Raw genomic sequence first — 143,310 nt, 5'->3', positions numbered from 1 at the left:
TTATGCATACGCAGAAAAATATCATTTTTTCAACATCATCTCAAGATTTTAATTGCTTTTGACATCATGTTATTTTCAATACTAATGCCTTTTCAGGAACCCCAAAGTGCTCCTCCTGCTATCAAGGATTCTACAAGTTCTGATCCTAACTTGAGAAGATCTTATACTCAGAGGGTGAATGTATGTTCTAGACATTTTCATTATGCAGTTCTCTGTTCCAAGAGGATTGAAGAGGTGATTTTAATATGTGGTTGTTTACTTTTCAGGAAAATGTTGACATCCTCATCAATTGTGTTGTGCAAAATATTGGGTTCAGTGATGGCAGACCAGTTGCAGCATTTACCATATACAAATGTCTTCTTCACTGGAAATGTTTTGAAGCTGAGAAAACTAGTGTTTTTGACCGTCTTATTCAGATGATTGGTTCTGTTATTGAGGTGAATACTGTTCATCGTGCCAAATTCAGGCTTATATGTGGTCTGATGCTAAATTTATTACTGTAATTTTTGTTGTTGAGTGTGTTTGTTAATGACCTTTCCTAAAATGACCTCCATCCTTTATCATTGTGCATAAGAGGCTAAATTCTGACCATTGGTTTGGCTGGATCAAGTTGGCTTCCCACTTTGGTTATTTGGCTTCTTCAGATCATTGCCTCATCTAAGATTTATATTTCCTTCTCATTGTCATATGTTTTTTTTTTCGCCATTCTTCTTTGTTGTTGTTGATCTTCTCTATTTCACGTATTATCTCTGTTGTGGTCAAACATGTTTAGTTTGTAATCACTTTATTTAAAAGTTTATGCAAATCCAGCAACATTTATGTTCTTGTGAAATTCTGATGGAGTCCTTTATGCAGAATGAGGAGAACAACAGCCAGCTAGCTTACTGGCTATCCAATGTGTCTACATTGTTATTCCTGCTTCAACAGAATCTCAAAGCTTCTCGTGGGGGTGGTTCTGTTCCGTGCCCAAAACCTCCTCCTCCTACTTCTTTGTTTGGGAGGATGACCCAAGTATGTGGTGGTTATAATTATTGTCCATTATCTTTTCTGTTAGATAAATTATGCACTCTCTAGCAAGTCTGCTTTTTCTTATTGCTATCATATTTCGCTGACGGTCTGGAATAAGTTTCATAATGCTAGTTCCTCAATGTAGGGTAGTGTTTGATGACATTTTATTTTACAGGGACTCCGTTCTTCCCTATCTTCTGCAAACATTGAAGTAGATGGACTGGATTTTGTTCGAAAAGTTGAGGCCAAATACCCTGCTTTGCTTTTTAAGCAGCAGCTTGCAGCTTATGAAGAGAAGATTTACAGCATTATCCGTGACAATGTGAAGAAAGATTTGACTTCTTTGCTTTCCATCTGTATCCAGGTTTGATGCATGTGTTATTTTCTTTTACATTGATTCTTGTTTATTCCTGTCGAAAATATAGTACCATATCGGTTATGTAATAGAAGTGTAATGGGTTTATATATAGGTATAGGGGTTGAGTCATTAAGTCTTGAGACTTTTTGGTGTAAGACCCCTAAACCCATATAGAGCCCATATAGGGCCCACTAGTACCAAAATATAAAAATCTAACATGGTATCAGAGAAATATAGTGGAGCGACCGATGTGGTACAAGTCCATATGTGTATGACCTCCATGTGTGTAGGACCTCTGAGACACAAGTAGTGTATAAGTCCATGTAAACAGACCTCTGGTGAATAAGTCTGTGCAAGTTCGACCGAGTTGAACTTGAGGGAGGATGTTGAAAATATAGTACCATATCGGTTGTGTGATAGAAGTGTAATGGGTTTATATATAGGTATAGGGGTTGAGCCATTAAGTCTTGAGACTTTTTGGTGTAAGACCCCTAAACCCATATAGAGCCCATATAGGGCCCACTAGTACCAAAATATAAAAAACTAACATGGTATCAGAGAAATATAGTGGAGCCACCGATGTGGTACAAGTCCATATGTGTATGACCTCCATGTGTGTAGGGACCTCACGAGACACGAGTAGTGTATAAGTCCATGTAAAATGCAGACCTCCGGTGTATAAGTGCATGCGAGTTCGATCAGAGTTGAACTTGAGGGAGGGTGTTGAAAATATAGTACCATATCGGTTGTGTGATAGAAGTGTAATGAGTTTATATATAAGTATAGGGGTTGAGCCATTAAGTCTTGAGACTTTTTGGTGTAAGACCCCTAAGCCCATATAGAGCCCATATAGGGCCCACTAGTACCAAAATATAAAAATCTAACAATTCCATAATTGTTTGGTTGCTGATACATTCAAAGTTTTTGGGTGCGGAAATATTTGTTTTAGTACAATTAATAATATAAAAGCTTGATTATATTTTGGGCAGTTGATTGTGTTACCTCTCTAAAATTTGACTTAATGGCTAAATAAATTTTCCTGCTCAATTTTTTAAATAATGTCTATTTTGCCTGTTGGTAGTAGCTATTGATATTTGCTATATGCGCTTTGCATGCATGGTTTGAGTTTGTCTCTCCTGCTAATCATTGTTTATCTTTGAAAAGGCACCAAAGACAGCCAAGGCAGCTTTGCTGCAAGGATCTGGGGGTTCTTTTCATAATCATACTCAGAGTGATTGGAATCGAATTATTGAGAACCTCAATAATCTTCTGGAAGCCTTACAAGAAAATCATGTATGATTTATATGGCAAAATATTTTACCTTTGAATAGTGAATAAAATTTTATTCAACTTGGTTTCTTCCAGGTCCCTCCACTTCTTATTGAGAAAATCTTCACTCAAGTTTTTTCATTCATCAATGTGCAACTCTTCAATAGGTAAATTGTGCTTCCTCCCCATTCTGTTGACCCATGCATCTTGATTCCAATATTGTTTTTGGTTTTTTTCAGTCTTCTAAATCCTGAATTTTGCTCCTTCGGCAATGGGGAATATGTAAAATCTGGTTTAGATGAATTGGAGCTATGGTGTGGACAAACAAAACCTGAGGTACTTCACTTAAAGATGTTCTTCCTTCCAGTTTGAGATATAAATTGTGATTTTTGTTGAAGATTACTTGGTGTGTGTTTGCCTTATTTGTTTTACAATACTATTTATTATTACTTCAGGAAGTTTGTCTGTTTACCTCATAATCATCCATTACTTTATGCAGTATGTTGGGTCAGCTTGGGATGAGCTTAAGCACACAAGACAAGCTGTTGGTTTCCTGGTAGGTTGTATATTTTCCTGTACAAGTACATTTGTTAAACTTGAATTTGCAAAATATCAGTGGATTTCAATCACCAAATGACTTTCTGAAACAATTTTAGTAATAAAGATTCTTATCTGATGCTCAACATCTTATCCTCTTGGTTTTATTAATCCCATTTTCTTTCCCATGTTTTATCATTAATCATTTTTCTGCACCGCAGAACTTCTTTTTTGGCTCAATTGTTTATAATCTTATTTCATCTGCATGCCAATCATATTCTGATGAATCCGCCTTGTTTAACATTTTAATAATGTAGTTTATTTTTCTTATTGTTGTGCACAATATTAATACACTATGTGCTGCCTTAAGCATGTGCCCGACGTCTCTATGCAGGTAATATTCAAGAAGTTTAGAATTTCATACGATGAGATCATCAATGATCTCTGCCCGGTAAAATCTTTATATGCTGCATATTCTCTTCTTTCCTTGATTTTTTTCTCTCTATATTGCTCGCTATCTTACAACGATAACGACTTCTTGCTACAGATCCTGACTGTCCAACAACTTCACAAAATTTGCACACAATACTGGGATGACAAATACGACACACAAAGTGTATCACCTGAAGTAAGTTCAAGACAGTCAAAATCCCACACAATCAAGCATTGCCATAAATCATAAAGTTCTCCCAGTGTTTGAATACTCAAACATAGCAAATTTAACCATGCCATGCATAAACGTTGGAAAAATATTTTTGACTCTTTGATCTTTATGTTCTCCCCTCAGGTCCTCTCAGATATGGAAGAAGTAATGGCAGAGCAGTCTAGTGATGCCAACACTAACTCCAACTCCGAAACTTTCCTACTTGAAGATAATCCCAGGTTAAATTTTTGTTTTTTTTTAATACAATCAAGAATAAACAACTTAAATGGTCCGTTATCTTTTTCGTGTGTTTCTATCTCAGTCGCTCAGTTTTCGAAAGTTACAATTTGATCCACTACTTTTATTTTTTATTATAATTTAGTCAGCCAAACATACGCCGTTAACGACGATCACACGTGACATATGCTGGCTCAGATGCTAGCTCAGAGAAAAGATATGTGACTTAGCATGCCACATATGATCGCCGTTAACGGTGTATGCTCGAATGACCAAACTGTAAAAAAAACTAAAAGTAAGAGATCAAATTGTAATTTTTTAAAACTGGATGACTGAAATTGAAATATATGAAAAGGTAAAAGATCATTTAGGTTGTTCACCCTGCAATCAATCACATACATGAACAAAATTTCCAAAATATGGTGAACTTTGATGCAGCATACCCTTCTCAGTAGATGACATATCAAGTTCATTACAAGGGCAGGATTTATCAAACATTAAACTTGCAGAGGAGCTGCTTGAGAATCCAATCTTCCACTTTTTGCAAGAGTGAGAGACACAGTCTTGGAAACACATTTAGTAGGTTTGTCTATAAAAAACCAGAGTCTTACTTTCTCCTCTCCATTGCTGTAAATCCATCCATTCTTTTTACCCTTCATTTTAGGGTTTATAAAATTATTCCTTGAATTTAGGGTTGTATTCATCAGAGGTTTGATCACTATTAAGTGTGGGATGATTTCTCATTTTCTCCCCCCTCAATAGTGTTCTTTCCCTCATATTATATATTTATATATAGTGTACTACTCCTATGTTATAATATAATATAGTATTATTTATAGGCAAGTTCTCCACTAGATCAACATAGGCCATTTTAATATTTGGGAGGTGAAAAGGAAAATCTCCACTACTAAGTTCCTCTTTTTTTCTTTTTTCTTTTTTTAATTGTGTAAAATATTCGGATGTTTCAAATTATTATATATTTTTTTATTTTATTGAGTTTATTAATATATATGTTCAGGTGTGGACATTCATTATTTGTGTGGTATTTTGTTGAGAGGGTTGTCAATGTCTTTGTTTCTGTGTTTGATTGCTTGTTATTAATTGCTATTAATTACTATTAATTACAATGCAATGCATGATCCTTTCCATTTTCCAAAAGAACAAATTTTTAATGATCTATTTAATGAAGAATGGAGGCCATGGCCCATGATCCGCCGCTACTTTAAAATAAATATGTTATTTAATTTATTTTTTTAAAATTTAAACATATTTTTACACTAATAATACTTGAATTGTTGATTACTCTTGCCTAGAGAATTTTTTTAGTGATTAATAAATATTATTATTACTAATTTATTAATCAGTTGCTTCAACTGTTGTGAGAGTATTGATCTTTTGACTTTTTAGAGGTAAGTGTTTTTTTTTATTGTGAAGATGATTAATAATTAATATTATCATTAATTAAAAAAAATTATTTTAAAGTATTTATTCTTATTCATAGTAATCTAATCAAAATTACAAGTGCTTGCTGTTACAGCAACTCCTCATGACAGAAGGGAATATTCCATAAATACAAGTATTAATTAAATAAAAAGCATCCTTCTTATTCCCTAGGCTTTGTTTGGTTGGGGGATATCCCAATATGGGATAACATGGGATATCCATATATGGGATTAGATTTCAAAAATTTTCAAATATGTTTTGGAGGGAACAAGGTGAATACTTGGTTATCATCTTATCCTTTTTTACTAGAAAAGTAATGATATTGTATAAAGAAAATGACCGTAATACCCTCACTTCTCTTGGGGTAATATCTATCATGTGTTTAATATAATAATTAAAAAAAATATAAATTAGTTATTAGTTATTACCTTCATTAATAATTATTAATTCAAAAATTAATAAATAAATAAAATTAAAGACAAATTTTTGCACTTTCTTAATAATGAAAACTTTTAAAACATAGAATACACGGCATATTAGGATAACCACAATTGTCGAGCTACACTATCTCGGACTGACTGACTTGTGCCACGTCCACCATCACTGCTTTGATGTGGTCTTCCCACATTCGGATAGCTACCTTCATCGACATGACAGTTCTGATCTTGCTCCAAGTTGGGATCACGGATGGTGTGCTTGCATAAATAATTGTGGATTACAGCGCATGCGATGACAATGTCGCGTTGCGTTTCTACTGAGAAAGGTGTCGGAACACGCAAGATCTTGAAACGACGCTTAAGAAGACCAAAAGCCCTCTCGACAACATTCCTTAGACGAGCATGACTATGGTTAAATTTATCCTTCATATTACGATATTGTGTCCGGCCACTAGTAAACTGAGCAAGGTGGTATCTCTCTCCCCTGTATGGTGCAAGAAGGCCTGTGGTGTTGGCATAGCCCGCATCAACAAGATAATACTTCCCTACAAGGCACATGCAAGTTTTGATTTTGGCACGGTTCACTAACTACAAATGTATTATGTATGACTGATTCATCCATAACATTACCTTCCGGGATTGAGAAACTTCTATCGTCCAAGCAAGACTGCATTACTCTCATGTCTCTGCTGCCGATCCCTCCCAACCTGCACAAAGGAACTGGAAGTGCATATCGAAGGACACAACAGCCATTACATTTTGACTAATCCATCCATGCCTGTTACGAAATCTCTCTTGTATTTCTTTGGGAACAATAACCGACACATGGGTTCCATCTATTGCTCCAAGAGCGTCCTACAAGCATTTAAATTTGCTTAAGTGGTGACACACAATTTCAAATATACAACACACACTCATGTTACCATAAACGGGGTATTGCGGACCCGTGGATGAGCCGGTTCATCTCCACCAGGCAGTTGGATCATCTCATTAGCCAAACTGTTAATAGCACAAAGTACCATGTGGAAATAACGGCTGATGGTCTCAGAGCTATGCTGGAACTGCTCGCATGCTACTCTATTTGGTGCTGCATGTCCCACAACAGTCATGAAAATTGCCAGTTGTTCCTCAACAGATACAATTCGGCTACTGCGTAGTAGGCTGCGTGACTCAAGTAATGCCGCAAGTTCCCTAAATACGTGTGGCTCCATTCGAAAACACGTTATATGCCCTTCTTGGGTGTCCGTCCAAAAATGTCTCTAACCAATGTAGAACCCGCAGAATGGTCGAGTGTGTTGTGGTTGCCTCATCCTTATGTGGGTTTCATGATAATGCCAAGAAAAAAATTTGAACATTAACATGGGATATATAATTAAAAAGTTTTTAAATTTCTTACCATTTATCCCATTTGAGATAGAAAAATAAAATATAATTAAAAATTGTTTATATTTTTTCATATTAACAAAAAAAACTATTTAACAAAAAAAAACTATTCATAAATCTTGAATGGTTCATATAAAAATATAAAAAATATAGAACTGTCATAAATCATAATTTTTCTACATGAGACTCTAGATAAGGCTATACGTGTAATTTCATGTTTTTTTGGAATTATATATAGTTTTTAAATCTCAACCATAATTTATATATAACTAAGTTTTTTAAGAAATGATATTTTAAAAATATCATTTCTTCAAAAATAAAAAAAATCTTAGTTAATAATTTTTATATATATCAATCTAATCCAAGAACATCATTGTTGAAGTGTCAAATCAACAGGACCACAACTCATATGAATCTTTATATCAGAATAATTAATTTTGAAATTATAATATGAAAAATCTCCAAAATAATCAATTAAAAAATGATAAAAAAAAGTTTATTTAATCATGCATTTAATAATAACGACGACATAAATATGATCAAATAAGTAATTCTAAGACAGCTAATTAATTAATCACAGACACTGTTTTCACATTATTAAAAATATATATTCTTCAAAGTAAAGAAATTGGTGGATTGTAAATTGGGATAATTTGTTATAAATATTCAAGTTATTCAATAAATGATTTTAAATTTTAGAAATTAAAATAAATAATCATTTATATTTATATTTATATTTTCCTGATATTTCTTAAATTAAAAATATGGGAAAAATCTAATTTTAGATTTTAGTAAATAACAAAGAAATGGTCTCCACCAGGCAGTGATTTCATGATTTATTGGCAACAAGTCCATGTATAGGGTGTTAGTATTATATTTACAAAGTAGGTTTAAACCTTATCTAATACAAAATTGTGTATACACTAACAAAATTAAAGGTCTTTAAAATGAAAACCCTTTTGAACTACTTTCTTTATTAGCCACCTTGGGAGATCCATTAATTAATGATAAATAGATTATGCATGTTTTCATTTTGCTTTGGACTGCTCATATCTTATCAATTCTATTCCAATCTATAATGAACATCATTTGAGAACTTTCAGATTATACTTACGTTTAAGACTTGAGTATAATAAACCCATAACTAGTTCAATGAAAACCACAATCATGTTGAGAGTAAGTAAATAGTTAGTTCATTAATTTACAATGGAAGCAAGAAGAATGGGAGATCATGTAATAGCTACTTAACTTTGTTAATCACAAGCAAGCTTAATTAATGTACTAACAAACGAAGAAGAAGACATTAGTTTTAGTGAAACAAACTTTTCATTCGCCAAGCTGTCCCGCAACAAACGGATTATCATGCCTAACTCCACCTCTTCCTCTTCAAACTCCTCCTCCCATGGCCTCTCCATCATCTATGCTGCGCATTCACATTTCTAGAATTGCTTCATATTTATTCCTTCTTGTTGCTTCACATTCCAAACAGAGATAAAGATAGAAAAATGCATTCATCATGTCCTGTTGATTCACATTACTCCTCGCACATCTGTTTCGAGTACAAGCTATGCCCACAATAGCAAGCTATGCTCCAAATTTTGATGTCATCCTGTAACAACTTTTGAAGAGGCAACTGTACAATATATATTACACACACAAAATTGAGAACCAATAATTTCCCATCTCAAATAATTGTGCCATCCATTTAAATACTCCACAACAAACAATGCATATCAGAGTACCCAATTGTAGTTGTTACATAAGCATAATTCATTATTCAAAAGTTCAGAACATACATATCAATTAGTTCATTACTTACTGCATTTACAAGAATTCATGAAATACAACAAATGCACTAGCATTTGTTATATAGATAATGTCCATACAGAACATATATTCTCAGCTTTTGAAACATCAACCCGTCCAAGAACTTCGAGCATAACTTGGAAACTACTCCTGAATTGGGTTTAAAATCATTAGTAAAAGCAACTGCACATAATTTGGAAACACATGCATATATTTCAAAAGCACAGTCTTAAATATTTACAATTAATCCTAACCAAAAACCAATTGCATATAAAAAAACCAAATGGAAACACATGCATATCTCCATGTGAAGACAATTTTTTTGTTGGCAAGAATACATGTCTATAGAATTGAATATGTATGATTGATATGTCTAAAAACTAAAAACTAAGTTTAGCACAAAAAAACCTAAACAAAAAAAGTTGTTGGTGAGAGAATAAAAAAAGTGCATAAAAATAAGATGAATGGAAAGGTGAGGCTTTTTGCTATAACTCTTGCAAACCAAGTAATGCATGTACATAGCTTGAATAACCAAATTAAACAGTAATAGGTACAAATTAATATACGAGTGTTTCATTATATTGTTCTTATATAGAAAAACTCATGAATTATAAGTAAAAATTCTACCACTACCTCATGACGGAATTCCTTCATACGTAGACTCAACCAACAATCTATAACCGATTGTCGCATAGTCATGAAGAAAAATCCCTATTTTCACGCGATTTCAATGCCTCGGCAGCAACACATACCTCCACATCATCGACTCCGGCATAGAGGACAATTTCTCCATGCAAGTCTTAAAGGAGAAACTATCATCCTCTTCCTTGCTTTTGTTCCATGATCTTGCTTCTACGATCACTCAAAGATATTAATCGATTTAGCGCTTCCACTGTGTGGTCAGAACTTTTCTTCTTTGACACACTAGGATTTGGATGATCTAATTGTTTCCTTTTAGTCATGGATGAGGCATTGTTGTAAGAAACTTTCTTGCCCGTTGAATGCGATGGGATTGTGTCCTTGTCAACATGAAGAACAGGACTATCCGATGAACCGGATCCCTCGTCCAAGTTAACAACAAGATCATCGGCTCTCACCGAGCCACCCGTGTGGCTAGCGTATTGCCCATTTGCGGTGGATGAAGCCACAAGATCATGGATCTTCAAAAACAATGGGAAAGGCTTATCTCGGCAAACTTTGTATTCCTTGTTGAGCTGCATGATAGCTTGCAATTATGGCTTAATGTAGGAAGGGCGAATACTTGACTTGGTCATGTAATAGTGACTCAGAGAATATATTCAATTAGGTACAAGCAAAATGATTAGGATCTCTACTGCTGGGCTTCATTTTTGGTGATATAAAAGATTAGGATCTCTTTAAAGAAATGAAACACTTGGATTTAATAAGTGGGCTTTGTTATCAAACCCATCTTGCATCTTATGAACCACATTTGTATGGCTAACAAAATCAAGAGGCACGGTTTTCATATGCATTTTAGGGTGGTTAAAGTAATGCAAGCTAATAATTACTGAAGATTGATCACAATTCCATGATGTTGTATAACCTAACTTTCTACGTGGCTTCTCCTATGAATTGTTGTTTTGCTTATGCTGAGATTTTATCTTCGACTCAGTCCAAATGGCTTATCAAATTTACGAATTCTTATTTGTTTTATGCATGTTTGAGATTCCATTATTGCCAAAAACCTATCATTGCAAGAGAAGATACAAATGATGCTTACCTTAATAATCTCCTCCCACACCATTGGATAACCAGGGGTTGGTCTTTGAGTGTCAAAATCCCATGACCATCCACTCTTACCAACCAATGACGAATGCAACTTGTATAGCTTCTTCAAAGTCTTCCATCTACCTTTCAACTGGGGCAAAGTGGTGTCTTCTCTGGTCCTTTTTTGGTACTCATTCCATATTCTGAACCATGCTTCCGGTCGAAAGGAACCTGAACACACACCAGGCTGCTTGCTTTCCTCCAACAATAGGTCAACTAGTGCTTCATCACTAGAAATCGTCCCAGCTTATTCCTCGCTGGCAACCTCTCGCACATCTTGATAGGAACCTACATGTTCGGGATTCCCTCCAGACACTGGTTGGCTCCCTTGTCCTGTGCCCTCCATTAAAAATTGGCTTCGCATGATACACTAGCAAGTAACAAAAAGAAAGGATGAGAAACAAGGTACAAAAATTGAATAAGTTATCTTTGGAGACAATAATTTATAAAAACAATTAAATCGAGAAGAGAAATCTTTTGACAGAGGATTTCCATAAGCATACCTTCACCCAAGCTTTTGCTTGTCGACGGTGTCACTCCCATCCAGGAATCGGTCCGTCGAAGCAAGTTAGACAGTGCAACACAAGAGGGTGGAGAGGAGGAGAGGTGGGATAATATTTCTTTGTGTAGATTGGGAGATGGAGAAGAGAGGGATCGGGAGAGAGTCACAATGGTCTGCAGGTGATGTAGCAAAGGGAAAAGCGATGAAGGTAGGAATTTAATTTGGTTTCTTTTTGTTAATCATGTATTTCAACGGTCAAGATTTTAAAAGCATTTGTTTGTGTGTTAATGGGTAGGTCCTCGATGAGCATGTGCCTTCTGATAGTGATCCATTTCAATTCATAAGTCAACAATGGGGGCTCAAAGCATCTCAACCATTCATGGATTTAAAAATCCGAACACATGGGTTCGAGTTAATAATTGGGTGAGGGTTATTGTGGTCTTTTTCATTTTTGGAACAATTAATACTAACTATTGTTTTTAAATTAGGTTTAAAAATGAATTATTATTTTAAATTCATAATTAATACGAGCATGTCTTGTCAAACTTTGGGAATAGTTAAATTGGGGATATCCCTAGGGATATCTTCAACCAAACAGTGCCTATGTGCAAATACTGATCATAAGATACACACAATATTTTTATCAAAAAAAAGATACACACAATATATATATATATATATATAAAGAATAAAAAAAGATATTAATAATTGTTTTTGAAACAAAAAGAGCTGAAAAGTCAAGAAAAAGCAAAAAAAGAACTAGAAAAAAACAAGCATTAGAAACGAGATTTAGATCGGAGCAAAGCTCCTCCAGACCAGCATGACCGATCCAAGCCATCGAAAAAAATAGAGAAGAATGAGGATTTTGGCGCCCAAACTCATGCCAACGCTGCCCGACAAGTTGTTTTCTCTCGGGACAGAAGAGATGCAAACGTTCTGGAACTCATAGAGGATGTTTCGTAGCTTGATAATCAATCCCGTGGGACGCCAAGCGATGCAAGGATGTGGGTTGAGAGCCGACTCGCAGCGACCCGGACAATCCGTGAAGATTCTGTTTGGATTCCAGCCTCTATCACCGCAGATGGATAGAGCATGATAGATTGCATCAAGTTCAGCATTTATCGGAGAGTCATGGCGGACACCCAGAGCTCCTGCCAATAAAATTTTTCCCAGATTATTAATGACAATAAAGCCCAGGCCAGCCAAGAGTGTTTTGTTTTTCCAAGAGGCGTCAGTATAGATGAAAATAGAATTTGAAATAGAATTAGGTCTCAGTAACTCCCTGTGAATCTTGCCGGACGCCGCAAAGAAGTCCTCACAGTAGGCGTTTGCTCTTAAGAGGATGCTTCCCAGATTTGGCGTGAGCTTCTAAAAGATGAAGTTGCATCTTTCCTTCCAAATGAGCCAAGCAGCAGAGGTAATGAGGGCCTTGTTCTTAATATTTTCCATTCTTTTATGATTCCAGTGAGTTAACCATCTACCCGAACTCAGAAAAAGGAGATCCGGAGGGCAGATATTCATCGAAGCAAGTATAGAATCCCAGATATGTTTAACTTTGGAGCACTTCCAAATAGTATGATCAATGGAGTCCTCTTCCAGATCACAGAAGTAGCAATTTACATAGGGTCCAATGTTCAGGCTGTAAAGATAGGCACCCGTGGAAAGTTTGCCATGAGCCAATTTCCAGATGAAAGTTTTCACTCTTGGGATGACAGAGAGCTTCCAGATCTGATTCCATCCACTCCACTGAGCACCAGAATCCACAGAGTTGGAAATATGCTCATAAACCGTGGAGGAGATGGAAGCCATGTGATTTGGGGATGACCAAGCCCAACGAGATGGGCCGTGAACATCCAGCTTCAGGGTTTTACATCGATCACGATCCATAATATCCCCAAACATCATGATCAGCGAGTCCATACACAGAGAATTATTTCTTAGAAAATCTTTGAAGTGAAAATTAGCCCAATCAAGATTCACATTCAGATAGGTTGGCTTATGGGATAAGGGCAGATCCATAATCCATGGATCCCTTATCCAATCAAAGCCTTCTGGGTTAATAGAAGAGATGAAGAAATTGGTTTTAAGAAAGTTTGCATATTTGCAAATAGATTTGAAGAACCAAGAGGAATGTGGATAAGTGTTAATTTGCCAAGGGTGCCAGTTACCGTATTTGCTTTTGAAAATATCAATCCAAATTTTGTTCTCCGAATTCAAAATAGCAAAAATATGTTTGGCCATAAGCGAGTGTTGGACAAGTCTGAGATTCCGAATACCTAGACCTCCCTCAGATTTTTTCTGCGTGGTAAGGGACCAACCAACCGAATGAAAACCAGAATTATTGCCGCCATTACTCCACAGAAAAGACCTACCAATTCTGGAAATGGAATCAAGAATAGAAAGAGGAAGGTTCATGACTGATAGAAAATAGTTTGGAATTGCAAAGATAGTGCTGTTAAGTAAAACCGAACGACCAGCTAGGGAGAGGTTCGAGTGATTCCAGAGATTAATGGCCTTATGAACTCTACCAGGCAGAAAATCCAGATGTCTCACCAGAAGTTTTTTCGGGGAAATGGGGACCCCCAAGTAAGAGAAAGGGAAATTACCCATCTTGAAGCCAAGAATTTTAGAGATTGAATGAGCAATTTTTTTGTTGCACCAAGAGGGCAGGTAGACTTCGGATTTGGAAGGATTAGGTTTCTGGCCCGTTAGTTTATGATAGATATTCAGACAAAGGAGACAAATTTTTGCTGCTTTCCTAGAGGCTTTCGTAATCAAGATAAGATCATCAGCAAACATCAGGTGATTAAAATTTCTGTTGAGGCTACAGGAAAAACCAGGGACCATGTTGAGATTTAAAGCTTTATTGAGAATAGCAGAAAGGGACTGGGAAGTAAGGAGAAATAGAAGAGGTGACAGGGGATCGCCTTGTCTCACTCCTCTACTGCTAGTAATCCAGTTTGTGGTATGACCATTAATGTTGAAGGCAAAGGAAGCAGAAGAAAGAGTAGCTTTGATCCAAGAAATCCAGCGAGTTGGAAAGGACATTTTCTGGAGGGTGGCAAAGATCGCGGTCCATTCGATAGTATCAAAGGCTTTCTCAATGTCTATTTTCAACATCATCCTAGGGAGGACAGAGGTATCATATTCTAAGCTATGGGCAATTTCTGGGCCGCAATTATGTTATCATAAGTGCCACGCCCGGAATGAACCCCGATTGCTCGAGACTAATTAATTTATGAATCACAGACTTCAAACGGTTGGCCAAAATTTTTGCTAAGATTTTATAGCAAACATTGCAGAGAGATATGGGTCTGAAATCGGTAATAGAGATAGGATTGTCATTCTTAGGAATCAAGGTGACAAAAGTTTTTTTCCCCAAGAAAAAAAGGAATTTTAGCATGAGTAAAAATGAGAAATAGCCTTAACAAGGTGATCCCCAAGCACATTCCAATAGAAAATGTAAAACTCCACATTAAGACCATCCGGACCATGACTTTTCCCCCGGGGCATTGAGTTGAGAGTTTGATAAACCTCCTGCTTTGAGATAGGTTTAATCAAAGCCTCACCATTCTCAACATCCAGCACAGGGAAATCATCCGGTAAGGCAAAAAACATAGAATTAAGGTCATGGTTAACAGGAGAGTTCCAAAGATTTTTGTAGTAATTGATAAAAGAATTTTCAATATCTCTATGATTTGAATAGGTGTTACCTGAGGTGTCTTTGATGCTGTTAATTCTGTTTTTATGGTTCCTAATCTTGACCGATCTTTGAAAAAATCCAGAATTTGTATCGCCACCAGCAAGCCACCGATTCCTTGCACGTTGACCCTAGAAGATTGTTTTTTGCCTGAGGAGGGCAGCGTGGCGGTTTTTGAGAGCCCTAAGCCAAGTATTCCTCCAAGAATCATCCAGGAGGTGACGTTCTGGTCCAAAGAAGAGATCTCCCTTTCAATATTTTGGATTTCTTTATCAAAATGACAGGGCCTAGAGCTCTTCCACCTGCAAAGATTCCGCTTAGTACAAGAAATGAAATGCGAGAAGGAGTGCAAGGGAGAGGAAGAAGAAATAGCATTCCAGGCACTGATAACATTACTATGGCACCCCTCATAGTCCAACCAAGCATTTTCAAAACGAAATATTTTTTTAGAGGAAATCGGGGAGTCGAAAGCCGAGAGAATCATAGGGGGCGTGGTTCGAGCTTAGACAAGCTAAGTGCCGATTCGAAAAGGAGTTATAGTTGAGGGAGCCGGAGGGAGTTAGCTAAGAAGCGATCTAGGCGAGCCCATCTCGCAAGAAGACCGACCTGGGTTGTTGCACCAGGTAAAACAGGGCCCAACAAAGCCAAGATCATGAAGATTGTTATTAAGAATGAAAGACGAGAAAGCTTTAGATTTGGAAGAGTAGTTACTGAAAGACCCCCCATGATGTTCGGTATCAGAGGCAATCGCATTGAAATCTCCCGTAAGGAGCCAGGGAGAGTTCAGATGCGAGAATCCCATAAGGGAATTCCAAAGCTTTTTGTGATCAGAGAGAACCTGGGAGTTGTAGAAAATAGATAAGATCCAGGTTTCGTTTAAAGTAGAGATGATGAGATGCAGAACCAGTCTGAAGTTAGCGATCGGGGTAACTAAACCCAAGGAGCGTTTCCAAAGGGCAATAATGCCTCCGGAGAAGCCATAAGAGGGAATAGCCGCCCAATCCCAACACCGTTTGAATCTGTTACAAAAACGCATAATACGATCAGAGTTCGACTTTGTTTCAACTAAGCAAATAAAATCCGGTTTAACTCTGTTCATGATCTCTTTGATATAATCCACTGTTCTGGTGTTCGAGACACCCCTGCAATTCCAAGTAAAAACCTTCATAAGAAACAAAGAAAGAGTTTGAAAAGGAAAAAACAAGGCTAGGTTTTCCTCCCTTTTTTGGTTCTTGAGCCGTTTTTCTCCGTCTCTCTGCGGGCGAGAGCCTTCAATTTGGCATCAGGTTGAAACTGTGCTAAGATCATGTCATCATCTGGATCATGAAAGGTTTCAGAGTCATCCGATGCGAGTTCCTCCATATCAACCGCAGGGTTCTCCTCCGATGAGATCATCTGCACCACCTTGTCAACAAGGACCAGGTGCCTATCCCCAGGGTTTGGATCAGGCACATGGGCAGGTGACGGAATCGAGGAGATAAGGAGAGGTTCGTCAGAATGTTGCTTGCTTGAAGGGAGAGTCAGAAGCTTTGGTTTAGGGGTGCCCAACGGGCGACTTTCCATCATGTCATGAAGTGTGTTTGCTCGAGTGGGCGGCGCTGTAGCAGCATGCTTCTCCAAGCCTAGGGAAGCTGAAAAGGTGACTGATGGGGGCTCCTTGGGACAGCAAGAGGCGTCAGGGAGTGCAAGAGCGTTGTTGGCCCCGAGGACCTTGGGATTAGGTAGTGGAGGGACAAGGGATCTCGAGGAAAGACGAGAATGCCCTCCTCTACCAGCATGTACTCCACGTGTCACGTCCACACGAGAAGAGGAAGCCAAGTGTCCACGAGATGAGGAATCAGGTTGCCACGTGTCAAATCCCTGTTCATCGTCCCCAGTGGACGACTGAGCGGTAGGGTTCCGGTTATCGTTGTGATTATGGCCACCGCCCCGGCCACCACCTCTACCACCGGATCTGTTCCGATTTGAGAGACGACGACCCTTGGGCTTCAACCAAGGCCCAAATTCATTGTCTGTTTCCGAGGGCACCATGATTGGGATATCAGCAGCGATGTCATCTTGCTCGCCCTCAGCCACATCCACATGCATTCCCTTGTCCTCTAGCACCGGCTCGGAGGGTAGCTCCGAGGGCACATGAGGCACAGAATGACAGGGATTGCTGCGAGTGGGACAAAGAGTATCGCCATGCCCAACCATGCCGCACCTGAAACAATAAACAGGAAGTTTTTCATAGAGAACTAAGATGAAAACAGAGAACTCCCCGTATTTGACCCAGGTTCCTTGTTGAAGTGGTTGGCTGAGGTCCAGCTCCACGCATACCCTAGCGAACTTAGCTCTGGAACGATCTAAGGTATGAGTATCAACTTTGAGGACTACCAAATTGAGAGGCAACCGATTCCAGGATGTCTCCTCCCCACAGTTCAATGGGGAGATGATGGATCTGGATCCAGATTGCCGCCAGGTCAAGCTTTTCAAAAGCAGGTTGAAAGGTCTCCGACCATGGAGAAAGCTGTAATATGCGACCTACAACAGTCCAGGGACCGTCACCAAGAAGACGATTCAGCATCTCTTATGTTTCACAACGAATGAAGTAGAACCCGTTTGGAAGATCAGCTACCGAGAAATTGCCAAGACCACGCCACGCATCCTCCATGGCCAACTTGGCCTGCTCAAGGGACAGAGATTTGCCCAAAAATTTAGCATAGATTGAGGTTTGCATGCTGTCTCTGGCTTGAAGCCATAAGTCATTGCTTATGGTAACAGCTGAGGTAGAATGGAGTTTGAGTTTGTCGAAATGCTTCTTTTGCAGGTGAGGAGGGATCTCGAAGGGTTCAGGCTTGGCCCCAGAAGAGACCACCTTAGCCCAGGAGACACCCGGGTTATGATTTGGTTTGAGGGGTGGGAGGGGGGTTTTTGCTGGCCCCGCCGGGGCCATGACAAAAATCCGAACGCCAGACACCGTCAAGGCAAGAGGGAGCAAGGGCAATCAGAAAACAATTTTTGCCAACTCAGTCTTCAATAATGCATGAATGGTTAGGACTTAGGACTAGTTTGGATGGTAGTAATGATATTAATAATTGTTGCCTGGCAAGAGGGAAAGAAGCTCATGCTTTCCGTGGCCACACGTAAGGCCATCATCACACTTTTTTTTTAAATTTTTTTATTGATTTATTTATTTATTATTATTTTGTTATTTTATTATTTGTTTTTTCACAACAACATGTCGCCTTTATCTTCAATCCTTTTTTTCAAAAAAAAAAAAAAATTTCCAAACTTAACTAACCTTCATCATCCCCACCCAATTAGGAAAAGCATGAAAGAGAGTGGGTTGGTGTGGGCATTGTGGGGTGTTTTTTTTTTCTTTTCTTTTTTTAAATTTATTTATTTATTTTTATTTAATTTTATTTTATTTTATTATTATTTTTTTGTGTAGGGGCATTGGATGTTCATTTAACGTTTCAAAAGACATCCGTATATGGATATATGTAGGATATTAGGCCTTTTTATATACATATAATTAATATTAATGTAACATTAATTATTATTATTATTATTAGAAAAAATGAATTATAAATCTCTCAAAGTTTCAAAACATCCTAGATATCTCTTTGACATTTGAATTTGCCAACAATCCATCTTATTTTTGATAGTTTATTTTTCAGTTAATGCAGCTCATTTCATCCGTTTATTATATTTTATAACAATGTATAGTTTTCGTTTAACATTTTGTATTTTCGTGTAACTACATAAGTTTTTACTTAACATATAATACCCTTTTTTGTTTAATATTTGACTTTTCCATTTAATATTTGACATTTCTACTTAATATTATGTGTTTCTGTTTAAAAAATTAAGAAGCATTTTCGTCAATACATGATAAAAAGACAAAAAAAAAAACAAGCTGTAATAAAAAAGAGAGGCTCCTTCAGAGTGGGACAAACGGTGAATAAGTGAAACTTTGAGAGATTTTTGAATTATTTTTAGTTATTATTATTATTATTAATAAATATGGATAAGTTACAAGACTCAATTCTCAATTTTTGGGATCTTTCAACTTAATATTAATATTATGGGTTTCCATTTAAAAAGTTGAGAAACATTTCCGGTCAACGTATGATAAAAAGATAGAAAGGTACGCTGTCAAAAAAGAAGGGATTTCTTGAGAAGGCGAGACAAACTGTGTGTATAAGTGAAACTCGAAGAGATTTTTAAAGTATTTTCAATTATATTATGTGTTAAACATTTCCGTCAACATATGATAAAAGAACATAAAAAGTACGTTATCAGAAAAAGAAAAAACTCTTTCGAAGGCGGGACAAAATTGAATAAGTGAAATTTGAAATTTTTTTTAAAATATTATCAATTATTATTATTATTTTAATAAATATGGATAGGTTACAAGATTCAATCCTCAATCTTGAAAAAGAATTAAAAGACCAATCAAACCGGACGGACATTTAAATTAAATTTTTAAAAACAAAAAATGGCTTTCCAACAAACATCTATCAACCAACCAAAAAAAGAAAGAAAAAAAATCTAATTTATTCCATTAAAAATAGAGAAATAACAGCATAATGATTCCAGCACAGACGTTATAAGCATCACCATAAAGTTTGCATCTTATTTTTAATTATAATTTCTTTAATGAAAAGGAATCTATTAAACTTCCACAAAAATAAAAAAAATGGAAGAAAAGCAAATATATTTGTTTTTTATAAGTTTCAAAAAAGGCAAAGTACTAACTTTAATTTTTAATGTTTTAATCACCGCCCTTCCACCTTCTGCCGGCTTTTTCAGAATGTGACCCATGTCTTATTTATTTAATATTAATTGTGTCCAGTTTAATGTTTTCATATAACTTTATTCATTCTTTTTTTATTAAATCACTTTCTAAATATTTATATCCTAAACTCTATTTTATTTCTATTTAAAGATATTGTTTTGACCACTTGAATGATGGTTGAGAGTTGTGACTTAACCAAATTAATTTATTAAACAAAAGTTGTGGGTCATATATGTAACCCATCAATTATTTTAACTTATGTCAAAAAAAAAAAAAAACACAAAAAAACAAAAAAACCTAAATTATTTAATTTATTATAGAGATATTTATCTGAATTGTTGATATTATTAGGATTAGTCATTTGAAATTTTGTATTTGATAAAAATAAGGATTCTACATTCAGTTATAAGGATAAGGTTGCTTCACATCTTAGCTTTTATCTTATGCATTTAATTATATTCAAATCTTTGTATTTGTATTTTGTAAAAACAATATTAATACAAATGAAGCTTATGTGGGATTCTAATATGTCATAGATATCACATATTATTCTTAGATATTTTTATTTAAAAAGATTTGATTTAATATTACTGAATATTTTCATACAATCTTAATATAAAAAGATTTGATTATATATTTTTAGGCATTATAGTTTTATAAATATTCTTTATCATTAATTTCTTCATATAACTAAAACACTTAATTTAAAGATTTCCTAAAGTTATAATTTTGAAAGATAATAGTAACACATTTGGAGTTGGTGGTGTGTGAGAACACTATTAATCATGCTGCCATGTTGGGGTTTTTTTTTTTAACTTAATTTTCAATATAGTAGAATCCTTTCTTTTCTGGTGGTTTTTCATTTTATCTTTAATAATAGGTATAAAAATAATAATATTTTTATAAAATAGGGTTTTTAAATTATTACTTTAAATAATTAATATAATAATTTAAATTATAACAGCATATTTGCATATTGATGAACAAGATAAAATAATTTAAATATCATTATTTTTTAACTATTATTATTCGTAATTATTATAATTAAATATGTGAATTAATTATGTTAAGTTTAAATGTTTAACTATAATAAATTAAAGTAAATAATTATATTCTAAATATTTAATAATAAATAATGTTAAATTTTTATTATTAAACACAATTCATTATGTTATAAAAGATGATCTTATTTACATAAAAGATTCATAAATGTAAGTTTCATACTATCTTTTACTTGTTTTTTTTTCCTAATTCACATTCCCTCCAAGTAAACATCTTCTTCATTATCATCTCCTTTCCCCCTATTTCTCATTCCTATGTTTTTTTTTCATTCCCAAATCTTATTCCTATTCTACAATCCAAACGGGCCCTAAGTTATTTTTATCATTTAAACCATAAATCTAAACTTTAATCATAAGCGATAAACCAAAGGGAAAATTGCTTGCATACTCCTGCAAAAGTATGAAATTACTTAAATACTTTTATAAAAATACTATTTGCTTACATACGCTCCTAAAACTAACTTTTTTTTTACTTATACCGTTAGCCACCGTTAGATTTATGGAATTAACCATAGTTCCCACTTAATCCAACTTAGCAAAATTACCCAATTACCATTAACATCATCCAACCTAAGCTATCTGAGAAAAATTCTCAAACTTCTCAACCACTCAGCCGCCATCTTTTGAGGTTTCCTTCTCACCAATCCTTTCAAGCCACGCCATCTTACTCTCCGGTTCTTTCAAATCGGCGTCAGAGGCATCTATACCATCCTCGGAGGCATAGGCGGAAGGAGAGGGGGGCAAGGGTGTGCTTGAGCACCCCCTTGCCCCCATGAAAATGTTTATATATTATATATATATAATATAAAAATATTAGCAATTATAATTCATATATGTATAGTTATCTCTTTGTTTATTTATTTTTAAATTCTAACCCATGCTATTTAAGATAAATTAAATAAAAATTACAAAATTATTATATTAAATAAAAATCGATGTTCAGTGATAAAAATAAATAATAACATAATATGGGTAGTGAAACCTATATCAATTTTAAATTTTAAATTTTAAATATTTTTTTATTGAATTTATCAAATTAAAATTATCAACTTTTTTAAGAATATTAATGTAAAAAATAATATTATAATAAATAAAATAAAAAATTTTTAAAAAATGCAACCAATATCTCAAAAATCTCTGAGAAAGATGTAATCTTTATCTCTCAAGTTCAAATGCAATCACTCTTTCTTATAAGTCAAAAGCATGGTACAACATTAAAATTTAACTCTAGATCATTTGTTGGTTGAGTCGATTGGTGAGTTTTTTCTATTCGCTCAATCTCTTCCAATTTTATGTTTTATGTGAGACTTATCTTATTTTTTTATCTAATTTAATTTGATTCATTGATTGTTTTATTATTTTTTATGAATTTTTTATATATTTGTTAAATATTTGTTTTGTTATTTGTTATGAAAAGTTTTTATGAAGAATTTATTGTGCAAATTATGATAAAAATTTGTTAAATATTATTTTATTAATTGTTGTGAAAATTTTGATTGTTCATTAGATTACTAATTAAATTAGATTATGAATTTGCATTAAGTTATTTTTTAATTACATTATTTGTTACTTGTATGTTGAATTAATTGTTAATTATGTAGATATAATATTTTTTTTACATTTAACCCAAAATTTTTAGATGTATGTATATTTTATATAGATTATTATTATAATCTCAAGTTTGAATTAATAGAATTATTCAAAATTTAATTATGTATTTTTTTAAAAATTTGAATTCAGTACCCCTTAATTTTGTATCTAGTTTTGCCACTGCTCAGAGGTTTTAACCTAACCTTACTGGACCATCTCAATGCCGGTAACGCCCGACGCCGTGACATCTGCGCATGTGCCGTTACCTTTACCGTCAGAGGTCTCAGTGTGATCAACGCCGTCGTTGGAGCTTACTCGGAGAACCTCCCAATGATGTTCATTGTCGGCGGGCCAAACACCAATGACTACTGTACTAATTGGATCCTCCACCACACTATCGGATATTGGATGTAATTTGTTTTAAAGAATTTTATGGGAATTTGTTTGTTCAAAAAGTTTGATATCCTTTAGAGAACTAGATAGTAAAAAACTTGATATTGGATGGATGTTCAAAAAAAATTATTGGATTTCTTTCTTATAAATTTCATATGTGATTATATTTTAAGTAGGTGTATGAAATTATTTGTTATATATTGGTACATGTTGTAATTTTTACCTATTTTTATGCTATATTTGTAAAGAGCATGTGATAATGTAAAATTTTTAGAGATGTTTGTTAAAACCTTAAAAATATGAATTTACTCAAAAACTCATGATTTTTAATAATTTTTAAAAATTATTAAAGCGTATATAAAAAAATTACATTCGTTATCTATAATTTAAATAATTTAAAGTCTATAAAATATAATAAAAAAAATTTGATGGGTATATTAACAAACCTATAATGGTCATTTGTTGAATGAAATGAGTAATGTCTTTAAAATAAGAAAAAAAATTTAGAGGGGTATATAAGCAAACCCATTTTGATAATTTACCCTTATTCCATCAATTGATTTAAGACCATTAAGAGTCAACTTAATTATAGGGGCCTAAAAACAAATATAATTGATTTGTAATGGTATAGAAGCAAATGTTATTTTTATGAGAGTATTTAAGCAAATTCATGATTTTACAGGGGTATGCAAGTAAAAAACTGTAACCAAAAACCCCTCCCTAAACTTTAAATTGTAAATCCCAAAGCTCTGTAACGGTTTACAGTTTAGGGCTTAGGATTTAGTGCTTAGTATTTAGGGCTTAGGTTTTTAAAAATTTGGGTATATGGTTTTATAGTATTTGGATTTAAGATTTTAGGTTTTAAATAGGGTGTTATATATAATGTTTTATAATTTTTAAACTTTAAGAATTTATAAAGTTTGAATTTGAAGTTTATAGAAGAAATAATGATGCACTATTTTCAAAATTTACATGGGTAACCTAGTATATAAATATAGCATCACTCATACTCTTATACTATAATAAACACTTAAAGGATGTTTGGTGCTTTTGCAGTTTCACTACAATCACTTTCTCTATAGGGTAAGATTATAATGTTTGTTATCTTATGAAAATTGGAATTAAAATACGTGTTAAGTTAATTCAACCGTAAATTTGATCTATGTTTTTAAATTGTTCATGATGTTAAAAAAATGAATAAAACAATTACAAGTGCGTATAGACTCAAAAAGCTTGCCATAACTGTTAGTGCAACCGCACTATTTATTGGCATGATTTGACACCTAGACCAAGTGACGTGGCAACCAAGGTGACAAAGCATAATTGATGATGTGGCAAGCATGGTGACATGGCAAGATGACTTGGAGTGCAAGGCAAACATCTTGAAGATCTTGGTGGAGCTATTTTTAGTATGTCTACAACATGGGGCCAATTATCTTGAAGATCATGGTGAAGCTATCTTGAAGATCTTGGTGGAATTATTCTTGGAAACATGAAGACAAGATCATATCAAGACCATACTTAGAGAGATATGATTGAAGATTAAATATGGTGGAGCTTAATTAAAGAAAGATCTATTCATGGTGTGAATGAAGGAGATATGATTTGAAGAATCCTTGATGATTGAATTGATTGATTGAAGATCTATTGAAGACAAGATTTGAGGACCAAACTTGGGTGAATTGAAGATCAAGTTTGGAGAATCTTTGAAGACCAAACTTGGAAGATTGAAGACTAAGTTTGGCAAGTTTCGTGAAGACGCATAAGGACGTGCGCCCCTTGCGAGGGGACTGCGTGATGAGGAACTGAGGAGGTAGGCTAGTTGCCGGCAGTCGGGATCGGGAGATTTGGCTGCATCGACTCGGACTAAGCATGACCGGGAGGTTGATGAGTCTTGAGGTCGTCCGCAACGTAACCGGAACTCGGTCAAGTCGCGATCGAGGGGCCATGTTGCAATTCATGTTACAATAGGAGTTGCAACAGCTAATTTCGACAGGTTTTTAAATTAGTAGCCGCGGAGAATCTAAAAGAGGTATGTGCTATATTTGGGGCGTTGAGGCGTCTATATAAGCTACTTTGCTCGTAGATTGTAAGTGTGACTCTTGGGTGACTCTTTGAGGAGAGTGTGTGAGCACCAGACAATCTAGAGAGGGTAGTGATCTTTATTGTTGAGAGTGTGAGTGACAAGTGTTTGTACTCATCTATTTTTACCTCTTTTAGTGGATTGTTTATCTCCGGGCTTGGCCCCCCAGACGTAGGCGAGTGGACGCCGAACTAGGTTACCAATGTTGTGTGTCTCCTTGTGTTTGTTTGTGTGCTCTTTCTTTATTGGTTTGTGTGAGACTTCTATGAGTGCTTAATTATTACTTAATACCCACAAACCACACTGGAGGAACTAACAATAACAATAAAAAACAGTTATACCTTAACTAGATTAATGTATTATTAAAGAATTATAATCCAAACTCAAAAAAGAGGAAGATAGAAATTTTGGGCTGGAGTTTTGGAAAAGAATAAAGGAAAAAAAAAGGAGAGATTATCTTTTATAAAAAAAAAGAGGGGTAATGTGAGAATTTTATTCTTTGCACACTTTCACAGTTTAGCATGTAATCTTTTTCATGCACCCTAAAGTTTGAACCACTTTTTCTCTCCAAAGGGAAAGTGATTACAACGAGACCATTTACTTTGCATAATTCATCTATGAACCAAACATGCGATATCAAACAAGCCCTTAATCATATAACTTTTCAATACTATTGTTGTCATTTCTCTTATAACTACAAAAAATTAAAATTGTGCTATATTTATACTATAATACAACAATAAATTTTATTTTAAAATTAGACTAATACTAAAAATATGGTTATCTCTAATAGTTTTTTTATCTCTAACTTTGATATTGTTAACTATTTTGAACCAAATATAAATATAAAACGTAGATATCTCACCATCTATTAGATTTGGGAGAGATGGTAAAAATGTCACACATTGAACATAAAATGAAAAAAAGGGAAAATTATTTTTAATCCATGGGAAGTTTCATTCTTCATGTTCAGTCAACTAGACTTTTCCATTTTAAAAAAAATCCCTCCTTTATTGTTTCCATTTCTTTTCAGTCCTTGTTGTCATAGCCGTCAGTTAATTGGATGTGAAATGTTAAGCTTGCCCTTGTCTCAAAAGCAAACATTGGAGGAATTTTTCCCTCCATGTCACATCCAGTTTTGGAGAAAAGTTAAAATCAAATCCAAAGGTAGTGTACAATGTCATAACTTTTTCAATTTATTTATTTTCTTCTTCTTCTTCTTCTTCTTCATCTTGTTGCTGAAGTTTCCCATTTTCTTGTTCTCCTTCGATTCTTCATTGTCCTCGTTGTTATTCTACACCTTCTTGAGGCCCGGAAAAGAGCTTTCTTATGTTCGTCATTATCTTATTTTTTATTCTCCATCTTGTAGAGGCCGTGGGGAAAGCTTTTTAAGGTTCTTCATCTTCTCATCTTTTATAGTAAGTAACAACCAATAACCTTTGTAGCTTTTTCAAATTCCATGAAGGTGTTCATAATCAATGGAAACCTTTTGTGCCATGACGCGATACAAAGAAGAAGGATGTATGCTTCAATTCACCGTATTGAGTTCATGAAAAACTGTAATGGATAACATATGTGAGTAGTGTGCACTAGACGTTTCTCGGGTAAGGGTGAAGTTCTTGATACCTTACTCGTACAAAACGCTTTGCCAAATCGAGTGTCAATTACCTTTAATTTGCATGTTTCTGTGTAATTAAATGCTTTTATGTGTATTAAATTAGCTTTATGTGTTTCCTATAGTAAAAGTACTTGCTGTGTAATATCAGTACTTTCTGTGTAGTATTATGCATTCATGTGTAATATTATTCATTTCTGTGTAGTTTTTAAGTTTGGTGTGTAATAAACATTATTACCGATATTATCTATATTATGCATTGTCATGCAGGGACTCCTTCTCAGCAAGCATGAATATCGATGTCGAGACTTTTCTGTCCCAACATCCTCTCGGTAGAGCGCTTAGTATTGCCATCATTGAGAATGATGTTGAGCAATTTAAACATGTGTTCTTCTCATTTTGGGCTTGTTTGTTGGGGTTCAAGTAGGGGTACAGGCCATTACTTTTTGTTGACGGAAATCATTTCTTGGTAAGTACATCGGGATTCCATTGGGTGCAACCGGTAAAGATGACAATGAGGGTATCTTCTATGTAGCATTCTCTGCAGTTGACAATGAAACAAATAAGATTTAGACTTGGTTTCTTACTACTCTCGGGGATGCATTGTATGGTCAAGACGACTGTGTAAAAGTTATTACGTTCATCTTGGATCGATCCAAGGGTCTTGTGAACGCAGTTGCAAGAGTCTTCTTTACATAGCCGTATAGTTATTGTCTGCGCCATTTGGAGGCCAACTTCTCGAAGGCTAATGGCAGACTTAGGAAAGCATTGAAAGAACAATATTAGGCACTATTCATGAAAATTGCGTATATGTACACATCTAAGGAGGTCGATGATATAGTCAATGAACTTGCATCTACTTCGACTGATGCACACGCTTGGTTGTTACAAAAATCCGACGTTGATCATTGGTCTAACTATTTGTTCAAGGGTATATGTTGGTGCAAGATATACTCGAATGTAGTGGAGTCTTTCAATAATCATTGAGGTAAGACATCTACATGTAATGAGCATGGTCGATTCTATAAGGTTAGATTAAATCTACAGTTTAGTGTTTTTCTGTGTATTAGTAAACGTTAGTGTGTAAAATTTTTCGTTAGTGTGTAAACTCATTTGTTCCTATTTAGTACTAGACGGTCATGTGTAGATAAAATTGTTAATGTGTAATACTTTTCATACATGTGTACTACCTAATGTTAATATGTAAAATAGTATATTCCTATGTATTATTTTAGGTTTGTGTGTACGATATTACGTTCATGTGTAATATTATCACTATATGTGTAGTAAATATAGTTAATGCGTAAAATCGTACATTACTATGTATTATTATAGATTTGTATGTAACACTAATTGTTTATATAAATTACCAACTTTAATTAGATTCGCGTATATTAATGCGCATGTTTAAACTTATAAACATGCTAGCTGAGCGGTGCGAAGTGTCGGCCAGGTGGGATACATACTTTTGCCCTGAGATACGCAAAAAACTTGAAAAAATTGTCGAAGACAGTCGGTTTTTGCAGTTGGGTCAATCAATCGATGACACTTACGAAGTGGTTGACGATCACAACAGTGTCTTGTAATACAGTTATTGATGACTAACAACCAAAAATCATTTATGCAGTTATTTTATCTATTTTGAAGTTTTGTACTGTCTACGTGTATGTTTTACATGTAGGTGTATCTATACTTTATGTGTTTCCTGTGTAATAACATGTGTTTCTATGTAATGTTATATGCTCTTGTGTAGTATATAGTGTTCCTGTGTAAGTATGTTTCTTTATGTGTAATTTTGTTAGTTCATGTTTTATTATGTTTGTTTCTGTGTAGTTATAATTGTACTTGTGTGATATACGATTTATTGTTTTATTTTTCTATGCATATGTGTTTCCATTGTTATAGATTTGTATTTGTGGAAATTTTTATATGTTGAAATAAAGATTTTACCCACAGAAGAATAAATAATAAATAATAAATAATAAATAAGAATAATAATAATCATAAATATATATATATATATAAATAAATAATAAATGATAATAATAATAATTAAATAAAATAAGAATAATATTAATAAATAATAAATAAAAAATAAAAAAGAAGAAGAATAAATAATAAATAATAAATAATAAATAAGCAAAATAAATAGAAGATAGAGGGTAATCTCGTCATTTCGCGCGGCTGGAGAATTTTCTCTATTCAGTTGGGTATTTTGGTAATTTTCATTGCCACTGAACCCCATATTTCACATTGTTTGTGGAATTTGGACTGAAAAAGAAAGGGAATGACTTAGGTGAAGTTAGATAGGTGTAGTTAGTGTAGTTCACCATTGGATGTTTGACACGTGACATGAGATGAGTAGTTTTTTAAAAAAAGTAAGGATATTATAGAAAAGTTATTATATTTTTATACATATTTGGGATACGTGTCACAATGTCAATGGTGAAATACACTTACTTCACCTATCTAACTTCACCTAAGTCATTGAAAAGCGGAATAAAAGAGGAACTTTCAAGGAAATGGGAAACTAGTAGGGACTAATAGGGAAAGTGCAAACTTCTTGGGGACTATTAAATACTTTCCTAAAAAAATTATAAATTTCATTTATTTATTTTTTTGTCAAATAGCCATGATGAATTGAAAAAAAAAATTAACAACCATTGGAGGTGGTTAATCAAATGTCTCACTATCCACTTTTCTTTTTTATTTATAAGCCATTTTCTTGCTTTTCTCTCCACTAAATTGTAAAGGGAAAAAAAACTTTTTTATAAAAAAAATTAGAATAGTGGACTCTATTGGATGTTAGATAATATGAATATCCATAATTTTTTTCAACGACAAAATCTAAATATTCAAGGTAGTTAAAGGCCTTAACAAGAGTCCTTTGTGTGATGTACAGAGTGATAAATGTTTGAATCTTCATTGGAGGAATCAACTTACGGATAATGTTGCACCCCTTCCTCTCATGCACGTCCACGGAGTGAGGGCGCATTCAAGGCATTAGCTCACACATGTCCTTTGATAGACGTGTTTTCAAAGTAGTAATTCATGCGCGCTAAAGATATTAGCCAATGTTTGTTGGCTTTATAAAAAATAACAAAATATATTTGATATTAGAAAAAATCTCTGTTTGTATCAGAATGTACTTAATATCTTGGTATATTACAAGAAAAGTTACATTTCGTAATTATTATATGTTAAAAGTAATCTTTTTATATCATAGTATTATTATTGGAAAATATTTTATGTTTAGTCTATATAAAATTTATCTCATTATTTTGATTAATTAAAATAAAAAAAATATTAGAGTTCTCTAGTACATGATGGTGGATCCACCCCTTAAAAGACTGGCTAAGCAGGAGAGTTACCCACAACATATATGTACAAGGTATCTCGGTCATTCAACCAATGTGGGACTAATTCTAGGTTCATTACATGGCACCCTCAATTTATACCTGACATTTTTTTCAGATTCTAATGCAAAGCCAACCAATCTAGACATCAGCTAAGCCTAAGTTCATCTAGGGCCCATGATGTTATTCATATATAGACCAAGCCGACCCCGCACAAAGCTAGCAAATCCCCTGAGCCCCAGTTTGGGCTCCACGTGGTACTTTTTAAAAAAAAAACATTAAATGTTGCACACAAAAGTAGACTCGTACCCCAAAAGATAGGTCTAATACGGAGAATTGCTCTCAATTTATATGCATATGGATTCTCTATCAATTAGCCGATGTGAGACTAATCTGGTTCGGTACAGGTCACAACCCCAAATTCAATTAATAATAATAATAATAATAATAATAATAATCCTAAGCCATTGTATTTAATTAATCCATAGCCATGCAACGTATCGTCATCAATGAACGTCACTCTCAACTTTATTCAAAAAATTTTAAATAAATTGCTTTTCAAACTTTTATAAGTTGCTCTTTATTTATCTTCTTTATTTTTTTATGACGTAATACGTATCAATTATATTATCTTTATCTAAATTCTCAAAATGAGAAATATAAAACACCAAATAATGTCCTCAATTTTTTGTTTTTTGTTAAATTTAAATATTTTTCATGAAAACGGTGATGTGAATCTACTATTTTCATTAAATTCATAAATAAAATTTTAAAATCAGAGACAAATATACCATAAATTTCGCATATTTAATACCAAAAACAAGATATATATATATATATATATATATAGAAAAAAAACATATATACCATAACTATTTTTTTTTACAAATAAGAAAAATAAAAATTTAAAGAAACAAACAAATATACCCAAAAAAATTCAGATATTTACAAAAAGTAAAAAAAAAATCATATATATATATATATATATATAAAGAATAGCATGAATGGCATCTGGCATCAGTAACACAAATACCATAACTAAAAATATTTTTAAAAAATAGCATTAATAAAACAAAAAAAAACAGATAAAACAAATTTTTTCAGATATTTACATATTAAAAATAAATAAATAAATAAATAATAAATAAATAAATAAATAATAAATAAATAAATAAATAAATGGTGCCGCTTATGCCCTCCGCTAGAAGGCCTACATTAGAGCCTCAAAACCATATTTTTTTTTTAAGTAATTAAAATAAATAAATAATAATAAATTATTAAAAAAATGTGAAACTTTTTAAAAAAATTAAAAATTTAAAATCGAAAATTTTCATTAAAATTTCTCTAAAAAAACAAACATCTCGTTTGCGGAATCCGAGCATCCTTCTCTTCTTCTCCGAATCCATCTCGAAAACCCTCGCTATTCTCCCATTGATTTGCTGCAAAACGAGGGTTTCAGGTGTGTTTCAATGATCTCTTTTCTCTATCTCTGTGTTTTTGGAGGAATTTGGTGTGGTTTAGTTTTGTTTAGCTTTGATCTTGTGAATTGGGATCGGAGTTTTTGTATCTGTTTTGGATCGTGTGATTGATCTTGATGTGTTTGTTGTACTGAGAATTGTTCTCCATTTTTTTTTTGCGATGTAATTCAGTTCATTGTCGTTTGTTTGAGATTTTTGTTGTGATTTCCGATGGATTTGTTTTGTTTTGTGTTGGTGATTTGTAATTTGGTCGTATTTCGAATGAATTAAGATCTGTGTTTTGGATTTGGATGGTTTTGCTGGGAATGATTTAGAAACATGTAGAAAAAAAACTCAATTTTGTGATCTTGGGTGTTTGATTGTTGTCTTTTAATTCCCTGGAACTTGTGCATTTGATTGTTAGATTGGTTAGGGCTTATGAATTCATCAATGTTTACTTTAATTTTTAAGAGATTGTTAGATTTCTATAAATAAGAGCTTTTGGATGTAAAGACCTTCAAAATTAGTATCACAAAATGGATTACTTTTTGGCATTCTCTTTCCATAATTCTTGAATTCCCATAAAATTGCATTAAACGCTGTAAATTTGTCTCCTCTTTTTTTTTCGGGTTGGGTTTCTAACACATCTTTTGGTTATCAATGGCACAAATGTTATCAGTCATGTACTTCTGCTCTTGCTGTGCAGTGATGAGCTTTTCAAGGTATACAAAGCTTAATTGACTACAAATTGTTTTATTTTGTTGCTCTCGAAAAGTTTATCCTCACTATTTTCCTTGCCTTTGTTTACCTTTTATCACCTTTCTATATGCCTAATTTTAAATTTTGATCTAATTTCGAATGGCCAGAACTCACCAAAGGTATGGTCATTCTGAAAGGTTTACAATCACATTGCCTGAGTACTTGTGGGTGACTTTGGAAGCTTAAACTGCACTTTCAGGGAAGTGTGAAAGTGCTGCTGATGGATTGGAACAACAGGTACATGTCCAGGAATTGAAGAGATTGAAGGATGTGGTTCTTGAAGTCTTCTGATGGCTGGCAGCTTTGTTGTGTTTGGTGATGTAGTTATGACTAAATTCTAATTTGGACAATGGAGAAGGTCATGCCCAACTCCTCTGGTCAGAGGTTTCCAAATAATATCTCTGTTCAAACCGGCGAGGAGTTCTCCATGGATTTTCTTCAAGATCGACCCACCCAAAAGGGAACAGCTCTTAGACATGATTTTCCTCGTGGTCTCATGAAAAGGGTTGAGTTCGATGCTGATCAGAATTTTCAACCAAGTTATGAGAAAATTACTGATATTCATGGGTTCAGAAGATCTGATTCTGATTGCAATGCTGTTGTTTCCAACACTTTATTGACCAAAGGCACACAGGATGCCAATTTTGATAAAAGTGGCAGAATTCAAACAGAAAATGACTGTAAGATTCGTGGAAACTCTGTGAATGAGTTTTCTGAGTCTAGTTCTGTTTCTGAGATTATGCAAGGTTGTCATCGTCGGCTTCATGAATCTGGGACTTCAGATGGCTCTTTTTCCGACAAGTTGAAGCTCCTTTGCAGCTTTGGAGGAAAAATCTTGCCCAGGCCTGGTGATGGGCAACTGAGATATGTTGGTGGTGAGACGCGGATTATTTCAATCAGAAAGAAACTTTCTTGGAGAGAACTTGTACAGAAAACCTCCAGTATATGCAACCAGCCTCACACTATTAGGTATCAGCTTCCTGGTGAAGATCTCGATGCTCTTATCTCTGTTTCTTCAGATGAAGATCTTCAGAATATGATGGAAGAGTACCATGGACTTGAAAAGGCTGATGGATCACAAAGGCTTCGAATATTTCTAATCCCTTTGAATGAATCTGAGAGCTGTTCACTAGATACAAGAGCATTGCATAATAGCTCAGAGTATCATTATGTTGTTGCTGTAAACAACATACTTGATGCAAGTCTTCACAAAAGCTCAAGTGGTAACAGCTTATCGAGTCAATGGGGATATCAGTTAGATGGTTCTCCAAGGTTTCAAAACGACTCTCATGGTTTTGCTGTGTCTGAGGCTACTGATGGGACCCATGCTCCTAATATTCTGGGGAGATTCCTGCATCACCCTGCTTCTCCATTGTTCATAAATCCACAGGCTGCTGGTCTATCACCCCCTTTTTCTCCAAAGCCAATTCTGAACAGAGATTCCAAACATTCTCAGAAACAATCATTTGCAGATCAGCTTAATGTAGAACAGCCATCTGACAATTATCATGCCATTGATACTGGATGTTGTATACATGGCCCAGCAACAAAACTTCATCCAAACATGCTCTATGACTCTGAGACCCAAATTAGACCTTATGGGGTGCATTTTCAAAATCACAAGCACACTAGGGATTTAGGACATTCACCTATTTATTGCAATGAGCCCAATTTTGGCGTGTATTCCTATGGCGAAGGGCCTGGCCTGAAGGAGCGAGGATTTCATTCTGAAATGTTCCCAAGGGAGGAAGACTCAATGAGTTGGATGTTAGGATCCAATGGTTTAGATGGCCCTGTTCAAGGTATGCCTCATGCATACTCTGATTCTTCGCTTCAAGAACAAGGTGTCAAAAATGCTTCAAATTTGACAAAATTAGTCCCTACCAGCTTGGATTTAACAACACAACCATCTTCTCCGAAATTACACCAAACTAACTTTGAAGGAAAAGGATCACCTTTTGTTGAAAATACAGAGAAAATCAATTCCAAGCATCCTTTCATATTAGAGAGGGCATTATCTGAAAGTTCTTCAGCAAGAGGGCATGCTTTATATATCAATAATGAAAATCTAAGTGGGAGAAGAGCTGATGGAAGGGACCCTGGGCTGCAGATATCTCAAATGGGGCATGGATTGGGTTGTGATGCATCAAAAGGGATGGATGAGAAAGAGTTTATTATACCCAATGACAAGGACGTTTATCACATTGACCTCAATGCAGTGGCACAAGAATCTGTGACATGTAAGGGGAGACTGCTAGTTGATAATTACCACTTGAGTGGCAATCACAGTACTCATGTTTCTCGAAGAGAATTAGAAATCCTTGAAAGTTCAGTTTCTGTACCGTCACTTCTTGTTCCAAATACTCATTCTGATCACAAAGAGAACTCCCTTGGCAAGCAATTAGAGAGAGGCATAGATGATAAGTTGAAACATTTAAAGAGCAGTGGCATAGATGAATCATCTTCAACTGCATGGTGTAAAACTTCTCCAGGATCTGAGATCACGAATGGAATTGCTGCACACAAGGCCAATGAGCACTGTAATGGTATAAAGCACAATGATCTAATGTGTAACTCATCTAGTGATCCTTTTTCTTATCCTCCACCTGTCATCATGCCCCAAAATTCAAAGAATAACCTAGAACCAGGACTAGCAAGTTCTGCCAATTCTGCTCCACTTGTTAGGATCCAGGATTCTGATCCAACCTTAAATTTACATCTCGAGGATCCTCCTTCGTGGTCCTTGCCTCAAAATTCAGTAGTGGGCGATAAAGATTTGAGGAGAGAAGTTTCTCTCCTTGACCAAGATATTGTCAACAACCCTGGTTCAAATTTGAGGGATATGCACCATGGTACAGATTGTTATGAACATCTGAATGGTGTAGAAACTGAACCTCCATGCACTTCTCATGATCAAGTTCTGATTGGTGCTGCAATCACAGTTGAAGATGTGACTAATGGTGTTCCTTCAGGCATTCCAGAGATCCGAAACATTGTTCCTCAGGTACATCATGAGGTCATTGATGATGTGGACACCAGTGACACCTTATCACTAAAAGAGAATGATGTGGAGAACAGTTATCTGGATTTGGAACATGAGGTAATTATTTGCCATTTAATAAAAATCATTTATATTGGCGTGAGGTAGCTTATATTGTATCAATCTATATCAATCTAGGATGCCAAAGTTGACGGAGAGACAAATGAATCTATGGATGCAGAGAAAGAAGCTGGTATATATGGCTTGCAGGTTAGTTCTATTGTTTGCATGCAAAAATTTTTGTTTTGCTGTCTCAATTGGCTCAAATGTACCTTGAATATCTCTTTCTCAGGATTACGAAAATGATTATTCGGGCACCATATTTAAGTGGCTCTAATGTTGCATATTCGTAGTTTGGAATTGAAGACTTCCTCCATTGCATAATTTTGATTGCTGGTTCACTTTTGCATGTCTACATATGCATTTTTCGTGTGATCTGCTAGTCTCCATACATCTATAACTGAGAAATGTAGATTCTGATAAACAGATTATAAAGAATGCTGACCTTGAGGAGATACGCGAATTGGGTTCGGGCACTTTTGGAACTGTTTACTATGGAAAATGGCGAGGAACTGATGTTGCAATCAAGCGTATCAAGAAAAGTTGCTTTGCTGGGAGATCATCTGAGCAGGACCGGTTGGTGCGTGGAGAACATAATTGCCTCTGATACATTTATTATTTCCTAATTTATTTCTAAACTGTCTCCCTTCAGTGCGTTTTATTATGGTTACCTCGAAATGCTTGCAAGCAGTTATCATACTTTAAAAGTCCTCCAGTTGAATAAATTTCTTAACATACTGAACATGGCCAATTTAATTATGCTAAGTTCCTCCTAAATTGTACATACAAAATAACAGTAGAGCTGAAATATTTTGATGCCTACATCCTATTTTTTGCAATCTCTTTGGTCCAAGATCTGTAAATAGATTAAACCCTTAGAGGGACCTAGCTAGTATGGGGAGCTTTATACATTTATAATTATTATTGTTTTTTCTTAAATCTTTAAACACATAGTCTCATGCCTAAAGATGCTCAACCAGCTTTGAATATGCAATCATGAGTTTAGTGACCAACTTGCTATTCATGTTCCTAGAAAAGATAGATAAATTTGAGCTATGGTAAAATTAGGTATGCAATCACAACTTAGACAACATTAAGTCGTAACTTCTTATTGTTTAGCCATATTGGCCCATGCTTGCTTCTCTGTAGCAGTGTTCATCAAATGATGTTAGACATGATATATTTTTTTTCTTTTAACCATTTGTATTTTATAGACAAAAGATTTCTGGAGGGAGGCCCAAATCCTTTCCAAGCTTCACCATCCAAATGTCGTTGCTTTTTATGGAGTGGTTCCAGATGGTACTGGGGGAACATTGGCCACGGTAACAGAATTCATGGTGAATGGTTCACTGAGGCATGTCCTTCTTAAGAAGGAAAGGTAACCTGATAGTAGTTTACAAAGAAAAATTCCTTCAGACGTGCAACTAAAACCATGAAACAAATTTGCAGAGCACTAGATCGTCGGAAAAGGCTTATCATTGCAATGGATGCAGCCTTTGGGATGGAATACTTGCATTCAAAGAACATTGTTCATTTTGATCTGAAGTGTGACAATTTGCTGGTTAACATGAGAGATTCTCAACGACCAATATGCAAGGTACTGAAATACTTGTTGCCCAAATGCAGCTTGGTTTCTTACTGTTTTGTGTATTACGGTCATGAAACTTCATCATTGACACACGCGGTGGAAGATTTGACAATAATGTGATGCAGTATGATTTGTCAATCAGTATACAGATTTTAATCCTATGCACTCTTTGCTACAAATAAGTTGTAGATACTTCTTTAAGCAACATTTATATGATAAAATAATCTAGAACCTTCAATTCTGCAAATAAGGAAATCATACGTTCATCCTTTATACCTAAATATCTTGAAGAAGTAAATGTTTTATCATCTGATAAATGCTGAGAGTATTTAGACCCTTGATTCAAAAGTTCATGTGGTTTGTCAGCTATTATATGATCAAATGGCTTGAGATAGCAATTGGAATTGACGTGCACAGGTCGGAGACTTTGGACTTTCACGGATCAAGCGAAACACCCTGGTTTCTGGCGGTGTTCGGGGAACACTTCCATGGATGGCACCTGAGTTATTGAATGGAAGTAGTAGTCGGGTTTCTGATAAGGTAACTCTTTTGATCCTTTTGAAACTGTTTGAATTACTCTGATCTTGGGCGTTGGCAGGTCGATGTTTTCTCATTTGGAATAGTGATGTGGGAAATCTTCACTGGTGAAGAACCATATGCTAATATGCATTGCGGGGCAATCATAGGTACTGAATATCTTTATATTTAACAACTGTAAATTGAGTAAAAATTAGATTTTTCTTTTTTTTTTCTCATGAATAGTGATCCATCTTGCAAGCACTCGTCTCCAACCAGTTTAGGTGCTCACAATGCCCTTGATGTTAAAGGGAAAATTACTTATTAGACCCTTAATGTTTTCATTTTGATTGATTAATTCTTGCAATTTTCTTCTTGCAATTTTCTTTTAATTGCCTCTTTTTTTTTTTTGGTATGTAATATGTAGTTGTTGTTGGTCCTTTTTTGTTTTTGTGTGAAATCCCAAAATTGCATTGCACTGGGGCAGGTGCAGCAAATTTTGAATAAACTGTGAATTTTTCTCATAGATTTTGAAAACTTCGGGGATTATGTAGAAATTGAAAATATCCAGGAAGTTACAATTCCTTTTTATCGATATTAAATGTTTAAGTAAATTGTGTAGGCGGAATTGTGAACAACACACTCCGGCCACCAATTCCCGATCGGTGTGACAGCGAATGGAGGAAATTAATGGAACAGTGTTGGTCACCCGATCCCTTAGTGAGACCGACATTCACCGAGATCACTAATCGATTGCGTGCAATGGCATCGTCTTTTCAGCCAGAGGGACACAACCAGATAAACCGATGAAGTTCGAGGTTTTGAACCCTTAATTGTCCAAAACCATGTTCAGGAGCTCTTGTGCAGTTGCAGCAAAATATAGTTCAAAAGTGCTTCTTTCAACTCTTCATGTGGTCTTCATTCAATTCAGTCCCTACAACCAGAGTGAATAGTATAGGTGTGTGAATTACTCTTTTGCCCTTATAAAATGTATTCAATTTATTCTTTTTGCCAGATAAATGTATTATTGCTCCCATGTAAATTATATATTTTTGCCATTAAAAAAAACAAAAAAGATATGTCATTTTGTGATTGTTTTGTATGGGAGCATTTTGGATGTAAAGACAAGCTATATGCTATTTTTATTGTGTGATTTTTGAAGGCCTTTAATCTTAAAAACAATGCCTTAGCTACGTAGTGTTTTGCATGTTGATGTGAAAATTCTGGGGCATGTGTTTTTTTTAGAAATATTAATAAAATCTATAATATATTTGTAACATCAATGTAACCAAAAAAGAAAAACAAAATCAAAATAATTTAATAGGTGAATACTTAAAAATTAATTTTTTTTTTAACAACAATTATTCAATGCAGTGGATGAATCCCTTGGTTGATAATATATGTTGTAATATTGTGTAATACTTTCTTCTAGAGAGTCGTATGACAAGAGATTTATTAGCTTGGTTTAGTTGGTTTAATTCTTAAAAATATTATGGGCTTGCATGCACGTAGTAGGACGTCAATCATTCTATGTTACATTAGTCGAGTTAATAAATTTTAAAAAGATCAATTAAGCTATTATAATTAGTGTATTATTATACTTATTTATTTTTTGATAACCCTTTTTATGTGACAGTATTTGTCCTTTTTGAAAAAAAAAAAGAAATACTGAAATAATTGTTTTCATTTATTTTACAAGCAAACAAGCTCATATTAGAGAGTAAAAAAAATTGTCTTTGAGATCCATTTTTTATTTTAAAAATACCTATATATTTTTTTATTATCTTAATTACAAAATTATCATTGGCTAACCCAGGATTAAAAAGGCTTAAGCTGGTGTATTTCATGTTGACTATTAAACACAATCTGAACTTTTTGTACATATCTTCCGGTGTTGGGAACAATTATTTTTAAGGTTATGGACCCAACTGAAGACCTATGAGACCTAAATTTAATAGAGTGACCCTAGTTTGAAGTGCATTTTTATTTTATTTTAATTTTAATTTTAATTTTTTTTATGAAATGTGAATATAAAATAAGTGTAAGTCACTATGCACAAATATGGAGTTATCACCCAATACATTTGTACTCTTAATTTATTGAGCTGAGATTTAAACTTATTTTTTTATGTCAAACATGCGAGGGTATGCATATGTGAGGGTATTTCTGTCATTATGTCAAATTTTTTTTTAAAAATATCTTTTAATACCAAACTCATAAAAATCTTATTTTCTCATTAATTTAATTAAAATTTTCAACGCATATACAATAAATAATTGTTATATTTTTTTAAAGGAATTACTTTTCCATCAATCAAATTCTATCACAACATCCCCATAGTGAAGTATCAAAAGCAACTTTAGATAAAAATGCAAATATCTTATATAGGGAATTTAATACCAAAGGTAAAAACACAAATATTTTATACAGGGAATATAATACAAAGGACTAAAAATTATTTTATGTTCCTATTTTTATTATTTATATATTTCTATTTTAATCACTATTTTATTTACTTATCTTTTTTATTAATTTACAGTACACCATATAAAATAAAAAAAAATAAAAATGTAGGGTTCTAAAACAATTGCTTTATTGGCTTTACTCTAGAGCCAATAATACCTGTTAATATCACGGATATTTTTACAGTAGAGCTAATGCCACTGGGCTAACAACCATTTTACCGTCTAATATTACTAAAGAAGAAATATAAAAAATAAATTTAATATTCTCAAATATTTACATATAAATAGAGATATATTCTCAATTTTTCCATCAAAACCCTTCTTGAATCTCTCTCTCTCTCTCACTCTCAGAGTCTCTCTAATGGCGACCTTCTTGCGATTCCCTTCACCGACTACGATCCCTAGAGATGGATCCTTTCTCTCTTCTTCTCTAGTGCCTCTCCAAAACCCTAGCTCTCATTCCTTTTTGCCGAGTTTTTCATCCATTCCAGCGCCAGATGCCCACCGACTCTGTCTCAAAGCGCAGGTGAGCATTTTCTCTTTTGCACTCATCTTGATTTCTATCCTGCTTCTTTAGGATTGGGATTTTTAGTTGTTTTATTGCTGATTTCTCTTTGTTCTTGGTTTTAACGTTTGTTCTTGAGGGAATATTCATGTTTTTGTTCAATGTCTCGTGTTTTCTCTTTTGCAGTCTTGTTGATTTCCATTCTGCGGTTTTGGTAGAGGATTTTTGTTCTTTTATTGTTAATTTTCTTTTTTTTTTTTCTTGCTGTTTCGATGTAGATTCTTGGGATTTTTGTGTTTGCCTCGCATTTGGTTTAGGGTTCTCTTTTTTGATTCAGTATGAATAAAAAAACTTGGTGCTTTACTGGATTATAGAGCTCCTGTGTTTGCTTGCTTGATTCTGTTTAGGTTTATCAAGCTTTTTCTATTTTTCTAACTATTTCAATCCTAAGTCATTTGTTTCTTATGCCAAATTTGCTAATTTTTGGTTTGTCAACAGTAGGGTTTACTTGCTTTTGGCTTCTTTATTAATGTTTTTTTTTTTTTTCCCTTTCACTTCTTTCAGTTGTTGCCATTTTGACCCTGTCTGTTTTTGTATTGCAGGCAGCGAGTGGCGCAGTCCATGGCCACTCTGATAGAAATGGTAGGACAGCAGTGTGTATACTCAACTTGATTTTTGATATATTAGCACTCATTGAGAGAGAAAATTTTGGACTTGTGATATATTTCTTTAGTTTCAGATTTAGTGGAAAGGCCATGGAAAACCAATGATGCTAGGCTTGTGCTTGAAGATGGTTCCATTTGGAGGGCCAAGTCATTTGGTGCTTCAGGCACCCAAGTTGGGGAAGTGGTGTTTAATACATCTCTGACCGGGTTACCTTACCTTGTTCTCTTTCTTTTTATTTTTTAGTTTATGTGTTTACATCTGAAGTTGAGCAATGAGAGTAGAATAATATTGGATAGTTAATTTGAGTTGTGGCACCCAAGAAGAGGGGATCGACACATCACTTTAAGTGGTGGAAGAAAAGTTGATAGTTGTGCTTGCCACCATTAAGGAGCTGTTAATCAGTACAACTTACTCATACATTTTAAAGAACTCTAGTTGCCATTGTTGATACATTTTTTCTATAAATGTATATCGGATAATTATATTTCCAATTGATCTAATGTATCCTCATGGTTGAGAAGTAAACGATAAGTGATCATTCATTGATATATGTCAAAAATCTGTTATTGTCCATGACCCACTTGACCCTAGCTAATTTTCTGCCATTACTCAGTTTGTTTCATATTACTCCCTCAGTTCCTTTTTATTTGTCACAAATCCATATTCCTTTTTATCTGTCATTTTCTAACATTATGAAGCATTTATTATTTTTTTTTGCAAAATTACGCTTAACACTCTATTCAATTCTCTTTCTAGAATTAAATATGAGAGAGAAATGTGAGGATATAAATTAGGGGTAATTTTGGAAAGATAATTATTTTTTTATAAAACTTTGTGAAATAACTAAGTTTTCTGTTATGTGAGATTCAGTTAACCATGACAAATAAAAAGGAACGGAGGGAGTAGTTTTAAGTGATTACTTTTCAGGTGAATGGTTATTTTGCCATCACTGCCGAAGCCCTAACATGCGAGTAGAATGGTTGCAGATATCAGGAAATATTAACAGATCCTAGCTATGCTGGCCAGTTTGTGCTGATGACAAATCCTCATATTGGAAACACTGGTGTCAATCCTGGTATTGAATAGTTAATTTTGGAACTTCGGAAAATGAAAATTTCCAATAACTACCCATTACCATTAGGAATTCTTGTATTACAGATGATGAGGAATCAAGGCAGTGCTTTCTTGCTGGCTTAGTTATCAGAAGCCTGAGTATCTGGTATGCTCACATTTGTCAGTTTTTTCTGTTGCAGAAAAATCGAAGACTTTTTTCTTAATGCTTTTGTTTTAATTTAAGTCACTCAATTGTATTATCACCTCTTTGAAATGCATGTGCAAAGTACTTCAAACTGGCGATGCAGAGAATCACTTGGTGAGTACTTGGCAAAAAGAAACATCATGGGCATATGTAAGTTCTAAACCTAGATTTTCTTACTCTGTTATAGGATATTGTTGGCTCTTTCATTTACCTATACCTAAGAGTGGACAGATGACGTGGACACACGTGCGATAACCCGTAGATTAAGGCAAGATGGAAGCCTCATTGGTGTCCTAAGTACTGAAGAATCCCTCACTGATGAGCACCTATTAGATTTGGCCCGTAAATGGAAAATTGTCGGTAAGAGTTTGATTGTTAAATAATTTTGAGTGCATGCTTCTCTCCATGCTTCATTGAATTATGAACGGCAAATATACACTTAAAATATTTATGGCTGATACTACTCATGGGTTTGCCTTAAGCTAATCTCTGATAGAACTATTTCCATTTGCTTGTTATACGTTAATACCTGGATTATTTTTCTGTTGTTGTACAAGGTGTGAATCTTCTCTGTCTGCAAATACTGTTTACTATTCTACATGGGTAATCTTATTCTGAACCTGTGAACTTGTTTCTTCTCCTGAAAGCTTCCTTAATGCATGTACCCACTGATTACATATTTTGAATTATGGAACATCCAAATAAAGTTATTGAGCAGCCATGGATTTCTGGGACTTTACATTGTGCCTTAAATATGCTGATATTAGTTCATATTTGTGATGTTTCCAACTTAATTTTGTGATAGAGTCATCTATTTCTTGTGTTAGTTGGTTTGCATGTACTTGGTTTATCATGTGATTGTATTTCTGTTTGAATGTTGGTTTGGCATTTCCATTGGCACACTCAGCTTGAAATAGTTGTGCATCATTACTTGATGGTTAAGCACTGGGCATCTACAGGGCATTTTTTATTTGGAACAATTATGTTATGTGCTATGAAATAGATACGGAACTCACTGTTTTGTCTTGCAGGTGTTGATCTGATTACTGGTGTCTCATGTGATGCTCCGTATGAATGGATAGAGAAAACCAATACAGAATGGGAATTCAATAAAGAATGTAGCCACTCTGAAAATTTCCATGTAAGTTCATTTTTTTTTTCTTTTCTGTCAAGCATGCTTCTGTATTAAAAACTTATGCCTTTGAAATAACTTTGAACTAGGTTGTTGCATATGATTTTGGAATCAAGCATAATATTTTGAGGCGCTTGGCAGCATATGGATGCAGAATTACAGTTGTTCCTTCGACTTGGCCTGCTTCGGAGACTCTGAATCTGAAGCCTGATGGTGTTCTTTTCAGTAATGGTCCTGGTGATCCAGCTGCCGTTCCTTATGCCGTTCAAACAGTTAAGGAAATAATTGGGAAGGTTCCAGTCTTTGGAATTTGTATGGGCCACCAGTTGATTGGCCAGGCATTGGGCGGTAGGACTTTTAAGATGAAGTTTGGTCATCATGGTGGAAATCATCCTGTTGGTAACCATGTGAATGGACGTGTTGAGATTAGTGCCCAGGTGCTCATGAATCCTAGTTAGCCATATTAAGCATTTGTTACTAATTCTTTTCGGGTCCATACTTTTTACAAACTAACAGGTTGATGCTAAATTTCCTGTTCTTTTGATGTTTATTTGCTGAAACTTCATAGATCTAAAGTTCTGATGTGGGAGATATTAGTTAGTTTTGACATTTGCATTATGGTAAGGTATTTAAATTGGATACTTAAATTGAAAATGTAGTATCTTTCTCAGAATCACTGGCGAATTTAGAAGTAATGATGATTTTGACAAGGAATGATGATATAGCCCTTTTAGTTTTTTCTGAGTGAGTGTTGATTTTCTTCATTGTTTGCAAACATATCAAGTCTAATTTTACCATGAAGCATTTCTTGTGACTTCTCTTCACAACGGTGTTTATTTTTCTTTGTGCTGGAGCTTCATTGTTCTATTGATAAACGTAGGGCCTGCATTTTATCTTCTGATATTTAAAAATTTCTTGTGATTAACATGTTACTTTATCTGGCAGAATCACAATTATGCAGTGGACCCTGCATCACTTCCTGCTGGTGTTGAAGTAACACATAGAAATCTGAATGACAACAGCTGTGCTGGTCTTGCCTGTCGTGAGCTTAACCTCATTTCTCTTCAATACCATCCAGAGTCATCTCCAGGGCCACATGATTCTGATCCTGGTAATTTATATCTGACAAACTTCTTGCATGTACTTTCTCCTTTCCTGAACAATTTAATTGGTCGGACATATCCATGCTTAGACACTGAATTTGAATATTTATATAGCTCGCCTAGGAGTCTGAATTGGAGAGCATGTACTAGGTCTTACTGTTGAGTAGTTTTTTGTAGTTGACCCAAGCCTAGTTTATTGACAGCATATTTTCCAATGGATGGTTAATTGCTTTGGCTATCCTGCATTGCACCACCAATTTCTTCTCCTTTATTTGTGTACAACATTATCTTATTTAACCTTTCAAAAACAGGAAATTAGGGTGTATACCTACCTGCCCAGGACAATAGGATTTGTGCATGTGTATCTGTTTGGACCGAATTTTCTAAGAGGGAAAATTATGCCCCTTCCTCTCTATAACTACTCTTAGGAATCAGACACAAAAATGCTATTTCCAGGAAAAAAAAAAAAGGTTCTGTTTTTAATCACAAATTCACAAGGCTAGATACAGTTTCTGCGGATGCATGTACACTCTCATACAATGGCATACAAACAAGTACCTGCTTTTGTAAGGGTACAAGAAATTTTATACCTCATGAGAATCAACAAGACAACCTAATTGATCATCCTCCACTTCAAATTTAGGGATGGCAATTTTCACTCCCGGGGTTTCCGACCTGACCCGTCCCATTCGGGGCGGTTTTGAAAATCAGGGCACGGGCGGGCGAGGGCGGGTTTAGTATTACCTTGACCCTCCCCGCTAATAATTTAATTTATTAATAGATATTATATAATATAGGGGTAAATGAAAATTTTCTTCAAAATTTTAATAGGTTTTTTATGAGCTTGTTTTTATAAGTATATGTTTTATAAGAAATTTTATTTTATAAATGTTTTTAAAGAATTTTTGTTACTTATTTATAATTATGAGCGGGGTGGGGTGGGGTGGGGTTGTTTATAAAAAACACCCCGGCCCCGCCCTAATCCCGCCCCATTGTCATCATTGTTCAAATTCCATGCTGGCTGTCTTCAGATTCTCTTATTGCAAGCATTCGCGCGCCAATTAACACAGTTAATCATCTTTTCCTCATGCCCTAACTGTCAGACCCCTACATTTCTTTCTTGCAGCTTTCAAGGAATTTATTCAGCTAATGAAGGCAAACAAAGCATGAGTTACACCACCTCATTCTCTTTGTCCAAACTGATGAGTGTTATAGAACATAAACCTTCAGACATGATCAAGGTTCTCTCATCCATCAGTGTGCTCTGTCTTCATGCATTTCCCTTTTATCATATACCAGTTATTGCAATGCCTCTCTGTTTCTCCATGCAAGTTTTGTTTCTCATTGAATTCATATGCAGAAGATGTTGTTTTTTGAATTTATAATTTTCTATGCTTCTTGAAGTTACCAAATATATATATATATATATATATATATGGCAAAACATCTTCTATGGACGTCTATAGATAAGAACCGTTGGATCAAGATCTAATGGCAGATAATGGACGTCCATGTCCATAGATGAATGGTCATATATATATATATATATATATATATATATATAGCTTTATCCAAATTCCATACATTTATATATCATCACATGGTTCTATTGCTAGTCATGCCTTCTTCCAGAGTTGTTCCTGTTTTTATTCTCTGGAAAAATCAATTCTGTTTGATTGTTTGGTATGAAGGACATATTATTGTTTGAAGAAAAAGAACCCATTGTTTTCCAGAATTTGCGAAGATTAATCTTTTTTTGGTAATCTGCTCTTACTTTTTATCACTGCATTTCATGGAGTGCTTGTAATTCAGGGTTTTTTTTTTAATTATATATATATATATATATATATATATTCTAAGGAGTTTTCCAAATCTATTGGCCCTTATAATAAATGCTCTTGTTGTAACTAATTGAAAGTCAATGAACTTGTTACTTAGAATATACTTTGAACTATATTTCATTTTAAATATAGTCATATTAATTAATAAAAGTTAATTTTAATTCTGGGATCAACTCATAATTTCTTCTTTAATAATCTCACACTTTTATTTATTAGAGAATTGAAGCAACTGTTACACCTTATGAAAGAAATTAAATAACATTGAATAACATTTAAAATTGTAATTGAATTGAAATAATTTTTAAATACTGATTAAAAAATTATATCCATAATCTAAAATTAAAACCAAAGAAAAAACAAAACCTATATCCACAAGCTCACAACAACATAGCTTTTTGTATTTATCAGAATGATTTAGACCATTGGTTTTTTGATTTAAGGATTAACAATCAGCCTATTTAGAGTTGATATTTGAGGATGTGTATATAGCATATATTTTTTTGGCTACATGCTTTACTTTTAAAATTTAGAAACTTGTGATGGTAGCAGTTAGACGTCGATGCTATTTATTTTATAGGGGTGATGCATAGAGTTTACTGTTATTTATTAACTATCGTTAGGTATTATTATACATGAATGACAAATACTATATATATATATATATTGACTGTATTAAACGTCCTTATTTTTAAAACTAATAGTATCGTGAAAACTAACAAATTTAACAACCATTAGATCATGATTTAACAGGTATTATCAAATGTCCCTAGTTTTAAAAAAACTAAAGACATACTTAAAAAACTTATACCATATATATATCTTCACCTTGATAAAGATTGAATTCAGCTTGAAACTCGAATACATAACACCTAATTCTTTTTCAGCTCAAAAGCCAGATATAATCTATAACACATATACTACTCATATGTTACATTGGTTTGGTTCTAGCACTAAACACAAGGAACAATCTAAGTTGAGCTTAGGACTTCAAGCTCCGACTACCAATGACCAAGTAAGTGATCTATTGGTAATCAAATCCCCATTAATTAAAACCCTTCCCAAATGATGAGGGGTCGAATCAAGGGTGATGATACATTTCTAAGAGTGTAAATAATAGTTATGTGCGAGTGACCCCAACACCCATATGTGCGTGAACCTCACCACCATTTGCTCTGCCGAAACTTATACATACCCCTATCTTTCTTAGCCGCTCATCTTGGCCAAAAAAAAGAGTAGAGCTTCATTTACCAGATCTCATTGTTAAAGACAAAGAAGTTAACATTAAATCATCAACAAAAAAAAAAAACCACCTTCTTGACAAATTGGTGCACAATGTAAACAAGAACATTGGAAGGAAGGTTTAACAAGGGTTGTTGCAATGGCAAGTGTCCCAGTCATCACAACTCCCTCTGCCTCCTTTTTGAATTCCATCACAAATACTGTCACAGTCTTTGTTTCGGCATCCTGGAACCCTCACAAACACAGTGCAGCTCTCTCCAGCAACCTTCATCACAGCATCTGCCGAGAAAAACCAAATGTTTCAAATATGATCTCAATCTAAGTTATTCTTGATTTTATCATTCAACTTAGACAGATTAACAATGAGAATATAAAGTACTACTGAGAGAACACAACATAAAGTAAAGATTAAAGAGCATATAGAATGGATGAAGAAGTGAACTACATTTGTCATTGGAGATGGAAAGAAGAAACAGAGCTAAGATAACAATAACAGTCTTCTTCATCTGTGAACTTATTGGTCATCTAACGAAAAAATAGAACCTGATCATGATTTATAGATCATGGAGGAACACAGACGTCAACCTAGTCTTTGTCGAATCTAAAATGGCTTTGTTTGGGTACCATAAAATGTATGTTTGTCTCAAGTGGGAGGAATCAAACACTAAACTAACATGATTCACATGGTGCAACTTGTCATAAAATCAATCTTTACTTGTTACGAAGCCTTGCCAGCTACATACATCTTGGGTTTTCATTTTGTTTATTGCCAATGAAGTTCACTCCTACTTCCTTCCAGTTCATGTTTTGCAGAGTTTACGAATATTCTATCTAGTGTTTTGGTTTTTGTGGTCCTCGCTGCAAATGGGTGTGTTTGCAATTTTATGCTACATCAGGGAAGGTTCATTATAGTTAGCTGGTAACAGATATTACTGAGGAAGATAATTCCAAATCCAAGTTACCTATAAAGCTTTAAGTAAAGAAAATTCAGGTAAATTTTTAGAGTATGTCACTAAACTTTGACTCATTTTCACTTTGATCACCTAACTTTAATTTGCATCAATTTGGTCTCTCAACTTTAATTTGATTTTATTGTATAGTAAATCAAGGGATTTCAGCCCCCAAATGAATGATTTGACGCTTTTTCAATGATAAAGGCACCTCCAATATACTTAATAATGTGTTATTTGGGGGGTCGGATTTGGATTTTCAGACAACCATGTGATCAAAATGAAAATGAGCCAAAGTTTAGTGACCTAGAAAAAATTTATCCCAAAAAGGTCTTAGCTAGGACTCTTCAGCCAACCACCGAAAATAATACATCATTCAGACACATAGTTTCATTACGGATTTTTATCTTCTGACATTAAGCCTACAGTAAGATTAGTTCATTGATCAAATTAATATGGTCCATCATATATGTGATCACCATTAAAAATCGAATGAAAGAACCATTCTCCACAACAACACTTGGAAAAACCACTAGAGGAGACAGCATTTGGGGAAAAATGGACTATACTTCACCAAACAAAATTTCTGTGGCCAATTAACCATTTACTTAGGATAATAGCAAAGGATTACCTGAGAAGTCTTTCAAGGAGGGCATCCTTGATCCAAACGTCAAAATCTGGTAACTGATAGCTGCTACAGGTGAGATTGGAGTAAATTAAATTAAGTGATACCACACTTGCATATAGGACATAATGTCTTCCTCTTGAGCCATGAATCGATACACTGTAGAAGAAATCAATCAACAGGCTAAGCAAATGTGCTTATTTTAGAGGAAGAATACTGCAATGCAAGATAATAAATAGAGTTCTTACATCCTTGTGAAACTTGTGAAGGCATGGTAGATGGCGAATGGTATCTCCAATGGAGGGGGTCTCCAGGCACACAGCACAGGCTTCTTCAAAATTCTCATTCTATAAGATTAAAGATTGATAAGCAAAGATCAAATTTTATTCATTTAGATCATCTGAAATAAATGAAATGTAAACCTGAACCACTGATTGTGGCAAGTTATTGATCTGCCTCTGAGAAGCACCAGCTTGTTCATTGTTATCATCAAGAGCCAGAAGCATTTCATAGTCATTCCTGAATTGAAAATTAGGTGAAATTTATCAACTATTAAAAAAGTCTACAATTAAAACCAAGAAGAAAACAATTAAGACTAAAGGGCAGCACAATCAGTAAGATAATAAGAAACACTAAGCAGTCACTACAAACTGCACAAAAAAAGGCACATCAGTGTCAAACAACATGGCAATGGATCCACGAGAACAAAAGTTAAGGTTTATCAGCTTACTCATTAAATTCCCGTTGCAGTTGTAAAACATTGTTCAATCTATTTCTGTTGTCAAATTCTGCTTCCAATGCTTCCAAGAAGTTAAGCCTCTGAGCATGAAAAAAGATGACCTTGTCACCAACAGTAGACAAAATATACAGCAACAATGAGATTGTCATTACATAAGATTACTTTCTTGACTGAGATGTCAACAACAATCATGATAAAGATGAACTACTAAATAAGGTACAGTACTTGGCCACTAAAAGTTCAAGCCCACAATCTTCAAGCTTAAACATCAAAAGCTATGGTATATGCAAACCTTCACCAATTTTCAATTGGGGATAACAAAAACTACTTATTTAAAATAAATCCTGCATTCAACTAATATAACCTCATTGCAGAAAGAACGCAGACTAAACTTCTCTCAAGAATTATAAGGGTCCATGTACACCATAACTCATCATAAAGAAAAAAGTATTGAACTCATAATTCTTATCATCATGATGGTTTAAATATTCCTACAGTTCTTCCAAACATTACATAATTATCATTTCATAAAATTCTGGCAGGATAATGTTCAGTCTTGCAATATTAGGAGTGCCACCACATCATTAAGCAGTCTTTATCATCTGGTTTGTCTTCCTTCAAGATGATAAAGACATTGACAATACCTCAGCGCTCAATTTTTGCAAAAAAATATTAATCAATGTAATGAAAGAAATCTGAAGATAAGACAAAATATTTCAGCAACCCTTGGACATGTGGCTGTTTCTCCAATGAGCAACAGCGACTATATTAGGACAATTATAAAGGGACAACTTGCAGAAAAGCCCTCCGTGATAAATCAAATCAATGGAAAAGAATTGAAAAATCACCGTTTCTAGGTCTCTTGCAGGCCTGTTTAAACTTCTCAAGTAGGCCATTCTACTTGATGCTGGAATTCGACTACGAGCTGTTGGTCGAGCTGAAGCACTCCTACCACTTGCTCTTGTGGGAGGAGCATATACGGGAGCCGTTGAGTTATTTCTCTGATGGAAAATTGAAATAGAAATTGCGGGGATAAATAATTCTTTGGATACAGAGAGAATAAGATGAAAATTTTTAGGAGATAGAAGGTTAAAAGGCAGTATCAGAGAATGAAACATCAGAATTCAATTTAATAAAATAAGAAATGTATTGACATTAACATAGCAAAAATTACAAAACTGCTTACAGGATGAGGCTGACCCTGCCTTAGAAAAGAAGCAGCACGCTGCAAATTCTCTTCCTGTTGTAACGACAATGCAATGGTTGCATCCATCTGCCAAACACAAAACAGCATCAATCATTAAAAGACAAGTCTAATTCTCCTGAACTAAATCCCTAGAACTGATGTGAAAGGATAGACAAACAACCAAGCCTTCAAATTGTGGTCCAAAGATGAACAACATCAATTTAGCAAAACACAAAAAGAACCAAGGCAAGAGAAAACCTCTTCAAAGACTGGTGATTCATTAAAAAGCTGTTCTTGGAGTTGACGAGCTAATATCTCATCTGATTCAACCTGCCTAGCCTTTGCACTAGAATCCTCACAAGCTCCATAACACTGTTCATCTGGGTCGGCACCAGACCTAAAGTTGGCTGGATCCAGTTCATCACCTTCTAATATTGGTTTGAGTAAAGAGCAACCATGCAACTGAGTATTTTGAGTTCGAGATGATCTCTGATTTGTCGGTTGTGCAGACGATCTGACAAACATAACTTCTGCCTCATCAGCAGTTGAGCTGGAGCATTCACCACCGTTGGTGCGAATAGAGCTACTTTTCCTCTTGCCTCTAACAAGAGTATGGCGTCCAAGACTCCTATCATCTGATACTAAATCAGAAAGTTCCCTGGCCGTGTTTGAATTGTATTCACTACAGGGGGCAATTATTTCAGGATTGCCATCAACAACATCCACACAATCTCTGTTTCTCGTTGTCCCATGGCTTTTGCTATTGACATTTTCAATCTTGTGAAAATCAGTAGTATACTCAGATAAGGCTACAGATGCTTGAGAATTATGTGCCGGTCTCCTGAGTTTGTCTTCAGAGGATTTAAGAGAACGACATCCAGGATTTCCACCAGAAATCACCTCTTTAATGGGAAATGGACAGAACCTGTTTAAACCAAAAAGTTTATGATCCTAAATCCATAATCAGACCACATAAATACACAATTGTTAAATCTAATAAAAATGACTTGAATCACACTACATTTAAATGTGTGTTATGTTCTGCAATTTAGATCATCTATAATTTCTGTCTTCACTCTTCTTCTTTGACAGTTATCTTATAAAGGGGGAATTGTAAGACATTTTCAATTTCAAGTATCTCAATACCTACTAAAGCAATATAGAATATGCACTTCAAATAAACATGAAGATGAAGGAGATCACTAGAAATGCATATTCACATAAATAGCATGAAGATAAGGGCTTCCATGTCACTTTCATAAACCAAAAAAAAAAAAAAAAATTTAACTAAAGCATCTAAAAAGCATATTAGCAACAAGATTAAATTTTAGCCTCTTCTTTGAGACAAATGAAATACAACCTCCACAGATAAGACTATGTTAAAGAACATTGCTACATAAAGAAAGCCTTCCAAGAAGTTAAGAGAGATTTACCTGGTTGATTGGGAAGTAAGTCCAGAGGTTTGAAAACTAGCTCCCACATTATCATCCGTTATGGCTTTTCCCTTTCCCTTATCAGCACATCTGTCGCTGGAATCAGGACTGATGACATGAACTTCTTTCACCAATGAACCCTCATTGTGTGTATTACAACCAAAGTCATCCCCTTTGATACCTGCATGGCTATTATCTCTTTTGATGTTACATGGAGCAATGCAACCATTACGTACCAACCTTCTCTGCCCATTTCGGCATGGAAAGCTGTCCATTTCTGAATGTTTACTATTTAATTGTCCAGTTTTCAACTTTGAATCACTATCAACATCTACTTGTTTTTTAACATTTCTACTGCTGATTCCAGAAGTTGAAGATGATATTTGCACATGAGCAGATTCAGCATTATTTTGGCCATCATGTACAGGTGAGATGCCACTCTTTGCAGTACCAAATGGAGATGTGCAGCCATTATGTATGACCACCAGCCTCCTCCGCCCTGTGTTTCTATGAGCATCAATTGGCGATCCTCCTAGTAGTGTTTGCTTAATTTTATCTTTTGAATCAGACCTCAAAACAATGCCCTTTCCTTTATCTGTATGCTTCAAATGAAAATTACCACTGCCCTCATGCCCGGGGTGCAGTTCCTTCTCAATCCTCCTCCGTGAGTCTCTATGTCCGGGTGAATGGGAATCAGATTGATGATTTGAGCTCCTTCCATTCCCATTAGAAACTACATTGCGCTCAAAGGTTGGGTGGGAAGCTTTGCCATCTCGGTCCTCAGATAGCAAGCGTGCCAACCTTGCTTGCCTGAACAGGAGTTCAGTCTCATCTTGTGAGTTATCAGTGCCTACCAAATCACAAGAGCTAGACTCACTAGACTGGTGACCATATGTTTTTCTTGCACGGCCTGCTCTTCGGTCAGATGACAAGGAATTCAATCCTGGAACATCTTCATTGAAAGCGGAAAACCTAGATCCCCGATTCCTTACCACACTTTCGGGAGTGTCTGGAACTTCCAACACCAGATCAACATCCATGCCATCCATGTCTGGCATGTCCAACTGCAAAAAAATAATTCCAACTCATCAAAAAATGGTACCAGAAACCCACATCAAGACCTCCATCTAATCTACTGACCCTTTTAAAAATTGAATTCCAATCACAGCAATAGATATAAACCAATTCATCTTATCAGAGACTAAAATTTATCAATTGAATCAGCACATAACATCAGATAGAGCAAAACGCCCTTATAATTTTCCCCTATATGAGGAATTAAAACACTATAAACTACTTCTGTTTTGTATATCCGATCATAGAAAAGTTGCAAAGCACTGGAATGAAAAACAATTACATGGTAAAATAATCACAGAAAATCTGATTGAAATCTTACCAAATCAATAACAACGTATGAAAAAAAAAATTGGATTTTTACCACAAAATTAAAATAAAAATCACTCGGCGAATCCTCAAATTTCTCATATATCATAAAAAATTTTCAATATACTAGACCATAACAATCAAAATCAAATATAAACAATCACAAAAAGAGTGACAACATATATTTTCACACACACAACAATCAAATAAAAAAATTATAAGAAAAAAATAACATAGAATCGCAATAGAAAAAACAATAGGGATCAATCAAAACTAGGTTAATCCCCAAAAAAAAATTCAAAAAAAGAAAAACAAGAAACAGAGAAAGGGGGAATCAGAGGCAAACACTATCACTGACGATCCTCCCGATGAGATCGAGGTTTCCGAGGAGCTCCGACGTGGAATCGAGGTCCGGCGAGGAGGGAGAGACTCCGTCCACCATGAAACCAGCCGCTCTCTTCTCTTCCCCCCAATCCATGATAGCTAGATCTGGCATCAAGATTCGTGCCTGATTGACGGTGAGGATGCATCGCATCAAGACCGTTGATATTAGTCTTGTGATGAGTTCTTGATGTGTTGTTTATCTCGAGATGAAGTGCGACTGTTTGTCATCAAGATTCGTGCATCACCGTTTATGACAATCTCGAGATCAGTTTTCTCATTTAGTGCTGGGCCTGGTGGCCCATTTTATTTATTAAGAGGTTTTACTCGTACACCCCTGAAAATCAACAAAATTATTTGCCGCCCTTGGCTAAAATTTTATTATGTTATGCTATCAGTTTACATTGAATCCTGACTTCATAAATAAATAAATTAAATTAAAAATTATGTTTATATTTTATAGACTTACATATGTAGACCTTTATGTAAGATTTTAGGTTTTTTATAAATGAGTCTTAATTTTTTTTTATACACAATAGTCCCATGACTATTTTATTAAATTAAAATAGCTTAGAATCATCCATAGGCAGCTCTTTATATCAATTGGACAGTTATAAATAACAAAAAAAAAAGGGTAAATTTGAAAAAAAAAAAAACAATAATTTTTTAATCAAAACTTATAACAAAACTGGTGGGAAAAAAAATATATAATTGATAATAAATATAGCATTATATTTCTATTTTTGGTATATATTTTTTTTTCTCAGATTCACATAACTCCAAAAAAGCAAATTTAATTTCAAATAAAAAATTTTAAGATTTTGTTCAATTATGACAAATATCTTCAACAAATAAATAAAATAAACAATTAATTAATGCTCAAAATCTCATTCGGTTTCAAGCATTCATCATCATCACGTGCTCTCGGTTCAGGCAAAACTTCGGTCCGACCCAGACCGAACGTCTCTCGGTCCTCGTGAAGGACCGACCCCTCAAAAATGACCAAAACACCCCTATGTTTAGTAACACCAATATAACTGATCGAGGGCATTATCGTCATTATCGAAAAATTCCACCGATTCACTCCTTTCGCTCCAGAAAAAGAAACAAAACCAAAAAGGTCCCCCCAAAAGAATTAAAACGAAAGCCGAGACCCATGGGTTTCTTCAATCCCTTCTCCCTCTCTTCAATCGAATCCCAAATCGGTGTTTTTGGCTCTTGGTAATCATTCATTCATACCCTATCTCTAATTTCCATGTTGTTTGTTCATTCATTTCATTGGATTGAGCTGCAAATTCTACTTCAATCGGGAGTTTTTTTTTGGTTTTTTATTTGTTCTTGAGTTGTTTCACCATTGCATTTGGTTAAAATTTGATTTTTGTTTCGTTGTTGATGTGTTTCAGAGTTGTGATTTTCATTTTGATGTTGTTGTGATGTTTTGTTTGGTTTTTTATTGTGTTCTTATCCGAAATGGTTATATTTGGTTTTAGGGTATGGATATGGTTTGCTATTTTATAGTTCTCAAATGGTTTGTTTCATCGGAATAATAGAATTATGTGGTTTTTTGGAAAACATTTTGCTGCATTTTGAGATTACATTGCAACTTTGATTGATGGTGAATTAAAGTTATGGTTTTGCTGAACCCGTTGAGATGATTTTTGTTTTTGGTTAGATTTGATTGTTATGCATTTAGCTGTGAAATTTATTATGGTGTGTAAAGTAGATTGTTTGGATTGATCATTGCACTTTTTGATTTTTCTGAGTTTGCACTTTTTTCCTCGCCTGTATTGGTTATCTTGCATGCAAGGGGCCTAATTCTTGATTTATTCTCTTCTGAAATTTATTTTCCAGTATGTGTTTCAAGTTAAACTTTAATGGTTGTCTGTTTTTTAGCAGATAATTTTCAGATGGTTCTTATAAGCTATCTTTTGTGCAACTAATTATTTGTGCAGCTGGAGTTTAGAACTGTGATGTTTATTTATTGTATGCATTTGTTCATTAACTTTTCTTCATGTTAGACACTCTCAAAACATGATTTCTGTGAACCTGTAAGAGAACTTCTTGCATGTCGTAAGAGCTTATGATGCAAACTTTTAGCCCATATGTTTAGGCATATGTAGTAATATTTGTCAAGTTTCCAAAATTTTCCAGAAAATTCATTAGCAACTACTTTTCAAATGTTCATGTTTGTTCCACTTACTTGACATGAAGTATTACCTTGTTATTTAAACTTGTTGATCTAGAACTCTTAACATATGCATGTTCTCATGATTGAACCTTAACAGGTCGGGGAAATTTTCCAAGGACACAATGATTGGCAACAGACCGCTGCTGACTTACAAGCGCAGACGTTTTTCCTCATCATTGCAACTTGCTCATGATATTAGATCATCTGATTCATGTCTGAAGTCTCCAACCAAAATATCTTCCAGCCAATCTAGTCCAAAATCTGAACCTTCTAGCAAGAACAAGAAGCTAAATGGAGATTGTGTGGTACAAGCCTGAATCCACATATGCCAGAATTTCCCAATTATTGTCTTCATGAGCCTAACTTTGATTGTAGAGCCTTTGAGCTAAAGGTTTACTTAGTTTTATCAGCTGTGGCCTGAAAATTTAATCAGCCATGGGCTCCATTATTGTTGGATTTTGGAATTTCCTGACAAGGATCCTTATTTTATTGCTGAACTAGTTGATTAAGGCGTATACATACTTTTTATTGCCAATGAAGAGATATAGTTTAACTTGACAACCATAAATTTCAGACTATGCTAAATGCAATACGAGAAATAGCTATGAATTTTTAAGAAAATGACCATTGATGGGACCTTGTGGCTGTGTACCTTGTCAAGAAATTACTGCTTCTCCTATGCCATGCTTTACATTAATAATGCTTCCCTTGACTTTATATTTTGTTTGCAGCATTGCTTTAAATGTGGTACGTTTGATGTCAATGAGAATCTGCTGGACTGTTGTAGCTGCTCTGCAACCTATCATCTTCGATGCATTGACCCTTCTTTGAAGGTTGCATGCTTAATGTGTGATTTACTCAGAAGTGCATGACTATGTTTAAATTGTCTTTTTGCATATGCAATGTAGGTGATGGTTTTTATCTTCTTTGTCTTTGAAGTTTATTCCCCAGGATAAGTGGGTCTGCTCAGCATGTTTGGAAAAAGGTGATTTTGAGGAGCCTATGCAGCTGACTACTCAAGATAACATGAGAAAAGGGAAGAAATTAAAGGAGTCTGGTTCTGGCCATTTGAAACTTCATTCAGATATGGTTTTGCCAAGTACGGAAGTTGCTGAAAAAAGTTCTAGTAGTGGAGTCCCTTCCTGCATTGAACCATCTGCTAACAACATTGCACAGTCCCTTCAGATGAATAATCCATGCATGAATTCTAGTTCTGAATGCGGGATCACATGTAATGGTGAGCCATCATGGTTTCACTCAACGAATGTAGACATTGTAAGGGAGTTACTTGGACACTCAAAATCATCTGCGAAAAGATCAACTTCTGAATGTCCAAATGGCTCTGTTTTGGAGTCAAAAAATTCAGGCAATCGTGTTCAGGAAAGTGCCGAATGTGCCAAAGAGAATTGCAGGGCTCCCGCTCCCTTGCTTACCTTCTACAGAACTAGAAAGAAGAAGAAACAAGTTGAAGGCAACATAGTTGCTGAGAGTAATTCAAAGGTTGCTGCATTACGTGATGGTAGTAAATATCAAAGTTCATCTCAAAATTGTGTCTTTTCTTCTCAATCAACTACTTCAGCTGTAGTAATCGAGCTTAACCCATTGCACATGATTCAACGAGATGAGGTATATTTTGACCTTTCCTGTTGTAATTCTTTCCGAGTTACTCTTCCTTGTATTAGCTATGCCTGCATTCTATTCTGCTGATGAGATCAGTACTTATTTTGTAATATCTGTGTGATATCGTTATGACACGTTTTATGTTTCCCATGCCAGTTTGTGCTATTCAAATACTAGGATATTTAACATCATTCTGATCCCAATTCTCAATGATTGAGTGATCAGAGACATAGCTCTGCCATTATCTTCATACAAGAGAGCTTATATGCATTGTTTCCATTTGCAGTCCTGCATAACATGTTAAATTTACACCACATAGACTTCCCTCAGAATTTGGGAATGGTTTCACTTTTTATTTTTCAGGGAGAGCAGAATGTGTGATGACCTCAAATCTTTGATGGATTAGATTCTAGTCATTTCATAATTGGTATAATGACTCCTTACATTGGAAAATTTGGCTTTCACCGTCAAGGATGTTTGGTCAATTGGAAGGATCATAGGCATGCCCAGATTCTTATTTGAACCCTGGTACATATGAAGCATAAATTGCAGAGCAAGACATGACATGAGAGATTTCTCTTGCATTTGGAAAAAGTGCTTATGGCATCCCTACTACAATAACTATCAGGATATATATTTCACTTGATGTTTAATGGTTGTGCTGATTGTGTCAGTTTGGTGTGTTTGTTTTGCACGATGGGAGTTTAGTTTGGAATTTAGACCATCATGTTTTTGTCTCATAAATTTTCTTTTAATTCTTTGCTGTGATTTTTTTCATTTCAATATCGAAAAGGTCAGTTTTCTAGGAATTTTAGGTTAGTACTGGTCGTTGTGAGTCCATGCCCATTTTGCTTAGTATCCTGCTGGCATAGTCACCAAGACAGGAAGTTTGCTAAAAATTAACTTAGTCATTATAATTTTTTTTTCCCATTTTTCGATTGTTCGACTTGTGCGCATCCTTGCGAACTCTGCTGCAAACATTATCCTAATCGTGCACAGACAAATTTCAAATTGATTGGTTTATACATAAATTTTGAGTGTCATAGTTTTTAGGCAGCAAGCAGCAATACCAAAATTGTCACAAAATTCAGCTATCTGTTAAAATGATGTCCATGCTAATCCATAATAAGTCCACCATTTTTTTGACTTAATTTGAATGCATGACTTGCATATCATCAGCTTAAGAAATAATTCAATAAGAATGCCCAGTAGTGCAAAATGCATATATTCTGCTCTGTATCCCCTAGCTTCGATTAACAGTTAATGCATGCACACAACTTTATCTGAGCATGCATTAGATTTCTAGTCTTTGTGGATGTATAGGTACCAGTTACTTGAACACAATCTAATGTGAAGTCTACCATTCAGGCTACAAACCTGGAAAAGGGCTCTGGACCCAGTTCCTTATCTGGAGCAGTATTTTCTGGACCTAAGATGTATGTGTCCTTCACAGATTTTTTATAGCGTGTCTTTTGTATGGATATTTTTGCTAGCTGACTGTCATTTTTAATGGAAACAGCACAAACGATTTGGGTGAAAAATTGGATATTTGGTGTCCAAAGGGATCAAATTCAAGCGATCATTCTCATTTGCCATCCCAACCTATTGAACATATTCTTGAAGACCAATTGAACAAATTGAAAGCAGCTACCACTTCTGGTATAACCGGAAATCCCAGTCTATTAGATGTGAACAATCAGCCAACCTCAACCAACTCTAATGCTTCTTTTAGAGAAGAACTGGGAAATAAGTTGCTTGTTGCTATTTGCAACTCTGAGAAGTCGGGCATCCATTGCGATGTTTTAGCTGAGAGTGAGAATCTTGGTCTATCTGCTGCACCACCGATATCTACTTGCCTAAATAATGTGGTACCAAGCAGACCATCATGTGCTCCTCATAAAGATATTCTTGAATCTCAAAGTTCATCAACTCCAAATTGTTCTGCAATGTTGTTGGATGAGGGAAGTCACAGAAAAGGTAAAGGTTTGGAATGGCTGGAGTCCATTGATAAAGCTTTCCATAATTCAAAGAAAGACATGATGGGATCTTCAGATCAAGTATTGGAGGAAGAGAGAGGTGGTAACAGGAATTTAATTGTGGGGTTAGGTGGCAACATTGGACGTCAGGCATCTAATTGGGTAGATTATCCATTAACTCCAGTAAGCTTACTTACAGAGGGCCCTCATAACAAGGTAAACTATGGCATTAATCATAGCATAATCTTGTTGCTTGTATTATTTCAGGTTCTAATTGATGCATGATCACACCTCAGCTTTGTTTTCCTTCAACCTTAGTTGCTACATAGATTACCTAAGCAGCCTGTTTGCAAAAAAAAAAGTCTATATTTTGGGTCATTCTAATTTGTTGGGTTTGTTTAGATATGGCCAGATTGCTAATGCTTCAGAATAAGTTCCTTATCTAATTATTTTCTTTTTCCAGGGTTCCTCTCAGGAGTTTGCCAGTCAACCTGCTGCATCAGGGCTAAGGTTTTCCTTGGCAAAATCAGATGAACATAGCAGCTGGAAGCAACATCAGGAAGAGGCACCAAAAAGTTTTGTTTGTGCTGATTTTCTTGACCTATCCTTGCCGCTTAATTCTAAAGTCTCCCTAAGCTATATTAAAGATCCCCAAATTGGGCCGTCATCATCAACCTGTAGTATTAGACATAATGCTCACATGCACAACAAAATGGCCCAATGCCTCGCCATTGATGAAAATTCATCTTTATCAAGACAAAAGCAGATAGTTGAGAGTGTTATTACTGGAACACAGATATTACAAGAACGGCAAGACTATTTGTTAGAAAAGTTCAGGAGATATTCCATTGACTGGTCTGAAGAAGAATTGGATTTTCTTTGGATTGGTGTGAGAAGACATGGCTTAGATAATTGGAATGCCTTGCTAAGGGATCCTAGATTATGTTTCTTGGAATCAAGGACTGCCATGGACCTGGCTGAGAGATGGGAGTTTGAACAAAGAAAGCTTTTCAATTGCAGTTTTTCTCAGCCTTTAAATTTACCTAGGCCTGGTATTAGTCACATTCCTTTATCGAAAGATGCCTTATTAACAAAACCAGCAGCTGGAAAACAATATAGTTCCTGGTCTTATGGGTCTTCAGATTTTCAGAGGCCAACTACTGAGACAAAACTCTCTTTGGGAGATGTATACCTTCAAAAAGAGAGCATGCCTAAGAGAAACCTATACTCAGGCATGGACTTAACTGGTGCTTTGACCAATGGAGCCCCATGTACTGGTTCTTCTCTCATTGGTGGCTTTTCTAAATCTTCCTTGTATTCTTGGGCTGGAAACATCAATCAAAGGCCAGTTAGACCCCAAAACACAAGGTATGCTTGGGAACAAACATTGAATTCACAGCACAATATGGGTGAAGAATCGGGTAATGAGCAACAATTAGCTGGGCTACCAGCAAACAGTGGCAGTCTACCCCATTGGCTGAAAGAGATCTTAGACATGCCCCCAAGGCTGTCTGAGACAACATTGCCTCCTGGTGTTTCCTCCAATGCGGCTTCAGGAAGCTTCTTGAATGGTGAACCGCAAAACAATGCTCCTTTTCCAAGTATGAATGATCTCTCCTTCTCATCGAAAGATCTTCGAGAACGAGGAATACTGAAAATAAGGAGCATGACTTCCAACAGCAACTCTGGCAATTTGCGCATGTCTGATATCTTGAAATCATCTGTGAGTGAGCCGCAGATGGGAGCGAAATTCAATCTTCCAACTTTAGGTCAGACATCAATACCACCACCGACAGATAATGCAGCTTTAGATCAGCCCAAGATCTTTGATCTGAATAAGAAAACTCCTCCCCCCATAGCTCCAGGTGAATTGGTTATCATAGAGAGTGATGCATCTTCTGAGGAAACAATATCAGATAATCAAAACAGTAGGCTGTAGTTAATTTTACCGCAATGATGATCTCACCAGCTGACATCTACCAAGGGATCCCCTGATATGAGCATTAATTTGTTCTCCTTCCACCTCTAGAGGATGATGCAGGTTCATAACTTAACAGGTTGGTGATATGAAATAGGATGAACTCTATTCCCATAGTCCTAAATGCCAGGGCTGTGTCATAGATCATGTTGCAATTCTAGAATTTGTAAAGAGTGGCCGCCTCAGTTTTGCTGTATATAGTTGGCCTTTATATGTTATGTTGATCAATATATTCTTTCTGGACTCAATTCTGTGTTTGTGCCTTATCCTCAAATTTTGTTTCTTGTTTTTTGTTTCTAAAGGTTTTTCATCTATTATTTGCAATTAACAGGAGTTGAAGGTGAATTCTACAATTCTGAAGTACTCTTTCTTTTCCCCCTTGAAAATTTCATTGTGATTTGATGCTGGCTGTTCAACATTCTTGACAGGGGATTATGTCTCGAGATCAGAATATACAATCTGAAGAAGATCTTGTGGTGAGTGTTTTTTCTCTATGCTCTCATGCGTGTACTAGTGTAAATTTCTATAAATTTAATTCTCTTGCTTGCATGTCTTTGTTGTCAGTTCATTCTAGATAATGTTTGATTGGCTGGTAATTGAAGATGCAAAGGGTTTTGCAGGTTCAACTTCAAAGAAGTGATAAGCTTCTTTCTCTCTATCATACATATATATACATTGCATGCATACATATGTATACATTTATGTGTGTGTATATGTATATGTATATATACTTAGTCCAACAAGTAGATTGATTATTAAACCCTTGCACATGGAGAACATCATCTCCTCCAACTAGTTGGAGAATCATGCACCTTTTACTCAATGGCACAATGCTGCTTTATTCTTCTAAGCCTCACCCTTCTCTTTTCATCAACTTTAGCTTATATTCCAAACCCCAAAGCCAACCTTGCACTTAGTGATACATATCATAACACCCACCTTAACCCTTTTTTCATTCTCTTTTGTTGTTAAGCTCTAGTTATAATCAGCCTTCATGCATGCAAAACTGATGAGTGGTAATGGCCTCAAATGCAAGGAAAATGCTAAACTTTTGGAAGTGTGGAGGACTTTGTTTGTCCACTGAGATTCAGAAAATGAGAAGATCAAGATGTGTGGTTTGCCTCCAAGTTCACAAGATTGAGACTTTGCCATCATCTATGGATGGCAGAGCTGTTGTTGTGGGGTGGAGGACTAAATGGTGGAAGGGGGAACAAACTTTGCATGTTTATGTCTGTCAAGGCATTGCTAGCTTTGAAGAGATCTTCCTGCATTGTGGAAATGCCGATGTTTCGTCTACCTCAAAGAGTGTCACTGTGTGGGTTTCTTTGGTTGATGCTGTTGATTGTGATCTTGGTACCTTTCATGTTGATTTGAGTGAGTTAGCCATTGTCGAGAATTCAAACTCAGAGTTTGGTGGCAAAGCCTTCAGCTTTGATCTTACAGGAGCTGGTCATGGTGGTGTACTGAAACTGAGTTTGTTTTGTAGAATCATAGAAGAAGACGATGAAGTTGAAGAAACAATTGAACTTGAAGGTAATGATCAAGCATGTCATTGTAACAAGTCTTTCTCCAATATAACACTTGCCATGCATGTATGCAGATAAAAGGCGGAGCAAGAGCAAATGTTTTTCATGCCTACCTGATCTAAAGAGCTACCGAAGCTGGTCGGCTTCCACTAGGAGAGTTCAATCCTTCAAATCCGACCCTGGTTTCATCACCATCGAGAACTCAGGGAGCCGCGATCAAGTAGATGATGATGAAGATAGGGAGTTCATAACAATGGAGAAAGGGAGGAGTGAAGAGAAACCATGTTTTCTGATGGACATCACTGGGGAGTTTGATGTTGAGAAGGTTGAGGATGAGTTCCTTAGGTTGTTGGAAGACAAGCATTGGAAAAAAACAAGGGATGGTGATGAGAAGTTGAAGCTAAGTGTTGACTTGGATTTGGAGACATTGATTCAAGAGGCAGAGTTGGAGTTGATGAAAGCTTCACAAGTGTGGAAAAGTAAAACAGAGGCTGTTACTTTAGAGAAGGAAGAGTATGATGAACTTGTGAATAGGTGGGTTTCTAATGAGAATGAATACTCCATTGGATGCTCTGAGTTTGATGCCTTTGGTAGCCCAATCTAGAGATAAAGAGGTGTGAATTTCTCTTATCTATTTGCATTGAGTATTAAGTTATTGTTATGTATTTTTAGTTTTATTAATTGTTAGATGGTGAGATGCAGTGAGGGTGATTGAAAATAAATAGTTGCATTGAGTGGGAGGCTATTAGAAGATTTATTATTTATTTTGACGTAATGTGGATAAACCACGTGTTAGATGTGTGCACAGGTATGGAGTTACTATTTTAACACATTTATGCTTTTACTCTATGTAAGATCTATGTAAGAACATGAATACTTCTCTAAAGGATCCAGTGTTAATAGACCAAGAATCTTTTGGTCAGTCCAAAATAAATGTTATTTTAGAAAAAAAAAATTTGTTTTTAAATAAATAATGTTTAGTAAAATAATATAGTATTTTAAAAGAATGTAGAAGGGAAGGCTACGAACAATACCAAATTGAGAAAAGATTTGAAGGTCAGGGTAAGAAAGGAATGCTGGTATAAGGAAATTTTCAAAAGCATTTTATACTATAGATAAATAGTTAAAAATATGTGCTTTGTGAATGAAATAAAAATCTTTTGTTCCCAAATGGATAAATTGGTACACGTCAAACATGGGCCAATGTTTTTCACTGTCTTGGATTTGTTGGGGTGGAACCATTCTGTTTTTTCCATCCTTAGCACTGGTTCTTGGCTTTTGGAACCAGCCCCTTCAAAAATTGATAAGCTGCGGCCGCAAGCTTTCATTGCCACGGTTGCCTGGATCATATGGAAAAGTAGATGCAACTTGATCTTTAAAAATTCTCAGGTCAATTTCAACTTGGTCGTCTCTAGAGCCTGGTCCATTTTTCAAGACTTCAACAGGACTTCTCTTAGGGACTCTCTTATACCTCAATGCTATAACAATTTCATTACAATCTTCACTGATGCTTCATGGGATGCTAATTCTGCTTTTGCTGGTCTAGGTTTCATCATTGTTATTAATATGAACCGCATCTTACTTGCTGGAGCCAAGGGAACCACTACGAAGTCACCCTTTGAGGCAGAAATTGCTGCTATTAACCTTGCATTTCAGACTTGTGCAGAACATCGCTGGGATCCTTCTCGCTTATGCTGTGATTGTCCTGGTATCATACAACTTCTCAAAAATTACAACGCATGTGTCGCTTGGCACGTTGAAGACGAGTATCACAAATTGAAGCGTCATCTTTCTGTATTCCCTAATACAAATCTTGAGAACATCTCCCGTGACGTTAATGAGATCGCTGATGCTTTAGCAACATTTGGAAGGCTTAACCCGCAACTCACTCGCTTCTTTCAAGGACTCGATCGCCCTTCATGGCTGGAGAATTTATGTGCAAGTTTTAATTTTGTCTTTTAATCTTTTTGTTTCTCTTTTTTTAAGCTCTTAGCTTTATGTTTCCCAAAAAAAAAAAAATAACTGTCATGTTTTCATGCAAGTATTACTTCTAATGGTATTTTTGGAATTTCTTCTAACAATTGTTTAGTAGGCATTGACAGAAATGAGGAATTCTTTTATAGAGTAACTTTTACTACAATTCGAGAAGAAGAGTTAAAATGAAAATTCTACTAGAGCATATATTCTCCCTATGTTTTTTTTAACTCAATTGAACGTCTTTCAATGCACTTGACTTATGAAGCGTTGATATGGGTTTAGTGCAATATTACTAGATGTACCATTAGAGAGATAAAACCTTTGCTTTTTTTTTTTGTTGCACATCTTAATATACATCAACTGAATTAGTTTATTAAAATTTAAATGTAACTTTATAGGTACCTTAGAAAGTTAAAAATAAATGTGAAAAATAGAGTTAAAGTTGCAGGTTCCATGTGCAATGCTTAGTTAAATAAGCATCATTATTCTATATACATTATTTTGAACAACATATGAAGACAAACTATTACAAGGTGCCTTGTAATGATAATAGTCAAGAAGATTCAGTAGAATACCCACCAAAAATATTGATTTTCACACCTTTTAATAGGACGTTTGGAAAAGAAAAAGTTAGATATCTTATAAAAAAAATACTGGGTGATGTAAATAAATCACATCTTGCTAAATTGTCTAGAAGGGCAACCATTCATTAAGTATCTATAACTATTATTACATGAAGAGATTCTTAAAATGCCCTTAAATCTATATTAACCTTTTTCTTTTATTTCATTGTGTGTGAAGCATTTAAGTAGATAAGTTGCACTCAAAGAGTCCATAGATCTAGGATAGGACAAGTGATGAGAAATTGGAATATGAATTTGCAATGTGGGTTTGTAAAAATATGCTAATGATTCCTCCAACAATATTACAAATAAGTTTTTAAAGGACCTATCAAAAGAACCATTAAAAAGTTATAATTTCTACAACGGGTATGTACATAGTGAATTAATATAAATTTTATACTGAGAGTCATGATTCAAATAGAATAACAATGAGTAGTGGTATATGCATAAAGGGTACAAATTACATTACTGATAAGAGTAACTATTATAAGCATTTGATTGAAGCTTTGTGCTTAGAATTCTTGCATTTACCAATTAAGAGGGCTGCCTTATTTTCGATGTGATTGGTTAATTTGATCTAACAGCAAATGTGAGAACAAAAGTTTATCAATAATATAAACTTGTGGAAGTTAATTATAAGTGATCATTCAATGAGTATAAACCATATGTTCTCCTAATTCATGTGGCTCAAGTCAATTATATAATATATCCTAGCTTAATGCATGATAAGGTTAATTAGTGGGCAATGTTTAAAGTAAAAGTTAGATCTGCACTAGAGCCCCCTCAACATGATTTTGTGATGACTTGATAGGGATGCAAGCATACGCGTCGATCAAGTAATAAAGTGTGTATAAGGGAAGGGTATAGATCCATAGGAAAAATTGAGAGTACTAGTACTAATCCTAACTTTGAAAACTAACCTAACCAACAGTTGTGATGTGTTTAAATAAACTAAGAAGAAAGAGAAACGAAAGTGAGAATATGAAAATAAAATCGGTCGAGAATCAAGGGAAAATGGGATGCTAGGGCATAAAATCCCTCTAGGGTTTATTAAGTCTAAGACAAAGGTTGTATAAGTCTAGCAATTCTATTTGAACAGAGAGAAATCCTAAAATATGTTAAAGCCCCGGTGAATAGTAACTAATCCACTATAGTTTTGATACAGACATCTCATAATTGCATTGCACTATATGAAATCTTAATGTGAATTAACAAAAATTCTGAAACTAGAGACAATTCGTCTTGCGAAGCGATTGCCTCTAATCCCATACAAAATAAAAATGTGATAAGTCCCGTCCTTAAGGTCTTCTGTCTAGTGTTACTGTCAAGCTTACAGCCGTAAGCGCTGGACAATAAACTTCTCTGTATTGCCTAGCAACCACCCTTACCGGTGTATGTTCTTCTCGTAAACTCCTCTGGACAGCCCTTACAATTTGACTTACGGGCGTAAGCCCTACTCATAAGTCCCTCTGCTTGTCTGTATGCTCCTTCTTACGGGCATAAGTATGCCTGCAAGATTCTCTAGATGAGGCTTATAGCTGTAAGCAAGGCCGTAAGATGTCTATAAGTGGGTGTGTCTGGCTTGTTCTTCAATAGTTGATGCCGAGAGAGTTGCATCTTCTTTATTTTAGCTCTAGAATGCTTCTTTTGGTTCCCTCTCGTCCTTAAGAACTGCACGAAGTCAATGATACAATATTCACCATGTTTAGCTTCAAATTCCAGAATAATACTCTAATTACATGTCTAATGAGTGTACAAAATGATATTAAGTAATGAAGAATGCACACACATCATGACTCTTATATCACGTGAAGCAATTTTCAACAAGATTAAATGGAAATCCTTTTAATACACATCAACGTTAATGATGTAGAATAATTTTTTTAATGAACCAAGTCAAGTACTAATTGAAATTGGTAGTGAATAAGTTGAGGATGAAGAGGACCCTCAACTTGAATTAGAAAGTGAATATGTGATGAATTTGATTATGATATTGAATAAATTAAGGTAATTATATTGATAAAAATCTTATTTGTAGCATAGAATCAAATAATAATAATATAACTTGACTATCATTTGTTTGTAAATTAGGTTTGTATATATACTAATATGACAATACTTGTTAGATAAAAGGGATATGTCATAGAGGAGGCTCAATTTGTAAGAGATTCAACTTATTATTAAGGTCAAAGGCTCTTTTGAGAATTAGGGGATCATTCCATGCATGATGCTCATTATGTTTATTCATCTTCTATAGCACGGCCTACTCATACTCTACGGGTTAATTTTATACATAATACATTGCTTATTCATACAACTATTAGATCTTAGCCGTCTTTAATTAGTTCCTATTCCTCTTATTGGTGCCCCCACTCTTCTTGATGGCAGCCCGGCCCACTGCTGTTGGGTCCAGCCCATTTGTTGGGTTGGACCATGTTTAAAAAAAAAAAAAAAAAATGAAGCTATGTTGACTTATGGAGGAGGACTTAAAGGGAATTTCACAAGGGTAAATGCTCTCATCTTTGATGAGAATGAGGGTGTGACTATTCATGGTTTTTTAGGGAAAAAGAAGAATAATCTAAGGAAGAGAAGGAGGAGCTAGGGTTCTTGGAGAAGGCAAGATTGGAAGGCTTCATCGCCGGATCTCTCCTAATCCTTTGGTTTGATCCCTCAACTCTCATTCCTTAAGGTCCTTTTGTGAACCATCCTAGTGTATGGATGATGTATGAGTGTTGAATCTCTTTTTTCTTGTGAAATTCATGTTCTTTGCATGTACTCCTCTAGTGAGCTAGAGAGATCTTGTTGTTATCCCATAAGTCAACATAGTGGAAACATGTTTAAGAGGCTCTAAGGAGTCCCGTGGTTTTTCCCTCGATTTGTAGGGTTTCCACGCTAAAAATCGTTTCTTGTGTTGATATATGTTTGTTCATCTCATTCTAACATGAATGGGGGGTTTAATAGCTTTTTATGAGTTGTTTTGAAGCTTTGAAGCCTTGTAGAACCTTTGGGAGGAGCATTGAAGCCTCAAGGAAGACTTTGAATGCATTTTGCAGCTTATGCGGGCTGCATACGGGCCGCACGGAATCTCCAGTGAGCTTCACGGGGTGTATGCGGGCGCATGACCCCCGTATGTGAACAGTGTTTTTGCTACAGTGCCGTGAACAGTACCTGGTGAACAGTATTTTGCTGGGGTGTATGCAGGCAGAGAGACTCACGGGCAAGCTTGCGCCCGCATAGATTTTCCAGTGAACTTCACGGGCAAGTGTGCGCCCGCATACCGGCCGCATGTGAACAGTAACAGTGCTACAGTGCCAGTGAATAGTACATTACTACAGTAACTTCCACAGTTTTTCACTGTTTCAAAACCCGTTTAAACCCCAACAAGTGGTATCAGAGCGTTCAGGTTGGTTAGGGATTATTTGTTGTGAATTGAGATGGCCGAACAAGCTTCATGTGGGATGATAAAGTTAACTCAATCGAATTATTCGATTTGGAAGCGCAAGATGCAAGACTTGCTAATTGTAAAAGACTTGTACATGCCGGTGATGGGCAAAGAAAAACCGGAGAAGGTGAGTGAAGATGAATAGGAAATTTTACATCTAAAAGCTTCTGCAACAATTCGGCAATGGGTAGATGTAAACATCTTTCATCACATTTCCGAAGAAGTAAAGGCCGATGAACTTTGGAAAAAGTTAGAAGGCATGTATGAGAAGAGCACCTCCAGGAACAAGGCCTCAATCATTCGAAGGCTAGTAAATTTGAAGTACAGAGATGGAAGAAGTATGACAGAGCATACTAGTGACTTCCAGGGCTTAGTGAACCAATTGACATCTATGAAGATGACTCTTGAAGATGAGTTGCAAGCATTGCTACTCCTAAGTTCCTTGCCAGATAGTTGGGAAACTTTAGTGGTATCTCTGAGCACTTCAGCACCAGGTGGAAAGCTAACCATGGAAATGGTTAAGGAGAGCCTAATGAGTGAAGAGGCTAGGAGGAAAGAAAAAGGTGAAACTTCCTCAGGTGTTCTTGTTTCAGAAAAGCCAGAAGGCCGTGGTAGAAGCAAGAGCAGACATCCTCAAGGTTTTGGCAACAAAGACACATCCGAGGGCGGATCAAAGAACGGGAAAAAAACATCAAGTGTTTTCATTGTAACAAGATGGGCCACATGAAGAGGGAGTGCAGTGCTCCTCAAAAAGAGAGCGAGTGGTGGAAGTAAAGAGGAGAAGGAGACTAATACAGTAGCCACAGATGGTGACATCAGTGTCATTTGTGATGATGCTTGTATTAATCTTGTGAGCCAAGAGAGTGACTGGGTGTTCGATTCAGGAGCTTCATTTCATGTCACTCCCCATGGTAACTTCTTTTCTACCTACTCTAGTGGTGATTTTGGAAATGTCAAAATGGGTAACAGTGGTGCATCGAAGATAGTGGGTATTGGAGATATTTGCTTGGAGACCAATCAAGGGCTCAAGCTAGTACTCAAGGATGTTAGGCATGTTCCAGACATTCGCCTAAATTTGATATCCACAGGAAGACTTGATGATGATGGGTTTGTCAGTTGGTTTGGTGAAAGTAAGTGCAAGCTCACCAAAGGTTCACTAGTGGTTGCTAGAGGGAATAAGGCAAACACACTCTATGTTATGCAAGCTAAGTTACACATAGGGGAATTGAATGCAATTCAGAAAGATGCAAGCATTGAGCTATGGCATAGAAGACTTGGGCATGTTAGTGAGAAAGGGCTACAACTTCTCTCCAAGAAGAATCTTCTACCGAATATGCAATGGGCATCTCTCAAAACATGTGTGGATTGCTTAGCAGGGAAAACACATAGAGTGGCATTTCATTCTCACCCCCCATCTAGGAAATCAAATATTCTTGATTTGGTGCATACTGATGTTTGTTCTATGCAGGACAAAACACTTGGGGGTGGACACTATTTTGTGACCTTCATTGATGATTATTCAAGGAAGGTCTGGGCAACTGTTTTGAAGACTAAAGATCAAGTGCTTGATGTCTTCAAGGATCTCCATGTTAAGGTTGAAAGGGAGACAGGAAAACAGTTGAAGGCAGTAAGAGCAGATAATGGTGGTGAATACAGAGGGCCGTTTGAAGAGTACTGTAGACTTCATGGAATCAGGCTTGAGAAGACTCCAGCCAAGACACCTCAGCTAAATGGTGTGGCTGAGAGAATGAACAGAACAATTGAAGAGAGGATCAGATGCATGCTCTCTCATGCAAAGCTTCCTAAGTCCTTTTGGGGGGAAGCTATGAGGACTGCAGTAGACATGATAAATCTTTCTCCAGCAGCAGCTCTAGATGGTGATGTGCCGAACAGAGTGTGGACTGGGAAAGAGATCTCCTATACTCACTTGAGAGTATTTGGCTGTAGGGCTTTTGTTCATATTCCCAAAGATGAGAGGTCCAAGCTTGATAACAAAGCAAAGCAGTGTATTTTCTTGGGTTATGGTCATGAGGAGTTTGGCTACGATTGTGGGATCCAGCTAATGTGAAGGTTGTCGGGAGCAGAGATGTTGTGTTTCTAGAAGATCAAATGACCGATCTTGATGAGCGTGGTGAGACCTCTAGTTCCTCGCTTGAGTTTCCCCGTTAGTGTTGATTCGGGTCCCTTCACCTATACTGAGTTCAGCTCAAGGGGAGATGTCCAAGAAAATGGTAATGAGACCGTTAGAAGTGAAGTTCCTCCAAATCGAAGATGTAGAGCCGATTGAAGAAATTGAAGAAGCATCTCCAACGCCACCAGCTTGAGACCCAGTGAGAAGATCTACTAGAGATCGTCATCCCTCTAGTAGATACAAGTACAAAATGAATATGTTATGCTCAAAGTGATGGAGGAGAGCCGTAAAACATATGAGGAAGCTATACAACATGAGAAGAAGCAGGAGTGGTTTGGAGCCATGAAGGAGGAGATGAGTTCCTTGTGTGAGAACCACACCTATGACTTGGTGAAGCTTCCTAAGGGCAAGAAGGCCTTAAAGAACAAGTGGGTGTACAAGTTGAAGACCGAAGTAATAGCTCACAAACCAAAGTACAAGGCAAGGTTGGTTGTGAAGGGGTTCACCAAAAGAAAGGTATTGACTTTGAAGAAATATTTTCTCGAGCCAGAAGATGTCATCCATCGAAGTTGTGCTTGGTTTAGCCGCTAGTCTAAACCCTAGAGGTGGAACAACTTGATGTGAAAACCGCTTTTTCTTCATGGTGATCTAGAGGAGGAAATATATATGGAGCAACCGAAGGGTTCAAAGTCAAGGGAAAAGAGAATCTAGTGTGCAGGTTGAAGAAGAGTTTGTATGGACTCAAACGAGCGCCAAGGCAGTGGTACAAGAAGTTTGACTCCTTTATGATGACTCAAGGGTACACTAGAAGTTCAGTTGATCATTGTGTGTTTGTGAAGAAACACTCAAATGATGACTTCATTATTCTTCTACTCTATGTTGATGACATGCTTATTGTTGGTCGTGATGCAAGCAAGATTGAAGACCTGAAGAGACAGTTAAGCAAGTCCTTTGCTATGAAGGACTTAGGTACAGCTAAATAGATTCTTGGTATGAAAATCTCCCGTGACAGGATGAATGAGAAGTTGTGGTTGTCTCAAGAAAAATACATTGACAAGGTTCTTGAGAGGTTCAACATGAAGGAAGCCAAGGCTGTTTGTTCTCCACTTGCAGGTCATTTTAAACTTAGCTCAAGTCAATGTCCTTCAAGTGACAAAGAGAAGGAGGAGATGAGCCGAGTTCCTTATGCATCCGCTGTTGGCAGTTTGATGTATGCCATGGTGTGTACGAGACCAGATATTGCTCATGCTGTTGGTGTTGTGAGCAGATTTCTCTCAAATCCGGGAAAGGAGCACTGGGCTGCAGTGAAGTGGATACTGAGGTATCTAAGAGGTTCTTCCCGGGTATGTTTGTGTTTTGGTAAAGGTGAACCCATTTTATATGGGTATACAGATTCAGATATGGCAGCGATGTGGACTCCGAAAAATCGCCTGTGGTTCATGATGACTTTTGTGGGGAGTCGCTTTTCGGGCAAATCAAAGCTCGCAGTGTGTTGCATTATCCACCACGTGTCGAGTATATTGCACTCATCGAGGGTTGCAAGGAAGCTTTATGGATGAAGAAGTTTCTTGAAGAATTGGGTATGCAACAAGAGAAGTGTATTGTCTATTGTGACACCGTAGCGCCCATCTATCTTTCCAAAAATTCAACATTCCATTCGAAGTCCAAGCATATCGATGTTAGATATCATTGGATTCGAGATGTTCTTGAATCTAAAGAGTTGTACTTGGAGAAGATACACACTAGTGAGAATGGGGCCGATATGTTCACCAAGGCATTATCCAAGGAGAAGCTTGAAGCATGTCGGGAAAGAGCAGGATTGCTAGAACCCCCCAAATGGTGCTGAGGGGGAGATTTGTTGGGTCCAGCCCATTTGTTGGGTTGGACCATGTTTAAAAATGAAGCTATGTTGACTTATGGAGGAGGGCTTAAAGGGAATTTCACAAGGGTAAATGCTCTCATCTTTGATGAGAATGAGGGTGTGACTATTCATGGTTTTTAGGAAGAAAAAGAAGAATAATCTAAGGAAGAGAAGGAGGAGCTAGGGTTCTTGGAGAAGGCAAGATTGGAAGGCTTCATCGCCGGATCTCTCCTAATCCTTTGGTTTGATCCCTCAACTCTCATTCCTTAAGGTCCTTTTGTGAACCATCCTAGTGTATGGATGATGTATGAGTGTTGAATCTCTTTTTCTTGTGAAATTCATGTTCTTTGCATGTACTCCTCTAGTGAGCTAGAGAGATCTTGTTGTTATCCCATAAGTCAACATAGTGGAAACATGTTTAAGAGGCTCTAAGGAGTCCCGTGGTTTTTCCCTCGATTTGTAGGGTTTCCACGCTAAAAATCGTTTCTTGTGTTGATATATGTTTGTTCATCTCATTCTAACATGAATGGGGGGTTTAATAGCTTTTTATGAGTTGTTTTGAAGCTTTGAAGCCTTGTAGAACCTTTGGGAGGAGCATTGAAGCCTCAAGGAAGACTTTGAATGCATTTTGCAGCTTATGCGGGCTGCATACGGGCCGCACGGAATCTCCAGTGAGCTTCACGGGGTGTATGCGGGCGCATGACCCCCGTATGTGAACAGTATTTTGCTACAGTGCCGTGCAGGCAGAGAGACTCACGGGCAAGCTTGCGCCCGCATAGATTTTCCAGTGAACTTCACGGGCAAGTGTGCGCCCGCATACCGGCCGCATGTGAACAGTAACAGTGCTACAGTGTCATTGAATAGTACATTACTACAGTAACTTCCGCAGTTTTTCACTGTTTCAAACCCGTTTAAACCCCAACAACTGCTTATGCTAATGAAACTCTGACATCATCCATGGATGCCTTAGCACTTGATAGTGGATGAGCGAGACTACACATACAACTAATTAATGAAAAGAGTGTACATATTAAAATTTTTAGTTTGTTATGTACAATTGTTTGTTGTAAGTAAGTTGTTTTGTTTATTATGGCTAACTACTTGTGTTTAGTTGTTGTTTGACTTTGTGTATCACAAGCTATATTGTCTATTGTTTATGCTACAAGATCATGTACCATTTTAAAAAATGGTTAGATGAGAATGAACATTGTTGGAAAAATGTCTCTAGGTAGACAAAAGATTTTTGTTGCAATGAATTTTATGTACTAAAATAATGATATTTATGACATTATAAATATATATGGTAGACAAAAGACTTTTGTTGAAATAAATTTCATGTACTAAAATAATAATATTTATGATAGTATAAAAATGGTGGACAAAAGACTTTGTTGGAATGAATTTCGTGTACTGAAATAATAATATTTATGATATCATAAATATGGTGTTCATTTGAATACTAACTTTATTAGAGCTTAATGAAGTTCATTTTAATTAAGACACTTGCTCTTCTTTTAATAGATGTGTTTATACCTCATTTAATAAGAGGAACTGTATATATCTAGTATATCATAAGATAAGGAGGGCTCCATTTTTCACACACATTATTTAGAGAGACTAGTAATTCATTTATATTTGTGATCATATGTGATCTCTCTGTATCAACTTGTTTAATCTAATACTAATTGTAAGTTATGTCAATTTATTGTATTTTTTTAGCAATTGAAGCTTGGCCAAGAATCACTAAATAACTAGTTATTTTTATTTATGTGTTTTTCACTAAAGCCTTTGTTTATAGGACATGCTATTTTAATTGATATATAGCTTCAACAACAATATTTTATAAGTAAATTGACTAGTCCATGATCATTATTTGGAGCTCATAATGTAGCCATCTCAGGCATAAGAGGTTCATAGTGAGCCTCTTATTATGGATGAGATGGATCTCTACTATCAAGTGTGGGGGTGAAAAGAAGCTCCGAGTTTATGAGGTTGGATCATAGATATATGATTTCTACCTATGTCATCTTATGGACCATCCTTAGCTACATCATATGAGGCGTTGGAGACCAAGGTTGGATAGCTATGCTAGAATGTTGACTAGTTACAATTACATGTTGATTAGAACTCTTTTTACTACTTGTGAAGAGTTCTAATAGAGACCTGGCTACCAATAGACCACTTGGTCATTGGTACTATAAAAGAGAGATTAATAACGTGAACAAGTGATGCGTCAAATGCAGGCTATGATAATAAAGACAGAGGCTAAATTCTTTCATCCTTTGAATGATGGTATGATGTTGACCATGATAAATTATATTATTTAGCTGTATTTTTATTGAACATATTTTGTATATTTATATGAATTAATGAGTCAATTAAAGTAACTGTTCTATTTTTTCTGTCCAGAATGTTTACAAACAAATGACAATGAATTAATTTTGTTTTTAAAAATCAAATTAGCAAAATTATATTCATTTCTAATCCATTTCAAAATCATGCAACAAATCTAAAACGGATCTTATTTTTCTTGCAGAATTTGGATTTGAAACGGAAATTTTTTTTAAATATCTTTCTAAATTTTCTAACATATTCAAATTGATTAGATCTGAATTTGAAACAGAATAAAAATTATTTAAATTCATTTATAAATTTTGAAACACTATTATTTCAGTTTTGGATTCAATAGCAACAAGTTTTTTTGAAATGAAAAAAATTATTTTAAATATATTTGTAAAATAAATTAGCAACATAATTAATTTATAAAAAAAGGTTATTTCAATTATGTTTGTAAAATAAACTAGCAATAAAATTAATTAAATATTCAGAAACAAAAATAATATTTTTAATCTAAAATATTCTTGTAGTGTGAGTATTGAGTTTCCTATGAATGAACAGATCGAATGGAGTTATCGTTCATGAGTTGTTCATGAGTTATGACTTATGAGCTTGACCTCACCAACTTCTCAACTGCCTCCCCATTGTTTTAATACTAGCTTGCATTTATATGCATATTGCTTAATTTATACATCCTCCTTTCTCTCTCATAATATTATAATACATTACAATTATTTTAAAAAAAAAATACATTACAAGCAGCTTGTTGACCTAAACGTTTCTAGCCTTCAAACCAAACAAGCTGTCTTTGTCCTTTTCTGTCTTCAGGTCTTCAGAGGAACTAAATGCTATTCCATGCATTATGCATGTATCACTCCACATGCATAACTTTGTATGACTATATATTACAAAGATAAAAACCAAAACAAAGCTTCATGGAAGAGACAAAGTCAATGATGCAAGAATGTGCATGACCAGTTCATCACCTGCAAGAATGTGCATGACCACCAGTAAATCACCTGGAAACCAGGACAAACAGTAAACAACTCACAGTTCAATTAAAAAATAATTTCACCAAAAATCTTTAGTTTAGTAGTAGTGTATTTACTATCAAAGATGTTTTGTGAAAATTTTTATTTTTAGTATTTAAAATGCGCCTGACATAATGGTACTATTAAAGGTATGTTTTTGACTATAGGAATAAATTTACAAATCAATCCCCGTTTCCGGCCGTTGAGTGAGTCTACACAAATTGAACAGCTAATTTTCTATAATACACACTCCCTGGTAAATTGAAAAAAAGTGGATAAACCACATACATTAAAAAAAAGATAGCCAACAAACAAAACTCCAGAGAGGAGCGCCAACAGTCTACCCACCAGGAGTGGGAGAAGAGAAGAACAACAAAAAAACAACAAGGGAGAAAAAAACATGCACCACTAGGGAGGATGGACCCTCCTAGGAAAAACAGGGAACATCAAAGAGCTATCCCTCGACCGAGGAGGAACCGGATCGGGATCGAGCCCCCTGCTCCAAGTCACGAGAGAGAGGAAATCAAGGCTTCTCCCGAGTTTGTCGCTTGGCTCCTCCAGTTTAGCTTTCTTGAATCGGGAGTCGCATTCATCCACATAAGCACCATATGAATAATCTTAAAAAAATAACCGAGTAGTAGATGAACAAGCACAATCAAAGATGCGTGCATTTCTCTCCAACCAAATATTCCAAGTTATAGCTCGAAGGATCAAATCCCAAGAGGGAATCAAGGATTTAGTAACCTGGGAACGCCAATTCCCCCACAGATCCATCAGAGAAAAAGGGGTGCGATGGCCGCCCAGTAACTGGCAAAAAAAACCCCAGATTTGAGAGGCAACAGAACATTGGGAGAAAAGGTGATCTGCCGACTCAATCGCGGAGTGACACATCACACAAGTGATATCCCGGAGGATATTACATCTCCTAATCGCAAGGTTTTGTAGGGTAAGAATTTTGTTGTCCCAAACCAACCAATTAAAGAGATTAATTTTCCTGGGGCAGCAACCCTTGAGAATGGAGGGAGTCCATCTACAACGGAGCCCTCCATCATTCAAGAAATGATAGAAGGATCTGACGGAGAACACCCCGTTAGAAGAGAGCCCCCAACTTCGATCATCTTTAATTGCGCAATTCTGAAGGCAAAGAGAAGTAATCAGACTACCCTCCCGAGAGAAGTTCCCGAAAGGGAGGGTCAACCCCCCATTGAGCAAATCCCTGACCGTGCCCTCCTTGTCCCTGGAGGACAGGAACAAATGGGGGCGGATGTCGCGAGGGGCACGACCCTCCACCCGCTTATCAAGCGTGAATAGAGTGGTAGATCCCCCTTTAACCAGAGAGCAAATGTTTTTCCAGGAAAGCAGGTAAGATTTTGAGGATACCATTCCAGAAGACCGATCTTCTACCATACTCGTTTATGGAAAAAGATTCCAGGTTGGCCTCGCTACCAAAAATAATTTTTCTCTAAAAAATCTCGGCCCCACACCATCTAGCCCCCAGAATGATCTTCCACCACCACTTGCCGAGAAGGGCATTATTAAACACTTCCAAATTGAGAATATTCCAACCCCCTTGCTCTCTAGATCGACACAATCTTGCCCAGTTAACTAAGCGAATCTTAGGATGATGCACGCCCCGGGCGCACTGCAGGAAGTCTCTCCTAATTCTATCAATGCTCCTAATCACCCAACAAGGCAGACTTTGAATAAGGACATCCAATAGGTGGGAATGGCGATGAAGGGACGTAATTCAACAAAGTTAATCTTCCCCAAAGATAGAAATTTGGACTTCCAAATTTCCAGTCTGGATCTAACCTTATTGATCAAGATATCCCAGTCCTGCTTCCGCGGCTTTCCCCCAGAGATAGGTATCCCAAGATAGGTCAAAGGGAGAACGCCAACAGAACAGTGGAGCGTCCTAGCAAGGAAAGCCTGAGGTTCAAGATTCTTTTGTGAGGTATAAAGACATGTCTTTTCAGAATTGATCGCTAGACCAGAAAGCCCCTCAAACACATAAAGGATCAATTTGATAATCCTAAGATCTTCCACCCCTCCAGTAGACATGACCAAGAGATCATCAGCGTACTGTAGGTGACACATTTTGACCCCAGAACCCCCAAGTGGGATCCCATGTAGAATCCCCGTGTTAAGGGCATGATTAAACATTGAGCTTAAAACATCCACCACAAGCGCAAATAACAAAGGGGAGAGAGGATCCCCCTGTCTTAGCCCTCTACGAAAGCGGACATAACCACATTGAGCGTTGTTGACGAGGAATTTAGCCTTAGAAGAGGCCAAGATAGTTTGAACCCAACCAATCCATCTTTCACCAAACCCTCTTGCCCTTAACAGCTCCAGGAGGAAGCCCCAATCAACAGAGTCAAAGGCCTTAGAAAAGTCAACCTTAAGAATAAGGCCCAAGAGATGATGCTTCTGCATGTAGAAGATTAGTTCCTGAGCAGTAGCAATATTGTCAGTGATGCATCTTCCTTTTATGAACGCTGACTGAGTTGGATCAATTAAATCATCAATCTTAGTGCTAAGCCTGTTAGCAAGGATTTTGGTGATGATTTTCAGCGAACAGTTAATCAAGCTAATTGGGCGATAATGTGAGGGGTCTTGAGGACCTTGCCTTTTTGCAATCAGTGCAATATTTGACCAATTAATCCTTTCAAGGTTGGCACGCCCCCAGTAAAAATCTTCACAGAGTAAAAAAATGTCCGCCTTAACAATGTCCCAGAATTTCTGAAAAAACAACATAGGAAAACCATCCGGGCCTGGTGCCTTATCAGCCCTCATCCCAAATACCGCCACTTTAATTTCCTCCAGAGTGAAGGGAGCATCCAGGTTAGACAAATTATGCGTACCCTTGCTCCCCAAAAGTGCTGTCCAGTTAATCCGATGTCTATAAGTCTGCTCCGTGCCATAAAGGTTTTGATAAAAAGAAGTGAACGTTCTTCCAATACCCTCAAAGTCTTCCACCCGAACATTATCCCGCAAAACCCACGGAATAAAGTTTCGATTTCTTCTCCCATTTGCGACTAAATGAAAGAATCTAGTATTTTCATCCCCCTCTTTGAACCAAGTCATCCTAGCCCTTTGCTTCCAATAGGTTTCCTCCTGCTTAAGGATCGCCCCTAACTCTGTCCTCAGGTGGACCTCAGCATTTATCTCAACAGGAGTGAGAGAACGAGTCTCTCTGATGCGATCCAATACATCCATCTCATGTAAAATCCCAAGTTTTTTCAACTTGATGGATCCGAACTCAAATTTTGCCCAGGTCTTAAGATTCTCCCGTAAACTAGTGATCTTTTTAGCTAAGATGAAGGCCCCACACCCACAGGGGTTGGGAGAGCTCCACCACTCCCGGATGAGCATATCGAAATTATCAGTTAGACACCATGCTTGCTCAAAACGAAAAGACCTAGGACTAGGCAAATGAAAACCTACTTCCTCTCCCTGGTAAATAATTTGTTTGTTTTGTAAAAAAAAAATAATTTCGAATTTTAAAGATTTTGTCCCAAAAACAGAATAATACATATAATCTTGATTTATAATTTTTATATTTATGCTAGTTTTCACGGGCAGTTGCTTGTATATAAATTTATATACACAATTGTTTTAGTATTTGAGAATTATAGTGTTTGGTTTCTATCTAGTTTGACATATAATTCTCTCCTCAATATATATGTATATATACACATATAGGGTTATGGGCACACTTAAGTTCTCTAGGACTTTATTTTAAAATATAGTTTTATAAAAGAAAATATATATATATATATATATATATATATATATATATGCATGAGGTTCAAAATATAATGAATGAATCATAAATTAGATCAATGACTCATTCTGGATACACTAACACAATCAATATTTTACAACTTCCAACCACATCACATAACTATATATCTTTATTTATGAACAGTTTGGTGACAAAACAAATATGGACAAGAATAGTCATTGCATATATAACAAGGCAATCAACATCAATTTCGCAACATCCAACCATATATTCTATCTTGAAGAAAAAAATTAATTCAATGTTCAAATGTTATTGGTGTACTTCGCTATTGAATACATATATATATATATATATATATATATATTCACCACTAAACTAAAAACTTTTATTACGGGCATGTGGTTGTGATTTAGCATTCATGAATAAATATACTATGTGGGGGAGAAGAGTGTGACTGTTTCTTGTTCATTAAAAAAAAAATTAAATATTTATTTAATGGGGGCCTTTAAGTTGTATCTCAACTATTTTTTAATCAATATGCAATTAAAATGTCTAAAAATATAGGACAGTGAATTTTCTTTTTTTTTTATATATATATAAGTGTTGAAGAAAATTGACCCAAGGACATTAATTAATTAAAATAAATTTTGGTAAAGAAATTAGTCTGATTTTAATTATTTTAAAATTAAATTATTATGAAAAAGAAATATGAAATCAGGTGGTTGGAGTTAGAGAACATATAATTAATTTTAGATATAATATTATAGTATATTTAATTTAGGCTATTTAGTGTTTTATTTTAAATGAAAATGTAAAGGTATTAAATGTAAGTATGGATACTTTATATTAAATTACAGCAGAATTATTTAAGTTTTTTATAAGTAAAAATGATGCATTTAATTTCACATTATCTAGTTATGTTGTAATTTGAGAGATCTATTTACATGAATGGTGATGGATTTTAAACTATATATATTCTAATGCGGTCAATTAATGCATTTGGATTTATTTGGGTTTATGTCTTTCATTTGTAACTCATTAATCAAAGTTTATGGGCAAGGTCAAGAAAGATAGTGATATATCCATGTGCTTGCATTGAAAAACAGTTAATCCAGCGCGGTGCAATTAAATAACATATAATGCAAATCATTGTCATAAACTAATTAGGAAAAAACAAAAGGATGCAAAAAAGAAAAAAAATACAAAATAAAAATAAATTTAGTATATAAAAAACTGAGAGAAGATACAAAATAAATACCTTTCATACCTTTCATTTTCTTAGATGATTGCAATACTTCCCAATAACTTTTATTTATAATCATCCCCACAATAAAATAATAGTAGTTTATTTAAGTTCGACTTCATTCTAACCTAATAGTTGATGATTCACGATTTAACTATATTTATAAAAAAAAATATTTACAAAATTTTTCTAAAGCATAGTAACAAAAATATTTACAAAATAATGTTGTGATGGCCACCTGTCCAATCCTATTTCTATTCTATAGAAAACAAGAAGAGATTAATTTAAATTGATTAAAACTAGATACAATTTTGAGACTACTTCTCAAAACAATTTCTTTCAAAATTTTTTTTGTGTGGAACGAGTCAATCATCCACTTTTTTTTTTCTTTCTTTTTCTTTTTTAACCAAAAAAAAATCAAAACAAGTTCTTTATTATACAATACATCACTAATTTAATATAATCAAGTGTGATATGATACATCCACATTTATTAAAAAAAAACTTTTATTTATAAGTTTTTTTTCTACAGAACAATAATGAAAATTTTTACAGAATAATAATCACCATCTTAAAATTGGTTTTTTTTTTCCTTATGTAATAGAATGGATTTCACTAATTTCGCTTGTGAATATTTCAGATTTTAGTAGAATGGTTGGGTATAAGTTTTGCTATGAATGACGAGATAGTATACTTTTCATTTTTTGCACTATAGATGTTTAGAGTGGGGGCATAGGAGGGCATGGGCCGGCTAGCCCCTATCGCCGGCGAGGTCCATGGACCTCTTGCCTTATTGTCCCTTCGCCTCCTGAGCCCTCTCCCTAATTCCTCCTTCCTCCGCCACCCAGTATCCCTCCACTGGATGTTCACTATATGATACTATAGCAAAGGTTTGTATATATATAGTACTTTGACAACTCACTGGGACTATATTGTAGGTAATTTACCGTAGAGGGATATGGTACCGTAGAGGAATCAGTACTATATATAACTTTGGACCCTCTCGGTTCATTATGGCATTGGGAGTGAGAGTTTTGTTTTCAATGGAACTTAGGAGTGATGATTTGCTTGAAGTGAGGAGCTTGTTATGAAATAAAGAATAAGAGAAAAAACGAAAAGAGAGAGAGAGAGAGAGAGAAGAGGAGAGGAGGAGGCTAGGAGTTGAAGTGGGTGATCATCGGGAATTGGAGCCCGTCAAAGTAAGGAATCATCACAGTCAGATAAGTTAAACCTTGGAATTTTGATTTTTGGCATAATTGCTTCAGTTGGTACTGTTTTTATGATTCAAGGTAATGGTGGCGTTAGATATTGTGAGGAAGCTAGTGAATTACTGTGAGAGTATTTCTTGTAGGTGATGTTTAGAGTAATGGTAGCTATAATGAAATGTTGCTAGAGGTATTATGATATATATATATATATATATATATTTACTGGTGTCATGTTGTGCAAAGTTGTGTGATGATGATATTGTTGAATTCATGAAGATCATGTGGTTATTGCTTAAATTTCATTTGACATTTTGGTTAATTCTCTGACATTTTGTGTTTGATGGGTGCATAATACACATAAATTTTATATTGTAAATCCATGCACATTGCTTGTCATTTTTGCATAATTTGCTTTATTTTAGTGTTATGTCTGTCATTTTGTGCTAAATGGACAAGTTAACAGACTCTGGGAAAAAAGAAGTGAAAATCGATGTGATTTTGAGTAAAACGAATACAAAAGAACAATTTTAGAGAAAAGGACAGGAGTGCTTAGGGCGTGTAGATCACTAGATAGAAGAAAATTAAGAGCACAACCCTCTGCACGGTTTTGTTGCTTAGAGCATAACTGTGGTTATCAAGCACGGGCATGCTCTCGGCCGTGTATACATCTATGTGCCATTTTTTTTAATTCAAGAATCGAGTCTGTACAAGTGCGGCCAAGGATGAACATAGGTCAAACATGCCCCGAAGCATGGCCGTGCACTAGCTTGTTACCTGAAAAATAAAACTCAAAAGCTAGGTTTGGAGAGGATCTTTTGGTGAAATCTTAAGGGGGCTACTAAGGTTCCAAATAGAGGTTGAAGACAACTGATTTAGGAAGAATTGATGTCACTCCTTCGGTCCTTCGGGTTCAAGAGATACGGCATTGTCTTCTCCAATCTGGGAGTTTCCATTATCATCTGCTTGAAGAAAAGTTTGAGGGAGCTTTTCATTATGTTTGCAATTTTTTCTCTTGTATTGGATTGTATTAGTATTTACCATGAGAGGCTAAACCTTCATTGGTGTCGCAGACCTTGAACCCATAGAGTATTTGTATTTGATTTCCTTCTTTTATATTGGCTTTGAGTTTCTTGTGAATCTCTTATGTTGTTCATTTTTATAATTGCTAGTGCCGAAGCCCCAATTGCGTAGTAGATAAACATGTTTAGGATTGAGAAAAAGATCATGTTAGGTCACACATATTAGATAGAAGTTGAGTGTATGCCTAGAGATAAAGTGTATGGTGTCAAACTCTCGGGTTAGGATTAAACCTAATAGATGGATTTATGGAAAGCTTTAATGCAATCATAAGGTAATTTTCATTATCGTATGGGATCAGGGTTAATCACCTGGATGAAAGGGTTCAACTAATTTAGGAATCTCAAGTGTAAGGATATTTTGAGAGGATTGAGTGTAAGGTACCACCTCATCTCCTTGATCTTACCCCAAATTCATCATCTAGCTTTCCTAACTTTTAATCTTCTTAATTAGGGTTAGCGACACCACTTGATTTTATTAGCTAGATAATAGAAGATCAATTAGTACTATGAGCGTTGGTCTTTGTGGATTGGACTACCCAAGCTTCATGTACACTTTACTACTTCTTACGATCCGTGCACTTGAGGCATATATGCAAGAGGCATATCAATGTTGTTTTAGAACTTTAGTAAATCAGAAGTAGGATTTATGGTTTCTAGTAATATTAGTGTTGCTATGAGTATTAATGTGCTATTGGCATTTATGTTTACTCCTTGCATTTTAAATATGCTTAATACGAATCTTGAGTGTTTTCTTATACAGCTCTAGAACCTCGAGAGCCCCATGAGGAGCATTGAGGTTGTGATTTGAGAGTGGAATAGCCGAGTCTTAGAGTTAGGTATCCTAGCTATTGTGATAAATAAAAAAAAATTGTCTTTCCTAAGAAATTTGCAAAGTTTTTATCTTGAGTGTGTTCATCCTTTTATTCTAGAATTTTGTTATGAATGCTAGTATTGTTTGCATGTATAGTTTCTTTAGAGAGACTGGAAAGTATGTTAATGTTCATTCGATTAGGAAAAGATGTGGGTGTGGAAAGCATGTGATTATACTGGAAATTATTGTTGTTTGTATATGACGGTTATTATCTAGAAAGCTATACTATACAATTATACTTTGCATTGATTATGCTGAGAATTTGCTTTGGCTATTGTTGGGTATAGAATGTATACACACACAACATGCTTATATCATGTTTTAATCTTATCATGCTTCGGAAATTCTAAAATTACTTAGATAATGTCAAGTTTGGGAATCTGTATAATATATGCTCCTATTTATGTTGGTTTTGTTAAGCTTTGAATACTATTAATCTTGCGCACTCCTTTACTCAAGGAAATTTTGAACTTTACATGTTACATATGTATATACATATATACATATCCATTTTAGATATTTGCAAACTATTTTGTTATATATACATATATATATATATATATATATACACATATACGTGTTGTTATATAAGCAATTGTTTCTATGTACTCCTATATATATATATATATATATATAATTTCTAGGAAACCTAGAGAATTATCTTGATATATGTATATATGTATATGCCTTTGTACATGTAAGAATATTTAGATTGTGGTTTTGGGGAATTTCCAAATACCATTTTAGTTTGGTATTTTTAAAATAGTGAGTATTTAGGCCTTTGCTTATTTCTAGAATTCTGTATTAGGTCCCTAGTGTGGCGTTTTGTGGCAATAATTATATTCTGAGAATTATGGAATGCTCCTATGTTTTTGGTTATTTTATGTTAAGGTGAATTTGGTATTATTCCAGATTTATATGGTGAGAACTTAATTTTTTTTCTTTGAAAAAAAACTTTGAGTAATGTGGTTTGGCTTTACTCGTGTTTGTGAAAGATTTGAATGGTTTGTTCTTATACTTTTTTCCTGAAAGTTTTGCTCATTATGTTACCAAATAGTGTGCCTGGAGTATTTTATGTTGATTATTGTAAATATTTTGAGAAATTCTATATTGCTCCTTATATATGCCCATAATTTGTGATAATCAGTGCATAATTGAACATATTTTTATATGATTTTCTATATTTAATTGACATATATTGTAGTATTTTATCTGGAAGGTGATGCTTAACATTGTGTAAAAATTGATTTTAGATCATGGGCAATGCGTAATGATTAATATGGAGCTAAAAGAAGTAATTTCAAAGCAAAATAAAGAAGAAAGAGCTTCCTCGACATTAGGAACAGGAGAACAGGCCAAACAGAGCACCTTATGACCACCACTTACGGTCTTAAGCCTTATTTAGATAACCTTGCGGGCATGCTTATGCCCGAAAGCAGGAGTGCAGTTGCTAGAGAGAAAGTCTTATTGGTATGACATACGCCCATAAGCATGGGTATAAGGTTCAACCAAAAGAGTTTGTAGGCATAACATACACCTATAAAGAGGGTCACAAGCACCATTTAGAGAAGCTTATAGTCCAACCCTTACGGAAATAAATTGGACCGTAACACCAAGATAGAAAACCTCCATTAAAATCCCTTTCGTTACATTAACATTGTACTATATATATAGGGGTTCTGATATGTGTTTGATATACAACTATCTTGAATATTATAACTCTTCTTCTCACTATATTATTTATTATTTATTTCCCATAGGTAATTTGGGTATTTATTTTACTTTCATTTTTTTTGTTGTTTATTTATATGTCACAAATTTCTTTACTTTTTAACACGTTATTAGCACGATTTTACTTTTGAGATATATATATATATATATATATTATTTTGATTTACTTCATACATGCTTTATCTTTATATTGACTATTATTAAATTTATTATTTATCGTTTCCATTATTTTAGTATTTTATTTTAATTGTTTATTAAATTATTGTTATATCATTTATTTTTTTTAGAATTCGATATCATGGCGAATATCGCAAGAAAAGAATTTGAGGTTCTTAATATCTCTGGGAGCAATTATATATCGTGGAATCTCGATGTTGAGCTCCATCTAAATGGCAGAAACCTGGGAAAAACAATTGAGCCTGCTAACAATGAGCCAATTGATAATAAATCAAAAGCATTGATATTCATACGACATCATCTTGATGATAGCCTGAAAAATGAATATATACTTGACTATTGAGGATCCACAAGAATTGTGGTTTTCCCTTAAAGAGAGATTTGAACATCCCAAAATGGTTTATTTGCCAAAAGCACGTAATGATTGGGTAAATATCAGGTTTCAAGATTTTAAAAGCGTGCAAGAATATAATTCTAAGCCATTTAAAATAGTTTCGGTGTTACGTCTCTGTAGATAAATGGTGACAGAAAATATGATGTTTGAAAAATAATTCACAACATTTCATGCTCGAGATGTTATATTACAACAACAATACATAAAAAAGAATTTTACTAAATTCTCTGAATTGATTTATTGTCTCCTTGTGGAGTGGCGGAGCAAAATAATGAATTGTTGATGCTAAATCATCAAACCCGACCATCCGGATCAACACCACTGCCTGAAACCAATTATGGGTAAGGAAAATAGCGTCGTCGTAATGACGGTTATAAAGAATTGAGGTGGAAGAGGTTATTGTGGTCGTCATGGTAGACGTGGTTGTGCTGGGGGCCAAAATTATTTTGGGCCACACGATGATAAAATAAATGTGCATCATCAAAAACAACAAAACCACAATGATGGATTAGAGGAAAAAAAAGGGATACATGTCACCGTTATGGACTGGAGGGTCATTGGTCTAAAATTTGTAGAACCCCCCAAACATTTTGTCTAACTTTACCAAGATTCGCTTAAATACAAAAAAAGGGTAAAAGCATTGAGACAAATTTTGCAAGCAACTTCATGAAAACTAACTTTGTTGATGATATAATTTAGAATACACACTTAGATGTGTCAGACTTTCTAATATATTAGATTTATAATATATGTAGTATGTTTTTTATTTTTATTCAATATGTTATACTTTTCATTAAAGTTATATTCTTTTGTTATGCTTTAGATAAAATATGAGTGATGATGAATGCATTGTTGACTGTGGAACGATGCACACTGTACTGCAAAAGCAAATATATTTTACATCCTTATCAACGAAAAAGGCTTTTATAGCCATAATAGCTGGGTCATCATATCTGATTGAAGATTCTGGTAGAACAGTACTGGTGTTGCCAAATGGGACACCTGTGTTGATTAAAAATGGTCTATATTCTCCAAAATCCGTAAGAAACCTTTTAAGTTTTAAAGATATACATCTCAATGCATGGACATCATTTAGAGACAATTGATAAGGAGGAAAAAGAATATCTTTATATTACTTAAGATGTTTCATGCCAAAAACGTGTACACGAAAGCTTTCCCTGTATATCTTCAGGATTATATTGTACACGTATTAAAGTAATTGAATCACATACGTTCTTAACCAGTAAGTTTAATGATCCATAAATATTTAAACTATGGCATGAAAGACTTGGGCATCTGGGTGCTATTATGATGGGTCACATTATTATTAGTGCCCATGGACACCCATTGAAGGATTATAAAATCCTAACAAATAATGAATATGCATGTTCAGTATGCTTAATGGGAAAATTGATAACTAGACCTTCTAAAAATAAGGTGGCTGGTGAATCTCCTATATTTTTAGAAAGAATACAAGGAAATATATGTGAACTAATACATCCATCATGCGGACTATTTAGGTATTTTATGGTTTTAATCGATGCATCGACTAGATGGTCCCATGTTTCACTTCTATCTACAAGAAATGTAGCTTTTGCAAGATTATTGGCACAAATTATCAAGCTTAAAGCACAATTTTTAGATTATCCTATAAAGATAATTCATCTTGATAATGCTGGTGAATTTACATCAAAATCATTTTATGATTATTGTATGGCAGTTGGAATACAAGTTGAGTATCCAATAGCTCATGTACACACCCAAAATGGGTTTGCGGAGTCATTAATTAAAAAACTCCAAATAATTGCTCGCCAATATTATTAAGAGCAAATCTGCCTACAAGTGCGTGGGGTAATGCTATTTTTCATGCTACAGCTTTAATACGGATCTAACCCACTGCATTAATTCATATTCACCACAACAACTTGTTGTTGGTAAAGAGCCTGATATCTCACATATAAGAATATTTGGTTGTGCAGTATATGTGCCAATAGCACCACCAAATCGTACCAAAATGGGTCCACAACGCTAATTTAATATATATGTTGGTTATGACTCTCCCTCAATTATACGATATTTAGAACCATTAACGGGAGATGTATTTACTACAAAATTTGCATATTGCTATTTTGATGAATCCACCTTTCCTTCATTAGGGGGAGACATGGTTATTCAAAATGAGCGGAAAGGAATTGATTGGAACACATCCCAATTATATTCATATGATCCTCGTACGAAAGAATGCAATCTTCAAGTTCAAAGGATAATTAAATTGTAGAATATAACAAATGAAATACCTGATGCATTTACAGATACAAAAAGGGTAACCAAGTCATATATACCATCTGTTAATGCTCCAGCAATGATTGAGATTCCTATTACCCCATTAAAAGAAAAAGAAATAGAAAACAAACCATGCCAAAAATATATGTGAAAGGCCAATAGGTGCCAAAGATTCAGCTCTTAGAAAAAGGAAGTAAAAAAATAAAACTCTTGAAGAGGAGGATCTCCCATGTGAAAAGGGAGATGAAAATATAAAACTCTTAGAGCATGTCAATGAAAAATAATTAATGGGGAATGATATATCTGAAAATACTGAAAACTCAATTTGTTATGTAGATGATGGTAAAATAATAAATCGGTATGAAGCCGATATAAATAATATATTTATCTATAATGTGGCTACAGATATTGAAATAAATACAGATAATGATCCAGAGCCACGATGTATTGATGAATGTAGACAAAGAAAGGATTGGTCAAAATGGAAAGAAGCTATCCAAGATGAGCTAAATTCCCTTTCAAAATGTGAAGTGTTTGGGTTGATAGTGCCAACACCTGAAAGGATAAAACTAGTTGGTTACAAATGGGTATTTGTGAGAAAATGAAATGAAAACAATAAAATTATAAGATATAAAGCTAGACTAGTTGCTCAAGGTTTTTCCCAAATGTCTAGTGTTGACCATGAGGAGACATATTCTCCTGGAATGGATGGGATCACTATTTGATTTCTAATTGTCATGGCATCAAGTAATAAATTATGAAGTTGATAGATGTTGTCACAGCATATTTATAAGGATTACTTGAAAAAGACATATATATGAAAATCCCTGAGGGATACAAAATTCCGAACGCTTCAAAGTAGCGGCATTTGCACTCTATTAAATTACAAAGATCTCTTTATGGGTTAAAACAATATGGACGGATGTGATATAACTGTCTCAGTGACTATTTGATAAAAGAAGGATACCAAAATGATAATATATATTCTTGTTTATTTATTAAAAGTTCTAGTAACGGATTTGTTGTGATAGCAGTATATGTGGATGATTTAAATCTTGTGGGTACTCCTCATGAAATTGCAATTGCAGCATCATATCTAAGCAAGGAGTTTGAAATGAATAATCCGGGAATTAAAGATAAAATTTTATCTTGGTATACAAATTGAGCACTTACCTACTGGAATATTTATTCACCAATCAATTTACACAGAAAAGGTGCTGTAAAGATTTAATATGGATAAGGCCTATCCATTAAGTACCCCAATGATTGTCCGGACACTTGATGTTCAGAGAGATCCATCCACTAGTAAAGATGAGGAAATTCTTGGCCCAAACTCCATATGTATGTGCAATATGTGCATTAATGTATCTTGCAAATAATACCATACCAGATATAGCTTTTGGAAAGGAGTTAAGGATGTGCTACATTATTTACGAGGAACTACATATATGGGTTTGTTTTATCCCCAAGAGTCTTCATCCAATCTCACAGGTTTTGCAAATGCTGTCTGATTCTCATAAAGGATGATCTTAAATTGGATATATATTCTCTTATAATGGTACATCTATTTTATGGTGTTCTATAAAATAAATTCTTACAACTACTTTATGAAATCATGCTGAAATCCTAGCTCTTCATGAAGCTAGTCAGAAATGCTAGTGGTTGCGATCTATGATTGGACATATACAGTCATCATGCAAATTTCCATCAGTTATAACAAATGCCACAACAATTTATGAAGACAACAGTTCTTGTATTTCTCAGATAGAAAGAGGCTACATTAAAGGAGATTAAACAAAGCACATATCACCAAAATTTTTCTACACAAATGATCTTCAGAAAGAAGGTGTTATAGAAGTCCAGAAGATTCAATCTAATGAGAATCAAGCTGATTTATTCACAAAATCACTACTAAAATGTATTCATCAAAATCTTGTGCACAAAATCGGGATGATAAGACTCAAAAACATCATAGCTGAAACAAGTTGATAGTTACTTTTATGAGGGGGGAGATTGCACTCTTTTTTCCTTCGCTGCGGTTTTTATTCCATAGAGTTTTTTCCGGGGCAAAGTTTTTAATGAGCCGGCAATTACTCCATATACCAAGGATCATGTACTCTTTTTCCTTCACTAGGTTTTTATTCAATTGGGTTTTTTCCTGATAAAGTTTTAACGAGGCATATCCTTTGGCTATACGTATCCAAGGCGGAGTGTTATGAATCGATGCATTGAGAATTATAAATGTGGATGCATTTCTCCTCCATTAATATCTCTTTCGTTATATTAACATTGTACTATATATGTAAGGGTTCCAATATGTGTTTGATATACAACTATCTTGAATATTATAACTTTTATTCTCACTATATTATTTTTTATTTATTTTTTATAAGTAATTTGGGTATTTATTTTACTTTCGTTTTTTATTTTATTATTTATTTATATATCACAATTTTTTTTTTACTTTTTAACATTAAATACAATTTAAATATAATTAAAAGTAAAGGCAACATCTATTTTGTTATTGTTTCCTCCATCTTTAGGGAGACGATTCTGATTATTTGTTTTTGTCTCTAAAACACATATGGAAGAAAAATATTGCTTAACCAAGAGTCTTACGAATTTTATTTTGTTTGATCAATATTATGGGTGGTTTGGTGATTATTTTCCATTTTGTATTTCACACTTGTTTTGATATGAAACTTCGTATATTTTTTTTTTAACCATATTTTATTGGTTTATCCAATACTTTTAAAAAAGATTATCACGGATCTCCCGGTATGTTTTTTCTTATGTACTTGAGACTTGAGAGGAAGATGAGATTACATGCACGTGAAGACAACTCCATGGGTCACATAATATAAGTGATATTTTTTTAAAAGAAGTGTCATGCTTTGCATTATGAAAAACACATATGTCTGAGGTTTTTATTGTGATTATTATAGAATGATGATCCATTTAAGAACATAAGATATATTTTAATAACATTATTATTTGAATAATAATATGTACCACTATATGAAGATTAAGGAGAATTATATTGTTAGACAACGGCTACCATCATTTGAAAATAATATTTCAACTAATTTGAGTGTATTTATTACACTCTCAAATGACAAGCAATAAAAAGATCTAAACAAAAATTAATGAACATATTCTAGATATACAAAATAAAATCTTGCACCAGTACATTATTGTTTAATTTTTTTAGTATTTCATAATTTATTAATACTGGTTTGAAAAAAATAGATTCGAACTTCAACTCACACAGGACGAATATAAATACATTAAAATATTAATAATATTTCTGTTCATATTCTAGGTATATTTTGTTAATTTCATAAATAAATAAATAAATAAATAAACAAAGTTCCCATGCAATAATTCCCATCATCTCTTTAAATTTGCGTATTCCTTTAGTGCTTATCTTCTTCCTTCTTTCTAGAACCACACTTGCTCTGCCAACCATCTCATTTACTCCACTTATTGCACCCTTCCCATTTAAACCCTCTCTGCAACATGCACTGCAACACCATCATCTCGCCACCCTTCTCTCTTTCCTTCCTACTCTCTCCCTTTTCTAAACCAAAAATCAAACTCACAAAAGCCAAGAACTACAACACTACTTACACTAACACTTTGAAGCTCAAATATATATATATATATATATATATAGTGGTGTACACTAGTTACTACTCCCACAATGTCCTTTGATGGTGATTACTTTTTCTCCTCTTCCACAGGTATTTATCAAAGCAAATGGCATTCATCTCCTCTTCTTCCTCTCTCCCCTTCACTTTCCCTCCCTTCCTATCTCTTCAACCTCCCCATCCCTTCAATTTCCTCTCCCTCCTTCATCGACTCCGTCTCCGGCTTCTCCCTTTCCTTTTCCGATCTTCGCTCTCTCGCCTTATCCGCATCTCTTTCCCTCCACTCTCTCGGCATTTCCAATGGCGATGTTGTTCTTCTTGTGTCCCCTAATTCCATCTATTTTCCGGTTATCGTCTTAGCTATCATGTCTTTAGGCGCCGTCTTCACCACCGCCAATTTCCTTCTAACTCGACAAGAGCTCGAATCTCAAATACGAGACTCAAACGTATCCCTAATTCTCACAACCTCCGATCTCAGCCACAAGCTTGACAACCTCATCTCCAAACCCCTAGTCCTAATCCAAGACTTCATCTCCAATCTCAAACCAACACCCAACAACATTACAATCCTCGCAAACACATCGATAAAAACCACCGACACCGCCGCTCTAATGTACTCATCCGGCACCACCGGCAAAAGCAAAGCTGTCATCTGTTCCCACGGCAACCTCATCGCCATGAGCTGCATTCTCCGGGATGTTTGGGGAGGCTTCGGCCGCAACGAGACGTATCTTTGCACAATCCCTATGTTTCATATGTTCGGCTTCTCGGTCTTTGTCTGTGGGGCTTTGGCGATGATGACGCCGGTGGTGGTGATGAGGAGGTATGTGATTGAAGACATGCTGACAGCGATGAAGAGGCATAGAGTGACTAAGCTTTTGGCGGTGCCGCCGATGATTATACAAATGGTGAGGGTGGCCGGAAAGGGGAGGAGGTGGGAGCTCAGTTGTTTGAAGGAGGTGGTGTGCTCCGGCGCGCCGCTGCCGAGGGAGTACATGGAGATGTTCGTTGAGTGCTACCCGGGAGTCACGTTGTCTCAGGTGAGAGCTTCTTCACCGTTGGATCTTGATCGGATGGTTGGATTAGTTCTTGGTTTTGGCGGGTGATTACCTGAATTAACTGAATTTGGGCGGTAAACAAAGTGATTTGTCTTTTTAAAAAATTATTAATATAAAATTATTTTTTAATAATATTCAAAATTATTAGTTTAATTTTTTAATATTAATTAATGTAAAAAAAAAATTCTAAACCCGATGTTTTAAAAAAATATGATGAGGAGATGATTATTATTTATTTATGGAAAAATTGGGCTAAAAATGTTGAATTATTAAACTTGTAATAAAATTGATAATTTGCTAAATTAATAAGAAAATTATATTTGTCATAAAAAATATTAAATTTGAATTAATATTTTCTCATTTAATAGAAAGGGACTAGATAGGTCTTGTCAATTTTATGATTTATAATTTTTGACCAACTCTATCAATTGTGGCACAATGAATGAATGGAATATATATATATATATATGAGATTGAATTATCATTTATAACTCATTTAATAAAAAAAGATTGAGTCTTCTTTCCTTGTCGAATTTATAATCTCAACCTACCTTATTGACGATCTCATAAAATTTAATTTATATATTTATAACTACCATAAATAAACAAGTACCACTTTTTAAAATTCTAGATTTTGATTCCAATATAAATTAAAAAAAAAAATATTTTGCAAAAATTGTTTGATTTATGGACCAAATTATGTTGGTAGTTGTGTTAGGTGAGATTGCGTCAAATTGGGAGACACAAAGAATTGCATCATTTACACCACTTTATTGTTAATGCATTAAGTATTGGTCCACCACCAAAATTTGATTTAATTCACCTACTCACAGTTTAAAAATATATGCAAGGATGCATCTTCTTCAATCCAAACAATCTTAATATGGTGCAATAAATCAATATAAACTTAAGTTGTGATTTCTTTTAGAAGAACATTTAGTATGTAGATTTATGTTACTCTTGATTATTTGTTGATGGTTACCATATAATTTTATTTGATTTATGTTTATTAAGCAAATAATGATTTTTTTTTTTTATTAGGTGTTATAGGGGAAATTTATTGTAGAACATTGAGAAAAGATTCTTAACTCGGTAGTTTGAGATGGTTTCAGTGTCTATTCTTTTTTTAATTTAAGAAATTATATAATATAGTTTTATTCAAACCCTTACATGTATAGTTGATATAAGAGATCACTACTTACTTTAAGTCATTTTTCAGCTAGAGGTTGTTATCTAAGTCTTTTATATAATTATGGGGAACTCATGTATGTTTTGTTAGCAAAATTAACATAAAGCATCTATGCAAATAATTTTTATTGCATAGATAATATGTGGAAGTTAAGATCCATATCTTCAATCATATCAACTTTAATATGTACATTGTTGAATATCTAATGTCATCTTTAAAGACCACTATAAACTAATTTTAACATTTGAGGACCATTGTGGTACTTCCAACCTATATCATTCTTCAAGAGGGTATTCACAAGAATAATAGATCAGTGACATTTAGTGTTAATATATATATATATATATATATCAAGAGTGTATTCATCAGAATATATATATATATATATATATAGGTATAAATATCAAAATGGTCCTTTTATTTTGTGTTTTTTGCTTTTTTAGTCCATTTAATATAAAATCCGCCCTTTTGGTCCTCGTATTTGCACATTTTCGTCATTTAGCTATAAAATCCGTCCTTTTGGTCCTCATATTTGCACATTTTCATCTTTTTTGGTCTCTTCAATTCATCAGCTAGAAAGATCAAAAGGACAGATCCGTCAATTGAAGGGACCAAAATGACATAAATGTGTAAATACGAGGATTAAAAAGACAGATTTTATATTAGAGGGACTAAAACGACGAAAAACGTAAAATAGAATGGTCATTTTGATATTTTGACCAATATATATATTTATTTTTATTAAAGAATTAACTTCAATTTAAGCTTTAAAATATATCAATATTCAAAATATGATTAATTTAAATAAGATTTAAATTTTTTTCCCCCAAAAAAAAAACAATGATATATTCATTAGTGATAGTCATAATCTCTAAGAGGTTTCAATAACTAAATAAATGTCTATTTTATTTAAAAATTTTACCATATATAATTTTATGTAACTCATGCATGTTTTATAAGAAAATATTCATCTCACTTTTATCTTTGAATTCATATCATATTAAAAAAAACAATAATCTAATATAATATAACATTAATTTTTAACATGTGTATTAATATGTATGTACAGTGCTATGGATTAACAGAGACAAGTGGACCAATAACATTATGTGATGGAGTTAAAGGGAGGTTTCATGTGTCAATTGGAAGACTAATCCCCACAATGGAAGCAAAGATAAGAGACGTACACACTAACAAAGCTCTCCCCTTTAACAAGTATGGTGAACTCTTGGTTAGAGGACCTCCTCTTATGCAAGGTATTCATCACTTTATTTGTTTATTATTTTAACATCTAAGTGTTTTTTTTCTCAATATTTTATTTTTATTTTTATATTTTAAAAATATTTAAAATGGTTTCTAAATTTTGTATTTTCAAAATATTCAATATAATTGGTACTTGACATACGATGTGAAATATATGAAATAAGAGCATATTTTAGATTGTGTTTCAAGTGATTAATATATTGGACAATTTGAAAATATATATAGTAAATAAAAAGGCAAATTAGATGGCTATTTTGAATATTTTAAAAATATAACTATAAAAATGAACATTGAAAAATGGTAAAAAAATCAAAACTTAAGTTTTTTTTTTAATTTAAAATAATATTAGAGAGTATAGCTTTGTAGTAAAATGGTCATCATTAGTTTAGGCATCTCTTATATGCACTCTCTATAAACATTGGTTTTATTAAATCAATATTATTCCTTTTTCGATAGTTTTAAACAGGTTCTCAATTTCCTAATAATGTAAAAAATGAGAGATTGAAAAGTTTAGAGATTAGTAAGAATAATTCAGACTTTTCAAAAAACATAGATTGAACTTTCAACCCTTGATTGAAAAGAAAAATGAATCTCTTACGATAGGAATGATGTATATTTGTAAACAAATAAACATCAACGATATTTAAAATTAATTAAAAAAACCATCAAAACAATATTGGATTTTATTTTTATTTTTATTTTTATATTTATTTTGAGGTTTTAATTTACTTCATTCATTTGGCTTTATATATATGTACTTAGGATATTTGAATAATGAAGAAGCTACATCAATGGCCATTGATGATGAAGGATGGTTACACACCGGTGATTTATGCTACATTGATAGGCGTGGACTCATTTACGTTGTTGATAGGATCAAAGAGCTCATAAAATACAAAGCATACCAGGTACTCACTTGCATGTCTCATGTTCATAAAAATCCACTTTAAAATAAATTTTATGAGTCACATTATATTATTTATAAATAATTCTTGATAAATACTAAAGGATTTGTTCTAATTCTCAATAATATATCAGGATCAAAATAACTATTAATTAATCCAAGTTGTAGCCAACAGGTTTTTGGTTTGCCTTCCTTTCTGCGAAAAATGTTAGTGTAAGAAATTCAAATTCCTTGAAAATAATGGTCAGCCATATAAAGGTGCACGGCTAGATGTTCAATTTCTAGTTGAAATATATAAACTCTAAATATCAATTTGGAACTTGTATGATAGGTAAGTAAAATTAATTATAAATTAATGTGTCTGACGCTAAATCCTAAACACAATACTCTAATTGTAAACCATAAACCCTAATGAAAATTAATTATTATACTTTTATATATAGAAATTCATAAGCCTAATTAATTAATGGCTTTGTAAATAAATGATTTTTATTGTGAATAATTTATATGTATAGGTTGCTCCAGCAGAGCTTGAAGAGATTCTCCAAACACATCCTGAAGTTCATGATGTTGCAGTCATACCGTAAGTGATGAAACATTTTGAAAAACAGATTAAGATTATAATCTTCATTAGTGTGTGTTTTATGTTAGAGTTTAGTGATATTTGTTTGAATGTTTAATTAGGTATCCAGATGATGAAGCAGGAGAGATACCAATGGCATGTGTTGTGAGGAAACCAGGGAGCTCTTTCAAAGAAGATGAACTCATCTCTTTCACTGAAAAGAAGGTATCAAGAGTTATGTTTCCATTTGTGTTTTTTCTTATTCTCTATTCCCATTTTCTTAAATATTGTGTAATTGAGTTGAGCTGAGCTTTGCTATGCTTCAAGCTTGGCTCACTACTGCTTTAACTGAGATTGAGCTCAAGCCAAGCCTACTTCAAGCTTATTTGACTCGTCTGTGCTCAGCTCGTTAAGAAAATATAGAACTTGAGCTCGACTCATTTAGCTATAGTAATTTGACTATAGTATACACACTTATGGTGGAGAGGAGATATTTATATTGTTGCGGTGACTAATGTACTATAGTAACAAACGATTCATGAGATTTAATGAGTCAAATTTACAAGTGTTCAAGCTCAACTTATTTATCTTACGAGCTTAAAAATGAGGATCGGAGTTGATTGTTTAGTTTAAGAAACAAGTCAAGGTGTGACTCCGAGCTTTTAATGAATGCATTAATATATTTACAACCATAATATTATAATTATTTGTATTGCATTATGCCTAAAGATCAATAGGAGGTAGAAACAAGAAATAAATAAAAAAGGATAAGAGAATTTAAGTGATTCAATCAATTTGACTTACGTTCACCTGTAGATATAGTAATTTTTTTTAAAAAATTAATAAAAAAAACAATATGACCCTAATTAAAACCACAATTATATGTAGCCTAAAACTAAATTAGTTTAAGTTGTTCTAAACTACATTGTGAAAATGGATAAGTCCATACCACAAACATCACAAAAAGTCTCCTTCAGGTCAAGCTCTCATAAAATATGTCAGTTCACTAATTGGGTCAGATTAAAAAATAATTCAAAGCACATTAGAGTCTGATATATGTAATTCTGAAAACCATATTAAAGATTTTTTTTTTTTTTTTTTGGTGCAAGGTGGCTCCATATAAGAAGATCAGAAAAGTGATTTTTGTGGATGTGATTCCAAGATCACCATCAGGGAAAATCCTAAGAAGGTTGATCAAGGCCAAGGTTGTGCAACAACAAGGGACAGAGATTTCTGCAAGGCTATAAACATCTCAATTTAAAAAACCATTCATTATTGCCATCTCCATTGATTGATTTTTAAAACATTGATTCCTAATTTTGTTTTATCTCTTTAATAAGAAAGAGGAAAGTAATTGTAATTTTTAAGTTTATTTTTCATTCTATGATTTTATCTGCTTGCTCTCCATTTGTATCACAGACAATGTGTTTATATTTTATATCAAGTGAACTTTGATTGTTTGATGAACTTGAATTCATTCAATTGGAACTTTAAACATTTTTACAGTACTTATCAGATGATTTAATTTTGATCTCTTATAACATGAGCAAATGTTTACAGGATGTAAACTTTTGATAATTGATAAACATTGAATTCATTCAATTGAGCTTCAAACATTTACAGTATCCAAAAACAGGATTTCATATTACCGTTTACTTGTGGTCTCACATGTGTAAACATTTAAACAAAACAAGCAGAAATGGAAGGGCGACTTCAAACAACAGAGGAGAACAAAATGAAAGAAATCGACACAAAAGTGATCTTCGACGCTAAGTTTTCTACTCTTTTCGATATTTTCCTTCAATTGTAGATTGACTTTGTGTTCCAAGTTACTGCAAAGAAATCAAACCGAGTAAGCGATCAGTTCCTCGATGGTTTCATTGATATCAAACTCATTGAAGAATAGATTTCAAGGAGGTATATTTACAAAGCCCATTTGCATCAGAGGTTCTCATGATCCTTAATCTCTTGACAGCACTCAAAAACATCCTACCAATTGAAATTACCGACACGTATAAATTAGCAGAAACAAAGAAAACAAAGAATTTCAGATTGGAACAAAGATTGGCAAAGTAAGCATTTACCTCCATGGAACATCTCCAACCAACATCCAATCCCCATCCTTGTCTTCATAAGTGAGAGCAAACTCCGACAAACCACCCAACAACTTCGATGCAGTAACACAATCTACAATCAAAACACAACACATTCAAGCTTCCCATTCATGAATACACACACAACTGATATCTGAGAGAAGTGTGAAGACCTGAGGTTGGCTTGCGAAACATGAGCTCGAGAGCATGTGCAAGAGAGTCATAAGAAAGATGAGCATTGAGATCCACTTTCCTTCCAATTGGGTCTCCATCCATGTTCACCTTCACAAAGAGTGAGCTTCCCTGCTTATCATGATCCTTACCACAAGTGCTTTCCTTCTTGTTGCTCTTCTTCAGAGCATTGTCACCATCTGAGGTTGTATCTTTGGATTGGTTTACAAGGTTGTTCATCCTAAAAGCTCTTATTGGCGGCCATCCTACTACCATTTGACTGTTCACAAGTAGATAAATATATGTGGTGATTATTTTCAAATGGAGAACAAATTCAATGACCAAATGAAACAAAAAATGATCCTAAAAAAACTTGGAAAAGAACAACTTTGATTAGAAAAACCTTATTTCGTTTCATCTCGGCAAAATAAAACAAGTAGATAAATAAAGCATATGAGAAATGAAACACTCAAAAAACTTGGAAAAGAACAACTTTGATTTGAAAAACCTTATTTTGTTTCATCTCAGCAAAGTAAAACAAGTAGATAAATAAAGCATATGAGAAATGAAAACTCAAAGAACTTGGAAAAGAACAACTTTGATTAGAAAAACCTTATTTTGTTTCATCTCAGCAAAATAAAACAAGTAGATAAATAAAGCATATGAGAAATGAAACACTCAAAAAACTTGGAAAAGAACAACTTTGATTTGAAAAACCTTATTTTGTTTCATCTCAGCAAAGTAAAACAAGTAGATAAATAAAGCATATGAGAAATGAAACACTCATAGAACTTGGAAAAAGAACAATTTTGAATAGTAAAACTTCAGTTTGTTTCATCTCAGCAAAGTAAAACAAGCAGCTAAATGAATCATATAAGAACTTCCAATCACCAAATGAAACAACAATCTATGAAAAATCATGGGAAAACAAGTAGATTAAAGATAAAAAGTGAAAGTTTTCACTTTTTTACTGAAGATAAACGAGAAAGGATAATTGAAAACAAAGACAAGGGCAAGGGCAATGAAGCTAAAATCCAAAAAATAACTTCCAAGGATGGCACAAAGAAAGCATGAATAAGGATTAAACTCTCCAAACTCACTAATGCTTTCCAATCATTTCCTTCAGAATCTAATCTTAAAAGGCACATAAAAACATCAAAAAAGAAACAAAAAAAAAAAAGGCCGAATAAATAATCAAAGAAGAGCAAGAGAAGCAGCAGAGAAAAAATACAAGGAAAAAACCAATCTTTACTAACCTAGATGGATTAGCAGCGGAACCCACAACGTCAGCAACTCTTTTAGTGCCGGCAACGCCATTGGGAGAACCATTAGAAGAGGAAACAGAGGAAGAGGACGAAGCCCTAGATGCCAGTGACGGCAAGTCCTTGGCAGTGAGAATCCGGCAACACCTCCCGCCACCACCAGAGAGCTTCTTCGCCCCCAAGCTCAACCCTAGCTCTAGCTCCTCCTCCGGTGCCGGCGCCGGCTCCGATAACCCCACCGACGACATCGACCCCGAGGAATCACAAGCCTCGTTTCTCATCTATCTCTCTCTCTCTCTCTCTCTCTCTCTCTCTCTTTGGAGAAGAAGCGCGGTATTTAAAGGAGAAGCCTGCGGCGGTGACGGGACCGAGGTGGCCGCATAATTACTGGAACGTCCTTATAATTTTGCCAACTCGTCAGTAGATCCTTTTAACTTTTAAGTTGTATATTTTTTACATTTTAGTTATTTTATGTTTTTTTTAAATATTTTTATTCCTATTTAATATTTTAAGTATCTGCTTTTAAAAATTAAGCTGATTTAGCATTTTTATTTTTAATATTTGTTTGTATATTTAATATTTTTATTTTGAAACCATAAATTAAAATAACCGTCTTCCATCTGTACACAAGTTGATTTAAATAAATATTTTTTTTTAAAAAAAAATAAGAAATTAAAAAATAAACATAACTGTCACGAAGACCATGAGAGAAATTGGTAAATTTCAGGGACTTTACAGTAATCTACAACTTCACTGGTGGGAGGGCGGTGACGGGACCGTACAGAGCATTTTTGACGATGTATGAAGATCAACCGTTCATATTGCCTCGAGATTATAAATAAATTTCTCGCGAGAAAGAGAAATAGAAAATAGGGGTAAAAAAGCGTCTCGAGCCCCAACCAAAAAGGAAGAAGCACACTAGCAATTGATTTGGTGGATGGCGGGGCCCACTAGAGTACTACTTTATGAGTATCTAGGGACAGGCCGGCATGACTGGGGCCCACTTAACACGGCCCAACCCTCACGAGGCTGGTGCCAGCTGGGCCGACAAGCCAACCTCGTTACTGGGCCGGGCCCACCAAGAAAGGCCCCTTCCAAGGGAAACAGCGGCGTTGGACTAAGCGAGCGGGCTCATCAAGAACCGTAGATCAGTGATTGGAATTGATCTCGAGGTATATGAACGGTGGATGCAGGAGAGCTTTGTCTTGAGAGAAGGGGACAATGTGAGGGACCACCGTGCAGGGGTGTTTATGATTCGTAATGATGAGAATGAGATACGCATCGTTTGGCAACTTGTTTGTATTATTCCTCCACCCACCCCCATTTTTTCACTAAAATTTATTTATTTTTAATATTAATAACAAAATAATTTTTATTATAGTTATATATACATAAATAAATATATATATATCATCCATTCATTTTTAATATTAATAATAAAATAATTTTCTAGTAACCACTATTCTTAGTCTAGTAGAATCAGTAGTAACAATAACAGGTTCTGATTCTATGTTCAGTTTATTGTCTCAATTTTGTATCACTAAATAAGGGCATGCAAACTATATGATCATTTTTTTTTCTTGTGTATACTCATGAAGTATATAACGCTTATTGTTTTCAATAAAAAAAAAACTTCTGAGATAGACTCTTTAGCTTAGGAACAGTGAGTTAACCCAACGGTGATTACCCATGATTATGATTGAGAGGTCTTGAATTCGAATCTCTCATATTACAATTTATATTTATAATCCTCTGTAGGAATTTTATGTGAGGATTACCTCTCGTTCTCCCCTCAAAAGTTACATGGTGGGGGAATTATTCTCAGGAGGTCAGTCAAGCACTGTAGCTGATGCACCTTCATATCCACTTGTCTTTTGCTTTGTCTCTTGTCGACTTTGTCAAAAAAAAAAAACCTCTCCAGTTTTTTTTTTATCATGCATAAAGTTAAAATTTTTATTTATTTTTATAATTTTGTGTTTTATTATGTAAGTGAGGAGGGTTTGTTTGATTGGAATAATTAAGTATACATAAGAGAATATGTTTAATTCAATGAGATGTAATTCTAGAAAAAATATATTCCAAGAAAGATATATCTGATGAAGATGAAATGGTAGGAGGAAAAATAGATGGAGTTCAATTTATTTGTTTATTAATGTAAAAAATTAATACTAATAAATAATTTTTTATTTTATCAATATGTTTTAAAACCCTTTTCCCTGATAAATAAAAATATAAATTCAAAACTATTTGCTTCACCCCTTTAACTAACCATAGTTGGCATGAAATATATGAACTACTGTTTTCTTTGATTTTTAATATTAATTTTATTTTAACATAATCTTATTTATATTTAATTTTTTTTAATAAAATAAAACTATTTTAATCAAGAATTACATACAATATTCACTGCAGAACAAAGAGAAAAGAAGAGACTTCAAATATATAAGTCAAAACTAAGCTAATTTTTAAAAACAAAGATCAGTCTCATTCATCCATCTGTTTTGATGCTTGTTAATTTGTCTGTAATAATAGATACCAAAACTTTGTATCTATAAATAAAATAATCCAAAGAAAAAAAATTAAATAATAAAAAGAAAATCTACATATTACTTTATTAGATACACCACCAGACAAGCTTTACCTAGTTTTAGACTTTCACCAATTGAAGTGCTAGTATGTGGGGACACTCCACTACTAGTAAACTCAAAGAAAAACAAACCTTTAGTTTATTATTATATACATATATAAATATAAGTGCAACAATATCCATACAAAGTGGTTCCTAGAATTGGGAACCATGCAAGAACTAGGAACTCAAGAAACAAGACAAGGATAAATAAAAAAGAAAAAAGAAAAAAGAAAAAAAAAAGGAGAAGCATAAAGGATAGAGAGCAAGAGAAACATAGAGGCCATGCCAAAATAAGTACAAAGGGGGAAGTGAAGAGGGAGTACTGAGAAGTCATGGTCCCAAAAGAAAACAATGAAGAATGAAGCAGCTTTTTTCAGCAGGAAAAACTAAACAATGATATGAAATCTTTTGAGTAGTTTTTTTTTTTTTAACTTGTTGAAAAGAAAGAGGCAACACATCTTAACAGAAAAACCAACAGAGGATCATGATGCCCTTTAAGCTTTTCAGTCTGGCTTAATACTGTTCTCTTCTGATGCCTCTACCAGAGAGAAAGGCTTGAAGTTAAATAGTAAAAACAAAATTAAATAAATATAAATAAATAAATAAAAAGAGGACATGTACTTGGAGGTGTCCATATATACATCACCTAATTTTTGGGTATTTCAATATTTTCTTGGATTTTTATAATTTGTTTTCCTTTCATGAATTCTCATGGTTTATCCTATTTTTTTCAAAAAAAAAAAAATAAAATAAAATAAATAAAATAAAACTTAAATGATTAGAGTAAGTTATCTATGCAATATGTATTATAGCGAATTGTTATTAGATAAGCCAATATGCATCTTAAAATTCATTGTCATACGACTCATACCATGTACATGTAACTAAAGTGCTTGTTAATTTTAGGAATTGAATTTTTGTTTTACTTGATCTTGAAAATTCGAAGATGCAATTTATATGATTTTTTTTCTCAATCTTTTAGTTACCATCACATATAACATTGGAGATGTAATACCCAAAATGTGGACCGATTTAGATAATTTTAGCAATTAAGTTACATTTAAAAAATAGCATAATTTAGATTGAATCTATGTCAACTTAACTTGTAATCGATGTAGGATATGTGGTCTATTTAAACATATTTTATGATTTTATTATGATGAAATACTTTAACAAACTAAGCCACCGCTATTACACTTAATTTTGAATATAGTGGAATTATTTTTACTATTTTATTTATATATGATTTTTTTCTCGATTTTAAAATTTCCTTGTAAATTTGTGTTTTTTTTATATTGTTTTGTTTGTTATCATTTTTTATTTCTTTTATTTTTGTCAAAATTTAATGTAGTGATATAAACCATTGAAAGAGTACCATGTGATTACCATATGATATATATCCAATGATCATGGTTCATTGCATCCGAGCAAGAATTTCTCATGTATAGTAAAATCAAGTTACAATAGTCGTTGATCCATAAGAAAACAATTTTTTTTGGGAAAACAATTTTTTTGGGAAAAAAATCTTCCAAGCTTTTATTGTATAATACTTAAGTTGTGTAGAATGGTTTAAACAAATTAAATGCATCAAGCAGGTTAAATGGGTCAAAATGAGTTGTGCTAACAAATAAATAAAAATAGATAAACAATGAGGTTCGATCTTAGATTATTGACCTGTTTATTAAATACTTTGGGTTAACTTATTTGATTTGATGTTAAATAAGCCACCAAAAAAAAAAAAAATTTAATAAAATTTTTTTGACACCTATATTCACTCAATTAGATTAGGCCATGATGCTTGAGAGCTTTAGAAGAGGTGATCAGTGACAAAAGAGTAGGTGTGACACTTGACATATAGAAAGAAAGAGAAAGAGAAAGCATAGTAGTAGACAACACAAGACAGAAAAAAGGAATCTTATTTCATTAAACAAAACAAAATCACATCTTTAAGAAAGGACAATGTTTTCACCTCCAACACATCAAAAGCAAAATTTAAAAAATAAAAAATAATTAAAAAAAAAAAAAGGTACAAGAGAGGTGACAGATAAAAGGAGAAGCAAAAGAAAGCAAGCCATAAACCTTTTATTAAGAAGATCAACATGATTAAAGCATCCCATGTTGGGGTGATTGGGGTGCACAAACTTAACTAATGCTTGCTTTTCCCTACCTTTCTTTTACTTTATTTTTTTTAATCTTTATCTCATTGTTCTCCTTTAACTTGTGCTCCTAATCAATCTACTTAGTACTTACCCCCTCTCTTTTTTTAGACTAAAAAAAAAGAAAAAAAATCTAGTGTAGGGTAGGGAGAGGATTATATCTATGTATCTTATAGTCAATGCTTGCCATCCTACCAACAAAACAATCACATGAAAGAGATGGGGAGAGGATTTAACATCTTGTCTAAGAACCTTGAAAATATTTAATAAACAAAAATATTATAAGTTAAGTCAGTTTTGTCTGATATAGCATAAATTAGAGAAGTAGTAATCTTTTGAAATTTACTGAGTAAGAAAGTAGTAACTAGTTGGCAATATCTTGGCTTAACAACAGAGGAGTCTGGGATATTTTTAGTTGATAAGTTAATTAGCTAAAGAGATTTATTAATTGACAATTTGCTGCCTCTCAATGTAAACAGCTTAACAAACTATACTTAGACAAGAGGAACTTATTATGGCAGTGGAAAATAAAGTCTAGTAATTTGGACCAGTGGTGAGAAGTTAACAAATTATTAAACTTTAATAAGTTTTAGAATTATTTTGAGAGTGTTTTTAAAAATTGTATTATTTATTTTGAGTAATAAATATAATTTTGAGCTAAGATAATAAAAAAATATATGATTTTTTTAAATGGATATTAGAGAATATCACAAGAGTATAAGAAAATTGACAAATTTGTACAAACACAATAAGATTACTAAGGGAAGTCATTGTCCCCATCTATTTGGATCTTTCTTTTAGCAAAGAGTAAAATTAATTAGATAGTAAAACTTGTTTAAGCCATGAGAAAAGAAAGAATGAGAGAAAATAGTGAAATTTATTAGAATATTTTTTCATAACTCCCAAGTAATTTATTGGCATAGAATGGGAAGTGAATATTGTGATTATCAAAGGCCAAAGAGTTTAGAGCTCATCTCGCCTGATTTTTTATATTGTCCTGCACCGTAGATAAATATAAACAAAATTACACCTTACCCCTAACTCTTATAAAATATAAATTTTCACTATACAAATAGTGAAAAAATCAGGGACTTGCCTGGTTAAAGAACCAGGCAAATTGAACTTAAAAATTCATAACCCAGTGGCATTGGCTCCATCATGTAAGAGTTGGCATAAAACTTTTAAAGATTTTGAGTTCAAATTCTATTAAATGTAATGATGGTAATAGATCCCTGGTGTAAGTTTGAGTTTGCTACTCAAATGTCATGTCGCCAGCTAAGGACACATGGGGTGGAAGATCAATTTTCACTTCTGTACGCACTCCTTAATTAACACTTATCACATTTGTCAATATATATATATATATATATATATCAAAGCATCCAAAGAAGGACCAAAAAATGATACTAATAAACATAGCATTATTGAGTTCCTCCTTATTAAAGATGATGTTATATTAGCCTTTGCTTAGTGGGATTCATATACCAATGATTTTTTTTTATAAAAAATATGGGTTATCATCACACATTTTTTTTTTTTTATGTCTCAATCACACATTGAAAAGGAGTTAAACTCTCAATCTTCTGTATGAAAATCAAATATCTTCTTAATTTACAATTGTGTTGATGGTCATGTAATTGGCCATATAGATAGATGAAATTTTACACTTAATTTAAATATATATATATATATACTAATTCGGCATTTATAATGGCATTACTAGAACTTTAGAAACAAAAACAATGGCATGACAGTAATAATTTTTTTTTATGAAAAAGAAAAATTTAAAAGGATTATACAAATTTTGTGATATTTCTGATATTATGATAATAAAAAGTTGATTTTCTTGGTTTCTGGACATGGCCGTATTAGTAGAGCAAGTTATTTATTTAGTTTATCTTATAACACTGTATTAAGGGAAAATAATACAATCATTGGTTTGCATAATAAAAGAAATAGAGTTAGGAGTGCCGTGGACACTTTTTTAGCTCATGAATATTATGCATAATTACTATTGCAAAAAATATTTCAGTATATATATATATATATATATATTACATTAACAATTAAACACATCAAGTGAATGAATCCAGCCCTATGTGATTTGAAGAGCTGCTTAGCTATTTGCTATGTCAGCAATTAGTAAAAAAAAATAAAAATATAAAAAATATATATATATATTGAAAATTGAAGCCAACAATGAAAAATATATATATGAAAAATCACCATTAGCAAGAATAGTAGATAATGACAGTAAAAATGATCTTAAAACATGATTTTTTTTTTTTTTTTCATTTAAAGTAATACTTGCCATATCATCAACTAATGCCACATGATCAAGCCACGCCAAAATTGCACACCATATATGAGAAAATAATATTAAAAAGAAATCATCATTTTCTATTCCATTTTTTCAGGTAAGTGATGATATTTGACAGAAAATGCAAATAAGCCATGGACAATTTAAATAATAGGAATGAAATTAAATAATGAAACAATTTAAATTTTGAGTTCTTTTGTCACAGATTTAAAGTTTGCCTTTACCTTATTCATAATTTTATAATCACTAGATCAAATATACTTCATCTTGATCACAAGTTATAACAAAATAAATGATTTTTTTTGTTATTTATTGAGTTTGTTCAGACGACACAAAAGAAAGGGATAAATAACGAACAATATTATGAAAAATAAATTATTATCAATAAATGTCTAACAATGTCAAACTAATCCCAAAATATTGTCTAGATGGTAAAACATTTACTTTCAAGTTGAGAGATTAAAGTTGAGAATGATCAAATATTGATTAAAAATATTTTTTTTTTAAACAGAAATTTATAATACATATTATGGGTAAAATATTTACTTTCAAGTTGAGAGACTAGAGTTGAGAATGATTAAATGACGACCAACAAGTTAAAAAAACTTATAGCACACATTATGAACAATGAAAATAAATGAGAAAAATGTAAATATATCATATGAATGATGGCTAAATGGTTCGTAATACACTTCTTTTCATATTATATTCTTTTAATTAAAAAAACTTTAAATAGATTAAATGAATTTACAACAGAAGGAAAATATTAGGGTCTCAATTATGTTTTTCATATATACAGCCTTTAGCTACTGTAAAATGGGCACCATATTGAAACAAAGTTGGCCCAGGTCCACTGCTAAAGTTAGGCTGGATTTATTTGCAATTAAACCCAGGTCTAAAACCTTTTCTCTTGTAAAGATAGTCCAACAAGGCAATGTGTTGAAAATAAAATTGTTGTGTTATTGTTTTGATAATGAATGAATTAATTGGATTTTTGTAATTTCTCTTGGTTAAGAGAGTTAAATTCAGTGTAATAATCAAAGTTTTGATTCTAAGATTTTTTTTTCCTCCACATAAATAAATACTTGGGTGACTTTGGTTTGATTGTTGCCATTTTTTGTCTATCAAAAAGTAAATATGTAAGGGAATATTTTTTGAAAACATAAACTTATGAAAGTTATATTTAATTGCATACATAAACCATTGATAGTTTTTTGATTTGATATATATATATAATCAAATTTGATTTGATATATATATATATATATATTCATAACTTTGTAGTAAACATTAATAAATTATATTTTTTTAAAAAATTAACCATTAATCTCTCTTCCAATTTATATTTTTTTTGCCTCCCCTGCTACTCGAGTTATTTTTTTTTCTTTTCTCATCTGGCCACTCCATTAAAAAAATCATTAAAGATAAAAAAAAAAATCATTAAAGATAAGCTTGGTGTACATGGAAGAGAAATAGAAAATTAAATAAGGTAAAATTATTAGTTAAAAACATGCAAATATAATTGTTTTTCTTAGATTCATAAAAATAATTATTTAATTTATGGCACCTTTATTCTCTTCTGGCATTTAATTAAAGTTGACTAACAAAAATAAAAGCTCACATAGGTACAAGTCCTAATGTTAATTACCCCAGACAATGTCATGAGAACCTCCGGTTAAAAACAAGTGTAAATCAGAGATGAACACATAGATAAAATAACATTAATTTATTGATCTCAAAAAAATACATGAGTATATAAAATGGATTGTAGGTGCTAAAACTAAGAATTTTTTTTAATCCTATTCTCCTAATTTTCACATGAATAATACTTCAAAAATCCTCACAGAATCTTTTATACCTAATAACTTACGGGCTCTTTACTGGCATAAGAAAGAGGCTGTAAGGAGTTGAAGATGATGGGTTGCTTGCGTTGCGGCCATCTTATGGCGGTCAACTCCGCCTATAAACTCTTGTGTCTTGATTTTACGGTCATAAGTGCGGAACCGTAAACTTCTCTTGATAGCATTGTGACCCCCTTTATAGGCGTAAGTTGCTTCCTATAAGCTTCTTTGGCTGACCCTTACAGTCTGGCTTACGGGTATAAGTCTTGCGCGTAAGCCCCTTTGTTTGATTCTTATGCACCTCTTTACTGACATAAGCATACCACACAAAGGTTCTCGGGATGAGGCTTACGGCCATATTCGGACTGTAAGGTGACCTTAAGGTGTTTTGTCTAGCCTATTCTTTAGTTGCTGATGTCGAGAAAACTCTATCTTCTTCATTTTGGCTCCAAGTTGCTTCTTTTACTTCTCTCTCCTCATTAAGCACTACTCACCAACTGAAAATACAATTTTCACCATGTTTAACATCATATTTCAAATGAATACTCTAAAACATGCCAAATAAGTGTATAAAACAATATAAAATGATGTATTATTATACACTTATCATCCACAAATCTGAATGGATATAGTCAAGGATACCTATAGAAGTGTGCTTGCCAGAACTAAACTTGGCCTTGCACTGCTTGCCCATAACTCAATTTTCACAAAATTTCATTTTTCAATATTTTCCCATCTAACAATCATTATTTGCTCAATATTACAAGCCCCTTTTCTCTTATATGACACAATCTGTGATGTCATAATTCTATATAATCATTATGCTAATCTAAAGAGCGAGAGCTTGGCAATGTCTCCATTACAGAATTTCCAGAAAAGATATATAAATTCTATGCTACAATTTACCTATCACCACATTTAGAGCATTCTTTGAAAATCTAATATGCTCATCTCCAACGGAAAAATAGTACCCTTGTTTATTAAAATATATTGAAAGAATTCAAATTTTTGCATAAATCAAAAACATACTAAGTATTAAGTGTTTTGATCATCCCATCAAACATCTTAATCTATAATAAACCACTGCCTTTGACACTAAGCTCCTCATCATCACCCAATTTCACGTTGCCATTCCACTTCTTAAAAGAATTGAATAAATTCTTCCTAAAAGTCATGTGATAAGATGCACTAGTGGCCATGATCTAGGTATTTACAGAACTTGAAGTACTAACAATCAAAACATTACTATCCTCATCTTTGTCAAGACTTTCTTGTACTATTGTTGCTCTTGGATTTACTATTTGATTCTTTCCTTTACGCTTCCCTTCTTTCGATGTAGGTAGCCCTTAAAATGTTTCTTTTCTTTACAGTGATAGTATCGAAGTCTATTAGACCTTGATTTTGAGAGAGACTTAATTACTCTTGCTTTCATCACCCTTTTCCTTGCATCTATCTCTACCAACAACTGGACCTAAATTTGATTCATCTTTATTAGAACCAAAGACCTTTTTCTTCAATTTCTAGGACTGCAAAGTATACTTCACATTACCAATAGACATAGTTTCAACCATACAACATAGTAGTTACATAATTTTAATAGGATTAGGTAAGGAACACTAAAGGATGATAGGCTAATCCTCATCACCAATTGTAACCCCAACATCTTATAAGTCTAAGATAATTTTGTTAAAATTATCAACATGATCTTTTGCCTATGTATTTTTGGACATTCTCAAAGTATAATTGCTTCTAATATAAATGGTTAATTAAAGATCATTTCCAGTAACTACTTTTCAACTTTTTTTTTTTTCATATATAATGATGCCTTTGTAAAAACCTTTTCCATAATGATGTAGCAATTGTTTCATCAATCATCTTCCTTAAGACTTCGTTAGTCAGACTCAACATAATAATGCTATGTACCTTTGATATCATCTCAAACTCTTCTGCTTTTTCCAAATTCTCAGACAATTTTTTTTTTTCTAGTGAAGCCACATGTCCCTATTGAACTAGAACGACCCTCATCTTCATTTTATATAAGGTGAAATTATTCAGCCCACTAAATTTCCAAATATCAAATTTATAGCATGACATCTTAATCAGTAGATGAATCCTAGATACCTAGATTTACCATATATACATATATATATAAATATATATCTTTGATACAATGTTGGTTACACGTAGATTTCAATATCAATGATAGACATAAGAAATAAAGAAAGAAGATGAGAATTTACATGGTTTAGCTAATTTGACCTATATCCATAAGTAAAGAGTACTATTGGCTCAAGTCAATTTGAATTACATTGAGAAAAATAGATATAGGACTAAAGGCTTGTGCATTCCATTTTTACCATAGACCTCACAAAAAACTCCCTTTAGGTTTGGTTCTCAAAAGAGGGTCAAGTAATTGGGTCAGATCAAAAAATATTTTAAGGCATGTCATAGTTATATATATATATATATATATATCATAAGATGATATGTTAAATAAAAATGAGTGATAGAAAAATTAAGATGGGAACGAAAATAATAGGAATATTGATACTTGTATTTTATTGAAAGATATCAAATGAAAAACATAAAATAATATTGTATAGTAGTAGGTACCACATGAATATTCTACAGTAGTAGGTATTGAAGAATCAGTACATGAAATTTTATTAAATTTGAAGGGAAGGGGGGAGTAGGAGGGAGGGATAGAGAAAACAAAAAAAAATACATACTAAAAAGGATACTTGCTATGAAGAACATAGATTAGGGATGAAGAAATGCTCATGGGAAAGGTGCCCATTTTATAGTAGTTGAAGGGTGCTTTATGGAAAATATAACTAAAACCCTAATGTTTTTATTTTGCTCTAAAATCATTCAATATATATTTGAAGTTTGTTGAATTAGAAGAGATATAATATGAAAAGATGAGTATGCCCACCTAATTAGCCATCCTTTATTTTATATATTTTTTATTTTCTCATTTCTTTTCATAGTTAAAAATTTGTATTATAATTTTTTTTTAAACCTATGTTCAAGGCTATCTTAGTTCTATATTTTAAAAAGTACCATCTCCACACCACTTTGTGAGTAGATTGATATAAGTATTTTTTATTGATTATATCATTTTTTGATTCATTAATTATCTCAGTATTTAGTTGCTATACAAATGAGAGAAATTGATAAAGATAGGAAGTTTTTTATTTTGTTGTAACTTGTAAAGTATTTTTAATCTAATTAATGATCACATAATAATGAATCCTTTACTTACTTTATCACATATTAATTAACATTTCATCATATTTTCTTATCAATAAAATACTAGTTGGTTTTTTTAAATAGTTTTTAGTTTGACATGTTAGCGCTATCCAATTTATAATACAAATCCATTTTTGTCTAATTTATATATTTCTTATTTTTTTTTGTTGTATTCTCTCTTCTTCTTCTTCTTCTTCTTATTATTATTATTATTATTATTATTATTATTATTATTATTATTTCAAATCAATCCCAAACAAATATGGATAAAAAAGTATAACTAAAAAATTTAATGTAATAGTACAGTATATATGGGAAAAATATATGATTCATTATGTGCTAATGACCAACAAATTGTTGGATTGCAAAATATGGATGAATAAAATGAATGCATATCTTTACCAAAAATTTAAAAAACTTTTACATGAGCACATCAAAACATGAAAATACATAGGTATTCCAAAAAGCTATAACTATATACATAAAAATATTGATGATGTAAATTGTTGATTGATAGATTTATTTAGAAAAACTCAAAAAACAATTGTAGGAAAATTTGGTATGTATATATGAATAAAATTGGGCAATTGCTCATATGTACCCTCTTATAAGAGTCATATTTTTGTGTATGTATATATATGTATATCCAAATATCAATTTGACGGATTTCTTAAATAACTATAATTTTACCCTTGGGCTTTTGTCTCTTGAAAGTTGTTTGAAATGGCAAGGTAGAATAAGAAAAGAAAAACAGTGCCAAGTATTTATCCAAGATCTTTTGATTTGAACAATGAATTTATTTTATTTTATTTTATCATTACTTGAGTAAAATTTTAGTTGGTACAGTAGATGAGATATGTGATATTTTATCGTAACTGGTAATATAAATAAGTGCTTGTGCGATATGAATGCGAAGCGTTCATTCCTTATGTTGAGCATTACTTTTCTCAGGTTTTTACATTAATATGTGTGTTTTTATGTTATTTTTATGCAGGTAAGGTTGTGAGGCCGAGTATGAAGGAAATAGGCCAATGTGGATCATAATGCACCTATTTTGGAGGAGATCTTGCTAAGGTTCAAACGCGAAGACATAGGTCAGGTGTGAGATGCTAGAGTGTGTGCCAACCTCCTCGTATTCGAGTGAGCACATTCATTTGGAGGGGCACAAAGGCAGTCACACTCGAGCATTCTGATTTATGCATATAAGAACAAGAGATCCACCAACGTGTACATCATTGAAGAAGCAAGTGATTCACGATGTAAACGTGTGCCCGTTTGTGTTACCCCAATGAAAGTATGGAATTCGGGAGTATTTCTGGCAGAGCACTGCAGCAGGGTACTGGAGCAAAACACTGTAGCAAGTATTGTAGCAACCCGACCGAGAAATCAGAGAAACAGAGAATCCACACGGGCATGTGGAAATTATCCACGCCCGTGTGGAAATTCCACATGGGCGTGTGACATCATACACGCCCGTGCAGTCGCCCGATTCCAGCCCTATTTAAAGCCGATTTCAGCCCCGATTTCAGTATTCTTTTCTCCATCTTTTCCCCGACTTGTGAGAGGGCTTCGGCTAGGGTTTCGAGGGCTATTGGCCAAGGTTTTGGAGAAGTTCTACGGCTCCGACATCGTGATTCCATTAGGAAGAAGGTTGGTAGGAGAGCTTCGATCGAGGCGTATCCTATACCGGACGAAGGAATCTTTGGACGACGAGTAGAGGACTCTCCACAAGACCATCGACACGACCATCGAGGGGGTTTCTTTATGGATTCATTGCTTTTACATTCGATTTCTTTGATTGTACTAAGCTCCATGGAGAGCTAAACCTCTAGTGGGTGCTTGGATGATTGTGAACCCTAGGATGTATTCGTTTCATTGAACTTCTTTATTATGCTTTCAATAAATTGATGTTTATTGTGAGTTCCAACCTTGAATGCTTAATTGTATGAACATTTCCCCTAGAGTGACACTAGGGTTGAGAGTTCTTATTGGTAACCTTGTGAGTGAGTGACACACCACGAGAGTTAGACAAAGCTAGGTTGGAGAGGGTTGAGAGGGTGAGTTGAGAGGTACAGGAGCGTCCCCTTTTCCCTCCGGCGTGATAGATTCTACCTCCGTTCCTCGAGTTTTTTGCGGCCATAATAGAGTGAGTGGTCTAAAGGATGAACCTCCGCTGGGGCCTAGTTGTGCGTGCAATGAAGTGAAGCGTTGAGAGGATCTTAGTATCTAGGGCTTAATTGTGGCTAGGGACCTTTCGCCTGGACCAAAGGGTTAGGTCTATTTTTTAGGAAGAGATTTATCACTTGGAATCCCTAGAGTTCATTGCAACTCTATGCGAGTGCGAGGTGTTGAGATTGTTCGATTTCTCCTCCGGGACATGTATAGAGTTAGACATAGTTGACCTTAGATTTGGGACTATGTATGTGAGGATTTCCACGACTCACCATAGCATTGATTAGGAAGTATAATAGAGAGTTCTTGCACTTGAAACGATAACATAAAGGCATTCTTTGCCAATTTTTTTTTTTGGGAGCATTTATTTTTCTTTTAATTTGATTCAATTCAATATGTTTGTTTACATATACTATCTAATTTCTCCAATAATTTTCAATTCGGCCTATGAGTATATGTAGAAATTAACTAATTGCAATAATATATTTTAGTTCAACATTTTTATATGTGGAAAGAATGACAAGTAAATTTACTAATGATTAATTTTTTTTTAATTTTTTCACCTTTTATCTTCATTTGTACATATTTTCCATCTTATTATGATAATTGTTTGGCCAATTAATCCCCACCAAATATGGGTTAAAGAGTATATATGTGAAAATCAATGCAAATTCATATTATATTTGAAAAATATAATAGTACTTATATTTTAATAACTCAAAATGTGTTGCCTTCCCAAATATGCATTATTAGAATAAATGCTTGGATTTACCAAAGGATTTCCTAAAAAAAAAAAAGTTTCTTTTTACATGTTCATTACATACCAAAATTGTAATTCTTTGTATTCATTTAGAAATTAAGATTGTGGCTACAAAAATAGTAATAACAAAAATTCAGTTATATATATACATAAAAACTTTCACAAAATATAAAAAATTAAAATCACATATAAATTCTAAAATATTGGATACATAATCACTCATGAACAAATCATACAAATTATATTTGCATATAGAAACAAAAAATATTTACATTTACTTGATTATTAACATATTTTTAAATCATAATTCCAACAATATTGACTTTTTATTTCTTCTCTTTATATATAGTGCAAAATCTTCCAAGATATTCCTTTTTGACCTATGTAAAATAGAAAATAACCAAAGTGGTAAGGGATAAAAATTGCAAAAGAAATTGTGGGTAAATTATTTTTTATATTCACAAAAAATCCATAAAATATATTGAACACTTTCATATTGGATTTGAAGCATATAGAAGACACGAAAATGGCACAAACAAACAAGAGCCTCTCAAGTATTCATCAAGAAAAACACAAAGAAAAAAATGGAATTGCTCAAACTTTGATTATTATATTAAATTTAACTCTCTCAATCAAAAGAAATTGCAAATATCAAATTAAAGAACAACTCCCATTGCCATATATGTCAATGAAAGAAGAACACAAATAGAAGCAACAAACAAAGTCATAAACTTAAAGATGGAGGGTAAGGTCAAGTTCATCTCCATCTTTTTTCTTACATTCCTCCTCATAGTATTTGGTTCCTCTCAAAAGAGCTTGGAAGTTAACCTCATACCGCCTTGTGGCTTGATTTACTTCACCGAGTCTCAACCGCATCGCATTATCGTTATTACTGCCACCAACACCACTGCTACTACCAATATCATGACCAGAACAAAAGGCTTGACTAACATGAACATCACACCTAGGTTGTGTAATGGTTAGGGTAGGCTGGAAACAGTGAGGGTTAAATGAATGGAGAGATGATGGAGGTTGCAGGAAAGGGAAAGGTGATATGGGATCATGAGAGAAGTGAGATGGCATTATAGGACGATGATCAGGGTTTAAAGTCTCAGCAGTACGGGGTTGAGAGGCAAGCCTCAAAGCATTTCTTTCAGCACGATGGCAATTTTGATGGCCGCCAAGAGCTTGTCCCGTTGTAAATGTCAGGTCACAAAATTTGCAATTGAATCTCTTAATCTCTGGAATGTGGTTGTCATTGTTATTGTCATTTCCAACTACTTGGTTTTCTTCAAATACAACCATGTTGTCTTCAATGGCCATGATTCTGAAATGAAAATAAGAGCAACATGTTTATAAAGTAAAGTTAATGAAGGGAAATAAAAGTATGAATAATATGAATGCAAATATAAAAAATAAGAGCCTTTTGGATTATAATGAATGATAGTTTTTTTCCTAAGAAACAATAAAATGAAATCAACTTGAAAATGTAAAGTATAACACAAACACTCACTATTGAGATTAATATCTATATCCTAGAAAAGAGAGTTGAAAAGTACAATATATAAACTCGCTATTGAGATCAAATATCTATAACCTAGGAGAGAGAGAAAGAGAGAGAGAGAGAGAGAGAGAGAGAGAGAGAGAGAGAGAGAAGAAGAAGAAGAAGAAGAAGAAGAAGAAGAAGAAGAGACTCTTACTTTTAAGGAAATTAAAAACAAGTTAGATAAAGGGATGAAGAAATGTTGATGGTAAGGGTATCATTTATAGTAGTTGGAGGGTGCATACATGGAAACCCCCTCAAAACATTAATATTTTTCTTATGTTCCATTTACATTCAATCTATTGAAAGTTGTTTTAATTGGAAGGATATAGTGTGGAAAGAAGTGTATCTCATGTTATATAGCTATTAATTTTTTGTTTATATTTTTATTTTGTCATAGGTTGCAATAGTTTACATTTTTAGTCATCAGATATTCAAAATATAAAAAATAAAAAATAAAAAAATAAAATAAAAAATAAAAATAAAAACATGTTTCTTTTATCATCATAAACACTTTCTTAACTCTAATCTCACTTCTTGAAATTAATAAGATTTCCATCTCCATAATGCTATGTGTGTTGTTGTTTTTGAACATAATGAATCATTATAATTTGTAGTTTATGTTTTTATTTAAAATAAATAGTTTATTAAAATAAGACTTGTCAAATAAAAGAAGTTGTTCGTTTTGTCGTAACTTGTGTATTAAATGAAGTTTAGCTGCTTAAACAATGATGAAATAATAAATAATATTTAAGTGAATATTAACACCATTGCTTATTTAATTAGGTCCCAATTAAACTTCACCGAGATGGTGAGAAACGGCTTTAAATAAATAATAAGTGTGTGTATATATATCCACCTTTCAACGAACATAATTCGCTAGATGTTTTTGTGTGTTTTATTAACTGCAACAAAGTTTGTTATATGAATTCTTCATATAGTCATCAATTAATAGTCCTATGAGTTATTCCTTCTTAGAAACTAATGTATAATAAGTCATTTTTGAAATATAGTCTTATTAATTAGAGAACTTCACAATAAAACTAAACATTTTGTAATAAAATAATGACCAAAGTTCATTGAAAAAAAATATATTATCAACATATATATATATATATATATATGTATAATGAACATGGTGAACTATACAATATACTACACGCATAGGCCAATAGTGTATTTAGATCATAAAATTAATTATTTATTTTTGTTTGACATCTTATTTACATTGTTCCACTTATACTTAGCTACTATTTGGTTATCACTAAGTGAGATCACAGTGTAAGTGAAATCACGTAGAAAAGTGAAAATGATGAGTTTTCAAATTACATCATTCCCATTTGGTTTGCTATAATTGAAATGATGTAGTTACTTTTTTATTATTTGGTTGATGTAAGTTGATGGGTATAATCACCATGTAAGTGGGGCGGTGAGATTACCCCATTATCTATTATTAGCACTTAATTATAAAAATATTTTTATACATATATACTTTTAAAATATTTTTATAATTAAACACAATATAGTTTTAGCGGTAAGATAACTATGGTGGGGAGTGAATGCCATTTATGTTACAGTATTTCGAATTACAGCAATTTTTTTGTTATAAGTTGAAATACTGTAAAAATAGATGAGATATAAGCTATTTTACATCCACTTACATATAAATGAAACTTTTATGTCAAACTAAATAGCCACTTAAATATGAAACCACTTTTGTTTACTTAAAAGCAACCAAACAAGCCTTTAAATATTTCAATTATCCAATTAGGCTTGATTTCGAGAAAAATGGTGTAAATACGTACTGAAAACAACCCTACAATGATAATTGAGACAATATTAAATAATAGAATAACATTGTAAATACATATATATATATATATATATATTATATTTTTTATTTTAAAGGTATCATTAAAGTGAAATTAAACATTAGAATTGAGGGATTTATTCTCAAACTATGTATTAAAAGTTTTGATTTTATTACTAATAAAAAATATGATTAACTTATAGTTATATTGAATTTGATGCGTCTTATCGACAAATTCTTGGTTAATTCTGGTAATAGTTTTAAATTTAGTGTGTGTGCCTACAAAATTTAGTTACATATATATATATATATATATATCCATATATGTATATTTATAATTGTTAGGAAAAAAATTTATTTGTAATAAATAATTTTACCTATATATTTTTTAAAATAAATAATGTTCAATGAAATCCATTTAAAATTCGTTGTTTAGGGTGGTTTCTTTCTCCACTAATATTTTTGGAACCCTCCTATAAATTTTAAAAATAATTTGAAAAGTTCTTAATCTTTTTCCCCAAAGATTAATGGGTGTTATACATACATGTATATATATAATATAAGATGACCAATATCATTTTGGGCAAGCAGGCCATCCGATATTATTGAATTAAGACTTCTTGAACATGAGATTAAGGAGGATTTTATAAATTTACTATTATTTAAATGTGTATTAAATAGTCATTATTCATCATTTAAATACCTTCTTTAGAAATGATTCATTATATTTTAATGTAAGTACTTTTTTGTTTGATTTTTTTCCCCATTTTTTTAATTTTTCCTCATTATATATTAGTTTTCATATATATATATATATATATATATATTATTACAAATAATATACAATATTCATCTTTGGTAAGTACGCCATTCATTGCATGTTAAAGGCTTCTTGGACATGAGATAAGGCTAGATTTTATAAATTTATTATCATTCATATGTGAATTAAATAGTATTTATTTACTATTTAAATACCTCTTTCAAAATGATTTGTTAAAACTATTTCTATAATGATTAATATATATATAATTGTCATTTATTGAATTCCACAATTAAAACTGTAATATATAAAACTTTTAAAATATTAAAATACATGCCATAAATAGTAAAAATAATTAGAGATACACTTATTTACTCACTGTATCATTCCATTTAAATCAATTTTTAAGAGTTTCAATGAACATGGCGGGCAAGGAAAATTTGCATTTTAAAGTTTTCCATATATACACCCCCTAACTATTATAAAAAGATGAACTTACCATTAGCATTTCTTCATCCCTCTCAATTCTCTCTCTTAAAGTAATATCATATATGAGTTTGAGTGTAATTGGTAATTTTTTCAAGTTGGTTTCATTTTTGAAAATATTACTCATTTGTTCTCATTCAACAAATTTCATATTTATATTTCATGCTACCTGCAACATCTCATCTAATAGGTTCATTCTCATCCTACTCGTGCATATTACTCTCTTTTGTTCCACTTTGTCATTAACCTTATACAAATATATTGCATTATAACTCCATTTCAGAATCATGGCTATTGATGCATATATTTGAAAAAACACAAGTAGTCAAAGCAACAATGACAACAATGACGACAACGACGACGACGACGACAACAACAACAACAACGACAACGAAAATATCCCAGAGATGAGGGAATTTATTTGCAAGCTTTGCCAACGAAAATTTGTTAATGAACAAGCTCTTGGCGGCCATCAAAACACTCACCATGGTAAATGGAATGCTTCGAGACTTTTCTCTAAACGCCATGCCTCCATGCTCTTTGAACCCAGTAATTGTCCAATAACTCCACTTTATTATCTGCCAAACTTGCCACCCTTCTCCTCTAATTAACCTCTTTCATTGTTCTATTTATGTGACCTTGAGCATTTCCAGACTTCACTAATCTTTACCCAACCTAGGTGTACTTTTCCATTAAGTTAACTATGGAGTTATGGTTATGGCATTGGTAGTGGTGATGGTGTGGTAATAAAAAGAGGTTGAGACTTGATTATAAAGTTCATCAATTGAGGGAGCCGTCTATGCAGTTGATACAAACTTTGAGGCTCTTGTGAAAGGGGACAAATATTATGAGGAGGAAGGGAACCACAGAGATAGAGTTAAGCTAGTGTCATCATCTCTAAGTTTATCATTTTGTTGTTTACCTTTTGTGTTTTTTTTCTTCCACCATTTAAATGCGTGGCAACACATTGCAAATAAAATGGATGTGTTATCATTTTGAAAATGAATGCAAATTCATTATTCTTTTAATTTGATCTTTGTAATTTCTCTTGATCGAGAGAGTTAAATTCAATGTGCTAATCAAAGTTTGATTCTAATTTATTTTTTTATATATTTTATTTTGGATTATTCCTTATGAGACTCTTGTTTGGTTATTACCACTTTTTTGTGCGTGTGTTTTCTAGGCTTGAAACTCCGATGTGATGGTCATTGTATGCATGGGTCTATGGGCATTTATTTTTTAAAATTTTCCCCCTTGTAAAATTATATAGCATTACGTGCATAAACCCTTGATAAATTAATATTTTTATGAAAAAAAGCAAATTTACTCATAATCACTCATCCAATATTATTTTTCTAGTTACTTTTGAACCTGTTTCCTGCGCTTTGAAATTTTATATGCATTCATAAGAAAGATTTTATAAGAGAAGCTTGGTTTGTAATAAGAAAAAATTAACATTATATTTAAGGATGGTAAAATTATAACTTGAAAACATGCTAGTACATAAGGAATTAAATGTCAATAGTTTGTGTTATCTATATGCAACTATGATTCTTATAATAGGTGCATAAATAATAATAAAATTTTATCTGAACATATGTCTAATTTAATTTCAAATGTTGTTTTTTCTTGAGATTTTATTCATATATATATATATATATAACAAAACTTTATTGTCAATATTTTGAAAGATACAATTTTAGTTAAAAAAATACAAAAAATTATAGTTTTTGAAGTACAGTAATCAAGAAATAAAATGTACGCTAAAAAAAAAAAATATTTTCTTTCATATTTGGTATATCCAGCATTAATAATAAAGAGATACACATTGGAATTAATTCCGGCACATTTTTGAGATATTAGTATACAAACAATCTTTTTTCTTATAAATATTATATATATATATATATATATATATATATTATATAATAACAAATAAAATTGAAAACTATTTGAAAATTTGCTTTGGCGAGTTTCTTTGGGAGTAGGAATGGGCTTAGGGTTGGCCCTATGGAATCTGCCTTTTTGCCGAGGGATCCTTAGTTTTCCTTAAAACAAAGTAAGGAGGAAAGAAAACAAATCCTTAGACCTTGTTGTGCGGCGAGGATGAAAAGACACTCCATCTTATGGAAACCTAACTCTGATAAAAATTAAATTTACTAATAAAGAGGTAAAAAAAATTAACTTATTAATAAATATAAATAATTTAGTAGTGTGTGCATTAAAATGTTAGCATTTATTTATTTGTTTTATTAAGGTTTTATGTTTTAATTTTTATATATTTGTTTTATTAAGGTTTTATGTTTTAATTAAGTTTGATTTAACTTTATATTTTTGTTATTGTTATTATCATGTTAAGTTTTTATTTTTATTACCATTACTATTTCTAAAATAATATTATGGTTTTATTTTATTGATTTTTTTATATTTATTATCATATTATTTTGTTAATTCCCATTGGGATCTCATGGTGGAAAGAAATTGGGGTTTGAGCCCTGTACTTAATTTTGGAGCCCGATGGAAAATCCCTACATAGGAAGGGGCGTGAGTGGGGAGGGACTCTGTCCCACATCGTGACTATTCCTTTGAACTCTCTCTCTCTCTCTTAATAAGTTCTATTTTTTTGTTGCTATATACATAGAATGGCAAATGTAAACCTATAGCCATGATAGGTTGCACCCGCTTATCAAAATAAAATAATATTCAAATTTTTGTAATAATTTTCATACATTTAACTAAAAGTTAATATCTACAAACATAATATTCATGCACAACATATATAAATGCAAACGAAAATTTGTAAACACAAAATTGTTATTAAAATTGATAAAATATATGTACAATTGGTACAAAACACATAATTGGTATCAACAATTTTCTTTATAATGAACATGATATGCTGAGCTCCATTGCAAACCTGAAAATAAAAAATAAAGAGAAATATTAAATTATGTGTCATGGTCAAGCATGCATGTATGAACATATAATGGAAAAATAGATTCAGGAAAAAAGATTATATATATATACCAATATATCATATAATTAGAATACTGCCTCTCGCTGCAAAGGCAAGTATATCATCACATGAGACTTTTCCTTCACTTGAAACCTCAAGCTTGGCTTTTGCAATTGTCAATGATCTCAAATCCTCTCCGTCTTTGGTTGTTTGGAAGTGCATCTTTCTCTTTTGTGTTGTTGCTTTTTGATTCGATGAGAACTGATACATATGCACTTTGTAAATATTCAAACATTAGTATGTAGTGCACTTATACTTCAAAAAATTCATCACTCTGTATTTTGTGTGAGATGTTTGTTTGTGCTGAAATGAAACCAAGTGTGCCATATATATATATATATATATATGATAGGTGAAGTTGATGACCTTCTGATTTAAAAAAAAAAAAAAATAAGTATAATTAATGAAGTGATTATGTACAAGAAGAAGAGAGATTGGAAATACTAATTCTAGCAAATGTATCATGGAAATGAAATGCATTCTAACTATTCCAATAGCTTAAGCTGGAAACTTAAGAAAAAAGCCATGAAAACCTCTTTTCTGACTATACTTTCGACTTGTGGCCATGAATCCTTAAAGAACCCTTCTAGGAGTTAAGCTTCCAAAGGATGATTATACACATACATATCCACAAAAAAAAAAAAAAAATGGATCACAACGAAAGCTAGCAACATCTCTATTTTTCTCATATCCATGATCTCTGTTATAACCAGTGTTACTGTAGAAGACTGTAGCTATAGGCGGCCTTCATTGTATCGGGGTTTTACTGTAGCGACTTGTTACTGTAGCAGCCCGTAACTTTCTTTTTAAATCCATTCTTTTCCCTTGTTGAAAAAAAAAATAAAAATTGAATCATAGGATAAGAAGCTTAGCTGGCTTCTTTCTCTCATCTTTTCTTTCTTCTTCTTCTTTTTTTTCCTTCTTCTTCCTTCTTCAGCCGATCACCTTTCTTTGAAAAAAAAAAAATTCGCCATCAAGCTTTTCCGACGACTCAAAGCTTCTACTCTCTTCCTCTCATCGTCTTGAGCTCGATGAGGCTTCGATCCAAGGTTTTTCTTTTGTATTTTTGTAGTATTTAATTGTTTTCAAAAATTTTGGAAAACCTAAAATACCCCTTGGTTTGGGTTGATTTTAGGCTCAATTGAAGCCCTTGATCTTGTGATTCTTTCCGGTGGATTTTTATAAAGAAATGTCTTGGTTATGTGTTGTAAATTTGTTGAAAACCATTGTTTAAGAGCCGGTTTTATTGTAGCAATGTCTTGGTTACTGTGGCAATCTCGAGTCTACTGTAGCTAGCGCCATTAAAATTTGGTTGTTTCTTTGATTTCTTTGGATTAGAGTGAAATTGTAACCCTTAGAACTTCATTTTTAACCTTTAGACCTAGCTTTGAGCCAACCCTCGGATTGATTTAGTGTTTTTTGGTAGAAGGAACCTAGGGTTTCTTTGCTTGGATTTTGTACTAATCATTGATGTTGTTTGTTGTGATTGGCAAGGAGGTTAGGCGTTAGCTCGAGGCAAAGAGTTAGACAAGGATTTTGCTTGTGAGGGGAAGGAAATTGCCGACCAGTGAGCGCGTATCGAGGCTAAGCGACTTGTTTTGTGAGTGGGACTATTAAGCATGACTCTATTAGAAGAGTAACCATATTTAATGTTTATATAATCTATCTTGCTTGATGAGTTTTTGTGGATTATAATGATTGCTTTTGAGAAGTTTTAACCCTGGAAGGAGTATATTGCTTGGTGCTTCTTTTTATGCAATTTGTGTTCAAAGGAAAGAATTTCCGTGTTGTTTCTCTTGTTGGATTATGAAAAGTGATTTATGTTAAAAGCTTGATGTTTTGCTTGTGCTTTTATCATTTCTTTATTGAAATGGGTGAGGTATTGTTGTTGTTGGTTTGGTGTTGGCTAATGTACTCTGTGTGAAATTGTGCTTATTGTGAGTTTGTATAGTGATTCCCTACTGCAGTATGTGGACTTCCACGGCCAGCCTTTTGAGGTGGCGTGGTAGACCGACTGATTACTACGATGGCCAGTTCAGGTGAGAGTGTAGAATCCTGACTGGATATTCATCGGGTAGCCATTGTCACCATACGGTGAACCGATGGGTCAACGTCAAAGGCATGAGTACTTTGATGACTTTGAACCTAGCCGTGGTTGCGGTGAAAGTTTAGGGCGGTTTCTAGACAACTTTATGCTGTTTGTGTGTTGGGTGTTGTTTTATTTTGGGGTTGAGGTTTATTCCCTTTGTTTCTTTTGTAGTGTCATCTTGAATTTGTTGTGAACGGGCAAGGCCCAACTGTCGCTCTTAGAAGAGCAATCTCCAGCAAATTCTATTTGACACTAGTATTATGTTTACTTATTGTGAAACTCATGCTATTTACTTTATTATACTTATAATTGGGAACTATTTTGATTTACATGTTTATAGTGGAAGTTTTGTTTCATGATTAGCTTATTTTCATAAATTAGAACTCTATATTCAGTATTTTCACAATTTGATATTTTAAAACTTTAATTAAGGTAGAATGCCTTCTTATCTATCTTTCTTGCTATTTTGTATTAAAGTTTGCTATTATATGTATTCATGCGCTAAACTGGTTATTTTATTCGTCGAGTATCATATTTGGAGGTCTATGTTATCATTGCGGTATAATTCTATTAGGGTTGTGTTAACCGTCCTCACTGAGTAACATTAGTTGCTCACCCCCTCTTTCCTCTTACCAGCCTTTTGCAGGTAGTAGATGCGGCGGTGTGGCAGCGTGCTAAGCATTTCCTACTGTTCTCTCTATTTCATTTTCGTTCAGTTCATGTATGTTCATTTGGTTCGGGCATATGTTGTTGAGACATGGGATCCACTAGTATGTAGATAGCCTTATTGTTGGCTTGTAGTATACAACTCTTAAACCCTTGGTGTATCAGCTGTGCGTTGTTGTTGTTGCTGCTTCCCTCTGCATTTTTCAACCCCTCTAATTCTGTTTATTGTGGTTGTTGTTGCTGCTACTTCCGCTGTATATTAGTGTAAATATTGTTGTTTTCTAGGTTGTTGGTTAGCCTTGCGGAGCTCCGAGAGTTGAGTGGCGGAGTGTCCTTACTTAGGATCATTGCGGCGGTTGTCACATTCCGTGGGCCCGCGGGTCGGGGCGTGACAATCTCATTCTTTTTTTAAACCCTGAAGTTTCAAGTTGTAATCCATTCATTGTTTCATATAATGATCATTCTCTCTAGTTAATTTGTAAAAAAAGGATATTTTCTTGCTTACCTTGAGCAGCTTGTGAACATGGCAAGATATGTAAAAAGCAGTATGTCATGAAATTACTGTAAAATAAAGATCAGAAAAATTATTTTTTAAGAACAAAACTAACGAATAAAATCTTCAGAAAATACATCTAGATCAACCAAGAATGAGCAAAGTATAATAGTCAGTACTACTAAAAAATAAGAGGCAAAGCATGTATCTATAGAACATCATTGCATGGACACATGAAATTACTATAAAATGGATGGTCAATGGCACTATATAGAACCAAAATATATTTCCACTACAAACAGGGATTCAATAGCTAATTGAAATGGAAAGCAAGGAAACATAGAACTTAGTAAGACAGGGCTAAGCAAATTTATTATGAAAGTAGACGATTGAAACATGTAATTGGACAAAGATACATCTTGAACAAGTGAAATGGAGCGAAACCAATACAAATATCTTGAAAGTTGTTTGAAATGGTAGGGTAGAATAAGAAAAGAAGCATAATGCCAAGTATTTATCCAAGATCTTTTTATTTAAACAATGAATTTATTTTATTTTATTATATCATTACTTGAGTAAAATTTTTGTTGGTACAGTAGATGAGAAATGTGATATTTTATCGTAATTTGCAATGCAAATGAAGTGTGTCGAATCTAATGATCATGAAATAATAAATGAATTAAAAAAACAAATATTAAGCCCATTCTGTATTTTGATGGATCTCAACTAACTTGGGAAAAAATAGATAGAACCTTATTAAGTGGATGGCATAAAAGCATTCTTTGCAAAATGTTTTTTAGAGCATTCTTTTTTCTTTAATTTGATTCAATTCAATATGTTTGTTTACATATACTATCTAATTTCTACAATAATTTTCAATTCGGTCTATGAGTATATGTAGAAATTAACTAATTCCAATAATATATTTTAGTTCAACATTTTTGTGTGGAAAGAATGACGAGTAAATTTACTAATGATTAATATATTTTTTTTATTTTTTCACCTTTTATCTTCATTTGTACATATTTTCCATCTTATTTTGATAATTTTTTGGCTAATTCATCCCCACCAAATATGGGTTAAAGAGTATATATATGAAATTCAATGCAAAGTCATATTATATTTGATTAATATATGAGTACTTATATTTTAATAACTCCTAATGTGTTGGCTTCCCAAATATGCATTATTAGAATAAATGCTTGGATTTAGAAAAGGATTTCCTCAAAAAAATGTTTCTTTTTACATGTTCATTCCATACCAAAATTGTAATCGTTTGTATTCATTTAGAAATTAAGAATGTGGCTACAAAATAGTGATAATAAAGATTCAGTTATATATATATATATATATATATATGCACAAAAACTTTCTCAAAATATAAAAAAGTAAAATCACATATACATTCTAAAAAATTGGATACATAATCACTCATGAACATATGATACAAAAGATATTTGCACATAGAAACAAAATATATTTACATATACTTGATTACTAACTTATTTTTAAATCTTAATTCCACCAATATTGACTTTTTATTTCTTCTCTTTATATACAGTGCAAAATCTTCTAACATATTTCTTATTGACTTATGTAAAAGAGAAAATAATCAAAGTGGTAAGGGACAAAAATTGCAAAAGAAATTGTGGGTAAATTCCTAATTTTATAAAAATGATAATTATTTTTTATATTCATAAAAAATCCATAAAATATATTGAACATTTTCATGTTGGATTTGAAGCATATATAAACCACGAAAATGGCACAAACAAACAAGAGCCTCCCAAGTATTCATCGAGAAAAACACAAAGGAAAAAAAATATAATTATTCAAACTTTGATTATTATATTAAATTAAACTCTCTCAATCAAAAGAACTTACAAATATCAAATTAAAGAACAACTCCCATTGCCATATATGTCATTGAAGGAAGAACACAAATAGAAGGAACAAACGAAGTCATAACCTTAAAGATGGAGGGTAAGGTCAAGTTCATCTCCATCTTTATTCTTTCATTCCTCCTCATAGTATTTGGTTCCTCTCAAAAGAGCTTGGAAGTTAACCTCATACAGCCTTCTGGCTTGATTTACTTCACCAAGTCTCAAATGCATCACATTATCATTATTACTGCCACCACCATCACTTCTACTACCAACACCATGACCAGAACAAAAGGCTTGACTAACATGAACATCACACCTAGGTTGTGTAATGCTTAGTGTAGGCTGGAAACGGTGAGGGTTAAATGAATGGAGAGATGATGTTGGTTCATGAAAAGGAAAGGTGATATGGGATCATGAGAGTACTGAGATGGTATTATATGACGATGATCGGGGTTTAAAGGTTTAGCATTACGAGATTGAGAGGCAAGCCTCAAAGCATTTCTTTCAGCACGATGACAGTTTTGATAGCCGCCAAGAGCTTGTCCCGTTGTAAATGCCAGGTCACAAAATTTGCAATTGAATCTCTTAATCTCTGGAATGTGGTTGTCTTTGTTATTGTCATTTTCAACTACATGGTTTTCTTTAAATACAACCATGTTGTCTTCAATGGCCATGATCCTGAAATTGACTTGAAAATGAAAATTATAATACATAAACTCACTATTGAGGTTAATATCTATAGCCTAGAAGAGAGAGTTGAAAAGTATAATATATAAACTCACTATTGAGATCAAATATCTATAAACTAGAAGAGAGAGAGAGAGAGAGAGAGAGAGAGAGAGAGAGAGAAGAAGAAGAAGAAGAAGAAGAAGAAGAAGAAGAAGAAGAAGAAGAAGAAGAAGAGTGACTCTTACTTTTAAGGAAATTAAAAACAAGCTAGATAAAGGGATGAAGAAATGTTGATGGTAAGCGTATCATTTATAGTAGTTGGAGTGTGCATACATGGAAACCCCCTCAAAACATTAATATTTTTCTTATGTTCCATTTACATTCAATCTATTGAAAGTTGTTTTAATTGGAAGGATATAGTGCGGAAAGAAGTGTATCTCCTGTTATATAGCTATTAACTTTTTGTTTATATTTTTATTTTGTCATAGGTTGCAATAGTTTACATTTTTAGTCATCATATACTAATAAATAATAAATAAATAAATAAATAAATAATAAAAACATTTTTCTTTTATCGTCGTAAACACTTTCTCAACTCTAATCTCACTTCTTGAAATTAATTAGATTTCATTTCCAAAATGCTATGTGTGTTGTTTTTTTTTTTTAACATAATGAATCATTATAATTTGTAGTTTATGTTTTTATTTAAAATAAATAGTTTATTAAAATAAGACTTGTCAAATAAAAGAAGTTGTTCGTTTTGTCGTAAATTGTGTATTAACTGAAGTTTAGCTACTTAAACAATGATACAATAATAAATAATATCGAAGTTAATATTAACACCATTTCTTATTTAATTAGGTCCCAATTAAACTCCACTGAGATGGTGAGAAACGGCTTTAAATAAATAATAAGTGTGTGTGTATATATATATATATATCCACCTTTCATTGAACATAATTTGCTAGATGTTTTCGTGTGTTTTATTGAAAGTAACAAAGTCTGTTATATGTTTTCGTGTGTTTTATTGAAAGTAACAAAGTTTGTTATATGAATTCTTCATATAGTCATCATTTAATAAAGTCCTATGAGTTATTCCTTCTTAGAAACTAATGTATAATAAGTCATTTTTGAAATATAGTCTTATTAATTAGAGAACTTCACAATAAAACTAAACATTTTGTAATAAAATAATGACCAAAGTTCATTGAAAAAAATATATTATCAACATATATATATATATATATATATAATGAACATGGTGAACTATACAATATACTACACGCATAGGCCAATAGTGTATTTAGATCATAAAATTAATTATTTATTTTTTGTTTGACATCTTATTTACATTGTTCCACTTATACTTAGCTACTATTTGGTTATCACTAAGTGAGATCACAGTGTAAGTGAAATCACAGAGAAAGTGAAAATGATCTATTTCAAATTACATCATTGCCATTTGGTTTGCTATAATTGAAATGATGTAGTTACTTTTTTATTATTTGGTTGATGTAAGTTGATGGGTATAATCACCATGTAAGTGGGGCGGTGAGATTACCCCATTATCTATTATTAGCACTTAATTATATAAATATTTTTATACTTATATACTTTTATAATATTTTTATAATTAAACACAATATAGTTTTAGCGGTAACATAACTATGGTGGGGAGTGAATGGCACTTATGTTACAGTATTTCGACTTGCAACAAATTTTTTGTTATAATTTGAAATATTGTAAAAGTAGATGAGATATAAGCTATTTTACATCCACTTATATATAAATGAAACTTTTATGTCAAACTAAATAGCGACTTAAATATAAAACCACTTATGTTTACTTAAAAAGCAACCAAACAAGCCTTTAAATGTTTCAATTATCCAATTAGGCTTGATTTCGAGAAAAACTGTGTAAATACGTACTGAAAAGCAACCCTACAATGATAATTGAGACAATATTAAAATATTTAAATTTATTATTTTATAATTACGTTTGTAGCAATATTTAGTCAGTAATAGAATAATGTTGTAAATATATATATATATATATATATATATTATATTTTTTATTTTAAAGATATCATTTAAGTGAAAATAAATATTAGAATCAAGGGATTTATTCTCAAACTATGTATTAAAAGTTTTAATTTATTTACTTATAAAGAATATGATTAACTTATAGTTATATTAAATTTGATGCATCTTATCGACAAATTCTTTTTTAATTCTGGTAATAGTTTTGAATTTAGCTTGTGTGCCTACAAAATTTTATTATATATATCAATATGTACATATGTGTATATTTATAATTGTCAGGAAAAATTTTATTTGTAATAAATAATTTTACCTATATATTTTTAAAATAAATAATGTTCAATGAAATCCAATAAAAATTTATTGTTCAGAGTGGTTTCTTTCTCCACAAATATTTTTGGAACCCTTCTATAAATTTTAAAATAATTTAAAAGGTTCATAAGCTTTTCTCTCCAAAGATTAATGGGTGTTATACATACATACATATAGATTATATAAGATGACCAATATGATCTTAGGCAAGTAGGCCATCCAATATTATTGAATTAAGACTTCTTGAACATATGATTAATGTGGATTTTATAAATTTACTATTATTGAAATGTGTATTAAATAGTCATTATTCACCATTTAAATACCTTCTTTAGAAATGATTCATTAACTTTTAATGTAAGCACTTTCTTGTTTGATTTTTCCCACATTTTTTTTTATTTTTTTCTTTATATATTAGTTTTCATATATATATATATATATATATAAATATATATATTGTTAGAAATAATATACAAAATTCATCTTTGGTAAGCACGCCATTCATTGCATGTCAAAGGCTTCTTGGACATGAGATAAGGCTAGATTTTATAAATTTATTATCATTCATATGTGAATTAAATATTAATTACTCACTATTTAAATACCTCTTTGAAAATAATTAGTTAAAACTATTTTATGATGATTAATATATATATATATATATATATATATATATATAATTGTCATTTACTGAATTCCATAATTAAAATTGTAAAATATAAAAAACTTTTAAAATATTAAAATACATGCCATAAATAGTAAAAATAATTGGAGATACACTTCTTTCCTCACTATATTATTCCATTTAAATCAATTTTTAAGAGGTTCAATAAACATGGAGGGCAAGGAAAATTCGCATTTTAGAGTTTTCCATATAAATACACCCGCTAACTATTATAAAAAGATGAGTTTGCCATTATCGTTTCTTAATCCTTCTCAATTCTCTCTCTCAAAGTAATATCATATATGAGTTTGAGTGTAATTGGTATTATTCTCAAGTTGGTTTCATTTTTGAAAATATTATTCATTTGTTCTCATTCAACAAATTTCATATTTATATTTCATGATACTTGCAAGATCTCATCTAATAGGTTCATTCTCATCCTACTCGTGCATATTACTCTCTCTTTTGTTCCACTTTGTCATTAACTTTATATAAATATATTGCATTATACCTCCATTTCAGAATCATGGCTATTGATGCATATATTTGAAAAAACACAAGTAGTCAAAAGCAACAATGACAACAATGACGACGACAACAACAACAACAACAACAATAACAACAACAGCAACAACAACAAAAATATTCTAGAGATGAGGGAATTTGTTTGCAAGCTTTGCCAAAGAAAATTTGTAAATGCACAAGCTCTTGGCGGCCATCGAAACACTCACCATGGTAATTGGAATGCTTTAAAACTTTTCTCTCAATGCCATGCCTCCATGCTTTTTGAACCTAGTAATTGTCCAATAAATCCACTTTACTATCTGCCAAACTTGTTTCCCTTCCCCTTTAATCAACCTCTTTCGTTGGTCTATTTATGTGACCTTGAACATTTCCGAACTTCATTAATCTTTACCCAACCTAGGTGTACTTTTCCATCAAGTCAACTATATAGTTCTGGTTATGGCATGTTGAAGAGCACAGTGTAGGTTGCTCAGAGCTAAACAGTTGACTCCCATCTTAGAGTCAGCTGGGTCACGTACTTGCATGGAGAAATAGTGGGCTGATTAGATGGAAGCTGCTACATTTTGTCTGTTTTGGATTGGATGGGAGCTGTTCTTTATTGTACGTGTGTGTGCGTTGTCAGCTGCCAAATGGTGTGCTTTATCTTACTTTTTGCACTATATTATGTAACCGTTTTGTATTGGTTAAAGTTAAGCTGAAGTATTTACTTCTCTTCAATGCTTCACACTTGAATATTGTTCTAGAGTAAACTAAGTATTCTAGTGTTTTTATCTCTCTTGGTCTCCAACAGTGGTATCAGAGACTTTGTTATTTTCCTTTGTTCAACCTTGAAGGAGGATGGCTGCGAACGGTGGTGCTGGGTCTTCTCAAGTGAATGTGCCTCCATTTAATGGAGATGGTTACAACCTATGGAGCTTGAAGATGGAGACGATCCTTCTCTCTCGTGATCTATGGGGAATGGTTGAGAAAGGATATGATGAAGAAGAAGAAGATGAGCACAAGAGAACGGAGAATGTCAAGAGAAATGCAAAGGCTCTATGTCTAATACAGCAAGCGCTTGATGCCAAGGTTCTCATTCGAATCTCACAGACGAGGAATGCGAAGAAGGCCTGGGATATTTTGAAGGGTGAATTTCAAGGTTGCACTAAGAATGCAGCTGCTCAGCTTCATTCTCATCGACAGGACTTCGAGAATACCCGCATGAAGAACGGGGAAAAGATACAAGACTACATTAGCAGGGTGCTAACCGTAGTGTATCATATTCGAGCCCTGGGAGAGGAGCTCGGTGATCCAGCCGTTGTTGGGAAGATTCTCCGAAGTCTAACCCAAAGATTCAGCCATGTTGTGTCTTCTATCATTGAGTCGAAGGATCTGAGTTCCCTCACTATTGAAGAACTTAGTGGATCTCTCAGAGGTCATGAAGGCAGACTAGATATAGAGCAAGACCACACGGAGGAGAAGGCGTTGTACGTCAAGGGTGGTTCGTTCCGTGAGCATGGTGGTCGAGGAGGTAGAGGTCGAGGCCGAGGGTTCCACAGAGGAAGAGGTCGTGGACGAGGATGGCACTCAGACCAACCTCGTGTGACTGAAAGTGATAAACAACACAAGGGAGTGCAGTGTTTTGGGTGCAAGAGATACGGGCATATAAGATCTCAATGCCGTTACAAAAACAAGGAAGTAAACCTAGCTGAAGACGCTAAAGACTCTAAGGAGGCTGATGAGGAGTGTTGTTCATGGCTTCCAGTGAAGATACAAATGAAAGAGGAGGTATGTGGCTCATTGACTCAGGGTGTTCCAATCATATGTCAGGTAACAAGCTGCTCTTTCAAAGCTTAGACGAGGCACCAAATAAAGTCATCAAGCTAGGGGATGGAAAAACACTAAATGTTCGTGGGATTGGCTCTGTCAATCTTCGTTCAAGTTGTGGTAAAACCCATACACTAACTAATGTAGAATATGTGCCAAATCTTGCGCACAATCTACTGAGTGTTGGGCAGTTAATGAGTTCTGGCTTTATGGTGGAGTTCTCGGGAGGAGAATGCATTATCAAGAATGAAGCAACTAAAGCCAAGGTTGCTCAAGTCTGCATGACGTCGCATAGGCTCTTTCCTCTTGAAGCTGACGATGTAGGGTCGGCAAACGTTGCAAGAGATGGTGAAATGACTGATCTCTGGCATAAGAGGTTTGGTCACTTGAATCTGAAGAGCCTGAAACAACTATCAGAGAAGGAGATGGTCACAGGACTTCTGGTTGTGACAGCAATCAAACCATGTGAAGCTTGTTGTCTAGGAAAGCAAGCTCGACAACAATTTCCCACCGGCCAAGCAAGAAGAGCGAGGGCGCCACTAGAGCTTATTCATGCAGACCTTGTCAGTCCAATGCAAACTCCGTCCATCGGTGGTAATTTATATTTCCTTTTAATAACTGACGATTATTCTCGGCATAGCTGGGTGTATTTTCTTCAAAGGAAGTCCGAAGCACTATTGCGGTTCAAATCTTTCCAACTGTTAGTGGAGAACAATTATCAATGCCGGTGAAGAGTGTTCGAACCGACCGTGGTGGGGAGTTTACTTCGCATGAGTTCGAGTCACACTGCGAACACCTTGGCATATGGCACCAGTTGACGGCTCCCTGAACACCCCAACAAAACGGCGTCGCAGAGCGGAAGAATCGCACAGTGACAGAGATGGCAAGGACAATGTTGAAGGGCAAGATGATGCCATCTGAATTCTGGGCGGAGGCCATTGCCACCACCGTCTACGTTTTGAACCGGTCACCGACGCGTGCTCTTCATCACAAGACTCCATACGAAGCGTTGACCGGATCCAAACCTGACGTGGCACACTTTAGAGTTTTCGGATGTTTGGCATATAAGTTCATTGACTCACAGCAACGAAGAAAATTGGATGCGAAGTCTCAACCAAGTGTCTTCATTGGCTATTGTGAGAGGTCAAAAGCTTACAAAGTTATAGATCCAAATACTAAAAGGGTGCTCGTGAGCAGAGACATTCAGTTCTTTGAAGAAAAGTGTTGGGATTGGTCAAAGACCAATGACGTGGCTGCATCAAATTTTGTGCCACTTAATCACATGCAAAGAGGCATTATTGATGATCAAAATGACGAATCTCCACCGTTGGCTCCATCACATGGAAGCTCAGATATATCTCAGTCTCAAACTTTGCAACCAACTGACATTCTTCATCCTAGTGAATCAACACATATGACTGAAGAAGAAGAAGCTCCGGTAAAGTATCGTAATCTCAACGATATATATGACTCATGTTCTTTCGCTTTGACAGCTGCAGATCCAGTCACGTTCGAAGAAGCTAGTAAGAGCAATGACTGGGTAGCTGCCATGAATGAGGAAATGAAGGCAATACACAAAAATGAAACTTGGCAGTTGACCACCCTGCCAGAAGGGAAGAAGGCAATCGGATTGAAATGGATTTTCAAATCCAAATTTAACCCGGACGGAAGTTTATTGCGGAAGAAAGCTCGAGTGGTGGCGAAGGGATTCACTCAACGGGAAGGTGTGGACTTCGAAGAGGTTTTCTCTCCGGTGGCTCGGATGGAGACTATACGCTTGTTCCTAGCCATAGGGACACAAAGAGGGTGGTGCATCTATCAGTTGGATGTCAAGACGGCGTTCCTGAACGGTGAGCTAAAAGAAGAGGTTTTCGTGGTGCAACCGGAGGGGTTTGTCATTGACGGCAAAGAAGAGCAAGTATACAAACTTCGCAAGGCGTTGTACGGGCTCCGGCAGGCCCCCAGAGCCTGGTATAGCCGCATTGACCTACAATTCAGACAAATGGGATTCATGCGCAGTGATAACGAGCCCACAATTTACAAAAAGCATCAAGGAGAATCAGACACGCTTCTCCTTTGCTTGTACGTTGACGACATAATTTACATGGGATCCTCAGAGGTTATGCTCAGAGAATTTAAGGAAGTGATGATGAAAACATTTGAAATGACAGACCTAGGTCCAGTGAGATATTTTCTTGGCTTGGAGGTGAGGCAAATGAATGGAGGTCTGTTCGTGTCACAACGCAAGTATGCAGAAGACTTGTTAAACAAAGCTGGGATGTTGAATAGCAAGCCAGTGGCTACTCCAATGAATTCCAATGAAAGACTTCGCTCACAAGATGGTTCTGGCTATGCCAACCCCTCAAGGTACAGAAGGTTGGTTGGAGGATTGCTTTACCTTACACACACACGTCCGGATATCATGCATGCAGTGTCGGTCGTGTCTCGCTACATGCAAGCTCCAACTATGCACCATTTTGGAGCAGTTAAAAGGATATTGCGTTATGTCAGTGGAACCTTCAATTATGGGATACATTATTCAAACATTGAAGAGTTCAAACTTATCGGATATTCGGACAGTGATTGGGGAGGGTCCCAAGATGACCGGAGAAGTACATCGGGTTGGGTTTTCTCTTTAGGTTCACGGGCCATAGCGTGGTGCTCAAAGAAACAGCCGATCACCGCACTATCTAGCACCGAGGCGGAATACATCTCCGTTTCCGCTGCAGCTTGTGAGGCCATTTGGTTGCGTCGACTCTTGGAGGATCTGAACGAGAAACAAAACTCAGCAAGTATTATCTTCTGTGATAACAAAGCAACAATCTCCATCACCCGTAACCCTATCTTGCACGGGAGAACAAAACATATCGATACCCGGTATCACTTTATACGTGATCTTGTGAAAGATGAACAAATTGACATTATGCACTGTGGGACAGATGATCAAGTCGCGGATGTCTTCACCAAAGCCTTACCGTGTCACAAGTTCGAGATATTTCGTGATGCGTTGAAAGTTGGAAGCTCTGAGCAAGGGGAGCGTGTTGAAGAGCACAGTGTAGGTTGCTCAGAGCTAAACAGTTGACTCCCATCTTAGAGTCAGCTGGGTCACGTACTTGCATGGAGAAATAGTGGGCTGATTAGATGGAAGCTGCTACATTTTGTCTGTTTTGGATTGGATGGGAGCTGTTCTTTATTGTACGTGTGTGTGCGTTGTCAGCTGCCAAATGGTGTGCTTTATCTTACTTTTTGCACTATATTATGTAACCGTTTTGTATTGGTTAAAGTTAAGCTGAAGTATTTACTTCTCTTCAATGCTTCACACTTGAATATTGTTCTAGAGTAAACTAAGTATTCTAGTGTTTTTATCTCTCTTGGTCTCCAACATGGCATTGGTATTGGTGATGGTGTGGTAATAAAAAGAGATTGAGACTTGATAATAAAGTTTATCAATTGAGGGAGCCGTCTATGCAGTTGATACAAACTTTGAGGCTCTTGTGAAAGGTGCCAAATATTATGAGGAGGAAGGGAATCACAGAGATAGAGTTAAGCTAGTATCATCATCTCTAAGTTTATTATTTTGTTGTTTAACTTTTGTTTTTTTTCTTCCTCCATTTAAATGCGTGGCAGCACATTGCAAATAAAATGGATGTGTTATCATTTTGAAAATGAATGCAAGTTCATTATTCTTTTAATTTAATCTTTGTAATTTCTCTTGATTGAGAGAGTTAAATTCAATGTGCTAATCAAAGTTTGATTCTAATTTATTTCTTATATATTTTATTTTGGATTATTCCTTATAAGACTCTTGTTTGGTTATTGCCATTTTTTTGTGTGTGTGTTTTCTAGGCTTGAAACTTGATGTGAAGGTCGTTGTATGTATGGGTCTATGGGCATTTATTTTTGAAAATTTTCCCCATGTAAAATTATATAGCATTACGTACATAAACCCTTGATAAATTAATATTTTTATGAAAAAAGCAAATTTACTCATTATCACTCATGCAATATTTTTTTCTAATTACTTTTGAACCTGTTTCCTCCGCTTTGAGATTTTATATGAATTCATAAGAAAGATTTTAAAAGAGAAGCTTGGTTTGTAATAAGAAAAAATTAACATTATATTTAATGATGGTAAAATTATAACTTGAAAATATGCTAGTATATAAGTAATTAAATGTCAACTGTTTGTGTTATTTATATGCAACTATGATTCTTATAATAGGTGCATAAATAATAATAAAAATTTATCTGAACATAGGTCTAATTTAATTTCAAATGTTTTTTTTCTTGAGATTTTATTCATATATATATAACAAAACTTTATTGTCAATATTTTGAAAGATACAATTTTAGTTAAAAAAATATAAAAAATTATAGTTTTTGAAGTACAGTAATCAAGAAAAAAAATGTACACTAAAAAAAAATCTTTTCTTTCATATTAGGTATATCCAAGCATTTATAATAAAGAGATACACATTTGGACTTAATGGCAACATATTTTCAGATTTTAGTGAACAAGCAATCTTCTTTTTTATAAATATATATATATATATATATATACAATTTAAGAACAAGCCAAATTGAAAACTATTTGAAAATTAGGGTTGGGGAGTTTCTTTGGGAGTAGGAATGGGCTCAGGGTTGGCTTTATTGAATCTGCCCTTTCGTCGGGGATCCTTAGTTTTTCTCAAAATAAAGTCAGGAGGATAAAAAATCTTTAAACCTTGTAGTGTGGCGAGGATGAAAAAAAGACTCCCACCTCTTGGAAACCCCCACTTTGATAAAAATTAGATTTACTAATAAAGAGGTAAAAAAATTTAACTTATTAATAAATATAAATGATTTAGTAGTATGTGCATATAAATGTTAATGTTTATTAATTTGTTTTATTATGGTTTTACTTTTTAATTTTTATATATTTGTTTTATTAAAATTTTATATTTTAATTATGTTTGATTTAACTTTATATTTTTGTTATTGTTGTTATCATGTTGACTTTTTATTTTTATTACTATTACTATTTTTAAAATAATATCATGGTTTTATTTTATTGAAAGTTTATATTTATTATCATATTATTTTTTTAATTCCCATTGGGATCTCCATGATGGCAAGAAATAGGGGGTTTTCTCCCTTGTACCTAATTTGGAGCGGAGATGGAAAATCCCTACTTGGGACGGGGCGTGAGTGGGATGGGACTCTCTGTCCCACATCATGACTATTCCTTTGAACTCTCTCTCTCTCTCTCTCTCTCTCTCTCATATATATATATATATATATATATACATACCTTTTGAGGGAGTTAAATTTTTCATACCTTTTGAGGGAGTTAAATTTTTCATACATAATGAAATAGTTTTGAATTCTAGATGTATGTAAATGTGTGTATATATATATAAAGAATACCTTTGAATTCTCTCCTTTATCTCTATCTCTCTGTATAAAAACATATATATATATATATATATATATATACCCTTTTGAATTATATGTATACAAAAGATCTTTGAAAGTCCATGAATATACAATTTTTTTTTTGTACTTAGTTTGCCCTCTTTAATAAATTAATAGTTTTTTGGTACTTAATTCATATTTCTTTCATGTTTAGGCCATATACTTAAAAAAAAAAGAAAAAAGAAGAAGGGATTTTAGATCATTTTAAGTCAAATTTGATCAAGAGCTGAAAGCTCTAGGTGGAAATATGGGTGCAACACTGCATGTTGTTGAGTATGTGTTGTCGTGTTCTCCTTAAGTACTTTGTAGGGCTTTATTGAAGGGTAGATACACGAGCCTAGAAAACACCGTTGTGTTGGCCTCATGTTTAATTATGATTGATTAATGGATAATAAAAGACATAAGAGAGTTTTTGGACGTGCTCTTCAGAAAGGTTTTGAAAGGTTGTTTTTGGATGAGATTTCAGCGAATCTTCTCAAGGATTGAAAGTATCGCATAGAGGAGAGATTTTTGATGGATCTTCGGCTAAGATATTGACAATACAGCATGGAGATACTTGGACGGTTTTTCATCCAATCAAGAGAAGTGTGGAGCATCATAAGGGGGTTTTCTTTATCATGTTTTTGATGTTATTTGTATTCCCCTTTGATTGTATTTTGTACCTTCTTAGTATAAGGACTAAACTCTTTAGCGTATTCAGATATTGATGAACCCTAGTATTTGTTTTGCATATGACTTTGGAGATTGATTATATATTTGAGTTCTTTTTTTATTAATATTCAATTGTGTGGATCGAATGCCATGATTTCTTTTATAGCTAGATTTTGATTTTATATATGATATATGTATAAGAGATTGGGAAATCTTAAAACATAGACCCACCACAATTGAAGGAAATTGGGTCGATTTCCGTCATTAGAGTTACCATATTTCTGGAAATCATTCAGTGTTCATGCAATTATATGGAGATAGATTAGAAAGATATATCAATTTAGCTTCATATGGGATTAATTGCTAATCACCTTGAGAAAGGAGTTTGTATAAATTTGGGAATCCTGATTAAATTCTTTTTATGGGATTCATAAAGTGTTAATGCAAGAGATTTCAACCTTGCTCTATAGGGGATTAGTTGTTTATTGCCTCTAAAAAGGGATGGGTGTACTTTAGGAACACTTGAGGTCCAACTAACTAAATTTTAGTCCGATATCCTTTTTTAGTGTTTTACAAGGAAATTTGGTGGGTTTCTTTGTTTGGATACGGCCCTCTCATAATAGATTTTGTTTTTGTCAACACCCACAATTCTCATAGTTTAGATTTATTATTATCTTAGTTCATTACCTTTGTTTATGACCGGCTAGATAACAAATGATTAGCTATTACTTGTAATTCATGTTCTCATGAAATCGATAACTTTACCTTTTATCACATACTTTACTACTTGATCTACATGTGTACTCAAGGGCGGATCTAGAGTGGGGGCACTTGCCCCCACTCAACTTTGTAAAATTCATTAAATAATATTTAATTTGTTTTAATTTTTCAATTTAATCCTACTAAAACTAAGAAATAAACCCTATATAAACAATTTAAAAATTATCTGAGGACTTCTATAAAAAATCTTATATAAAAAGTTAACTACCTTCCCCATCTCTCAATTTCGAACCTTATCATATTCCTCTCATTCAGTTCTCCTATATTAAAGCCTGGAGGTGTGAATTAGAGAGTAGCCTTCAATTCTCAGTAAGTTGCCATTTAGTTATTGCAATCCTACAAGTATGTATTTTTCTGCAAGTATGCATTTCAAGAACTTAATAATCAATTCAATGAGGTGAAAATAGAGTTACTTATTTGTATGACTTCTATAATGACTTTTTGATTCGTTTGCAGCTTTTAATAATGGAAAACTAATTTTTCTTGCTCAATTTTATCCATAATAGTTTTTTGAGACGGAACTTCTTATTCTTAACAATCAGCTTGAGACTTATATTATTTATTTAAGATCTCATGGTGAGTTTAAAAGACTGAAATGTATCAATGATCTTTCTATAAAACTTGTTGAGGCAAAAAAA

The 143,310-nt window shown here is 33.7% G+C and overlaps 12 protein-coding genes and 1 long non-coding RNA gene across 23 annotated transcripts in view; 7 read left to right on the top strand and 6 right to left on the bottom strand.

Moving 5' to 3' along the window:
* Positions 1-5,060, top strand: part of LOC120259974 (myosin-6-like) — a 14,525-nt gene extending 9,465 nt beyond the window's left edge. Inside the window, exons 28-39 of the mRNA XM_039267426.1 lie at positions 97-180; positions 267-437; positions 856-1,011; positions 1,184-1,372; positions 2,531-2,659; positions 2,732-2,802; positions 2,875-2,971; positions 3,135-3,191; positions 3,567-3,623; positions 3,720-3,800; positions 3,960-4,054; positions 4,491-5,060. Coding sequence (XP_039123360.1) covers positions 97-180; positions 267-437; positions 856-1,011; positions 1,184-1,372; positions 2,531-2,659; positions 2,732-2,802; positions 2,875-2,971; positions 3,135-3,191; positions 3,567-3,623; positions 3,720-3,800; positions 3,960-4,054; positions 4,491-4,605 — 1,302 coding nt within the window. The 3' untranslated portion in view covers positions 4,606-5,060. The remainder of the gene's footprint in view (positions 1-96; positions 181-266; positions 438-855; positions 1,012-1,183; positions 1,373-2,530; positions 2,660-2,731; positions 2,803-2,874; positions 2,972-3,134; positions 3,192-3,566; positions 3,624-3,719; positions 3,801-3,959; positions 4,055-4,490) is intronic.
* Positions 5,061-6,031: 971 nt separating this feature from the next.
* On the bottom strand, positions 6,032-7,143 carry LOC120258538. Its single transcript, XM_039265991.1, has 4 exons — positions 6,856-7,143; positions 6,711-6,787; positions 6,563-6,639; positions 6,032-6,477 (listed from the first exon to the last, which is right to left on the bottom strand). Exons 1-4 carry the CDS (start codon positions 7,141-7,143, stop codon positions 6,032-6,034), a joined length of 888 nt encoding a protein of 295 aa, XP_039121925.1.
* A 2,793-nt stretch (positions 7,144-9,936) lies between these two features.
* Positions 9,937-11,452, bottom strand: LOC120258531. The gene is made up of 3 exons (XM_039265980.1): positions 11,413-11,452; positions 10,863-11,155; positions 9,937-10,335 (listed from the first exon to the last, which is right to left on the bottom strand). Exons 1-3 carry the CDS (start codon positions 11,450-11,452, stop codon positions 9,937-9,939), a joined length of 732 nt encoding a protein of 243 aa, XP_039121914.1.
* A 1,005-nt stretch (positions 11,453-12,457) lies between these two features.
* Positions 12,458-15,591, bottom strand: LOC120263528. Of its 2 annotated transcripts, none has more exons than XR_005537105.1 (2): positions 15,125-15,591; positions 12,458-12,562 (listed from the first exon to the last, which is right to left on the bottom strand). XR_005537105.1 is itself a non-coding variant. In XM_039271474.1 (2 exons), exons 1-2 carry the CDS (start codon positions 15,320-15,322, stop codon positions 12,780-12,782), a joined length of 687 nt encoding a protein of 228 aa, XP_039127408.1. In that variant the 5' UTR covers positions 15,323-15,591; the 3' UTR covers positions 12,458-12,779. The 2 variants fall into 2 exon arrangements, 1 of the variants encoding a protein (XP_039127408.1); XM_039271474.1 differs by having other exon boundaries at positions 12,458-13,268.
* Positions 15,592-31,333: 15,742 nt separating this feature from the next.
* LOC120259616 lies at positions 31,334-38,571 on the top strand. Of its 7 annotated transcripts, XM_039267240.1 has the most exons (11): positions 31,334-31,451; positions 32,129-32,171; positions 32,316-32,327; positions 32,408-35,308; positions 35,387-35,458; positions 35,736-35,888; positions 36,523-36,686; positions 36,758-36,905; positions 37,314-37,436; positions 37,495-37,582; positions 38,035-38,571. In XM_039267240.1, the coding sequence occupies exons 4-11, from the start codon at positions 32,558-32,560 to the stop codon at positions 38,220-38,222; spliced, it is 3,687 nt and encodes a 1,228-aa protein (XP_039123174.1). In that variant the 5' UTR covers positions 31,334-31,451; positions 32,129-32,171; positions 32,316-32,327; positions 32,408-32,557; the 3' UTR covers positions 38,223-38,571. The 7 variants fall into 7 exon arrangements, with proteins under 7 accessions (XP_039123174.1, XP_039123175.1, XP_039123171.1 ...); XM_039267241.1 differs by lacking the exon at positions 32,316-32,327; XM_039267237.1 differs by having other exon boundaries at positions 32,316-35,308.
* Positions 38,572-40,194: 1,623 nt separating this feature from the next.
* Positions 40,195-45,926, top strand: LOC120262818 (carbamoyl-phosphate synthase small chain, chloroplastic). 2 transcript variants are annotated; one of them, XM_039270724.1, is made up of 11 exons: positions 40,195-40,403; positions 40,985-41,024; positions 41,122-41,254; positions 42,035-42,123; positions 42,207-42,267; positions 42,389-42,456; positions 42,538-42,666; positions 43,338-43,447; positions 43,528-43,875; positions 44,384-44,549; positions 45,668-45,926. In XM_039270724.1, the coding sequence occupies exons 1-11, from the start codon at positions 40,239-40,241 to the stop codon at positions 45,709-45,711; spliced, it is 1,353 nt and encodes a 450-aa protein (XP_039126658.1). In that variant the 5' UTR covers positions 40,195-40,238; the 3' UTR covers positions 45,712-45,926. The 2 variants fall into 2 exon arrangements, with proteins under 2 accessions (XP_039126658.1, XP_039126650.1); XM_039270716.1 differs by having other exon boundaries at positions 41,116-41,254.
* Positions 45,927-47,604: 1,678 nt separating this feature from the next.
* LOC120258523 lies at positions 47,605-54,472 on the bottom strand. The gene is made up of 10 exons (XM_039265969.1): positions 54,284-54,472; positions 52,555-53,618; positions 51,380-52,046; positions 51,122-51,208; positions 50,784-50,936; positions 49,927-50,015; positions 49,619-49,715; positions 49,445-49,543; positions 49,203-49,355; positions 47,605-47,900 (listed from the first exon to the last, which is right to left on the bottom strand). Exons 1-9 carry the CDS (start codon positions 54,470-54,472, stop codon positions 49,293-49,295), a joined length of 2,508 nt encoding a protein of 835 aa, XP_039121903.1. The 3' UTR covers positions 47,605-47,900; positions 49,203-49,292.
* A 980-nt stretch (positions 54,473-55,452) lies between these two features.
* LOC120259575 lies at positions 55,453-62,557 on the top strand. Of its 3 annotated transcripts, XR_005536145.1 has the most exons (9): positions 55,453-55,539; positions 56,604-56,811; positions 57,238-57,339; positions 57,446-58,132; positions 59,495-59,562; positions 59,646-60,318; positions 60,566-62,159; positions 62,412-62,420; positions 62,509-62,556. XR_005536145.1 is itself a non-coding variant. In XM_039267218.1 (7 exons), the coding sequence occupies exons 1-7, from the start codon at positions 55,475-55,477 to the stop codon at positions 62,039-62,041; spliced, it is 3,279 nt and encodes a 1,092-aa protein (XP_039123152.1). In that variant the 5' UTR covers positions 55,453-55,474; the 3' UTR covers positions 62,042-62,395. The 3 variants fall into 3 exon arrangements, 1 of the variants encoding a protein (XP_039123152.1); XR_005536154.1 differs by lacking the exon at positions 62,412-62,420 and having other exon boundaries at positions 62,509-62,557; XM_039267218.1 differs by lacking the exons at positions 62,412-62,420; positions 62,509-62,556 and having other exon boundaries at positions 60,566-62,395.
* A 26-nt stretch (positions 62,558-62,583) lies between these two features.
* Positions 62,584-64,436, top strand: LOC120259589. Its single transcript, XM_039267228.1, has 2 exons — positions 62,584-63,613; positions 63,681-64,436. The coding sequence occupies exons 1-2, from the start codon at positions 63,100-63,102 to the stop codon at positions 64,208-64,210; spliced, it is 1,044 nt and encodes a 347-aa protein (XP_039123162.1). The 5' UTR covers positions 62,584-63,099; the 3' UTR covers positions 64,211-64,436.
* A 28,792-nt stretch (positions 64,437-93,228) lies between these two features.
* Positions 93,229-99,849, top strand: LOC120265625 (putative 4-coumarate--CoA ligase-like 8). Its single transcript, XM_039273577.1, has 6 exons — positions 93,229-94,431; positions 96,708-96,894; positions 97,664-97,809; positions 98,321-98,388; positions 98,490-98,592; positions 99,477-99,849. The coding sequence occupies exons 1-6, from the start codon at positions 93,445-93,447 to the stop codon at positions 99,612-99,614; spliced, it is 1,629 nt and encodes a 542-aa protein (XP_039129511.1). The 5' UTR covers positions 93,229-93,444; the 3' UTR covers positions 99,615-99,849.
* Positions 99,850-99,992: 143 nt separating this feature from the next.
* LOC120261804 (auxin-responsive protein IAA10-like) lies at positions 99,993-102,261 on the bottom strand. Its single transcript, XM_039269801.1, has 5 exons — positions 101,888-102,261; positions 100,634-100,911; positions 100,452-100,554; positions 100,295-100,356; positions 99,993-100,199 (listed from the first exon to the last, which is right to left on the bottom strand). The coding sequence occupies exons 1-5, from the start codon at positions 102,172-102,174 to the stop codon at positions 100,168-100,170; spliced, it is 762 nt and encodes a 253-aa protein (XP_039125735.1). The 5' UTR covers positions 102,175-102,261; the 3' UTR covers positions 99,993-100,167.
* A 15,494-nt stretch (positions 102,262-117,755) lies between these two features.
* Positions 117,756-118,346, bottom strand: LOC120258494 (zinc finger protein GIS3-like). Its single transcript, XM_039265924.1, has one exon. It carries the CDS (start codon positions 118,344-118,346, stop codon positions 117,756-117,758), a length of 591 nt encoding a protein of 196 aa, XP_039121858.1.
* A 7,217-nt stretch (positions 118,347-125,563) lies between these two features.
* On the top strand, positions 125,564-127,809 carry LOC120264681. The gene is made up of 3 exons (XR_005537517.1): positions 125,564-125,687; positions 126,133-126,238; positions 127,364-127,809. It is a non-coding gene; the product is annotated as an uncharacterized LOC120264681 (long non-coding RNA).
* Positions 127,810-143,310: the final 15,501 nt, after the last annotated feature.

Source organism: Dioscorea cayenensis, chromosome 1 (assembly GCF_009730915.1).
Source record: "Dioscorea cayenensis subsp. rotundata cultivar TDr96_F1 chromosome 1, TDr96_F1_v2_PseudoChromosome.rev07_lg8_w22 25.fasta, whole genome shotgun sequence".
NCBI classification, from domain to species: domain Eukaryota; kingdom Viridiplantae; phylum Streptophyta; class Magnoliopsida; order Dioscoreales; family Dioscoreaceae; genus Dioscorea; species Dioscorea cayenensis.
The sequence above is the reverse complement of the archived record's forward strand: the minus strand, read 5'-3'. Positions and strand labels throughout refer to the sequence as shown.

What these genes read in the sequence shown, in the direction of transcription:
- LOC120258538 (XM_039265991.1), bottom strand. Translation starts at nt 7,143, where the DNA reads ATGGAGCCACACGTATTTAGGGAACTTGCGGCATTACTTGAGTCACGC. An exon ending in TCCGCAATACCCCGTTTATG is followed by an intron (nt 6,788 to 6,855) that starts GTAACATGAGTG and finishes AAATGCTTGTAG; the next exon opens with GACGCTCTTGGAGCAATAGA. An exon ending in AAGTTTCTCAATCCCGGAAG is followed by an intron (nt 6,478 to 6,562) that starts GTAATGTTATGG and finishes TGTGCCTTGTAG; the next exon opens with GGAAGTATTATCTTGTTGAT.
- LOC120258531 (XM_039265980.1), bottom strand. Translation starts at nt 11,452, where the DNA reads ATGGGAGTGACACCGTCGACAAGCAAAAGCTTGGGTGAAG. An exon ending in AAGCAAAAGCTTGGGTGAAG is followed by an intron (nt 11,156 to 11,412) that starts GTATGCTTATGG and finishes GCGAGGAATAAG; the next exon opens with CTGGGACGATTTCTAGTGAT. An exon ending in TGTGGGAGGAGATTATTAAG is followed by an intron (nt 10,336 to 10,862) that starts GTAAGCATCATT and finishes GCTATCATGCAG; the next exon opens with CTCAACAAGGAATACAAAGT.
- LOC120263528 (XM_039271474.1), bottom strand. Translation starts at nt 15,322, where the DNA reads ATGATTCTTGGAGGAATACTTGGCTTAGGGCTCTCAAAAACCGCCACG. An exon ending in CAGCATCAAAGACACCTCAG is followed by an intron (nt 13,269 to 15,124) that starts GTAACACCTATT and finishes AAAACCCTGAAG; the next exon opens with CTGGATGTTCACGGCCCATC.
- LOC120259616 (XM_039267243.1), top strand. Translation starts at nt 32,558, where the DNA reads ATGGAGAAGGTCATGCCCAACTCCTCTGGTCAGAGGTTTCCAAATAAT. An exon ending in CATCTGAGCAGGACCGGTTG is followed by an intron (nt 35,889 to 36,522) that starts GTGCGTGGAGAA and finishes TGTATTTTATAG; the next exon opens with ACAAAAGATTTCTGGAGGGA. An exon ending in CTCAACGACCAATATGCAAG is followed by an intron (nt 36,906 to 37,313) that starts GTACTGAAATAC and finishes TGACGTGCACAG; the next exon opens with GTCGGAGACTTTGGACTTTC.
- LOC120262818 (XM_039270716.1), top strand. Translation starts at nt 40,239, where the DNA reads ATGGCGACCTTCTTGCGATTCCCTTCACCGACTACGATCCCTAGAGAT. An exon ending in AAGAAACATCATGGGCATAT is followed by an intron (nt 42,457 to 42,537) that starts GTAAGTTCTAAA and finishes AAGAGTGGACAG; the next exon opens with ATGACGTGGACACACGTGCG. An exon ending in CCGTAAATGGAAAATTGTCG is followed by an intron (nt 42,667 to 43,337) that starts GTAAGAGTTTGA and finishes TTTGTCTTGCAG; the next exon opens with GTGTTGATCTGATTACTGGT.
- LOC120258523 (XM_039265969.1), bottom strand. Translation starts at nt 54,472, where the DNA reads ATGCGATGCATCCTCACCGTCAATCAGGCACGAATCTTGATGCCAGAT. An exon ending in CTGCAAGAGACCTAGAAACG is followed by an intron (nt 50,016 to 50,783) that starts GTGATTTTTCAA and finishes TTTCATGCTCAG; the next exon opens with AGGCTTAACTTCTTGGAAGC. An exon ending in TGCCACAATCAGTGGTTCAG is followed by an intron (nt 49,544 to 49,618) that starts GTTTACATTTCA and finishes TTAATCTTATAG; the next exon opens with AATGAGAATTTTGAAGAAGC.
- LOC120259575 (XM_039267218.1), top strand. Translation starts at nt 55,475, where the DNA reads ATGGGTTTCTTCAATCCCTTCTCCCTCTCTTCAATCGAATCCCAAATC. An exon ending in GCATTGACCCTTCTTTGAAG is followed by an intron (nt 57,340 to 57,445) that starts GTTGCATGCTTA and finishes TTGTCTTTGAAG; the next exon opens with TTTATTCCCCAGGATAAGTG. An exon ending in CAGAGGGCCCTCATAACAAG is followed by an intron (nt 60,319 to 60,565) that starts GTAAACTATGGC and finishes TTCTTTTTCCAG; the next exon opens with GGTTCCTCTCAGGAGTTTGC.
- LOC120259589 (XM_039267228.1), top strand. Translation starts at nt 63,100, where the DNA reads ATGGCCTCAAATGCAAGGAAAATGCTAAACTTTTGGAAGTGTGGAGGA. An exon ending in AGAAACAATTGAACTTGAAG is followed by an intron (nt 63,614 to 63,680) that starts GTAATGATCAAG and finishes GCATGTATGCAG; the next exon opens with ATAAAAGGCGGAGCAAGAGC.
- LOC120265625 (XM_039273577.1), top strand. Translation starts at nt 93,445, where the DNA reads ATGTCCTTTGATGGTGATTACTTTTTCTCCTCTTCCACAGGTATTTAT. An exon ending in CGGGAGTCACGTTGTCTCAG is followed by an intron (nt 94,432 to 96,707) that starts GTGAGAGCTTCT and finishes ATGTATGTACAG; the next exon opens with TGCTATGGATTAACAGAGAC. An exon ending in CATGATGTTGCAGTCATACC is followed by an intron (nt 98,389 to 98,489) that starts GTAAGTGATGAA and finishes ATGTTTAATTAG; the next exon opens with GTATCCAGATGATGAAGCAG.
- LOC120261804 (XM_039269801.1), bottom strand. Translation starts at nt 102,174, where the DNA reads ATGAGAAACGAGGCTTGTGATTCCTCGGGGTCGATGTCGTCGGTGGGG. An exon ending in GTTGGAGATGTTCCATGGAG is followed by an intron (nt 100,357 to 100,451) that starts GTAAATGCTTAC and finishes TTCAATTGGTAG; the next exon opens with GATGTTTTTGAGTGCTGTCA. An exon ending in CTCTGATGCAAATGGGCTTT is followed by an intron (nt 100,200 to 100,294) that starts GTAAATATACCT and finishes ATTTCTTTGCAG; the next exon opens with TAACTTGGAACACAAAGTCA.
- LOC120258494 (XM_039265924.1), bottom strand. Translation starts at nt 118,346, where the DNA reads ATGGCCATTGAAGACAACATGGTTGTATTTGAAGAAAACCAAGTAGTT.